At 60.9% G+C, this 111,518-nt stretch overlaps 11 protein-coding genes across 15 annotated transcripts; 9 read left to right on the top strand and 2 right to left on the bottom strand.

The window, feature by feature from the left end:
• Positions 1-2,881: 2,881 nt before the first annotated feature.
• On the top strand, positions 2,882-19,592 carry AJM1 (apical junction component 1 homolog). Of its 2 annotated transcripts, none has more exons than XM_076355559.1 (3): positions 2,882-2,928; positions 14,130-14,203; positions 16,139-19,592. In XM_076355559.1, exon 3 carries the CDS (start codon positions 16,202-16,204, stop codon positions 19,442-19,444), a length of 3,243 nt encoding a protein of 1,080 aa, XP_076211674.1. In that variant the 5' UTR covers positions 2,882-2,928; positions 14,130-14,203; positions 16,139-16,201; the 3' UTR covers positions 19,445-19,592. The 2 variants fall into 2 exon arrangements, with proteins under 2 accessions (XP_076211674.1, XP_076211673.1); XM_076355558.1 differs by lacking the exon at positions 2,882-2,928 and adding an exon at positions 10,476-10,508.
• Positions 19,593-20,979: 1,387 nt separating this feature from the next.
• On the top strand, positions 20,980-22,585 carry PHPT1 (phosphohistidine phosphatase 1). The gene is made up of 3 exons (XM_076355126.1): positions 20,980-21,127; positions 21,538-21,662; positions 22,186-22,585. The coding sequence occupies exons 1-3, from the start codon at positions 20,980-20,982 to the stop codon at positions 22,276-22,278; spliced, it is 366 nt and encodes a 121-aa protein (XP_076211241.1). The 3' UTR covers positions 22,279-22,585.
• Positions 22,586-26,804: 4,219 nt separating this feature from the next.
• MAMDC4 (MAM domain containing 4) lies at positions 26,805-37,825 on the top strand. The gene is given in 29 exon segments (XM_076355285.1): positions 26,805-26,867; positions 26,869-27,013; positions 27,457-27,630; positions 27,847-27,972; positions 28,266-28,411; positions 28,537-28,621; positions 28,872-29,000; positions 29,230-29,376; positions 29,580-29,674; positions 29,975-30,133; positions 30,799-30,883; positions 31,341-31,490; positions 31,657-31,764; positions 31,978-32,109; positions 32,395-32,525; positions 32,632-32,737; positions 33,052-33,168; positions 33,406-33,540; positions 33,655-33,785; positions 33,865-34,081; positions 34,566-34,703; positions 34,811-34,932; positions 35,050-35,140; positions 35,421-35,567; positions 35,882-36,016; positions 36,294-36,421; positions 36,516-36,630; positions 36,765-36,940; positions 37,525-37,825. Coding segments are annotated over 29 exon segments (3,681 nt in total). The 3' UTR covers positions 37,573-37,825.
• A 1,242-nt stretch (positions 37,826-39,067) lies between these two features.
• Positions 39,068-42,760, bottom strand: EDF1 (endothelial differentiation related factor 1). Its single transcript, XM_076355176.1, has 5 exons — positions 42,642-42,760; positions 42,405-42,456; positions 40,960-41,120; positions 40,228-40,321; positions 39,068-39,632 (listed from the first exon to the last, which is right to left on the bottom strand). Exons 1-5 carry the CDS (start codon positions 42,717-42,719, stop codon positions 39,571-39,573), a joined length of 447 nt encoding a protein of 148 aa, XP_076211291.1. The 5' UTR covers positions 42,720-42,760; the 3' UTR covers positions 39,068-39,570.
• Positions 42,761-43,179: 419 nt separating this feature from the next.
• On the top strand, positions 43,180-45,170 carry LOC143168838 (uncharacterized). Its single transcript, XM_076355769.1, is given in 2 exon segments — positions 43,180-44,127; positions 44,130-45,170. Coding segments are annotated over 2 exon segments (1,047 nt in total). The 3' UTR covers positions 44,229-45,170.
• Positions 45,108-72,442, top strand: TRAF2 (TNF receptor associated factor 2). Of its 2 annotated transcripts, none has more exons than XM_076355144.1 (10): positions 45,108-45,254; positions 48,614-48,834; positions 49,450-49,528; positions 49,883-49,981; positions 60,470-60,541; positions 62,288-62,362; positions 63,082-63,441; positions 64,422-64,599; positions 68,159-68,307; positions 69,072-72,442. In XM_076355144.1, exons 1-10 carry the CDS (start codon positions 45,237-45,239, stop codon positions 69,288-69,290), a joined length of 1,470 nt encoding a protein of 489 aa, XP_076211259.1. In that variant the 5' UTR covers positions 45,108-45,236; the 3' UTR covers positions 69,291-72,442. The 2 variants fall into 2 exon arrangements, with proteins under 2 accessions (XP_076211259.1, XP_076211257.1); XM_076355142.1 differs by lacking the exon at positions 45,108-45,254 and adding an exon at positions 46,997-47,027.
• Positions 72,443-73,460: 1,018 nt separating this feature from the next.
• Positions 73,461-86,897, bottom strand: FBXW5 (F-box and WD repeat domain containing 5). The gene is made up of 9 exons (XM_076355321.1): positions 86,850-86,897; positions 86,469-86,682; positions 83,615-83,772; positions 82,792-82,966; positions 81,748-81,896; positions 79,913-80,399; positions 76,866-77,013; positions 76,027-76,239; positions 73,461-75,518 (listed from the first exon to the last, which is right to left on the bottom strand). Exons 2-9 carry the CDS (start codon positions 86,659-86,661, stop codon positions 75,272-75,274), a joined length of 1,770 nt encoding a protein of 589 aa, XP_076211436.1. The 5' UTR covers positions 86,662-86,682; positions 86,850-86,897; the 3' UTR covers positions 73,461-75,271.
• Positions 86,898-87,564: 667 nt separating this feature from the next.
• On the top strand, positions 87,565-91,788 carry C8G (complement C8 gamma chain). The gene is made up of 7 exons (XM_076355270.1): positions 87,565-87,735; positions 88,627-88,766; positions 89,680-89,750; positions 90,089-90,196; positions 90,504-90,605; positions 90,927-90,965; positions 91,504-91,788. Exons 1-7 carry the CDS (start codon positions 87,574-87,576, stop codon positions 91,515-91,517), a joined length of 636 nt encoding a protein of 211 aa, XP_076211385.1. The 5' UTR covers positions 87,565-87,573; the 3' UTR covers positions 91,518-91,788.
• A 2,891-nt stretch (positions 91,789-94,679) lies between these two features.
• LOC143168704 (lipocalin-like) lies at positions 94,680-97,758 on the top strand. Of its 2 annotated transcripts, none has more exons than XM_076355421.1 (7): positions 94,680-94,858; positions 96,025-96,164; positions 96,312-96,388; positions 96,554-96,667; positions 96,921-97,022; positions 97,262-97,287; positions 97,601-97,758. In XM_076355421.1, the coding sequence occupies exons 1-6, from the start codon at positions 94,760-94,762 to the stop codon at positions 97,285-97,287; spliced, it is 558 nt and encodes a 185-aa protein (XP_076211536.1). In that variant the 5' UTR covers positions 94,680-94,759; the 3' UTR covers positions 97,601-97,758. The 2 variants fall into 2 exon arrangements, with proteins under 2 accessions (XP_076211536.1, XP_076211537.1); XM_076355422.1 differs by having other exon boundaries at positions 97,563-97,758.
• A 929-nt stretch (positions 97,759-98,687) lies between these two features.
• On the top strand, positions 98,688-101,204 carry LOC143168621 (lipocalin-15-like). 2 transcript variants are annotated; one of them, XM_076355247.1, is made up of 7 exons: positions 98,688-98,822; positions 99,296-99,435; positions 99,666-99,730; positions 100,034-100,144; positions 100,635-100,736; positions 100,851-100,872; positions 101,035-101,204. In XM_076355247.1, the coding sequence occupies exons 1-7, from the start codon at positions 98,727-98,729 to the stop codon at positions 101,036-101,038; spliced, it is 540 nt and encodes a 179-aa protein (XP_076211362.1). In that variant the 5' UTR covers positions 98,688-98,726; the 3' UTR covers positions 101,039-101,204. The 2 variants fall into 2 exon arrangements, with proteins under 2 accessions (XP_076211362.1, XP_076211361.1); XM_076355246.1 differs by having other exon boundaries at positions 100,031-100,144.
• Positions 101,205-102,560: 1,356 nt separating this feature from the next.
• On the top strand, positions 102,561-106,251 carry LCNL1 (lipocalin like 1). The gene is made up of 7 exons (XM_076355141.1): positions 102,561-102,680; positions 102,979-103,118; positions 103,684-103,754; positions 104,422-104,532; positions 105,101-105,202; positions 105,457-105,482; positions 106,073-106,251. The coding sequence occupies exons 1-6, from the start codon at positions 102,585-102,587 to the stop codon at positions 105,480-105,482; spliced, it is 546 nt and encodes a 181-aa protein (XP_076211256.1). The 5' UTR covers positions 102,561-102,584; the 3' UTR covers positions 106,073-106,251.
• Positions 106,252-111,518: the final 5,267 nt, after the last annotated feature.

Genomic DNA, 111,518 nt, shown 5'->3' with positions numbered 1-111,518 from the left:
CAAGCAAAGATGAGTCATTGTGCTCCAAAATACTCCTTTAAAAGAGAAAAAGCAGATGCGAGAGCTCTCTTTACTTACGCTAGAGCCCCAGGAGGGTGTGTGGCATGTTTTGGCTTTGGCCTCAAGGCCAGAGAAATCCCACCCTGTGGGTGAAGCGGGAGCATGGAAGAGAATAGCAGCAAAAAGGCACTTTTTAGACTTAGACTTCTCCCTTTTTCAGGGAATACTGAACTGGTTAGGGCTACAGCATGAGGTATAATCCAGGGCCAGCAAGCATGAGTGAGGGGAGAAGGAAATAGACCTTGTCTGAGCTGGGCTCTCCCATGCCCAGTCTTTCGAATAAGCTAAATATAAAAAGTATGTGTACGTGCCTGTCATTATGGGGAAGCTTCTGCAGGATCACATCGATATAAATAGTTCCTGTGAGCATCTCTAGAGGTGCCAGTGTATTTGCTTTTGGGTTTATCAGTCATCCAAAAAAAAAAAAAAGAGCTTGAGGCTGAGGAGCTGCAATTTCTTGCAGTTAGCGCTGGCCAGAGCTGCATGCTGTACAAGGTCTCAGTTGGTTTAGAGCAGCAGGAGGGAGAAGTGCAAATTTATCACTGCATTTGTAGCCTGCCAGCTGGGCCTGGTTCCCAAGCGCAGCAAGGGGAGGCCTGTCCTCGGGGGCTGCTGCTGGAGGCACGCGCCTGAAAGCCATACTGCCCGCTTCCCTGCCTCCGCACTGGTTGAGATCCGCAGGGCCCCCGGCCACGGTACGGTTGCATCTTGACTTCCACTGTGCCAGCTTGAAGCCAGAGCATTCATGACAAGTCATGAGGGGTAACTCCGAGGTCCCCTGTTCCTACCCGCTGTGTCTTCCCAGCCGGGATCGCTCAGCTGCTGACCGAGCCTCTGCGGGGGGCAGTACAAGAGCTGCCTGACGAGCAGCCTCCGTTTGCTCGAGCATCAGGCCGGTCTGGCAGCCCTCCAGGAGGAGAGGAGACGAGGCATTTATCCTTCATCTGCAGGAGTCTCTGTGTCTGCTTTGTGGAAAGCATGTGTAGTATCCCGGCTGGGGTGGCCGGGGCTGTGCTGCTAACCCGAGACATGAATGGGAGCTGTGTGCCCAGCATTTATTTTGGGGAGCGTTCCTTGCTGTACCCGTCCCTGGAGTGGGATGATCCAGCGTGACGGTTAGCAGTTCCTGTCACTCTCTGCAACTGGTGGTGTGTGACTTGATGCAGCTGCTGCGACAAGATGTGGGTGAAGTCATACTCCGAGAGCAGACTGACATTTTGATCTCCGCAGGCTTCACAGCATGCTTTCTGTGCCGGCATCCCTGTGGCTCCCCGGCTGGGAGCCGATTTTAGCGAGAACTTCCAGTTCACCTGCACCTGAGTGGCCTGGAGCTGTCTGATTCCTCCATGCTTGTACATCCTCTCCCCGAGGATCCCTCCTGTGCAAAGGCAGCATGTTCACAGCATCTTTCTCCTGATGGCCCAAGTGTCCTTAACACAGGTGGCCATCCCTGCTTGCTAATGCTCTTGCTCATGTTAATCTGTGTTAATGGCTGTCACAAAACTCATCCCTGCAAGAGAATCAAGCTGCTTAGCACTGCTGCTGTGCCGTGTACCCCAGCGCTGCATGGCACAGCCTGTGCCAAAAGAACCACATCTCTTGACACCCAACCTATGGTTTCCTCCACCCCCTTGTCAAAATACTAGGTAGAAAAATAGCACAAGGACAGACTGACGGGTCCTTGCAGCTCCCACCACCCCCAAACCAGCTCAGTTTCCAGCACCCCTGCGGAAAGCTGTCCATCAGTCTTCTGCCTTGAGGCTTGGGAGCTGTCTGATAATTGCCATCCAGATTTATTCCTGGCCAATTTATGCTTATTTGTTCCTTTGCCAGCACTGCTTAAATACTGCTCCCCCCCTAGCCCCGTGTGGACAGGGCTCGTATCCCTGCTCTGCTTTTGTTCTGCTGGACAGGCTGTCCCCCGGCTGTGCTAGCAGCCGTCCTTGGCACCGGCTCCCCTTTGAGTTCATCTTTCTGTGGCCGTGCCAGTCCAGATGAGGTCATGCCAGGGCTGGTACTTAATGATTCCCATACAGTACATCTCCTGCTGCACCCTGTGATGGGGCTGGCCTTTTTCACAGCTGTATCCTGCTGGGGACTTGCAGCTAGCAGCTGGCTCACCAGTGCACCAGGTCTTCATCATTCCCCATGACTTATGACAAGGGCCACATGCAAGGAGTGCAATGATCCTGCCCTTGGAGAGATTCAGCTTCACCCTATTTCTGTTGCTCCTGTAAGGTCATAACAAGTTTTTCGCTGGCTTGCCAAGGCCCGGGGTGGGAATTTGCTTCCTTCCCTCCAGCAGTGAACATGAAAAGGTTATTAAAACTCGGGTTTTAGCAGGACACAAAATGAATGTGCGAACTTGTAGGTGCTCTTGGAGGAGGCCTGCCCTGCGAGCAGCCGCAGGCTCCCGGAGGTGCTGCGGGGCCAGACAAACACCCGGGCTGCAACAGGCCCCGGCGCAGGACGGGCCAGGCAGAGCTGAAGGGAGGGCAGCGAGCGGGCAGGTGGCTGGGCTGGGGGCAAGATGTCTAATGGGTGTGCTGCCTGCAACTTCCCTGCAGTCGAGGGTCCTGTGTCTTGGAGAGACCGTAGTGCTTCCCTGTCCTTCTGGGATGCTCCTGAGCTCGCAAATGAGCGATTCTGGGGAAGTCCCGCAGTAGGATGGGCTTAGGGACTGGTTCCCGTAACCTAGCAACAGTCTCAATCATGGCATAATATAATTGATCCAGTGTTGGCTCAGTCTGCTACTTAAAGATACCAGGGCAAGTGGTTGAGCCTTTTTAACTTGTGGGTTTGCCTCCAAAACAAGCCTTCAACATCTCGGGCATGTCACACGTGTTCCTGGCCCTAGGGCGGCTCATGGTGAGTATCCAGTCTTCGTCTTTCAACCACTTCGCAGGGAGGTTGCTGACCAAAGGGAAATAATCCCCTGGCACCTTCAGAGAGCCATCGTGGCTGAACCTGGTGGGTCCTGTAGGCTCAGGCAGACCTTGGTCAGGTGAGATGTGGCGTAGTCGGCTAAAGCTGTGGGTTCAGGCACGGAGCAGCCTGTGGGAAACCAGAGCACCATTACAGGTTAAAGCAGAAGGTCTTACCAGTATGCACGTGTGCTCTGCTTGGAGCTGTGTGGCGGGATACTGCTGTGGGGCAGCAACCCATAAAACTCCTAGTTATCTCCAAATTGTTGGCAGGCTCTGCCTTACGGCCAGAGCAAGGAGGGGAAGCAGTTGGTGTGGCTTTCCGTCACCACAGAGGAGATGAGGGGAGGAGGAGGAGGGGGGTGCTGTGTCTCCCGGTGGCAGGGGATACCTGAGAGATGCCGGTCAGGGGGCACCTGAGAGATGCCAGTCTCCCGTCTTCCGCATGCCTCTCCCTGCTCCAGAATAGCATGTGTCGGCATGGGGGAGCTCTGCCTGCGCCTGCGGTTTGGCCTGGGTGGCAGCTGCAGACGGAGACCATGCTGGCGTCTGCAGACTGGCTGTGGGAAAGAGCCAGCAGGCTGGGAAAAGAGCAGGCTTTTCCCCAGAGCTGGTAGGAGAAACACACCTTCTTGTGCCATTGGCAGGAAACGGCTCCGTGGAAGGGTATGAGGTGGTGGGCTCCTACCCTGGCCTCGCTGCCTCGAGCACTGCCCGGTGTTGGGAGTCATCAGCACAGCACCAAGGAGGTTGGTTTGTGCGTCACTGCAGGGGCTGACGGCTTCGGGGGATCCTGAGCGACTGGTGCTGGCATGTGGCGTTGCCTGGGCAGGCTGGAGTGATGCCTGGCAGCCCTGCCCAGCGCTGGTGCTGCCCGCTCTGCCTGGGCTGCTGAGGCACAGCTCCCACCGCACACTGGTGCTGCATCCCGCTGGCGGGGCAGCGCTGAGATCCCTCCTCGGGGGCACCATGGGGGGTGAGGGCACCCCAAGTGGGGTGTCTTCTTGCCTCTGGCACTGCTGTGGGTCAGCAGATGGATGCCCTGTGCTCAGGCTCAAGACTCGTTGCCTGCCAGCCTTTGGGGACCAACCCGTCATTTCCAAGGAGGCAGACGGGAATGTGGGGTTTATGACCCTCTTTACAGGCAGGGACTGTAAAGCCAGCAGCTGCTTTATAGACTTCACGCTCACCCTATTCTGCCACCAAAGCCACTGGGGGCTGCAGGGCAGGCTCCAGCTCCCTCCTGAGCCCCTGAAGTGGGCGGCAGGGCCTGGCTTCTCCCTTGTTTCAGAGCTAGGGGAAGGGAGGTGATGCGAGGGAAAGAGGAGGAGAGAAGCTGGAAGGAGGGGAGAGTCCCCCTGCACCCAGCTCGGGCATCACGCTGACGCCAGCCAGCTCGGCTGCTCCTCGCTTGGGGAAAATGAGAGCATCACCCCCAGACAGGAGCTGCGGGGTGCCCAGCGGGCAGCAGCGAGGGGCAAGCGAGCGGGCAGACAGGGAGGGCAGCAGCGAGCATCCCATCCCATCCCAGCTCTGCCTTGCTCCCAGCTGTGGGATCCCCACGTTGCCTTGGAAACAGGGGATTTCGCAGCAGCTTGCAGTGGTGCTGCCTGCGGTGGGGTGGCGGGGGGGGAGAGGTCTTCCCCTTGCCCACACCAGACACTGTCCTGCCCTGTCCTACCCTGTTCCCCCAGGCCTGCCTGTGCTGCTCCCCACTTCATCCCTTTCCCACAGGCAGGGGAGGGGGCGTAAAGGCTGCCAGCCCCCGGCTCGGGCCACCCCAAAGCCGCTCCGCTGGCCCCTGCAGTGGATGCTTTGTTCCCCGATGGGCTGCAGTGCACCGACCGCATTGGCTGCCCACGCGGTGAGGATGGCAACTGGGGAATGATGAGCCCGGGGCAAAGGGAAGATATCAAATATTAATCCCTGCTGTAAATTCAGCAGCGTCGGAGGGAGCAGGGCATTGCGCAGCATCCCCAACACCTTTCCAGTGCCATCCATGTTGCACATAGGTCCCCAGATGGGCTCTCCCCAGGGCCCCTGGGGGTACGGCAAGGCACTGGGTGCCCATCACCCCCATTTCCCATAGGGTGGCCATAGGTGGGTGCCACAGCCCCCCCCCATCCCATTTTGGGGTGCCCCACACCATTCCCCCAGTGCTGGAGCCCTCACCCTGGTAAACACTGTTTCGGTGGCTGCAGCACCCATGGGGGGTGACCCAGCAACACGCTGAGCCCGGGGGCTGGCAGCCACCCCCTGCCTGCCCGGCCTGGCCAGCCCCTGCTGCCTCCTCTTCCCGCAGCATCGCAGGCCATGGGCACGGCACAGATCCTGCATCGCCTCTCAATGCTCGGTATGGAAACCCAACCCCATCCATGGGGTCATGCGGATGTTTCTGCTGCATTTGGGAAGCCGAGCAAGACTCTGCACCTGCCTCACCGGAGCTGCTCACGCTCGACTCGAGTCGCGCCCCGGCCCCGTTTCTTGCTGAGCCGTCACCCCACGGGTGCAATCGCCCTGACGTCGGGCTCCGTCTCGTGGGTGGCCCCGAGGATAGGCTGGCGGCTTGCCTGTGCCGCACTGTCGCTTCCCATCACAGTCCCTGTGCTGAGCTGCCCAGCCCGCGCAGGGGCTGCTCGCCTCCTTCTCGACTCGCTGCCATGCCGTCACGGCTGCCCGGCCCTTTGCCAATAAAACTGATGTGGGAACCTCCGTGCCGGGCAGCAGCAGGTGCTGAGCTGCCAGCAGGGATCTGCCACATCACACACCCACCGCCCCAGACAGCCCCAGGCACCCACGGGGCAGGATTAGCCTGCCCTGTCCCCTGGGCTTGCAAGGGCACCCCGTTGGAGGGCAGCTTGGCCCCCGTCTCCTCAGGCTGGGCATTTTCGGGACCTGCTGGCTGCTTGGCATCTGCCAGCCTGTTATGTCTTGCTGAGCGGGTCTCAGAGCGTGATCGGCACTGGCCTGGCTGCCCAATCCATCGGGATGAGCAAGCAGGTTTGCAGCTTCAGCACAAGGTGCATCCATCTGGGTGAGGATGCACCATCTCTTAATAATTAGCCCAGCACACATGGCAGAGGTGGACAACGTTTCCTTGTGTTTAACACCCTTCAAATTATTTTTCCCCAGTTGCTTTCTGAGCTTCTCTGAGGATTCAGCTCCTTTTGCTCCCTTGGAGTGGGCTGTGCTGGGTTCCCCTGACGCCACCACACCAGTGCCCCAGCCCCGCTGCCAGACTGGGGCTGGGGAAGTCCTGGGAAAACCCCTTTATTGGAGGCCTTCCCTCACTGCCCACCTCGTCCTGCTTGTAACCTGCTTTCCCGGTGAGGCTCTGGCCCTCCCAGCAGAGTGACACAGCATTTTGCAAATGCCCAGAAAGGTCTTTATAGCTTTGAAACTGCCCTGTACTGGCACGGTCAGAGCTGTCCTCCTCCACCCATGTCCACGTGGTCCCCACCAGCCTCCCCTGTTCCTTGCCATGTTGCTCTGGCTTGGCGAGTCCCCACTCCCAGCGTGACGTGAGGGCTGGGAGAGCCCTCGGCCCAGCAGGTTTGGGGACTGGCCTCTAAAGCTGTGCCCGGCCCCACCAGGGTCAGTGTCCCTGGGGCACACGGGGGACCCTGCTTTGGGTGGCCCCTTCCTGCTCTGAGCACAGAGGGGCACAGGGGGCTGGTGCTCAGGAGATTCGATACCCTGAGCCAGGTGGGTATCCCGAGCGAGCAGGGAGAGAGCAGGGCTTTGGGCCGGGCAGACGGCTGGTGAAACCGGCCAGCCCCGAAACCTTTGGGGTTTTTTCCATTTTCCTGCCACGTGGTGCCGGGGCTGGCTCTGCCAGCTCACCCCGCAGCTGCTCCCCGGCACCGGCGGGACATGCTGGTCAGAGGGAGGCACTGGTGACGATGTGCAGGAGAGCTGGGGACAGAGCGGAGCTCTTGGTGACCCTGGCACCAAGACCAGCAGGATGGCGGCGAGGAGGCACCCAGCTCCGCTGCAGCCACGGCGGGATGGGTGGCCTTCAAGGACAGGGGTGGTGGGTGGCCCACAGGCGCTGCCTGTCTGCATCATCCTCCAGCCCTGCGTTCCCAGCTTTCTGTGTGGTTCCAGTGGACTGGTCCTCGGGGAGGCCTGGCGATATTCCCCCCCCAGCCTCGCAGGCTGTATAGGAAAGATGTGAGCCCCCACATCTCCCCCAAGCTGAGGTCTGTCCTGCTTTGGGGCCAGCTGAGGGCCCAGCATCACTACGGCCCCCCAGTACAACCTGTGGGCATGTTGTTCTTCTGTGCCTCAGTTTCCCCCTTGGCCGGGGCATGGTAGAGCTGAGTCTGTCGCACGCAGACACGGTGACCGGGGCCACACTGCGTATGGCGACAGGGAGATGCACAAACCAAGCCCTCAGCCCCAGCCTGTGCTGCCCACCCCCATCCTCCCTGGCAGAGCCAGGGCACACCGCAGCACCACACGTGCCGGCAGTCGATGAATGGTTAGTGTGAACAGCTACGGCTACTGTCACCTGCACAGCACGGGGGGGGCCTCTCCCCAGCTGCCATCAGCAGGGACCCGGGCAGGAGCGTGCTGCTGGTGGGGAAACTGAGTCACGGGGCTGCAGTGCACGGTTTGGTTCCGCTCCCCATTGGACTTGGGGGGGGACCCAGCACCGAGCAGGCAGAAACCCTGGCAGAGGAGGGGGTTTGTCCCTGCACTGGCCCAGCCTGGCTGCTCCTGGCCCTGCCAGTGAGCCACAGCAGGGCAGCCGGGCCATGCACCCCGGACACGGGGCCAGAAGCTGCTCCTGCCCAGGGACAGGCGCCGGGCTGGTGTTTTCCTTGCAGGGCTGTGGGAACGAGCCCTGGCTTGTGACGTCCCTCTGGCCGCTCGCATGTCCCCCACCAGCAGGACAGGGGCCCCCAGCAGCTCGGCCAGGGACAAGCCTGGACCTGCACAACCATGGCGAGGACCCAACACCACCATCCTCTGCGCAGGGGTAGGGGACAGTCCCGTCCCTCCCCACAGAGCCCTGCTGCTCACACGGGGCTACTGCTGGGGGCTGTGCCAAGGGGGTCCCCTCCAGCCAAAGGGCTGCCACCCCCACAGACAACAGACATGAGGCCGGGGGGCAGTCCCCCACTCCTGCCCAAGGCTCCCTCCTCCTCCTCCTCCTGTGGGATCTTTCCCTTCTTCTCTCCCCCAGGCTGTCCCTGGCCAGAGGAGGAGGAGGAGGAGGAGGAGGAGGAGGAGGAGGAGGAGGAGGAGGAGGAGGAAGAGGAGGAGGAGGAGGAGATGTCCACAGCCCCAGTGACCTCAGCACATGCCATGGCACTGCCATCTCCAGTGGTGTGGAGACGTGCCCATGGTGCAGTCGGATCCCTCAGCACTTTCCAGCCTAAAATGGGGGGAGCAGATGGTCCCACCACCCCTCACCACGGGGTTCGGGGGACACGGTCCAACCCACTCATCCCCTGCCCTCAGGCAGCCGAGGTCCCGTGGCCGCCCCGAATTGCAGAGCTCTGGATGGGTGACCTCGATCTATGCAGGTGTCACCCAGGGCCACAGCTGCAGGGACAGAGGGTGGCACCGCGGGGGAAGCCCTCGGGGCAGGCATCTCTCTGCCCACCTGGCAGCAGCATCCTCCATGCTGGGACTCCATGCATTCCCATAGGATTTGGGCTTCTGCATCATTTGGGTGACTGCACCCATGGGGGATGCTGAGCCCTGGCACCCCCCTGGGCAGCGAGCTGGCCTGACCCGTGCTCCCGTGTGCATCAGCGATCACGGCATGAGCCTCGCCGGTGCTCAGCTCCAGCGCGGGGCTGACTGGCATGGGGCCGGCTGGCACAGGGCCGGCAGCAGGCGGGGAGCAGATGGAGTGGCACAGTGGGGGCCGTGGGGGCCGCGGGGGCAGGAAGCTGGGGGCAGCAGGAGCGGCCGAACCGGCAGCCCGAGCACTGCATCCTGCAGGGAGGAAAATGGAAGCGCTGGGGGGGGGTATGGCAGGGTCCAGCTGAGCGTGGCCCCAGGGCCCCCGGGGGGGCCGCTTGGCCCCATCTGTGCAGCAGGGACGAGTGGACCCTGCCCCCCAGCTCTCCCCGCCCAGCTGTTGCACCCCGCTCATCTGTGCAACGAGTTCCTGGGGCTCAGCCCGGTCCCAGGCAGGGCACGTGCTGCTGGCCCCAGTAGGCTCAGCTGTGCCCACAGCATCCCTGGGAGCACAGGGGGCATTTTGGGGCAAAATGCATCAGCCCGGGCTGCATTCCTGCAGGAGTCACGGCAACACCAGTGTGCTGCAGACCCCGTGCTCACCCCGGTGCTCCTCTGCCTGGTGCAGACACAGGAGACCGTGGAAGGATGCTCCCGGTGCCACAGCGGAGGGAGGGAAGGGTCTTGGCTATGGAGGATTTTGAAATCAAGCAAATCCTGGTACGCACTTGCCGTGCAGAGACATGCGGGGGGCGGCAGACCTCAGCTCTGGACTCAGAGCCGCATGAGCTCCCAGCGGGTCCGCAGTGCCAAGGCCCCTTGCTGGGGCACTCACGGGTGCTGGGACCCTCGGGCTGCACCAGTGGTGCCTTCGGGGCTGTGGGCAGCAGAGGCTGGCTCAAGGAGGTGGGAGATGGGGAAACTGAGGCAGAGCTCCGGCATTGGGGCCGCTGTGTGCCAAGAGCCGTCGGACGCCGCCTTTGCCCATCTCGGCACGTTGCCCGTTGCATCGCTGAGCATCCCCCCACAAGGCTCCAGCCGCCACAGGCAGAGACAGCCCCAGCGCCTCTGGGAAAACGAGGCCACTCCACGGAGAAGCTTATCAGGGGATTTCGCTGCCCGGTTGGCCACGGCCGGGCAGGGCCGCGGTGATGTGCCAAGGTCAGGTGGGACGTGGTGCCACCAGGGATGGGCCCAGAGGGCTGCTGGCACTGGGGGGCTGCCGGCACGAGGGCAGGCGCCTGCAAGGGCATGACTCCCCGTGGTGGGCTCATGGCGCACGACGTGGGGCTGAACCCCCCGGCACCTCTCCGGGAGATGCCGGTGCCTCGTCCGGGGGCACCGGGGGGTCCCGCGGGTGCCCACACCCGGGGTGCGGGGGGACGCCCCCGAGGGATGGCACCGGGAGAGGGGCATGGGGGCGCCGAAGATCCCCCAGACCCTGCCCGGGGGGTCCGGCAGTGGGCGGGCGATGCTGCCGGGGGGGCGGGGATGGGGGCCGGGGCCGAGCGGAGTTGGACCGGGGACCGGGGACCGGTGATGGGGACCGGGGCCGGGGGCGGCGCCGGTGGGTGGCTCCCGGTCCCGGCCCCGGCCGGTAACTCCGCCTGCCGTATTTATGGGAAAACAAGCGGCGGCGGAGCCGGGCGGCCGCGGCGGAGCGTCGGGCCGAGCCGTGCCGTGCCGTGCCGTGCCGTGCCGTACCGTGCCGGATCGGGCGGAGCCGGGCCGGGCCATGGACACCGGGGCGGCGGCAGCCCGAGCCTAGCGCGGCGGCGGCGGCGGGGATGCGGCGGGGGGGCCGCCGGGGCGGCGGGCGCGGAGCAGGTAAGGGGGGCCCGGGCAGGGGCTGGGGCCTGTCGTACTCCCGGGGAACGCCGACCGGGCCATCCCCCCCGCGACCCTCCCGGACCATCGCATCACATCACATGCCCCCATGCCCCCCCGAGCCCCCACCTCATCCCCCCCGTGTTCCAGAGCCCCATCCCCCCGACACCCTCCCGGGCCATCCCATCCCATCCCCCCATGCTCCCCCCATTCCTCTCCATCCCACCCCCCCATGCCCCATATCCCCGTCCCCATCCCATCCCCCTGTGCCCTCCCCATCCCATCCCTCCAGGCCCCCCGGGGCCATCCTCATCCCGCGCCCCCGGGCCGAGTCATCCCAACCCATCGCACCCCATGTCCCCGTGTCCCCCATCCTCATCCCCATCCTCATCCCATCTCTTCCCCGTCCCATCCCGCCGCAGTGCCCGGGCCGGGCCATCTCGCACCGCTTCCCGGCGATGCCGGCCCCGGGGCGGGCTCGGCGCCCTGCGCGGCCCAGCGGGCCCGGTGCCGCCCGGTGCCGGTGCGCAGCGCGGGGGGTGTCCGGGGCCACCGCCCTGGGGTCTGCGGGGCGCGGCGGCGGCAGCGCCCGGGACAGCCCCGCTCCCACCGGCCGCCTCCCCGGGGGCCACCCCACGCAGCCCCCACCCGGCCTTGCCCGTTTGCGGGTGCCCCTCCTGGGTGGGGTGCCGGGGCCTGGCCAGCAGAGAGGGGGGCCGGGGGGAGCCGGGGGCTGGCTGGGGTCGGGGCGTCCCTTGCTGCTCCTGGGGTGCTGCTCACCCCTCACCTGGATGCCAGCACCAGGGGTACCCTCCTGGGCTGGGGCTGGGGGTGCTGCTCCCCCCAGCAGGATGAGCCCCTCCAGGGGTGCAGGCAGGGCAGGGGGTGCTGGGGCACCCAGGGGGGCTGTGGCAGTGTGGGCCTGTGTGCAGGAAGCCTGGGGGGCTCAGGACAGGGGCTGGGGGGGATGTGGGGGGTGCCGGGGGCACACAGGCTGGGAGGCATGGGCAGGGGCACAGGGCTGTGTGGATCAGGGCTTCGTGGGTCAGGGCAGGGGGGGCACAGGGGGTGTGTGGAGGAGCAATGCTGTAGGGGCACAGGGCACTGTGTGTGTTGGGGGGTGCCCTGGGGGTGGCACAGAGGGGGAAGTGTCTATTTGCCACATACACAGGGCAGGGGCCGGGGGGCAGTGGGTTCCCTCACTGCGGGCTGTGCCGTGTGCCAGCTCCCTGTGCGGGCAGTGCCCGGGCAGCGTGTGCACAGGCAGTGTCGGCCGTCAGCGCCCTCCCGGCGCGCACACAGAGCGCACAGGCCTGTGCGCAGCGGGGCTGTGGGCTGGCAGTGCCCACGGCGCAGCGTGCGCAGGCACTGCACCCGCGGCAGTGCGCTGGCGGTACCTCCAGCGTCGTCTGCATGAGCACGGTGGTCGCAGTGCACGCAAGATGCTGCCCTGGCCGTGTTTCCAGATGCAGGCGCGGCCAGCACACTCGGAGCAGTGGGGCTGCACGCAGAGGCAGTGAGCTCAGCGCAGCGCGTGCTGGCAGTGTGCTCGGGTGCACTGCATGTGTAGGCAGTGTGCTAGCAGCGTACCCGGTGCAGTGCGCCCAGGCAGCATGCCTGCAGGCAGCACACTGCCTGGCTGCTCAGTGGGATGTGTGCAGGCAGCGTGCGGGGCAAGGTGTGCAGAAATGCCCAGGCAGCGTGCGGGCAGCATGCATGGGGCAGTGCACTGGCAGTGTGCTCAGTGCAGCGTGTGCAGGCAGCACCCTTGCTGTGGGCATGGGGCAGGCAGCAAGCTGGCGGTGCCTTGGCAGTGCTCCGTGCAGCATGGGCAGGCTGTGGGGCAGCACACTGGCAGGGCGGTGTGTGCAGGCAGCTTGGGGCAATGCACAGGCAGCGTGGGGACAGCAGGCTGCCAGTGCGTGGGGCAGTGCCCCGGCAGCGTGCTTGGTGCAGCGTGCAGGCGATGTGAGGGCAGTGCACAGGCAGTGTGAGGGCAGCGTGCAGGCAGTGGGGGCAGGCTGAGGGGCAGCACCCTGGTACTGCTCAGTGCAGTGTGGGCAGCGTGTGGGCAGCGCCCTGGCAGTGTGCTTGGTGCAGTGTGTGCAGGCAGCGTGGGGGCAGGCTGTGGGCAGTGTCCTGGCAGAGCACTCAGTGCAGAGCAGGCAGGCAGCACCCTCGCTGTGGGCATGGGGCAGGCAGTGGGTGGGCAGCGCACAGGCAGGGTGCGGCAGTGCCCGGGCAGTACAGTGTGCACTGGCAGGGCACTGCGCAGCCCCACTGCACAGACTGCACATGCAGGCAGCGGACTGGACACAGTTCCTGGCAGCCTCCCGCGGGCCCCTCTGGCAGACGGGGGTAGCTCCCGGCCCCCAGCACTCTCATGCTGCTCCCATGGGCTGGAGCTGCCAGAGGCTGGGTGCTCACATGCGGCATGGCGGGAGCAGCGTGCCGGGCGGCATGGGGTGCCGGGCTGGGAGCGAGGGCAGCCCCCGGCTGTAGGCAGGGCCCCACGGGCAGCGGCAGGTGCAGGGCTGGGTGCTGAGTGGGGCAGAGCTGCGTGGGTGGCACCGGGCTCTGCAGCGGTGCCAGGCTGAGCCGTGGGGTGGTCCTGTGGGCTGGCACGGGGGGTCCCACCGGTTGCCCCTCGGCAACACCGCTGGTATGCTGGAGGGGAGCTGCTGTGCCGGGGACAGGCTGGGCAGAGGTGTCCGTGTGTCCTGCTCAACAACGGGGGCATGGGGGGCTCTGTGACAAACCACCTGGGTCTTCCCTGGGGTGAGGATGTGGGCATGGGGCTGGCTGTGTCCCCAGGGGCCGTGTGACCCCGGGGGGTGGCTCCCGTGCAGGGAGCTCGGTGGGCATCAGCAGCCCTGAAAGCACTGGCAGCCACTGTCAGCATCCCCAGGGTGACACAGCCTGGAGACCGGTGCAGGGAGATCGGTGCCCACCGAGAGCGGGCAGGGCTGGGGGTGAAGCAGGGCACCTGGTGCCCACCAGCCAGGGGGGAGGAGAGCAGAGGGGATGCGAAATCCTCTCCCTGCAGAGGGGACTCAGTGTCGGGGACACGGGGAGCGCAGCAGTACCAGCAGTGTTGGTGGGGCTGTCCCAGCTCTGCCCCCCCGATGGGCAGAGGATGCCCACGGCTTTGCGGGCGCTCTGCCCTCCCTGGGGTGCCGCAAAGTCCTGGCTCCCCCTGGCCCCCCGCAGAGCCGCCGCCCCGGCAGCTTCCCCACACACCCACACTGTCCTCGCAGAGGAGGAATAATTCGGAGAAACCATGGCAACCCCGGGCAGTGCTGGGGATGCCAGCACCTCGCTGTCCCCAGGTTCCCCCGCCACCACGGCCTCACATGGCTCTGCAGGTGGCGGGGCGCTGCCAGGGTGGGTGGAGGGACGTGCCAGTGCCCATGGGATGTGGTGCCCACGTCCCCAGGGCACAGGGATGCACACAGTAGCCTCGCTGGGCTACAGTTCAGTTTGGCTCAGCAGGGCTGCAGCTGCAGAGGGTCTCTCAGGGCGCTCAGTGTCCCCCCCAAGGTGCCCCATGGTCCCAGCAGCCGCCCCCCTGCCACAGCCGGGGGTTTCCCAGGACCCTCATGTGCCTCTTTTATTTTGCAGTGCTGGGATGGAGCCGTGGTGGGGCTCTCGGCCAGCTCAGCCCACCCATCCCGTCCCTGCTGTTGCCGGACCAGGTAAGACCCTGGGCCGCAGTTCCCTGCCCGCCAGCTGCCCTGACGCCACAGGGATGGGCTTCCTAACGCCACTGTCGGCATCGCTGTGGCATGGGGTGCTGCCCTCCTGGATGCGGCCCGGCTCCCAAGCGTTGTAATGCAGCGGGGCTGATACTGAGCCACCACTATGGGTGCAAACCTGCCCCCCCCAGCCACGGAGGCACCGGGATCCCCCTTTCCTCCTGGCATCAAGCTCTCCCCAGCCACTGGGCTCCACAGCCCCCCTGGGGACAGACATCCCCCAACCTTCTGGCTTCACCCCAGCTCCGGCATCCATGCCCCCCAGCTTCGGGGTGAGACAGGGCTTTATCCAGGTAATGAGGGGGAACCCAAGGCCCCCCCCCCCATCTCTGCATAGTCGATACTGCTTCTTGCCAAATAAAGTCTGTTCCTTTTCTCCCAGCAACACATTCCCTGTGGTCCTCTGCTGCTGTTTAAAGCCAAATGCCTTTTGCTGGCCTTTGCTGCGCACCTTTAGTGTTTCATGGAGCAGCCGGCACCCACCTGCGCTCCCGGGCCCCTTGGCCAGGTGGCCAAAACACAAGTCCTCATAGGATGTGATGAGTGTTAAAGCCGGCCAGGTATCCCTGCCGTGGGCAGAGCCGGTTGTACATCCACTCGATGCCGATGGCGGCCTGCAGCCAGCTCTTGATGGGCTGTCAGTGAAGATCAGTGCCACAACCCACCAGGTCCTGCTGGCAAACTGCCTTGTCTGCTCCCCCGGTCGCTCTGGGGGGGCTCGTGCTGATGTCCCCTCCTTGTCACACAGCTGTGTCACGCGTGTGGCCAGGGAGCCGTGCGGCTGGGGGCTCTGCCATCCCTGATCACCTGCGTAGCAGCATCCCAGGGCAGGTGGGATGCACAGCACTGGTGCACAGTGGGTGCCAGACCCCATGTCCCATGGGAGCCACAGCCACCATCCCGCTTGCTCTCCAGCCTGCGGCCCAGGCGGGAGAGGACAAAGGCGGCGGGTGCTGAGCCAGCACAGCCCCTCCGGCACGGGGTTATGGCAGAGGGACCCTGGGTCTGGTCTGCTCGGAGCCGCAGGAAGCAATGGAGGAGCCGCTGCTGTCACCTGGGGTTGGGGCACTGGCCATAGCACCCCTCTGCCAGCCCCTGGTGCTGCTCGTGCCAGTCTGGAGGAGACCCAGGGAGCGATGTGGCTGCAAGCAGCCGGGACTGTTGCCACCCCACAGAGGTGTTTGTGGGACACGGTGGGTGCAGCCACCATGGGGAGGGGGTATGGCTCCTGCCCTCCTGGAGCCCCAGAGCTGCATGGGCTTCCCAGCCACCACGGTGGGTGCTTGTGGTACCCATCCCTGGGTGATGCTCTTGCCTGCGCTGCCTGCGACACTGGCACTGGGTGCAGCGTGTGCTGGGACGTGGGCGCGCATGGTCCCAGGAGACCCTGCAGCCACTCGGATGCTCACACTGGGGGGCCAGGCACGCATTCCCCTTCCGCTACGTGGTGTTGTTCCGCCACCCTGGTGTTGAGTCTCTCCAGCCCCGTTCAGAGCTGCCATTTCCTGTGATGCTGCAAGAGGGTCCCCATGTCCTGCACCCCAGGAACAGGGCCATGGCGGTCGGTGGCCTCCTCTCCCCGCGGTGAGCTGGCACCCCTCCCTGGCTGCCCCGCGGCGCCCGGTGCACCTACAGGTGCCCTGCCATCCACTCCTGTCTTTGCACCCCGTAGTTGGTGCCTTTTTCCATCTTCTTCCCCCAGCTGGGACCTGACTATTAACAGCAGCAGTGGAGGCTGGGATGCCCCCGAACCCCCATTTCCGAAGAGGTGGCTGAAACCCCGCCCGAGCCGGGAGCTGTGGGGATTTACCCAGTGCCGTCATGGCTCTCCAAGGTCCCCGCCAGGATTTAGGCACCTCATCTGTTCTCTTGCAGGGCCGGCTGCCTTCCTCTGAGGCCGTCTGAAGGGGAGCTGGCAGGAGAAGAGTCACTTTTAAGATGACACGAACGGACCCACCTGACATCCTGGTGTCTACGGTGTACCAAGACATAAAGGTGGCCACCGCAGCCCCCGGGGATTCGATCGTCTGCCAGCCCCTGGCACGATGTGACGCCTCCATGTCCTCGTCCCTGCCCCACGAGCCGCAGCCTTTCAACAAGCGCCACTGCAGGAGCTTTGACTTCCTCGAGTCACTGGACGAGCAGCTGGGCACCCCCCCGGCCATGGAGCGCCCCTGCCCGCGCCCCGGAACCCCTGAGCCCGCCCCGGGGCCACCGGGCAGGCGGGTGCTGCCGAAGCCGGACCCTTACGCCAGCAGAGCCCCCCCACCAAGGAGCGAGCCGAAGCGACGTGCCCGCTCAAAGAGCGCGCCGCGGGTGAAGTCCACCTTCACCCCGGTGCCCATCGCCGTCTCGGCATCGCCGCCACCGGCCCGGCGCGGGCGGGAGGCGCTGCGGGTGGCGCGGGAGCCCTCCCGCCCTGAGCCCTCGCCACGCCGCGAGAGCCAGGTTCCCCTGCGGGCGCTGGCTAACGAGGTGCACCCCATCAAGCTGCAGCCACAGCGCAGCAGCGTCAGCCGCATCTCCCCACTCTGCCTGGGCAGCAACTGCTTCGAGGAGGGGCCGGGCACCAAGGTGGGGGCCAGCCCCCATGTCAAGTGCCGGGTGGACATCAAGCCAGACGAGGCGGTGCTGGTGCACGCGGCACGCAGCCTGCGGGCAGCCCAGAACCGGCAGGAACCGCCGCGCTGGCCCCGCGCGCCCGGGGCTGCCCGCAGTCTGGCGGTGCCAGGGAGCAGGCAGGCGTCCACGTCCCGCACGCCCACCCCCAGCGACTCCTACAGCGGGGACCCCCCCCTCCTGCCCTACCCCGGCGAGTACTATGAGGCGGACCCCCGGGCTCTGGCATACCAGACGGTGCCGGTGCCGGCCTCACGGGACTTCAGGGAGTACCCTGAGAGGGGCTGCATGACCTTCTCGGCCCCCGGCGTCCCTGCCAAGTTCTTCTATGCAGAGGAGCCGGCACGGTGCCCCAGCCCCGCCATGCCCCTCCGCAGCTCTGGCTACGCCAGCTACCCCTACCCCAGCCGCCATGGCATCCCCCAGCACTTTTATGCTGAGGACCCAGACAAAGCCGCTGTCCACACGGTGCCACCCCGGACGTTGTATGTGGAGGAGGCGCGGGGCTACCCAGTGCAGGAGGCGCCCGCCCGTGCCTTCTATGGGGACGAGCCCCGCTTTTACCCCCCCCGCGGCACCCCCGTCAAAACCCTCTATGCCGAGGATGCCCGGACGTACCCGGCCCTTGGTTCCTCTGCCCGGGTCTTCTACGCCGAGGACTACGGGAAGTACCGGGAGCGGGAGGTGCTGTCGCGGACGTGCCCCCCGCCCCGCCGTGCCCAGCCCTTGCACTTCAGCGACTGGTACTGCCCCGAGCGGGGTGCGCTGCCCTACCAGACCTTGCAGCTGTCACGCTTCACCCCGCAGCCGGCCGGGCGCGAGGCCATGCTCTCCTCCTGGCATGCCAGCTACGGCGTAACCCCCCCGCGGCTGGGCCGGGAGAGCCAGCACTACTCCAAATCCTGGGATAACATCCTGGCGCCGGCGGCGCGCAGGGAGGAGGTCCTGCAGCGCGGGCGCAGCTACGAGAACCTGCTCGCCCAGGAGCAGCACCGTGCCTTATCCCCAGAGGAGCGCCGGCAGCCGGTGGTGATCAACCTGTCGAGCTCACCCAAGCGCTACGCTGCCCTGTCCCTCTCAGAGAGCTCCATCCTCGAGAGGGTGCACGCTGACGGTGGCCGCGGCCCCCTGGGCCGCTCCTGGTACGTTACACCGGAGATCACCATCACCGACAACGACATCCGCGCCGACGGGCTGGGCAGGAGCGAGAGGCGCTCGGCCAGCTGGGACATGCTGGACGCGGGGCGGGAGCGCGGTCCCTATGCTGTGCCCTGCGCCCCACAGCCCGTCCCCAGGGAGAGTGGCTCGGGGCGCCAGCGCAGCCTGGAGCAGCTGGACGAGCTTATCACTGACCTCGTCATCGACTACAAGCCGGCGCCAGGCCACCACGCTGGGGACAGGGACAGCCTCGCCGAGCAGCTAAAGCAGCTCCTGAGCAGCAGCGCCCCGGGGCCCCCCCGGCGGGGCGAGGGCAGGAGGGTCGCCCCCGGCGTGCCCGAGGGACCCCGACCCACGAAGGAGCAGCCGGGTCCCAGCTCCCGTGCCAGCGCCCCGCGCCCCCCGCCCGCCCCGCTGTCCGTCGGCCCCTTCGAGAAGTCGCCGGAGAACTGCTCGCCCGACCTGAGCGCGGAGGAGGATGACATGATGATGTGCTCCAACGCCAAGTGCCGGCGGACGGAGACCATGTTCAACGCCTGCCTCTACTTCAAGTCGTGCCACAGCTGCTACACCTACTACTGCTCCCGGCACTGCCGCCGCGAGGACTGGGACACGCACAAGGAGAGCTGCGTCTACGGGCGCGTGGGCAGCGTCTGCCGCCACGTTCTGCAGTTCTGCCGGGAGAACGCTGAGGTGCACAAGGCCTTCTCGCGCATTGCCAAGGTGGGCTACCTCTCCCGTGGCCGTGGCGTCCTCTTCCTGGGCTTCCCCAACGCCGGCTCGGCCGAGAACTTCCTCCAGTTTGGGCTGGAGAGCCTGCTGATGTCCCCCACCTACCTGTCCCTGCGGGAGCTGGAGAGCTACTCGGACAACCTCGGGGAATATGCCCGGGAGCTGCGGGAGACGGGCAACCAGTATGACCCTGACGAATGTTTCCTCCTGAATGTAACCGTGGCTGTCACCCAAAAAGTGCCGGAGAGGCCGTCGCCGAAGACGCAGGTGCCGACGGTCAGGAAATATGCCAAGGTGGCCTTAGCCTCCTCCAGCCCCGAGAAGAAGATCCTGAAGAAGGAGCGGGACATGGAGACGTTGATCCTGACGCCGCCGCCCGGCACAGCGGACATTGACAAGGAGGGGGAGGAGGGCCGCAAGGCGCGGGAGGTCTGCTTCATCAACATCCAGCGGGAGCTGCGCATCCGCGGCGTCTTCCTGCGGCACGAGTTCCCCGCCGTCTACGAGCAGCTCTGCGACTTCGTGGAGAGCAACAAGCGCTTCACCCCCACCACCATCTACCCCATCGACAAGAGGACGGGCAAACAGTTCATGTGCATGATCATGGCAGCCTCCGAGCCCCGCACCCTCGACTGGGTGGCCAGCCCCAACCTCCTGGACGACATCATGTGAACGTGGGGCGGGGACACCCCCCGGGGGTGGGGACCCCCCCGGCAACCCCGGGTCACCCCCCTTTGTAGATAGGCGTTGCCCCGTCAGCACGGTGGGACGGGGACCCTCTCAATGCGGCGCCGAGGGGAGGAGGCTGCAATGGGCTGCAGGTGGATGGTGTTGGCTGGGGGGGGGGGGGGCCGCAGCCAAAGCGGTGGGGGGCCAGGCTGGCGGAGGCCACGGGGTGACGGGAGCAGGGGCTGAGGTGTGCCGCGGGGCACAGGTGGCCAGCGTCCTGGCAAGACCCTGCAGAGCCCTCTCGGGGTGAGCGGCGCTTGGCCAGGGCGGGGGCACCCCAGGCACCCCCCGGCCTCTGCCCACCGGACGGCCCGGCTGCCTGCACACCCAGAGCCCCCCCACGCCTGCCCACGTACCCTGCCTGTGCCCGGGGCCCTGCCCAGCCCTCCCAGGCCGTGCCCCCCAGCACCTGGGGTCCTGTGGAGCATCGCGGCGCTGCTGAGGCTGTACCAAGTCCGTGGGTGCTGCTGGCAGCCCTACAGGGTCCGCAGCAGGGACCCTGTACGGTTCGCGGGTGGGAGCCGGGTTGCACAAGGTCTCTGTTCCTACAGCGTCTGTGTGTCCCGAGCATGTTACCGTGTGATCTTTAGGTGCAGCGGGGACCCTGTAAGGGTGGCTGTGAGGCACCCTTGGGTGCTTTCCGGGACCCCGTAAGGTCTCTGGGTACAGGGTACGGTCCCTGCACGTGGGGTGGGGGCTGGGGGGGGTCCCTGGGTGTTGACACGGGTGCAGGGCCGCGCCCAGCACCGGGCGCCGAGCCAGGCCTGGCCCGGGGGAGGGCGGTGGGCAGCCACGGTGCCACCAGCGAGCCCGGCCACGTTTCCAGGGGCTCGGGGTGAAGGATCCGCGTGGGGCTGGCACGGCGTGGCGGGGAGGGGGGGGCGTCTAGCCGCGGCAGAGGGGCAGCGGGGGGACCCGCCCGGCCGGCGGTGAGGGGTGCTGGGGGCCAGGGAGCGACCGCGGCAGGAGCCTGGCTTCGGGGCCGCCCGAGGGGGCGTCAGGGAAGCGGGGCGGGGGGGGGGGGGGGGGAGCGGGCGGAGCCGGGGCAAAGGCAAAGGCTGGCACCGCGCCGGCTCCCCGCCACACCCCGGCTCACCCGGGGCCGCCTCACGGCCCTGCCCAGCCCCGGGCGCACGCAGCACCGGCCGCCCTGCCTGTACCCCGCGTGCTGCCGCCAGCCCGCCCGCAGGCAGGGCGTCCCGCGGCCCAGCTCCCCGGCCAGGCCCCTCTCCCCGCCGCCGCTTCCACCATCGGCGGGCCTCGGCGCCCCGGTGCGAGGCCGCGGGAGAGGATCCCGCTGCCCCCAGCAGCCCCCGGGGGCTCCCCGGGGAGGCCCGGCCCGGCCCGGCCCGGCGCTGCCTGCGGGGACCGCCCCGGGCGGGGCTCCGCCCCCCCGGCTGGGGGCGGGGCCGGGCGTCCGCGGGCGCTGGTTGGCCGTTGGGGCGGAAGGGGCGTGGCGCGGCGGCGGGGCGGGCGCGATGGCGGCGGCGGCGGAGGCGCTCTCGCGGGTGGCGGACGTGGAGATCGACGGCAGCGGCGTGTTCAAGTACGTGCTGGTGCGCGTGCGCGCGGCCGGCGGGCCCGGGAAGGACGTCGTGCGCGGCCACGGCTGGGCCGAGTACCACGGTGAGGGGCGCGGGGCGCCGGCACCGCCGGCCGGGCTCGGGGGGGGGGGCCGGGCCGGGACACGCGGGGGGGGGGGGGTGTTCCCGGGGGTGTCCCGGTGGGGCGTCCCGGTGGGGCGTCGGGATCCCCGGTGGGGCTGCGCCTGGGGCTCCATCCCGCCCACCTGTGGGCCCGGGGCTACCGAGGGAAGCGGCCGAGGCTGCCCCACGCCGCGGCCCCCTCCACGGGCGGCGGCCGGGCCCGGGAGCTGGCGAGGGGCCGCGCCGGGGGGGGGCCCCCACCGTGGGCGGCGGCTCAGGCGGCGGGTCCCCGTGCTCGCCCACGGGGGATCCCCGTGCCCGCCCTCCCCCCCCTCCGTCCACCCGCCCTCCCCACGCGCGCCCCCGCCCCACGGCTCCCTCCCCCCGCAGCCGACCTCTACGAGCGGACGGCGCAGGAGCTGGCGCAGCAGGGCCTGGGCTGCGAGTGCCTGGGGGGCGGCCGCCTCTCCCACCGCCCCGAGGAGAGGAAGATCCACGTCTACGGGTACTCGGTGGTAAGCGAGGCGCCGCGGGTGCGGCAGGGTGGGGGGGACCCACCCGTGGACGCGGCTTCTCCCTCCCGATGGCGGCACAAGTGCCCGTGCCGGTCCTGCTGCTCGTGGCCGAACCGGCACCGCATCCCTTTGGGAGCGGAAGGGCCGAGCCGGAGAGCAGCGGCGCTGCCAGGGCAGACTTGGGGGTGCCCGTGTCCCCTTGGTGTCCCTCTGTGTGCCCCGAGGAGGGTATTGGTGATACCGGTGCCGGTTTTCCCAGCTCCGGGGTGGCACTGTCCCCCTCCCTGGCTGCCGTTGCCGTCTGGCAGCTGGAGCCAGGCTGAGTGGCCCGCAGTCTGAGCCGCTGCCACGGAGGGATTGGAGCCAATGGGTCTTTCACGGACAGGGGCTCAGCAGCGTCTTCCTCTGCCGGGGGCTGCTGCCGGAGTCTCTGGTTGCGGTGAGCCGCCCCAGGGGTTTGCTGAACTCTCCTGTGGGTGGTAACCACCTTGGCTCTACTTCAGGACCCTCTCTCCTCTGCCAGGGCTTTGGGCGAGCGGACCACTCCGTGACTACGGAGAAGCTGAAAGCCGAGTATCCGGACTACGAGATCACCTGGGCAGATGAAGGCTACTGACTTGCTCTGGCTGGGCAGCAGCATCGGCGCCAGCCTGGAGCTGGTGCGGCCGGATCCGGCGTCAGGGCGGTGGCAGCAGGCTCCCCGTGCTCAGCAGCACTCCGGACTCTCCTGGTTTTTCTTTGTGTTGAACTTGCCCATTCTCCACCGTCACTGGACTTCCCACATGCCATGGGTGCTCTTCACCTCCCCGGCACAGCGTGGCAAAGCCTTGGTGAAGCTGGTGGGCGCTCTGCCCCGGCCTCCCCAGTGGCAAGGGGGTTTGTCCCACGTGTGTATGTGAGAATTAAACACGTTGGGGAGCGCAGCTGCTTGCGTGGTCACGCATTCATGGCTCCCCTGGGTCTGGGTTGTACCCCCTTACAGTGGGAATGATGCCCCCTGGGTTTCCAGCCCCTTGTGGGGGGCCTGACCCCGGAGCTGGCAGGGTCTGGGGTGGGGACAGCAGAAGGTGTGTCAGGATTTGCCTTGGGAAGGGCTGAGGCAGATGAGGAGAAAGCGATGGGTCCCCGTGCCTGGTGGAGGGAAGGGCAGGGTGGTCCCATGGGAAGGACCGTCCTCATCTCCTGCTGGGGGGGAGCCGAGCTGCCTGGGTTTGGAAGAACATGCCCGTTCCCAGCCTGGCAGGTGGTCGCACCTTGAGGTAGAGCATCCTCCTTGACTTCAGCCCTCCGGACGGCCAGGACTGGCTCCCGCCCCTCAGTATTTCCCAGGGGGACTCTCCGCTTGCGCTTCCAGTGAGGAGCAGGGTGGGGAGACTGGGAAAAGCTGCTGGAACCTTCAGTGGCAGGAGAGCCGGAGGGAGACGTGCAGGTCAGGTTGGCCAGGTGGATTGCTCGATCGCCATTCCATACGATGTTGGGGCTGGAGGAACCTCGCCTCCCCTGGTCCCAGGCCTGTTTCACTTGTCGGGCTGCGACCCTGCGTGCTCCCGGCTCCTGCCTGGCCACTTTGCCAGCTGCTGCCTCCCTGCCTTCCCTTCTTGCTGTCAGGGATGCAGGCTACCTAAACAGGAGGCGGTTCCTCTGTGCCCAGAGCAGTGCAGGGTTAGCACGACCTGCTAAAGCTCGGCCCCTGTGCCTGGTGTCCTGCCCCAAACTCAAAAGGTAGACCGTGATGGGTGGGGATGAGCTTCGTGGGCCAGGCTGGGGGTGCAGGGCCCACTGCCCGGCTGGTGGCTCGGGGCTGGAGCCGTGTCTCCTGCGGAAGATGGTGCCTAAAGCCACCTCCAGCCTTGCAAGCTGGTGGAGGGGGAAGAAAGCTGAGGGCTAAGCCCAGGTACCCTAAACATGCATGAGGTTGCACTAGGCCTCTAGAAAAATAGCTCTGCTGTGCCTAGACCTTACCTCCTGCAAGGTGTTGACCATCTCCCCCATGCCGGGGTGAATGTCACGCAACAGTCGTGCGTGCGTGGGGTCTCATTCCCTAACACTAGTGGCTGTTAAGTGTCAGACCCTGGGCGGGTGGGGGCCGAGTGCCTTGCATTGGTCACATGGAGGAGCACAGCTTCCCTTTGAGCCACCAAATCGCAGAGCTTGAAGGCACCTTGGAGATGGTCTAGTCTGGCCCCCTGCCCCACTGGGGCCAGCTCCGGCAGGTTGCTCAGGGCTGTGACCAGGTGGGTTTTGGGCATCTCCACGGATGGAGACCCCACAGCAGCCTGGGCAACCTGCTCTGGTTTTGACGACCCTCACAGGAAAAAAGTTTTTTCTTAATCTTAAGCGGTGTTTCATGTTCTTGCTTTGTTCTTCTTGTCTCTCGGCCCTTCATGGGGCACTTGCTGCTCAGAAGAGGCTGGCTCCTTCCCTCTGCTCCCTCCCGTCAGGTCTTTATACACATGGGTGACATCCCCCTGTGCCTTCTCTTCTCCAGACTGAGCAGCTCCAGCGCTCTCAGCCTGTCCTCGTGGGAAGTCCGGTCCTTTCATCATCATCACAGCCCCGAGCTGGATCTGCTCCTGTATGCCCACGTCTCTCTCGTACTGGGGGCCCAGGATCCCACTGTGTCTCCCCAGTGCAGAGGGAAGGGATCAGAGGGGATCAGACCTGCTGGAGATGCTCTGCCTGTGGCACCCAGCAGGCTGGTGGCTCCTTTGCCGGAGGCCACAGCGCTGGCTTGTGGTCAGCTTGGTGCCTGCCAGGTTTCCAGGCAGCCGGGGAAGGGCCTGCAGGCACTGCCGGCTCCAGGGTGCCCAGGCTGGGAGGGCGCAGGGTTGCTGGCATCTGCCTGTTCCGGCTCACGCTGGGGGAAGGAGCTGAACCCTGCATTTTACTGCACCTGATGCAATCGCGCTGCAATCTGCTGTCCAAGGCCATCGGCTAGGAGGGGAGAAACCTCTGCGCTCAGCCTTCAGCAATGGGGGGCCCTCTCTGGGCGCAGGGGCTGCCGGCAGCAGAGGCAGGAGAGCTCCCCTGGGGCAGTGCCAGCCCCCATGAGCCCTGGCAGCAGCTCCCCCTGCCCAGGTGGGGAAACTGAGGCGGGGACACTGGTTGCTATCACCAGGCCGCTCTGGTAGTGCTGTGTGGGGGCTCTGGCTGCCGAGCCATTCTCTTTCCAGGCTGAACAGCCCTTCCTGGGCCTCTGCTGGGGTTGTTCTCCCCCAGGACTGACCTGGTTGTGGCCCTAGAGCCATGCCCCTTTGCCCTGTGGCAGTCGTGAGCTGGGTGCTGAGATGCTCCTGCCAGATGGAGCGGTGCAGGCAGGGGTGAGGGCTGGCTCCTGCTGATGGCACCTCTGGGTCCCCAGGGCCAGGGGCTGCCTGCTGGGGTTGGGGAAGAGGGTACAGGCTGGGGAGAGGCAGCCGTGAGCCCGGAGAAGGAGCTCTGCAGGCAGCCTGCCAGGCTCTGCGCTGGCCTGGGCATCCTCCCAAGGCGGCTGCCGCACAGACCGCACGTGGCAGTGGGAGCACAGGGCTGCCAGGCTGCTCAGCCTGGACCGGGCAGGCTGAGACACCCCTCCTGCCTGCCATCGGTGTGTCCCTGGGACTGGGCTGTGCTAGAGCCCCAGCTTTTGGCAAAACCAGCTCAGCTGGGTGCTGGGACAGGCTGCTCCTCCTGCGTGTCCTCCTGCCTGTCCCAAGTCTCCAGACAGCCAGAGTTTTGTTCTGAATTCAAAGCCCCAACATTTTTATGGCTAAACACCCCCAGTCCTAAGGATCCCTGCCTGTTGCGGCTCGCCATTGCCCGGGTACATCATGACCCATTTATACCTTTCCTGCCTTGGGGGTTACTCCTTGCACCCACTTTCCACTGCCCTCCAGCACAGCTGCCCTCCCTGACCAGGGTACACCCTGCTGCCAGCGCACGCCCTGTGCCCAAACCTGTGCCTTGCACCCAAGAAGGCTGTGCCGTGCACCCAAAGGCTCTCTCACTGCTCCTTATGCTCGGGGACTGTTTCTCCCTGTGGTTAGACATGATACAGCCCAGGCAGCTGGCACGGCATGGCCCTCACACCCCTGGCAGAGGTGCCAGCTTCTCCCCCAGGGCTGGCAGCATCGCTGGCTCGGCAAGAAGAAGTGGCCTTTTTTCTCGCTGAGCTGATGTGTGCCACTGGACCGCGTGAGGTGGCCCCGTCCCAGTCAGAGCAGCACCCAGCATCTTGGCATGGTTGGAAAAGGGGGGCTGAAGAAGAGGGGTTCGGTGGGGAAAAGCAGCCGAAGGTCTCCTGCGGACACACAGCTGCCAGCTCGCCGCCTGTGATGCTGTGCCAGGCAGCAGGACCGTGGGTGGCCTGTCCCAGCCCGGCACACCGCCTCGCCATAAACCTCGCTGCCGGGGCTGGGAAACCGATAACGGCGGGGCTGAAGTCCAACACGAGGCAGGTCCCAGGGAGCAGATTCCAGCCCTGGGCTCGCAGCGTGGCCTCCCCTGCTGGCCCTGTGCCTCTCCCGGCTCCGTTTTACCGTCACCGCGGCCTGGAGGCCGAGATGGCCAGGCAGGCGGTGCTTGCCCTCCTGCTGCTGCTGGGTGAGCTCTCTGCCAACACAGGGGTCGCGCTGCAGGGAGGGAAGGGGCCGCGATGCTGGCTGCTCTGATCCGTCCCTCCCCGGCGTGGGGTCCCATGGGGGTTGCTGCTTCCCCCAGCTCAGGGGGGCTGTGCTGTTCCGGGGGGGGCTGGGGCAGATACAGCCCAGCAAAACCCTCCTCTGGGCTCCGTTGGCAAAGGTCAGACTGTGATTCCCCTGGGCAAGCAAGCGCCAGAGCCACCAGCGCCGGGCTGGATATCACCAACGGCTTTGCTCAGCGTGGGGAGGAAAATGCCCAGATTTTCCAGTTTCCCCCAAAATGGGGGCTGAGACTCGGAGCAGGGGTGTGATATACCAGGCTGGAGGGTCAGTGCCCCCACCCCGGCAGGCTCTGGCTCCCTGAGGGCGCGTGGGAGCGGGGCTGATAGTGGGAGATGGCAAAGCAGGAGATGTGGGAAGTGTGGGGTGCGGGGGCAGTGGTGGGGGGTCCCGTCCAAGGGACAATACCGCTGAGAGCTCAGCACTCCCCCCAGCAGGGTCCCAAACCCGGGAGCCCAGACAAATGCCACCTGCAGGCCACCTGTGCCCTCTGTCACCTGCTGCGGGCACTGTGCCCAGATCCTCGTGGGGTTTTCAGCCCCATGGTCTCTCCCGTAGCTGGGACTGTTCTTCCCGGTGGGTCCACGGTTGTCAACAGCTGCAGCAGCGCGGCCGAGCGGCTCTGCAACTTCGTCTGCGACTGCAGCGACTGCTCTGATGAGAACCATTGTGGTGGGTGCCCAGTCCCCCCCCCGCCCCGATCCCCCAACCCCCCAGCCCCACTCCCAGGCCCTGCTCCTGGGGCGAGAGCAGGCGATGGAGCAGGGGGCACCGTAGGTGCAGGTCCCTGGGGTGGGTGCTGGTCCCTGGGGTGGGTGCAGGATCCCAGGGTGGGTGCTGGGGTGGGTGCTGGTGCCAAGGGTGGGTGCAGGACCCCATCATGGGTGAAGGTCCCCCAGGTAAGCACAGGTTCCCGGAGTGGGTGCAGGTCCCTGAGGTGGGCATAGGTCACCGGGCTGGATGCAGGTTGCCAGGGTGGATGTAGGTCCCCCGGGTGGGTGCAGAACCCCAGGGTGGGTGCAGGTCTACCCAGGTGGGTGTAGGTCCTTGGGGTGGGTGCAGGACCCCAGGGTGGACCCAGCCCTGCCCTGACACCCTGTCCGCCCCACCCTCAGGGTACCTGCGGGGCTCGACTGTGCTGGGCACCCCCTTCACCTGCGATTTCGAGGAGGGCAACTGTGGCTGGCAGGACGTGAGCACCTCAACTTACAGATGGGTGCGGGGCCGGGCCAACCTGGCCGCGTGGGGCATGGGGCCCCACTCAGACCACACCGTGGGCACCAACCTGGGTAAGCGGGAGCTGCTTGGCTGCTGAGCAGGCTCCAGGCACCCACAGCACCACACCTCTGGGCCATGGGTGCCCTGAAGCCAGGGTGCCGGAACACCCATCCTTGTAGGGTGCAGGGGATGCAGCAGACTCATGGTGGGGCAGGAGCGGTGCCAGCCACAGCTCCAGTGCCATCCCATAGGGCTGCAGCCCCCACTCTGCTCTCTGCCCTCCCCAGGGTGGTTCATGGTGACCGTGTCCCCCCCGGCAAAGACCACGGCCACGGCCTGGCTCAGGTCACCAGTGATGAGGGAAGCAGCCGCCACATGCGAGATCAGGGCCTGGTACCACCTCTCGGGAAGCGGTGAGGGTGCCCACGGCAGGCACGGACGGGCCTCAGGGTACCGGGCACAGGGAAGCAACAATGGGGAGCAGTGGGGAGGGACGGGACCATCTGCCCCCATGGCAGGGACAGAGCCACTGGCACCTTGAGATAGGTCCTTGCCATGCTGGCTCGCCTCTTCCATGCTCCGCAAGCAGAGCTGGTGGGACCCGGGGGTCTCATCTCCGGTCCCCAGAGCTGGTGGGGTTTGGTTTCTCCCCGTGGGTACCCTGGGATGCCCAGTGCCGAGGGCCACGTTTTGGGGCTCCCCACAGGACTCAACCAGACGGAGCAGCCGGTGCTGCGTCTGGCCATGGCGTACAGGGACGAGGTGGTGGGGCTGTGGCAGAGCCCCGAGCGCGGAGGCGAGGGCTGGCACCAGCTGGTCGCCTACCCGGGCCGGATCACGGAGCAGTTCCAGGTGAGACAGTGCTGTGTCAGTAACCGGGCACCATCCCCACGAGCTGGGGCCAGAGGAGCCGGGTGATGCACCGGGAGCCGAGGATGCCTGGGCAGCTCATGCCATCCCCGTCCTCTCGTCGGCAGCTCATCTTCTCCCTGACAAAACCGCCCGCGTGCAGGGCAGAGCTGGCGCTCGATGACATCATCTTCAGGAGCTGTGGCTTGCAGGGTGAGTCCCGCTTCCGCTGGGATGAGATGTGAGCCAGGATCCCCAGGGAAATTGGTTTGGGCTTTGCACCCCAGGGGAGCTCTCCCGCTGCCTGCTGTGTCTTGGGGGCACCTTGCCCTGGCCAGGGCATGGGGCCAGTAGTGAAAGCCTGTCCCTCAAGCAACCCGGGAAAGGATGTGGGGGAAGCCCAGCACGTGTCAGGGTGCCTGCAGGGCCAGCCATGTGCTGATGGCGTGTCCCACCACCCCAGAGCCCAGGCAACATGTCTGTGGGGCGGAGGAGAGCTGCTGCGGCCAGGGCTCCTGCCTGGCACAGCACCGCTTCTGCGATGGCACCGACGACTGTGGGGATGGCTCGGATGAGGATGCAATGCGGTGCAGTGAGTACCCCTGGCCCTGGGGAGGGGGTCCTGCCCACTGGCCCCCCGACCGCACTGAGGGTCTGCCCTGGTGGGGCAAAGCCGGGCCGTGGGGCTAGCAGGGTTCACCCCAGCTGTGCCCCATGGCTGTGCGGCCAGAGGGGTAAAAATCACCCTGAGGATTTTGTGGAGGGGTCAGCCCATCACAGGGAGCTCCCTGGGTCACTCTGCTCTCCCTCCCTCCCTTCAGAGTCCTTCACCTTTTGCTCCTTTGAGCAAGGTCTTTGCAGCTGGAAAGCAGAGGTCGGGCAGCCGACGTGGGAGAGGAACACGAGTCTGAACCTGGGGACCATGTACAGCATGCCCACCCGGGACCACAGCAATAACAGCAGGGCAGGTACGTGGCTGGGCACTGGCACCCCAGGGGAGCCCCACCATGGGTCCCTGGGGCATCACTGGCCCTGGGGCAGACATGCCCTCTGGCCCCTGGGGTAACACGTGCCTGGGCTTGGCTTAAGGCTGTGCCGGGAAAACAGTGTCTTGCACCCGCATGCCCAAATGGGCACCACTCAGCCCCTTCCTTACCGGCATCTCCCACAGGTTTTTTCCTCCACGTGGGCAGTGCCTCGGCCGCGGGGGCTGGCGGCCCGGCCCGGCTCAGCAGTCCCACTTTCCAGGCCACCAGCTCCTGCTCTGTGAGTCCTGCTGGGACCCCACGTCACAGCCCATGTGGGCACGGCGATGGCGGGGGACAGGGTCCCCGTGGGGACCCCCACATGGGGCTGGGGCTGCGCTTGGCCCTTTGCTGGGGATGGGCAGCGGGTTTTTGGGGGTGGTTTGGTGGCATCTCCATTGCCCATTGGGAGCTCTGAGCTCCTCCAGCCCCACCTTTGTGAGCATCCCATAGGGCAGCAGCCACGCCATGGGGTGTGGGGGGCTGCGTGCCCCTGCCCTGAGGCTTCGGTGCTCACTCACCCCCCCCTCCCCATCCCCAGCTCGTGCTGTACTGCCACCTCCACGGCTCCACCACCAGCAGCCTCAGCATCTTCTATGTGACCAACTCCACCAAGCACCTGATGAGGGAGAGGACGGGCGACCTGGGCAGCTGCTGGGTCCGGGAGAGAGTGGACTTCAATGTGACGGGGAGCTTCAAGGTTGGCCTGCACCATGCTGGGGCAAGCTGGGCTGCCTGTGGGGCAAGGGGCACAGGGCCACCCCACAGAGGGCACAGGGCCACCCACAGTACACACACATGGGACCAGGGGTAGGGGTTGAACTGGGAACCGGACACCAGAGCTGAGCCTCCTGATGCTGGCATGTGCCACCCTCGTGTCCCTGTGCCCACACCTCCAAATCCCCAGCCCAGGGACCACCCCACTGGAACGGGGAGGGGGAGGTGTCTTCATCCATCCCATGTCACCCCATGCCTTCCCACTGTCCTGTCTGCTGTCCCCCACAGCCACCCACACAACTCAACCCCCCTCTCAGCTGGCCCTGGAGGGCACCCCAATGGCATCCTGAGGGAACCCAGAGAGCACCCCTGGCCAGCTGCAGGCCATGGCTGTGTGCAGGGGCAGCACCATCGCCCCAAGCCCACCGTGGCCCTGCCAGCCCCACCGTGCACACTCCTTCCAGCCACAGCATCACCCCTGCTCCCACTGAGCCCCTTCCTGGGGGAAGCGCGTGTTGTCCGATCACAGGAGCTGGGTTCCCCCATCCCGCGGCTCCTCGGTGTGTCCCCCTGCCCTGCAGCATCACCCATCCCTCCATGCTGTGCAAGGCCCTGTGTTGACGTTGCTGGTGCGGTGCTTCCCTGCAGGTGCTGATCGAGGGGGTGGCTGGCAGCACGGGGACCGTGGCCATCGATGATCTGATCCTGTCTCCAGGCTGCATGCAGGAGCAGGGTGAGCCAGATGGTGGCTGTCCCCCACCCCTGCTCCGGTGTGGGCAGCAGTCCCCAGGAGTCTTGTGCCCATGGCACCATCCCTAAAGGACCCACCGCAGGGTCTGCCTGTCCCTCTGCTCATCACAGTGACCATCCTGGGTGCAGCGTGGCAAGCACTTGCCCTGGGGCCCACAGCTCTGGTTGCCCGGTGTCCTTGTCCTGCAGCTGTGACATTCCATCCCCTGCACCAAAACATCCTGCCCGAGCCATGTCACACAGGCAGCTACCATCAGCCTGCTGCGTCCCCTTCGTCTGGTGGCAGCAGACAGGGCAGGGCAGGGCAGGGATGGGGCTGGCGGAAATGGAGAGCCAGGGAGATGGTCAGGGACAGGGGACCGTGGCTTGAAGGGGTGACGCCAATGATGCTGCCGGGCCCTCTCACCGCCGCTCTCCATCCCGGGGTGTTTCGCCATCAGAGAAGCCTTCGACCACTCTGCTGAGCCGGGCACGTGCCGGCCCCTGCACAGCTGAGGAGGTAGCCTGTGACAGCGGGGGCTGCATCAGCACGGAGCTGGCCTGCGACTTTGCCAAGACATGCGCCGACGGCTCCGACGAGAAGCGCTGTGGTGAGAGCCACGGGCGGGCAGCCGGCTCCCCAGTAGCCAAGTGGCAGAGGGGACCAGAACAGGGTGACTCAGGCACCCCTTGGCTGGCATGGCTGGGGGACGTGGGTGCCCACGCAGGCCCTGGGAAGCGTGGTGGCCTGGCAGGGCTGAGCCTGGGCTTTTGCAGGTGCGACCACCTTTGAGGCGGGGGCTGGGGGCTGGCACGATGTCAGCGTGGGGCGGCTGCGCTGGGGCGTGCAGAGGGCCACCGAGCCTGCCGACACTGTCCTCACAGGTGAGGCTGTTCCCACTGCCGAGACGATGCTCTTTGGTCCCCAGCACTGCAGGGGCTCCCAGGGTGCAGGGACGCCCTGCTCCCACCCGGGCAGGGTGGGTGGGTGCCACCGTGGGAAGGGTGGGGGTGATGCCCAGGCAGGGTGCTGGGCTGGGGGTGCTTCCAGGGATGCAGGGCCCTTGCCCCGACTTCTCAGGGTGTTTCCTTGCCCAGGGGCTTTCCTGGCCCTCCAGGCAGGAGAAGGACAAATGGTGGCTGCTGCAAAGGCACGCACGCCTCTGCTGGGCCCCTCCGGCCCCGCCTGTGCCATGGAGATGAGCTACCACATCCACAGCGGCCCCCAAGGTACCCCCCCCGCCTGGCCCCGGGGTGCCCTGCCTGTTCCCTGCCCAGCCCTGGGGTGCCCTGCCCGCTCCTTGCCCCACGCTGGCACAGGGCAGAGCCCCCCACCCTCTGCCTGCCTTTGCTGCCTCTCCCAGCCCCGCTCTGCCCCATCACACCATCCTGGAGCACGGATGTCCCTGTCCCCTGTGGCTGTGGGCTGGGTGGGTGCCGGGGCCCCAGGGGGCTCCCAGGATGCGGCTGGGGGCTGCTGGTCCCTGCAGCCTCCGCACCGCCTCTTGCACCCAGGCTTCCTCGCCGTCAGCATCGTGGATCACACCACTGGCACCACCCACCTGGCCTGGCACATGCCAGGGCACGGCAGCACAGCCGGGGGACACGTCCGCGTCCCGCTGGGGGAGAGGACACGGCCCTTCCAGGTGCCCCCGGGGGCACAGGGACCAGCCTGGGTGGCTGCTGGCAGGGCAGTGCCAGTGCCAGTGCCACCAGGCACCCTGGGGCTCACCACCGCCACGCCGCCCCTAGGTTGAGCTGCTGGGAATGGTGGATCTGCAGGACTCAGCAAGCGCCGCCATTGACAACGTGACATTCGTGCAGTGCCACCCCGACACGGTGCCGCCGGGGGCTGCAGGTATGGCCAAGGGTGCATGGGCAGGGAGGGCGGCCACGGGCAGGAAGGGACCCCGGCCCCCCGCCCGCAGAGATGGATGCTGCTCCCCCAGGGGCTGCCTGGTGACCGTCACCCTGTCCCCAGCCCAGGGATAGGACCACGGTGCACAAGCCCTGGGGCCGGGGCCGAGCACCCATCCTGCCCCAGGGCACCTGCAAGGGGTGAACTTGAGGAGTGGGACAGGGGAGCAGAGGGAAAGGGACATTTTGGGGACCTGTTTGCTTTTGGGGTGCCTTATCCCCGCTCCCTCACCACGGTCACCTCTCTCTGGCCAGAGCTATCCTGCAACTTCGAGAGGGGCATGTGCGGCTGGTACCAGGATCAGTCCAGCGACTTCAAATGGGTCCGCGGCACAGGGCAGGGGCAGGGCTCTGACCACACCACTGGTTCAGGTAAGGAGCTGGCTCCTCTCCCAGGGACCCCAGGCAGCCCAGGGGACCCCCACAGCCTCCTGTCCCCAGGACCGGGACGTGCCCTGCGCACTCCAAGCAGCCCCATGCCCGCGGGGCGAGCTCAGCCAGGGCAGCCCAGGGGCACCCAGATCCAGGACCGGGGCTGTGGGTGATGCGGGCACAGCTCGGAGCACCCATGTCCGTGTCCCCTCCACCCTCTCTGTCCTCGACACTCAGGCTACTTCTTGGCTGCGGACCCCTCTGCGCCGTGGATCCACGGGCAGCGGGCACAGCTCATCACCTACCGCCAGCAGCCCACCGCCGCCCCACGCTGCCTCTCCTTTTGGTATCGCCTGGCTGGCCCGCAGATCGGTACGCAGCCCCATGGCATCCTCCCAGGGATGCCCCAGCCAGGCTCCACTCCCCTGGGGACAGCAGGGTCCCTGAGGGTTGCAGGACGGCTGCCCAATGCTCCCCTCTGCCCAGGCACCCTGAACCTCAAGCTGCGGCTGGAAGGAGTGGAGGAGACAGTTCTGTGGACACGGCGGGGGACCCAAGGCAGCGTCTGGCACCGGGGACGGGCGACGCTGCCTGCCACAGACCAGCGGCAGTACCGGGTGAGGGCCGGGTCCCCCCCCCGTGCCACCAGGCACTGGTGGGGCGCAGGGCCATCTGATGCCGCTGTCTCGGTGGCAGGTGGCCTTCGAGGCCCTGCGGGACGGGTTCCTGGGGGACGTGGCGCTGGACGACCTGGCATTGACAGCGGGGCCCTGCGGGGCCGAGCTCTCCTGCTCCTTCGAGGCGGATGCCTGTGGGCTGGCAGCCAGTGGGCTGCACACCTGGCTGTGGCAGAGTAACGGCACCGGCACCACCACCGGCCCCCCGGCCGACCACACCACCGGCACCGCCGCAGGTACTGGGGCCACGGCTTCCTGGGGCTCTGGTGGAGCCCTGCTGCCTGCCCTGCCTGCCCTGAGTGTCCTGCCTGCCTCCCCTGCCCTCCATGCCTGCACTGAGCACCCTGCCTGCCCTCCCTGCCTGCCCTGAGCGCCCTACCTGTCCTCCACACCTGCCCTGCCTATCTGCCCTGTGTCCTGCCTGCCCTGGGTGTCCTGCCTGCCTTCCCTGCCCTGCCTATCTGACTTGCGTCCTGCCTGCCCTCCCTGCCTGCACTGCCCAGGATGTGCAGAGGGCACTACTGTACCAGGCTCCCCAGCACTGGGGCTCCCCAAACCTGGAGTTTCCCAGCCCCAGGGCTCCCCAACCCAAAGGGTCTTCCCAACCTGGGGGGGAATCCCCAACCTGGGAGGGCTCCCCAGGCCCAGTGGTCCCCTGGTGCCCACCCCAGCAGGGCCGGGCGGGGGGTCACGGTGCGGGGGCTTCTCTTCCCCCCCCAGGCCATTATATGGTGGTGAGCACGGGCAGGGGTTCCCTGCCTGCGGGGCGTGCAGCTGCCCTCACCTCCAAGCCCTACCAGCCCTCCGCGCCCACCCAGTGCCTGGCCTTCTGGTACCAGCTGAGCGCCGGGACCCCAGGTGAGCGCCATGTCCCCCACGAGGCCCCCAGAAGCATCTCTGGATGGTGGGGGGTCCCACACAGCACAGTTCCGGACCTCCCCCTCCATGGCGGGTGCCCTGGGCAGGCTCCCTCGGCGTATTTGTGGAGCAGAGCGGGGTGCGGAGGAAGGTGATGGGCGTGACAACCATGGAGGGGGATGCCTGGCACCGCGGCCATGTCACTGTCCGACCGGATGGGGACTGGCAGGTGAGATGGGGCAGGGTGCCAGGGACCCCACGGCGGGGAGGGGGACAGGTTGGGGGTGACAAGGGGTGCATGGTGGCTGCCAGCCTCAGAGTGCCGCCCTGCACACCCCTCTGGCAGGCGATATTTGAAGCAGTGGGAGCTGGGGGCGACCACGGGTACATTGCTCTGGACGACCTGCAGGTGTCGGACGGAGCCTGTCCCAAGCCAGGTGAGAGCCCATGCTGCGGGAGCACCGTGGACTGGCTGGGGGACATGGGCACCCCATGGGGGCACATGGCCGTGGGGATGGGGACAGCCCATCACAGCTCTGCCTTGGCCGCCGGGCACCCTGCTCCTGCCCTGAGCTTGGCCTGGCCCAAAGCTGAGGGCAGTGGGGAGGGGGCTGGGGGCTTCTCCCCCCCCGCCCCGATGCCCCATCTCCCACCGGGCAGTGCAGGGTAGCAGGTGCCTGCAGCGCTGGGTGCATCACAGCCCCCCTTTCCTCCCAGCATCCTGTGACTTTGAGCGGGACATGTGCGGCTGGAGCAGCCCCTCAGACCCCCGCCTGCACAGCTTCGCCTGGGGCTGGAAGAGTGGGGTCCCCCTTGCCAAGTACCCTGGCCCTGAGCAAGATCACACCCTGGGCACAAGGAATGGTAGGAGACACCCATCCCTCCCAGGGCACCCTGGCATGGCCAGAGGGAGGAAGAGGAGCTGGGAATGGGTGGGATCACCGATGAATGTCCCCCCCCAGCTCCAGTGTGTCCCAGGGGGCCTGGCTCCACAGCATCGCCATCCCCTCCTCGCCTGAGAGGGACAGCTTGGTCCCAAAGGCAGTGAGGAGTGGGGCTGGGGGGGGGTGCAATCCTCTGGGCACTGCTCTGGGCATTCTGGGAGGGGGGGGGAGCAGGACACGCGGGGTGGGCTGCAGAACTGGGGGACACCCTGCGCTCTGTCCCTGCCCATCCAGGTCACTACGTGCACTTCGACACCAGCGTGCTGGGCCTGGGGGGTACCACTGCCCGGCTGGAGAGCCAGCACCTGCCTGCTGCTGCTGACGCCTGCCTGCGGTTCTGGTACCACATGGACATCCCGGAACACCTCTGTAAGCACTGCAGGTGCAGGGAGGAGGTGCTGTCCCTGGGGAGGGTGTAATGAGCCCACGATGGGAGCGGGGAGGCTCGGTCAGGGGCTGCAAACCCCCTCCCCACCCACAGGACCATGGACACTCTGGTGCAGCTCCGGCTGGGCGGTGGGGATGGCCCGCTCCCGCTGGGTGCCGCCATCCCAGGGCAGGATGGCACAGCCGGGAGGGCCCAGTGGCTCTCGGGGGCTCTGGGCGGCCATTGATGCCAGGGCACCTGTCCCCCTCCACGTTGCAGCCGGCATGGAGCTGCGGGTGATGCTGCACAGTGCGTCGGGGCGGCGAATAGTGTGGAGCGTGGTGGGGCACCGGAGCCGGGGCTGGCGGGGCAGCGTGGTGCCCGTGCAGAGCCTCAGTGAGTTCCAGGTGAGCAGGGCCCCTCTGGGGTGTAGGGTGCCCTTCAGGGGTGTGGGGTGCCCTCCCCATGCATCACCCCCCAAGACGCCATCTTCCCCCACAGATCATCTTTGAGACCACCACGTGGAGGTGGCCGATGGAGGGGACGGTGGCACTGGATGACATCATGTACAGTGCCGGGAGGGGCTGCCATTCCAGCCCAGAGGTGCCAGTGGAAGGTGTGGGGCCAGTTCTGGCTGCAAGCTGAGAAGGGTCAACCCAGCGCTGCTCGGGGTGCTGGCACTGAGGCTGGGGCTGGAGCCAGCTCTCCTGGGCGGTGGGTCAAGCCTGGCAACATCTCCTCCCCCTGCAGAGAAATCCTCCAGCAGCTTTGTGGTAGAGGTGGTGCTCAGCTTTCTCCTGGCCGTCATCGTCCTGGCGCTGGTGTCCGCCGGAGGATGGTACTGGATGAAGCAGCGAAGGCTGGCGAGCGGGACGCTGTCGGAGAGCAGTGCTCCCCAGGGCTTCGACAACATCACTTTTCGAGATGTAAGGACAGGGAGGGGTGAAGGGCTTTCCCCCTTGCCCCCAACTGCACCAAAACAGCATTTTCCTAAAAGCTCAGCAAATCCCAACAGGCTTCCCCTGAGCCCACACTCTGCCAACACGTCAGGGAGGTGCAAAGGGCTCTGCCTCTTATCTGGTTGCCGATGAACAAGTGACCCTGAGCTGTAGGACTGACCTAGAAATGCTGCTGCTGCCATCAGGCAGTTGCTCCAGAAAGAGCTGAGGCTGCGATCCTCCTCCCCAGAGCCCTGCAGGGAGCGGGTCATGCAAACATTGCTCATCCTCTTCAAGCCAGCAACTTAAAACTCTGAGAGGCAGCTTAAGCTACAGTTTCCTTTGACGGGTTTGGTGCCATGTAGTCCCCAGCAGAGCCACCAGCCCCAGGACTGACCCCAAAAGAGGACGCGGAGCCCCCTGGGCACGCTGAGGGGTTTGGTTCCTCTGCTGGGGTCGTGGTGGGCCAGCACGCACGTTCTCCCCTCTGCAACCTGGAAGAAGCCCTTGTATTTCAAATTAGACACAGCCTGTGCTTACTGTAACCAATTCCCATTCACCCTTCTTTACAGGACAAGGTCATTATATCTCCAGTGCCAAAAGAAGGGGATGAAGATTGAAATAATAAGCCAGCAGCAGTAATTGCCTACTCACACCCGCGAGGTGTATGCAGGGCAGAGCATCCCTCCAGCAAGACCTCACACTCCAGCAGCCACCTCTGGCCCCTGGCATCCGACATCAGGCAGTGGGGAGCTGCTGCGGGCGCTCACCCCGGGGTGCCGGCCCCGCAGAGGGACGTGCCGCTGCCTCCACTACCTCCAAGCGCTTGGGAAAAGCATTGTTGTCTTCTGTAACATGAACTTTCTGCACCAAGACGTAGTGACGTACCCATGCTTTGACAAGCGCCGTCAGCAGGAGTTTCTTGCAGCGGCCATCCTCGTCTGAGCAGGGTCCTGGCCGTGGAAGGGGGCGAACTGCGCAGTCCTGGCCCCCCCAGGGCTGGGCAGATCAGCGGGTGCTGCATGGGGCACGAGCCCCTTCCCACACCCAGGATTAAGCACAAGAGCTCCCAGGGGACAGAGCCACCCCGGGGGGGGGAAGCCCAGTGCTTCTGCTGGTTTTGGAGGGGGGGCTTGGGGAGGGTGGAGAGGTGGCTGGGAGGGCAGGGAGCAGAGTGGGGGGCACCACGCAGCACACCCGAGGGCGGAGAGCAGCCCTGACCCCACTGAATGGGTGCCCACTTACCGCAGGACTGCCCACGTGCCTTTCAACGGCTCTTGATAATTTGCATTTAAATGTCATTGGGGAAAGAAAAATGTTCCCAAGGTGCAGGCTGGGCTCAGGGCCAGGGCACCCACACCTGCACCCAAGGCCACCCTAAGCCCAGGACCCCTCTCTTTCCCCCCCCCAGCTTTCAAAACTTAATTTAATACTGTGCAACCCCTAAGCAGCCCATAGCCAAAGCAGCCACCCAAGTACAACAGCAGACAGACCGGTTCAGCTGCTGCGTGGGTGAGCCGCCCATTAGGGATCCTGCTCTCCTCAAACTCCCCGAGCTCTTCCGGAGGGGATCGGGGCGTCCTGCGTTCCCAGTTTGCGACCAAAGCCTGTTTTTCCTCTCACCCTGCCGCAGACAACTCTCCCTTCAGCTCTGTCCCACTTAGGTTATGCCACAGTTACGCCGAGCACCATCCCTCCAGCTCCACCACTGCGCCGTCCTGGCACGAACGAGCCCCCAGCAAACCTGTGCTTGTGCGAGCTGGGCAAGGGCGGAGGCGAGAGGTAAGGAGGGCTCTGGCTTCACAGAAACGCCCGACTGTCTCCGCATCCGTCTTGCTCTGTAGAACGCCACAGAGACTCCACTCACCTCCGCACAAGATAAAACCACAGTATTGATTTCATCTCTGGGCTGCAAGCCAAAGCTGCAGTCCTCACCGACAGGGGAAGGAGCAGAGCAGCCAGGCGGGCTGTGACAGCGCTGGCCGTTACCCCGGACGCGCCAGGTAGCCCCACTAATCGTGCTTCCAGAAGGAACAGGGTGCTGCAGCTCCAGTCACGCCCAACCACAAAAATTTACTACCAGCTGGTAAACGTGCAGCAACTACCCCGTGCAACTGAAGGGTATCAAACTTTATTATAGATCTCTTTAAAACAGGCTGGAAGGAACAAACAAAAATGTCATTGTGATGCAGTGACCAAGTCATCATTTCAAATGCAGACACTGATCAACCCCAACTCTCCCAAATTATTTATATATAATATATCCCACCCGTCCCCCAAATTGTTCCAATTAAATGATCACATTTCAGACCACCCCAAGTGCCTTAACATTAGCTGCTTCTAAACACCAAGACGCACATGTTTTCTGGCAAATCAGATGCAGTATTTTTTTGGGTTTAGTTCCTCAATCTCTGGAAAGGAGGAAGGAAAAACAAAATCAGGAAAATCGCTTCTTTAAGGTTGCCTTTTTACAGCAGGTACAGATTCAGCAGATTTCCCCCCCAAAGCAAGTCTGAAACCCTCTTGTTCAGCTTGGCAACACGAAGAGAGATTCTGGTGGTTAAGGAGAACCAGCCAGACGAGATCAGTCTGAACAAACTGATTTCGAGGCTTTGTTGTCACTTCCCTTTGGGGCCAGTCTCCAGCGGTTTTCCAATATCCTTCCCCCGCAGTTTAAGGCCTGGAATAAGACAAAGCAGACGACCACCATCAGCTGCCATCAGCACTCGATCATTCACCTGATCGCTTTACTTCCTCAAATTTTTGCTACAAGGAAGAGAACATCCAAAAAAGAGGGCAGGAGAACCAGAGTTAGGGAGAATCCTACTTTAGTTTCTAGGAGGACCACGCTAGTTTCAGACAACGCTCCCAATTCTTGCTTGTCCACCGACCATCTTCCTAGAAAATGGTATCTGAACCGGCCCAGGAGAGTAACACCAATACTAGCGGCCGCAAGACACTTTCCCCAAGTATAATCAGGCCTTCATGGGTCTCAGTATCTTGTTGATTTTGGGGGGGACAGCATACGGGGGTGGTCCCCAGGGCATGGCCCCGCGCAAGAAGATGAAGAACAAAGGAGAACAAGAGCTCCGAGTTCTGGCTTCAGGCAGCAGATCCAAGTTTTATCAGAACACGGCTTAATGACACCGTACCCACGATAACCTACAGCCAGCAACTGTTCCCGACGTGGAAAATGGAAGTAACTTAAACCAAAACATCCCTCCTAGGCATGGAAAACATTATTGCTATTTCTGAAGACTCCTTTCTCAACTTACCAATGGCTCTTTCGATCTTGCCCATAACCTGGTTATTGGGGATTGCTCTTCCCGATTCGTAGTCAGCAATAACTTGTGGTTTTTCATTGATTTTCTAAAAGGAGAGGATGCGTCTCAAACGCTGGCTCCATACACAGCAAACACTCAGCACCAACCCCCCAGTACTCACGCAGATAAGTAACAGCCTCTAATTATGCCAGGATCAGAAGACAAAGTGCTCCTTCCAGGCTTACTCCATTGCCATTATCGCCCCCCTCCACTATCTGAGTGTCACAGCGACGGTGACACCCATCCTGGACAGACTTCCACTTCCCTCGGCCTCCCAGGAGGAGCAGCAGCACTATGTATTGCTGTTCCTTAAGACAGCAGTGAGCTTCCGAACGCTGCATCAGGCCCAGATGGTACAAAAAAACCTCACGTCGGTGCTGAGTCGATGGCAGGAGAGGGGAAGAAAAAAAAGCCTCCTACCAGCTCACCAGCCACAGCAACGCTCCGTCTCCAAGCAGGTGTTCAAGGGCTGCACAGAACCCCCTAAAACATTTCCTACATAACTAACGTTGCCTGGAGATCAGACATCAGAGATGTTGCGTCCACCAAACTTCCCGCTCACGATACCATCCCACTGCAGCTGCCCACGAGGGGACAGGAAAAGTGCCCACCTTCACCTCGAGGTGCCTAAACCTGCCTCAGGAGAGCAGGAGCAGAGGCCAGCAGGCCCCGGGCCATACTCACTGTGGCCAAGTCCTTCTGTGTCATGCCCTTGCTCTGTCGGCCTTGCTGGATCACTTTGCCCACCTCCAGGGGAACTCTGTCATGGTGCAGCTCTTCTGTTTCTCGGTCGAGCTTGGCCGTGTTCTTTGTAATAAAGTGTTGTTTGTTTTGGCCTGCTGCCCCTATCATTCAAAGCAAGAACAAAAAAAACAAAACCAAGGACAAACAAAACAAGGCTCAGAGCTGCACCAAAAAGTATCAAAGCACTTTTTCTATGCGCTCAGCTGCCCAGGATCCCAGGGAGCTTTCAAGATTTCAACATGTCAACGTCAGCACTGATCTCAACCAGATCCTGCCTGCTGCAGGTCCCAGAACACGTTATCTTAATCCTGTTAATGCTGGTGCCAAACACAGCCATGCAGAGCCCTCCCCTTTCTTTACTTCGCGTCTGAACTTCTCTCCAGATGGGCAAGATTTTGCTGTTGCTGGGGGATTTAACATTCAAACTTCACTCCAGACACATGTTTGTGCTACAGCGTGGGGGGGGTTATGTATTTGAACTTGTAACCTTGTTTGCTCAGGTATAAGGCAGCATGAATTAAGTGGCTTTTAATCAATTTTCTGATGCCTTTTACAAGTAAACTCTAACTCTACTTAGCTTTGCTGAAAGCCCGAGGTTCAAAAACATGCTATTTGTTTTGTCTCATTTTAGTTACGGTATTTAAGTCATAGTTTGAATCCTTTCTCTCACGTTAGTCTCTGACATTCAGTCTCTTGATAAAACTGACTAAATCTTGTTCAAGGATCATCTATTTATTTATTTCCAACCCTCATAGTCTCATCCCTATGGTGAGAGAACCTGAGAATTTACATCGGACAGGAAGCAGGGAATTTTTAAAGAGCAACGCCACAGGAAGATAAGCCGTCACCGAAATCCTTAAGCATGTTACCAACAAGAGAAGTAAGCGGCAAAAACTGGGAGCTTCAGTTTTGTGATCATGAAGGCTCTTCCAAGAGCCTGGCAGCCTCAAGAATACTAATGCTCTTGCTGACGTTTGTATTTATATTCGCTCTGACACCAGACACTAGCCAGAGCGCAGCTCTGGGCAACCAGAAACTCGAAGCCGGCTACAGGGGAGCGCTCCCCGCTCCCCCGGGGTGCTGCCCACCCTCCCCGGGGCGCCCGGTGCTTCCCCAGTGGGAAGCTTCCCTATGTGGCCCCAAGTCAGGGCGGCCTTTGGCTTAGCTGGGGAGCGCTGCCTTCTGCCCCAGCTCCTCCAGGCGACCGCCTTCAAGAGCGACCCGGGGGGCCGGGCCTGACGCCGGACCGGGGGGGGGCCCACGCACGGCACCGCACCGCACCGCTGCCGGGGAACGGCGCCCGCAGGGCCGGGCTCCCCGGGCCTCCCCCCTCCCCGCCGCCGCCGCCGCCGGCTGTCTGGGGAGCCAGGCCGCGGGATACCCACACTTCTTGGAGGTCTCCACGTCCTCTCCGCGCCGCTGGGCCGCCAGGATCGCCTGGAGAGAGTAAGGGTGCCGAGGTGAGCGCTCCGCTACTCGGAGTCGCCCCCTCAGCACCAGCCGGGCGCTGGCCGCAGGCTCGCCCGGGCCTCGGCCGCAGGCTCGCCCGGAGGCTCGCCCGGGCCTCGGCCGCGCCAGGCCCAGGCCGCTCCGCCGCTCCTCGCCGCGAGTCACCCGCTGACCTGCTTGGACTTGGCCTGGGCCGCGCTGGGGCCCTTCTTGCGCAGCACCGTGACCGTGTCCCAGTCGCTCTCCGCCATGGCACCGGCACCGACCCCGCCCGCCGCCGCGCGCCGCCGTCCGGGGCCGCGCCCGCCGCTCAGGGGCCGCGCCCCAACGCTCGCCCCCTGGGCGGTGGGGCCGGCCGCCGCGCCCGGCGATAGGGTGGCGCGCACGCCCTTCAGGAAAGGCGGCCTCTCATTAGTGGGGAGAGACGCGACGGCGGCGGGCGGGGCCTCGGGATCCTCAATAGACTTCGGCATAACAGCCATCCAGGCGTGACGCAGCTGGTCACAACAGGCACAGGAAGCCAGCAATCGGCCCGCTCGCTATGCGATTGGCTAGTGTACGCGCCAGGCTGGAGGCGGGCGGGCACGCGCCTGTGCACTCTGAGAGGCTGCCGTCACTGCCGATAACCCGGTGCCCAGAAGGGATTGGCTTACTCCTCGGCGCTGTCAGAATCGCTGACCAATAGCCGCGCCCGGCTGGGCAGAGCCGGGCATGCGCCGTGGCGGCGGTTCGCGGCGGGGCGGCGGCGGCAGTGGCTGCCTCCGCTCGGCCGCCCCGCTCCCCGCCGCCCCGCTCCCCGCCGCCTCGCCCGTCCGCGTCGGTTCCCGGACGCCCCCGGGAGGCCGCGGCCGGAGTGCTGAGGACCCGCCCCGGGCGGCAGCCGGCGGGGGAGGGCGGCGTGGGGCCTTCCCGCCTGCCCCGTGCCTCGGCGCGGGGTGGGGGGGAGGATTGAGGATAACGCGGGCGTTTTGCGGAGGGCCCTTCCTGCCGCCGGAGGAGCGCCGTGCCCGGGGACGGGGGTTCCCTTCGGGCCTCCCGCAAGGCGGAGCGGAAGGAGTCCCGCTCCCCGGCCAGCCCCGGCCCTCGGGGCGGGGGTCGGCGGTGCGCGGCCGCTCCGGTGCCGGTCACAGCGGGCGCAGCGCTTCGGCCGCTGGACGGAAAAGCTCAGCCGGTTGCGTCCGTTCCGCGGGAAACCTGCGTAAGGCCGCGGGTGCGAGGGAAGCTCTGCCTGTGAAGGGCAGCAGCGTCCGGGCTCTTCCAGCCGGGAGGCGGTGGAGCCCCTCAGCCCTGCGCCCGAATCACCCGAAGGGTTCTGCAGTAAAGGCGGGAAAACCCGAACCTCTGGCTCTCGTCACTGCTGAAATAAGGGGCGCGGGAGGGGGGACGGGAGCTGGAAATCCTTGGCGGTGCTTTTGCAGGTCCTCCTCGTGGCAAAACGCGGGGGGAGCGGCTGGGTTCCAGCTCGCGGGTGATCCGGGCGTTGCTCAGAAATCGGGCGCCCCGAGAGCGCGGGGGGTTTCCCCTCCGCGCAGTCGGTCGGTGCCTCCTGTCACCGCAAGGCCCTTGGCCCCGACCACCCGGGAGGCCTGGGAGAGAGCGGTTTTGGGACGTGGAAGCGGAACGCTGATGAGGCGCGTTGCTCTGTGTTGCGAGACTCGCTCCGCTGGCTGCGCGGTGGCAACCGGGGTGTCGCAACGGTGGGCGAATTCGGAGCGGCCCCTGGGCTGCGTCCCACGGCTGGCGCTTCAGGGCGTTGCTGATGGTTTCCTGCCTCTGGGAACAGCACGTCCTGCCCTCGGCGCTGCCGCCGGGGTCAGGGTTCATTCAGGAAACGGAGAGGGGTTTTTCTTCACCGAATTACGTCAGCCAGCCAAGAACTTCAGCAATGTAGAGGTTTTCACACTCGCTTTCCCAGATGAGCGCAGCTGTGCTGGGAACAAGGGACGTTGCGGCGGAGTGAGTCAAGCGGTGCCAGCGCGGATGCGCAGCAGCGCCCGTCCCGGGGGGCTGCGCCGTGCCCTGCCCGGTGCTGACACGTGCACGGGGATGTGCCTCGTCCCCAGCACCCCGGCCCCCGTGGGAGTCCCCACAGAGTCACTCGCACTGGCCCTGCGGGGAGCATCTCGCCTCGACGGGCGCCTGAGCGGCACGCGGCCCCACACCAAGGGCTCGGTGCTTCCCCGAGCTCGCCTGCAGCCAGCTCAGCCCGCGGTGCGGCATCAGGCCACGGCGAGCTGCCTTGATTTGCCTCCCTGTTCCGACCCCCTGCGCTCCTGCGCCGTCCTCGCAGCCGGGATTAGAGGGAGAGACACCTTGGCTGCTCCGTCGGGGGTAGCCCTAGACTGGTCGCGCCTGGTTCTGACCGGAGAGGATTTCCCCGGCGCCGGGTGAATTCCCCGCGCGGTGAGAACGAGACCTTCCCTGCCCTGCCGGCGCGGGAGGCAGTAAAGCCCCGAAGCCCTCACGCCGCCTCGTCGTGAGCCCGGGGAGGGCACCGGCAGCCCCTGGCGTGTCAGCCGAGGCGGGGGGACGCGCGGGCTGGGGACCCCGAGCGAAAAACCCTGCCGCTGTGACCTTTCGCTGAGCGAGTTCCCCCGCGAAAAGCACCTCACGCTGACCTCACTGCCGCGTGGCGAGCAGCTGCGTTTCCCCCCACATTTTTTTTTTTCTTCTCATTAAACCGAAACCCGTCTGCCACCACCCGTCCTGCCCGGCACCTCCGGCATCCACTTTCCCTCCGAGCGGGTGCCGCGGGCCGCAGGCCGGCCATGGCGCTCTGCGCGCAGGTAAGCGAGCGCCCGGCGCCACCCAAAATGGCCAAAGGGCATCTTAGAAAAACCTTCCAGGGGCCGGGGCTCACCCCCGGGTCCCTCCCGGGGGAGCGGGGGGTTCTTGCCCGGCCCGGCTCTGGTGGGTGAGGGGGGTCGTGGCGGGAGGGTGGCCGTCCCCGCAGGGTGGGACCCCGGGGTGGGGGGTCAGGGTGCCCCCAGGCAGAGCATGGCTGTCCCTCCGGGTCCCCCACCGGCAGGCGCGGGGGGTGGATGAAGGGGTCCCGTTCCCAGCGGGGTCGGCCTGAGGCAGGGATATGGCGGTGGGGACAGCGGGGGGGTGATGCTGGGGGAGAAGCGACAGAGGACAGGGGTGATGGGGGGTGACTGTGCGAGGGGGTGACACGGGGGAGGTGATGCTGCGTGTGGGGTGACTGGGGGGTGCTGAGGGGAGGTGACACTGGGGGGGGGGTGCCTGAGGGAGAGGTGACAGTGGGGGTGACTGGGGGCGTAACTGGGGGTGTGACAGCGTGAGGGTGTCTGGGGGGTGTTTGGGGCAGAGGTGACATTGGGGGGGTGTCTGGGGGTGACAGGGGTAGGTGATGGTCTGGGGTGACAGGGGTAGGTGACAGTGTGGGCTGTCTGGGGGTGACAGGGGTAGGTGATGGTCTGGGGTGACAGGGGTAGGTGACAGTGTGGGCTGTCTGGGGGTGACAGGGGTAGGTGATGGTCTGGGGTGACAGGGGTAGGTGACAGTGTGGGCTGTCTAGGGGTGACAGGGGTAGGTGATGGTCTGGGGGTGACAGGGGTAGGTGACAGTGTGGGCTGTCTGGGGGTGACAGGGGTAGGTGATGGTCTGGGGGTGTCCGGTGGGGTGACAGGGTAGGTGATGGTCTGGGGGTGACAGGGGTAGGTGACAGTGTGGGCTGTCTGGGGGTGACAGGGGTAGGTGATGGTCTGGGGTGACAGGGGTAGGTGACAGTGTGGGCTGTCTAGGGGTGACAGGGGTAGGTGATGGTCTGGGGGTGACAGGGGTAGGTGACAGTGTGGGCTGTCTGGGGTGACAGGGGTAGGTGATGGTCTGGGGGTGTCCGGTGGGGTGACAGGGTAGGTGATGGTCTGGGGGTGACAGGGGTAGGTGACAGTGTGGGCTGTCTGGGGGTGACAGGGGTAGGTGATGGTCTGGGGTGACAGGGGTAGGTGACAGTGTGGGCTGTCTAGGGGTGACAGGGGTAGGTGATGGTCTGGGGGTGACAGGGGTAGGTGACAGTGTGGGCGGTCTGGGGGTGACAGGGGTAGGTGACAGTGTGGGCTGTCTGGGGGTGACAGGGGTAGGTGACAGTGTGGGCTGTCTAGGGGTGACAGGGGTAGGTGATGGTCTGGGGTGACAGGGGTAGGTGACAGTGTGGGCTGTCTAGGGGTGACAGGGGTAGGTGATGGTCTGGGGGTGACAGGGGTAGGTGACAGTGTGGGCTGTCTAGGGGTGACAGGGGTAGGTGATGGTCTGGGGGTGACAGGGGTAGGTGACAGTGTGGGCTGTCTGGGGTGACAGGGGTAGGTGACGATGTGGGGTGTTCGGGGGGAGGGGGCGGGGTGTGGCGGTGACGCCGGAGGCCGTTGGCCCCGCCCCAGGCCGGCCCGTTGGGAGGCGGGGCCGTTGCTAGGCGCCGGCGCGGCCGGGGGGGGGCGCGGCCTGGCGCGAGCGGGCCCGGCGGGGCGGGGCGTCCTACACGTGTCCGGTGGGCGGGGCCTGGGGGCGCTTCCGGTGCGGGGCGCGGACGGAGGCGGCCGGTGAGTGCGGCGCTGGCTCCCCCCCTCCCCCTCCCCCCTCCCCCTCCCCCCCCCCCCCCGGTACCGGGAAGGACGAGGGGCGGCGGAGCAGGGGGCCGCGGAGGAGACGGGCGGGCCCTGCCCCGTGCGGCGGCGCCCCGGGCCTCGCTCCGCCTTGAGCCCGGCCCGGCCGCGGCCCCTCCTCGCGGCGGGCAGGCTGGGGCGCACCGGGGGGGGAAGCAGCCTCCCGCCAGCGGGGGGGGCGGGCGGGCGGGCTCGGCTCCCCCGGGTCACCGTGGTGCGGGGAGGCTCCGCCACCGCTTCGCAGCCTGGGAGGCGTTCCTCCCCGTGAGGGCGGTGGCTGCGGCCGGGGCCGGCGGCGGTGGGGTCTCCGCTCGCGGGGGCTTCCAGAGCCCCGAGGGAGCCGGTCCGGCCCCACGCCCCGTCCCGAGCGGGCGGCCGGGGCAGGCGCTGCCCGGGCCTCCGCCCGCCTCACGTTGTCCCTTGCGGCCCCCGGGCATCCCGGGAGGTGGGCGCACCTGGGACTGTAGGAGTAACGTGGCGGGGAACGGACGGTCTTGATGCGACCGAAGAACGGAACTTGCGTTAAAGACCCGGCTAAAGATGTGCAGGGTCGGAATAACGGCGCTCGGGCCGGTCGCACGCCGGAGCCTGCCGGCACGGCTCCTGCCGGGGTGGCGGGGGCGGCAGAGGCCCCCGCAGCAGCCGGGGCCGCGGTGGTGGAGAAGGCATCCTCGTTAACGCCGTCCGCGTTCTGGGATCGCTTCGTCAGCTTTAACGGCTCCTGCTACGGGCAAAAGAGGGACGTTACCCGAAGCCTGAAAGGCGCGGGGGAGCCGAGCGAGCCTGGCCGCTTCCTCGGCCGCGCTGGTTGAAGGCAGTACCTGGATGCGCTGCCTGACGCGTTTCAGGTGGCTGCGGGACGTGGTTGCAGGGCACGAAGGCGGGAGATGCATCTTTAGGTCACCGTAAGCGGTCAAAACAACGGCATTTTGTTCTTTTCCTCCTTTCTGATTTGCTTGTGACTCTCAAAGCTTCGTTTTCCAGCCCTCTGGAGAGCCCTGTACCCCTGCCTGGGCACTGCCAGCAGATCTGGGCTCCGCTGCGCGCACGGCGTCTCCCCGGGACCGGATGGCTCTGGGCAGAATTACGGTCCTTTTTGACAACTGACAGATGTGAAAACAAGTGGTGGTAGGCTGTGGTTACCTCAGTCGGTGCCTACAGGTTTTTGGTGGACTGAGGTGATTTATTTATATTCCTGATCAGCTTTAGGACGGTTTTTTACCTTGTTTTGGGCCAGAAGCCTTGATTTCTCCAAGTAGGCTGCATTTCAATAAACTTGGACGGGGATTTTAGTGAGGTCTGTTCACCCTGTCTCTTTGTTCTGGATTTAATTCTAAAATTAACTGTAAAGTTTCTTTCTGTATTTTTAACTAGGTGGAGGCAGACTTGTGGTTTGCATCGGTGTGTTTACCTGTGGTGTTGGGTTTTGGGTGCCAGTGTAATACGCTGTGAGTAATGCAGTTTACATGAAAAATCACCACCGTCCAGTTATAATCAAACAGGGAAAATATTTTTATTTTCAGGCTCTGGAGATACAGCCAGAATTTTTCGTTCACATGGCAGCAGCAAACTCTACTCCGCCTGGCTCTCTGGATCTAAACCAGCCTGGATTTGCAAAGGAGATCCTGGGAACTAAACTGGAGGTCAAATACCTCTGCTCCGATTGCAAGAATATATTGAGGAGGCCGTTTCAAGCTCAGTGCGGACATCGCTACTGTTCCTATTGCCTGAAGAAAATTATAAGGTAACTTTTGTGCCTTCAGTCTGAAGACAAAATGCTTGAAAAGGCATTTTCCAGCAGAAAAGGAGAGAAAAGTCTCGTTTTCAGGGCCTTCTCAGCGAGGGAGCTGTTTAATCGTTGAGGTTCAGCATCGGGTCTTCTTTAAGGGAATGTGTAATCTCTGACTTGCTTTTATTGTTCCGGGGGTTGCTTCAGAGTTCCCTTTTCCAGAATCTCCCGGATTGTTTTTGCTGTTCAGGTGGCGATCCAGGTGGATCACCCATCTCCTTCAGCCTTCCTCACAGCTGCTGAAGGAACTTGCTCCTAAAAGTCATCGTATGGTTGTCGTGCCACAATGGGAGAAATTTAAGCATATGCTGCCTTCCAGAAAAGTTTCGTAGTGTTCTCTCTCGCTCTTGCCTTTAAGTGAGGGAAGTTGAATAGAGCGGTTAATCGGGAGAAGAAAGAAAATTAGAATCAGAAATGGGCGTCAAAAATACACGTGAGCAAAGGCTCAATGTGTTGTTTTAAAAATAAGAAAATGTTTTAATTTTATAATATTACCAGAAGTCGTTTTATCATTAAATCATTAATCGGTCTCTTTTTGTTGTGTTTGATCATTGTTTTTCTGTCTGCTAGTGCCGGACCTCAAAAGTGTGCCAGCTGTATTCAGGAAGGAATATACGAAGAAGGAACTTCTATTTTGGAAACAAGCTCGGTAAGAAAAAATGCATTTTTAAAAAATGAAGAAGCTCACCGATGTCGTTAATACCACTTGCAGTTTTTGTTTAAAACACAAGTTCTGAGAATCCCTTATTCCTAGGAAACATTTTCGTCAGTAGTGAGAGTTATGATTAATGTGGCGGACTCCCCAGCTTCTCAAATCCAGGTCATGTTAATATAGCGGTGGCCTACTTAAGCGCTGTAATAATGATTAGTTTGCCATTAGCACACCTGTGAGGATGCGATGTGGCAACTGGCCTGGGAGGAGTCTTAGTAAAGAATTAAGAGACCCGACCAAAACCCCGACCCCTCAGTAATTTTTGTGGTTTGCTTGTTTTTTCCATTTTAGGCTTTCCCAGACAACGCAGCTCGTCGGGAGGTGGAAAGTTTGCCTGCTGTCTGTATTAACAGCGGCTGCACTTGGAAGGGGACTATTAAAGAATACGAGGTAAAGATCAAAGCAAGGCTTTCGATGTCTGCGTCCTTTTTCTTTCCTCTGTGTTTGGGCAAAGTTCAGGCGGTTTTTTTGCCTGTCCGCTGACACTGGCAGTGGTGGTGGGAGCTGTCAGCTTCCTGGACTTCACTGTAAGCTGGAGCGATTTCTTGGCTGAGGTAGGTTTGTGTGCCCTGCTGAGGGCACAGGCTGAACTGAAACAATTTCAGATTTCCTTGTGATCGCAGGCACCAAGCATGTCCCTTCCGTGGTGGGAACCACCCGCTCTATCTCCAACTCCTTTCTTGCTATAAAAGACTTTCTGCTCTAACTGTCAAGAAACTATGCTGTGCCATGAAATTGTTGCGAAGTTCTCTGTGTTATATGAACCTAAAACCTACGTCAGACCCATGAGCTTGGGGAAAGTGCCATGAAAGCGCTGGAAACAGGCCACGATCCTGTTTCCAGCCAGCTGCCCCTGTAGCTACCAGGGCAGTGGGACTGGGCGTTACTCACTGGCTGGCCACCCGTCGCTCCGAGCTGTTCTGGGCCACGAACCTGCTGGACAAGATGGTTTCTCCACCCCTACTCTTCTCGAGGAGCCCATCAGCTCTTTCATCCAGGCCTTCTTTTTGTGGCCCTGGTCCTTAGCACGTATACAGCTAATGTGCATCGTGAGAAGCGTGTTCTTGCTGAGGATGGCAGTGGACTACATGCTTCCCTGTGCTTTCCGACAAGTCAACTCTGCTGTGACAACTTGCATCGTTAAAATGCATTAGCAGTTAGTAGCGAATGTATATTCACCTGTGAAGCTTTGGAGCTCCTGAAGGACAGGTCTGTCATCCCCCTTGGAATGGAAGAACCACCATGTGGGGGGCCTGAGATAAGAGGAATACATTTTATTTCCCTCTGACACTTGCCCTAGGTAAGATTGTAGCCCTGTGGAGCTTTGGTAGTGACTGAGGTGTGTGTCAGGAAAAGGTTTAACCTTGGTCTGTCTAGGCTAACATTTGGATTCTCTTTGCAATGCCACTGCAAGGTGGCAGGAAGAAACAACAGCTGTGGATCACGCCTGAGTTTTCTGCGTAGCTTGCTGAGCCTGTTAACAGAGAGATGCTTCTGTGCCTCTGCTTCCTTGGCCTGCTGTCTAGAACCTTCCACTTCTTCATGCTAAAAGTTCAGTCCAAAAAATGAGGGGATGCAGGGTGCTAAATGGTTCTCCTGCTGTGAAGCCCTGAAAGGGTACAGTGTGTTTTACTGAGGTTCCAGGTTCAAGCTGTGCTGTTGGTGCCTGCAGATTGTTGGACCCACGCTTTAATTTCTGCTGGTGACCAGTGACTAGGAGTCTGATGCCCACTGCAGTGTCCAAAATGGTGACTGTAGTAAGTGAGCTCATCTCCGTTAGACTAAACCAAACTATATTTGTCAGCAGCTTCCAATGCTATTGATTGTGCTGTGACTGATGAGCTCTTCTGGTTTAAAAAAAATCTTGAGTTCCTGCAGGGCTCAGCAAAAATCATCAGCTGCCAAAGGTCCTCCCTGTGTGGTCTTACAAGTGTTTGAACGCAGGCTTGAGTCCAGCCAGGACTTGCGCTAGAAGTTCAAAAGGGCAATGAGTTGTCCTGGGATAAGTCTTGTCGTCTTGCAAGGCGGCGCGTGTGTGTGATGCTCCGGGTTCTTCTGCACAACGGCTTAAGAGCGTCTGAACTGATAAGGCTGTGCCTCCTTTTTTTTTTTTTTTTTTTTTTTTTTTTTTTTACCCTCCACCTAATCTTCAAAAGGTCCTGTTAGGTGCTTTGCTAAAACAGAGTACGTTTCGTAGAGGTGCGGCTCCGGAGCGCTTGGGCCGCAGGTCTGCAGCGCTGATCTTGACTGTCACGGTTTTTGTTAGTCTTGGGGCAGCCTTGTGCAATGAAAGGGGAGCGGGGATTTCGAGCAGTGCTAGTTGGTTCGTCTCGGGATTGAGCCTCTCCTGCCTGCCTCGGGTGGCATTCAGTCTAATGGGGGTAAGGTTATTTTGTGCCCTTTTGGGAAAAGCTGATTCTTTCCTGAGAACTGGTGGGAGGAGGCAAGGTCTGGCTTGCGTTCTCTCTCCTCCCAGCTGCCTGCCAAAGAGCTGTGGCATTTAATCAGGCCTGGCTGTCCTCATGTGGTTGGAGCTTAGGAGATGGTAAGTGTGGCTGAAGGAGGGCCGATGAAAGGAGGCGTCAAACGACCGTGTTAGCCCAGAGTCTCTCTTGGTACCATGGACTAATGTTAAACCCTGCCTTACGGGTAGGCTTGTTAGTTTAGTGCCGCAAAGTAGAGTTTGCCTCGTGCAGTACGGTTGCATCTGTAGCCAGCAATGTGTGTAACGTCCTGCAGCAGCTCAGCGCTCCCACTATGGAAAGTCCCTTGCTGCGCTATTTCCGACAGGACATGGAAAGTCCCTAAGAGCAAATTCATTGTTTGCTAATTTAAAAATCGTGTGTTCGTACTGAGAGACTTAGTCGGCTGCTATCCACTTACAAATCAAGAGATACTGTCACTTCTGGTTTGCTAATCTTATCAGGGCACGAACAAGGGAAAAAAATGTTCTGCAGCTGAAAAGCTCTAGGTCTTCAACTTCAAAAAAATTAATAAAACTGATTTCAGTTTTGCTTTCTGTTCAGGCAGACCAAAGTTCAGGTCTCAAAGGGACATACAAAACTGAAAGAGTTCAGTCTGCTTGGATGTGACTTGCACTTCTGCTTAAAGCTGTGTGAAGCGTGTGAAATATTTAAGTGCTTAGCACATGTCTGTGTTTATAAATGCATTTTTCAGAGTTTGTAAATATTGTAAATATTTAGTGGCATTTGGATAAAGCAGTTTGTGGTGGGGCTGCAGGGTTTTTCCTTTTAATCAGTAACCTCTTCTCATGTATAGGTTTCCTGATGAGTCTGCCTGAATGTACATACAGAAAAGCAGGCTGTGGGCAGGAGCCTTTAGATTCAGGTGGAAATTCTGAGGAGGGTTGCAGAAACTAAAACTAGCCCGTTAGAGCAAAAGGAAAGACCAAGAAAACATGTCCTGTGATATCCAGGCAGAGGGAGTTTGTGGGTTCTCAGCACTGGAGTGTTTCTTTTCTTGCCTTGCAGTACCTCCAATTGCCTACGTCTCTCTCCTGTTTTATCAACATATCTTCAGTTCTCATATACCTGTTATTTATGCTTTGCATACTGCCAGCTCCCTTTCTTTGCCCCCCACCAGGATTGGGATGGGAGGAGGGGGCTGTAGAGGGGTGTTCACGTGGTCAGCCTTGGCGTTTCCATTTGTTACCCCAGACAGAGGTTTTAACTATGCCCCGTTCATCTCAGGAGATACGGAATTACTTGAGACATAAAGAAATGGAATTGTCTAAGTTTTGGAAGGAGAACTAAGTTTTAAGCTTAATCCTGACAGCAGTATTTAAACTAAGTTGGGAGGGGTGTTGCTAGGAAAACAGATGAGCTCGGCTAATGAGGATGGGTGACTGTCATCTGTTGTGATAACCTATCCTAATCCAAACTGGAGGGGATGTGTTTTCCTTGTAGTCAGTTGTCACCATGGTTTTGAAGAATTCACTTTAATTGAAGCCTGGAAGGCTGTGGAAGATGCAAAACTCAGAATTTAAGTGATGTTACTCCAAAGCCCGTGGTGTTGGAGAGTATGTCTGCAGCCCCTTCTGGGCTACGTGGCTTCCTGGGACCAGGAGGACAAGGTAACTGGGCTGTGCCTTCTTGCCCAGTGTTCCTACTGGGAGGTGCTGGAGAAGCGCTGCTGCACCTCGTGTAGAGAAAACTGTCTCTCTTCAAAAATGCTGCTGGGGGCTCTGAGCCAGGGGGTTCTCCTGCTTCGTGATGCTTCACCGTTGCATGCCCTCCCTTTCCAGCTGCATCCCAGGAATGCCCTGGTGGTGATTTTCAGCTTAGGCTGAAAACTTCAGCTTCAGGCTTTTGCACATTGCTTAGAACAGAGCTGCTGGTCTCCGAAGCTACTTCACCTGGCTCCTGTTGCCTCCGAAGTGTACTTCCGAGTGTTTTATAGCGGTATTGTCTGCATGGATACAGCATTTTAAGCACTGTGGCAGGCACACTTGATGATGCTGTAGCAGGGCAACCAGCCTTCCTTTTAAAATCGGGTACAGCATTTATTGTCTTTTTCTGAAGGTTTTGGCTCCAAGTTACAGTATGGTGTCAAAGTGCAGTTTGCAGCCAGCTCCGGCCTGATCAGCAGTTTGTCCCAGGACCAGACCACTTTCTTGTGGGAGGATCCCTGACTTCCACGTGCAGGTGACCAAAAGGACCTCCTGCTTTGGAAAAAGGGATCTGACACACCTTTACTTTCCAGAGCTGGAGCTGAGGTCCCCAAACAAAACCTGGCCTCCCTTACAGTCCCCGAAGTAGAGTTTATGTAGCTGGCTGCCCAGACACAAGGCAGTTTCCCATCCAAGCCCGTGGTGGGAGGTAAGCCATGGGGAGTGCCGGAGAGCACGTGTGGGAGGGGGTTGGAAAGCCCCAGCTGTAGAGGGTCTGCTCTTAGCTTCTAAAAACAGCTCAGCCTTCTTGCGGTGGCCCACCTAATTAACAGTTTTGGCATCTGCCCCTTGAAAAACGAAAAGCTGCAAGTCGTGAGCTTTGAAGCTGAGGCGAGTGCTCTGTGTCCCTTCTAAGCCGTGATGAACGCCCTCAGCATGAACGCAGCTTTGGGAGTTGTGGGGCAGCACTTCACGCCCAGGGAGATGTTTCTGGGGCTCCACGTGTCTGGCAGGAGCCAAAGCCGTGATCACACACGCACTCTTGGGCACTTCCAACTCTTCGGACAGCCTAGAGAAACCGGGTTTGAAATCAAGCCACTCACCACAGGCTCGACTTCTCCAGCACGTGAAAGACACCCATCCCAGTTGTAATATTTGTCTCATCTCCCCTTTTGTGGGTGCCAGTGGTGTTCTCAGCCTCGTGCTGTAACAGCCCTTCTGTTCACAGCCTGCACCTTCGCGCTGGCTGCGAGGGAAAGGGGTCGGCCTTGCCCCTGCCCACCATCTGCAGCTTGCAGAGCTTGGTCAGTATCAACACCACCCTTTCTAATGTGAAGATCAGGCAGACCACTGAGAGGCTTCATCCTGAGGCCCCTTTTGATCTGAGCGATTAAGGTGAAGCTTTGTGTGCTGGTGAAAGTACTGCTGGAGGGGAGGGAGATCTCTCCAGGGGTGTTGTCCTGGGACCTGGTTGACACAGGCAGTGCTTTTGGTGTGCTTAGAGCACAGCCGTCAGCACTGCAGCGTCTCCTGCGGCTAACGACAGCAGTTGACTGTCAGAAATAACTATTGGAGGTGAATTCAGAACAATGCTACGAATGTGCCAGCGCCTGGCATCGTTAGTGTGATGGTATGATTGGTGTTCGCTCCCTGGTGACAGGTTGTTCTCAAGCAGTGACCTCATTAGATGCGAACAGCACATCTTGGGGCATTTTTCACGCGATCATGACTGTAACTGTTAGTTGTAGCCTAGAAGACCTGCGGAGTTATCTGTGATCAGACGCTCCTGATTGCTTTGAACCTCCCTTATGTGTTAGCCAGCTGTTTACAGAGACTCGGCATAGTCCAATGCCGTAATTTTTAATTTCTTTAGCAAGCGGATTTTGTCTTTTTGTTTTGCAATGCAGCTAGCTGCATCTGAGGCGAGGGACAGTGGTGCACGGGCTTCAGCTGGCCGTGGGGCCAGGTCAGGTTCAGACTTGGGCATATCTAAAATGCTCTGGGGGTCTGGCCCCGCTCTGTTTCAGACTAGAGTCTGCCTAGGAAAATTATTCCTCTGAGATGATGGAGGGATTTGGAGAAAGCATCCTGGAGTGTCCCACAGCTCTCATAGTTCAAAGCAAACAGAGAAAGGCAGAGTCTGTTTTAGGAAATGTTAGAAAACCTGCTGCTGCTTTCAAATGTTTCTTGTACCTTCAGCCTTCTTCAAAACCTGCTACTGCTTCCACATCCGTATTCAATGCAAGAAACGCTGCCTTGATGCCCCTCTACCAATAAACCCCGAATCAAATGTCTGTCTCATCAGCCCTAAAAGCTGATGAACAAAACCATAGAAAGCTGAAAGCAAAAGTTGTTCTGCTGGTTCTGAAAAGAGGCGTGAGCAAGGCCCCTGGGAACCCCTGACATCTCTTCTGCCAATTTTTTCTCCTCAACTCAAGTGGACGCCGTGGCGTTGGACAGCAGAGTAAAGGCGGTGCTGGTTTCCCGTGCCATTGCTGCCGTACGCATGCCCACTAAAGCCACAAGCAGTTACCGATGGGAACTTAATCTTTGGTTTTGACACTTTCTTTGAGGTTTAATTATTTGTGATGCCAAGTGGACTTGCTTGGATCTCTGTCACCAGTGTGCCCCAGCGAAGGGAGCAGTTTGTGTCTGGCACCAGCTGATGTGACGGTCTCGGAACGCTCCTGTTCCTGGTTGGCACTGTGAATTACAGACTGGGTTCCTGCTTTCCAGCCCTGTGTTGCTGGGCTCCATGCAGTAGTGCGAGGACCATGTGCATGGTAGCCCAGCCCACCTGTGTGGGGAAAGCTTTGAGCTGGCCTGGCTTAAAACCAGCCTTAGGACTCCCCTGATGAGGAGGAGACACAGCACAGAAGGGCACATTGACTTCAGAGGAGCAGGACATCCCAAAGTACCTGTGTTTCATGACACATTCCCCCCTTGGAGGCTCCAGAGCCCCTGGGGACCGGGCAGAGGTGCACGAAGCAACTCATGCTTCTTGGCGCAAGGGATTCAGGTTCCCTCGAAACCTAGGCAGGCGTCTCTTTTACACTGGAGACCCATTTTCAGTGTTTTCTCTACAATTCTGTGGGCTTACCCTTTTTCTTGTAGGCAGGCTAAGATGCCAAAGGAGCCGTGTGCTGGACACGGCAGTGCCGGGGCTGGGGACTGCCAAAGCCCTGACAGTGCTCCGGTGAACCCTGTGCCACTTCAGCTGGCTTTCCCCTGCCGTCCTGTTAATTTTCCTTCCTTTTTGGTGCTCCCTTCCTGCTGCCAAGCCCTTCAGCTTTGTCTATGCTTATGGTTGCTGTTGCCATGCACGGAGGGGACTAATGGACTAACTTTCAAAGATCAGCCTGCAGGAGACTGTTTGCAGAAGAGCTGCGGTGTGCGGCTCGCACCAAGCCTGTTCTGCTGCGCCTCGTCTCTGCCAACCCTGCCCTTTGCGATAACCTTCCTGCAGGGCTCTGGCAGAGGCATCTCGCAGCAGCTGTTTCAAAGATGGCTTTTCTCAGCCGCCTGCCTTGCCTCTTAGCTGGAGGGGGAGCGTTGTGTCGCTCTGACGGATTTCCCAACACGGTTGCAAGACCTCCATAAAAACGGACTTGCGTTGATATGGCAGGTTATGAGCAGGGCAGCTGGGGAGCAGGTGCACCTCCCGCTCTGCCACCACAACACGGGGATGATAATTTTCAGTGGTAGCCTCTTCCATAGTTCAAGTCAAGTTTAGCAAAGCATTTAGAGGCGAAACGGCAATCGGATTAAACTGCAGTTTTCCCTTTTGTCTTACTTACACAGGCACAGCAGAGCAGCTCCTCCTGGCATTCCTTAGGAAACCATCATTGCATCCTCCAGGGATCAGCTGCTGTTACTAAAACCCCCTTTTTCCCTGTGTGTGCCTGTACTTTTCTGCACGGCTGCATTGAAATGTGCTGCCCCTGCTGTCGCAGAGCTGCCGTGAAGGGAACTGCCCGTCCCTGCTGGTTGAGTGCTAGGGGTGTAGGGGGATGATCCTGCTGAGTGGGAAGGACCCCGCTCTGAGCAGGAGTGCCCGGAGAGAAACCTCAACTGCAAATACTGCAAATTGCTTTTCTACTTCCCTGATGCTGACGTAGGAGTGTTACGGCGTGCGCACAGGCTCTGTTCGCCAGCAGGCCCGCAGGCCAGGGGAAGAGGGATCAATACCTCCGTTGCAGCCCGTTGGCGCTGCTGCGGAGAGGAGCACGGGTAGGTGCTGAAGGACTGAGCGGCCGCAGTGGTAACCCACGAGCGCCTGCACCCTGAGCGAGTGCTCGTAGGCTGCCCTGGTCCTTCCGAGGGCGGCAGTGGTGTCCGATTTTCTCCTCCCTCAGTTGGGCTCCCAAGAGAATCACCTGTTCTGATGGTGGCATGTGATGGTACAGGCTGCCGCTGGGTTGTCTCGCTGTTTATTTTTAGGGAGCGAAGATGATGTGCGGATCAATCGGCGGTTTTGGTTTTAATTGAGTGGGAAGAACGAGGTGTTGCTGTGCAGGCTGTTAACTCTGCCTGGTTTGATTTTCCTACCCCTGCTGTTGGATGCTGAAGGCTGGTCTGTGCCTAGGTTTACAGCTGGTGGGTGAGAAGTCAACACTGAGGTAACCGGAGAGTAGCCCTGAAGGTCTGAGTCAGACTGTTGTCTTCCAGCTCTGCTTTAATTCTTCTATTGCCGTCCCCTCTCTCCAACCCCCATCTGACTTGATTTCCACAACAGGTTCACTTTGGGAGAGTGACTCTGCTCTCGCCTAGTCCCGTTCACAGCGATGGCCTTCCAAAGCTGCCTAAAACGTTCACAGCAAATGCCTGGGTGTCAGAGATGCTGGTCCCTGCTGCAGAAGCTCACGGATGTGGGTTTGGGAAAGGTGCAAACAGGAGGATTGCCCCATTCCTGGGGGAGTGGATGCAGCAGATCAGGCTTGAATGCCAACCCCTGTTCTTCGGCTCCTGGGTGGGGTGGATTTCTTCCAGCGGCGATAGCATCCGTCTCTGTTTAGACACCCGCGTAGAGGGGGAAGGAACAGGGGATTCCAGAAGAGCCCGAAACTGTTTATACAAAAACCTTTGTCTAGAGGTTTGGAACTGTGCTGGTTAAAGCTAATGCTTCTGTGTCTTAAACAATTTACATACGGACCAGTTGCACTTTCAGCTTAGCTGTGCGGGGCTGGTTTCCCTTCTCATGCTGCAAGCTGGGCATGCTTCACAGGGCTGCCTGCGTGTTGGGTGTTATATCACGGTGTAGCGTGGAGTCGGGATGGAAGATAAATGCTGGGAGGTGGGGAGCGCAGAGGGGGTGGTAGTTTCACGCCTAGCACGTTGGCACGGGAGAGTATAAGTTTTAAATACTCCCTTTTTAAATAGTTGTCTCTACAGTGAAGTTTCCTTCCTTCAGCCAGACCGTCTGTTCTCATGCCAGCGTTTTGTGGGTCGTGGGGAAGATGCTATCCGGTGTTTCTAGAACATGAGAGCAGTAGGTGGGTAGAAGAAAGGGTTCAGCCCCTCTGAAGCGAGTGGGATGAAGGAGGGCGCTCTGCCTCCTCCGCCGCCTCTGCAGGCAGCGCTGTCGGTGCAGGCAGCGCTGCCCCGCCGAACCGCGCAGGCTGGCCGGTCGCTTCTCCAGGGACAGCGCAGTGAGGCTTTGGGTCTGGTTACTCATTTAAAGTATAAAAAGGAGAGAGTAACTAAGAAGCCAAAGCTGAGCCACTAATGGGTTTCACTTTCCAGTTTCTGATGTGGTAACAGTATTTAAGTTTGTGCATGTTTCCCCCTGCCCCCCAAGATAGTAACTTGTTTTAATAAAGAATAAATGTGACCGAGTTTTCAAAAGCATCTGGTTTCAGATGACTACTTTATAAATGCTTCTGGGTTTTTTTTCCTGTTACTACCGTGGCAGGATACTTCAGTGCACTTACCTTTTTTAATCTGAATTTTGAACTGCATATTCGTGGCATTTACAATACCTTGTTTCAACCGGTTGGTGTGTAAAGAGAAGGTTTAAACAGTGTGAAAATGACACAGAAAGCAGAGGCACGTTCTAGCATTCCCGATTTAGCTGGTATTGCTGGCCCTAGTATCTGCTGAGGACAGAATATCACATTGCCCTGATCATTTGTTCAGCTCCGCTGGACGCCAAACAGACTGCGTGTGCTCTGGCTGCAGGGGTGGGTGCTTGTGTGCAGGGGCTATTAAATGAAGCAGTTTTAAAATATTTTTTTTTTCTGGTTGAAAAATGGTTTTCTGATTTGAATGGGAAGATACTATCAGACAGCTCAGCCCAGCGTGTGATGAGTAGGTTATGGGTTCATACTTCAGCTGACTGATAACCATTACAGTGGAAAAATTATACAAATTATCTTGCTGAGATAGTGGCTTACTTCACTCAACCTGCCTGAACGTGTATTTTCCTGGCAGAGCCATAAATGGAGCTTCCTGTTGATTATCTTGTCCATCAAAGCAGTAATTTTTTTTTTTTTTTTTTTTTTAAATTATAGTAGCTTTTAAATTGAGGCTGAGGCTACATAGGCACCCAAAATTCTGGTAGCCTGGAGATCACACAAATGAGTCAGCATGCAGAATTATCAGCGTGACCAAGATTTGAGTATAGGTTGGTAGAATACAGCGCTTTTCTGTAATAAAATATAAAACTACCCCGGTTGAATAGTACTCGTCATATAACCTCATTGGAGCTTTTATTTAGAGGACCAAATATTCTCCTGTCGATTCTTTTACAGGCTCATGACGAAGTCTGCCCTGAATTCCCGCTGACTTGCGAAGGCTGTGGGAAGAAGATTCCAAGGGAGAAGGTATCCATCCGACTGTCGGTGAACCGTGTGCCGCAGTGGTGTTGGGCATCCTGATGGGCTGACGCCAGCGGTCTCGGAGCAGGGCGGAAAACCGAGACCTTTAGAAAGTGGAGTGGGGAAAACAATTAAATGACAGCCGTTAGTACAGATGTGACCTTTCCATGAGACTCAAAATACTGGTCGGGTGCGAGTGGATGTGACTCATCGGCACTTGTAGTTTTGCGTTAGTGCTGCCGACGCCGCCTCCCTTTGAGCAGTGTGTTTGCCGTGTTTGGGTGCAGAACCTCCATGGGAAAAGCACGCTCGTGGGTTTAGAGGGTACTTATGTCCTATGTAAAGCAACTATATCAGCCACTGCTGCAATTATGGAAAGGGAACCCATCTCCAGCTAAATTAATTTATTTCTAATTAATCGTGTAATGGAATCCATGTCTATAGGGTCTTCATGCTGCTGGCTCCTGGGGCAAGGCTCAAAAGTCTGAAAATTAAAGATTTGGGAAACATCTTCAAAAAGCACTTTCATCTGAAACTGTCCTGCCTGCTACGGGCAAATATTTTTGGTAGCACTGTTGCAAAAGGCCCTTGTAAAAGGGCAGGGGGAACAGAAGCATCAACAAGATGAGCAAAGAGTTCTAAATGGGCAGCGTAACGAAGGGCTTCGTGCTGGGGTCTTGGGATACAGATTTGCTTGTCTGCAGGCTGAAGCTGGAGCTCAGCACAGACTAGGCTTGTAGGATTCCCATAGGTGATCTATCCTTTGTTTAAATATTAACTCCCTCTTTTATCTCTCTCCAAACTTTTGTTGATGAGCTGCAGCCGTTGTAACTCTGAGTAACCTGACTCATTAAGCAAGCCAGATGGATCTAGAAGCTTTTAAAAAAGTGGTTTAAAAACAGTTTTAATCGACATCTGTTGTAGCAGATGTAGGTGTTAAATGTGGAATATGGTTGTTGTTCAGAACAGACCACTGATATCTGATGATGAGAGGTATATCAAAACCAAGATGATAATGTGCCAGTGCTTGTTATCATTAATCATGCACTGTGTGGGAACCCAAACGAGTCATCTTGGCGGCTGGGGGGTTGGTGGCACTTCTCTGTAGAAATATCCACCGTTGGCCTTGGTTCTTCGTGGCAGCTGCCAGACGCGAGGCGGCCGAGGTGTGGTGTCCGTCGGCACCCCAGTGAGGGGATGCTGGACCCAGCAGAGCATCTTCCCTTGCATGGGTGGACCTGCAGTAATTGCTATAAATACTCAGGCAGGACCACCAGGAAGCATTCTATTCTCAGATTTATAACGCTTAGCTGGAAGTAAAAATACCAAGCTGTGGCACATCCCGACCAGGGATACATGAAGTGGACAACATTAAATGGCTGTCTGTCTCATAGGGTTGTTCCTCATGCCTCCCCTTCCTCTGCCCTCAGTGAAGCTTGTTGCTCAGCATCCATAACGTGTACCTGTGCTGGCTGCTTTTTCTTTCTTGCATATGCAGGTGAGAAGTGAGACCTCCTAACTGTCAAGAGAAAGAGAAATAAAACTTCCTACCAGGTGTCAGTACTATATTTATATTACAGTGAAAGTCATACCTAATGGTAGGCAGCGCCCAGGTTTAACCATGCACTTTGGCAGCTAGTGATTAGCGGTGGCTTGGGGGTTCTTGAGATCGTCTTCAGTTTCCTAGACGTCAGCGAGATGGAGAGGGAGCTACTGGGGACACATAAGATCTAACGTTGCCTTCCTTTCTAGTTTCGGGACCATGTGAAGACTTGTGGCAGATCTAAAGTGCCTTGCAGATTTGAGGTTGTCGGATGTGCTGAGGTGGTAAGGGCTTGTCTGTTGATGTTTATCTCGGGATTTGTTTTCAGTTCCAGTGTTAGAGTTAACATGCAAACTGCTGTTGCCCGAACTGTCATAGATGTTTGCATTCAGATATTTAAACAAAGTGGTGTTTCAAACCCTTTGCAAATGGAGCTTAACATCATCTGCTGTCCAGAGTTTGGGTATCCAGAGAATGAACTTCATGTGGGAGGAAACCTCCTTCTTGAGAAACACCCCGAGTGGCTTGAGACTCTGGTGGTTATGCTGCTTTCAGCTGTAAGCACGGAACTGGGCATCTGGTGTCTTGCTCTCCTGCTAGAGCTTGGGCCAGGCCATATTTTTCCATGTGACTTAGTTTTCCCAGCTCCTACTGGTGATGTTCATGTAAATCCCTCCTCAGGAGGACTACGTGAGGCTTTGTCCTTTGGTGCTGTTAAGTACATCCGACGGAGCCCTTTTGGGGAAGTAATGGAGGAAGACAGAGTAGAACAGTGTGTACAGCTGGGGAAACATTAAGCATCCGTCATTGTATGTGATTGCAGCATTTCTAAAACAAAACAAAAAAACCCACCCCCAAAACAGGTTTTTAACTATCTTTCTTTGGTTTTTCCCCTTTATAATTTAAAGCTAACGTTGTGACCTCAAGAGGAGGAATTTGTTCTGTGGATGGTGACAGTGTAGATTGAGCTTGCTGAATGGGGGATGTTTTTCTCTTCATGTAGGTGGAAAATGAAAAGCTACTAGAACACGAAAGCAAGTGTTTGGCAGAGCATCTCTACATGCTACTGAGTTTTGTGCTCAGCCTCAAGGCTGGGTCTGGAGACCTAAAGCCCCTTCCTGCCCTTTCCTCATCACAAAACAACTCCCCGCTACTGGCAGCAAACTCTCTGTGCTCGGAGTCGGAGCTCTCCAGGTCCCTGGAGCTCTTGGGAAGATGTGAGGCCCTTGAGAGGAAAACAGTGACCTTTGAGAACATTGTCTGCGTGCTCAATCGGGAGGTGGAAAGAGTGTCTCTAACAGCCGAAGCCTACAGTCGGCAACATCGACTAGACCAGGAGAAAATCGAAACACTGAGTAGCAAGGTGTGTAACCACTGGCTTGGGCTTTCCAGCACTCTGAGCAGAGACTTTTTTCAGTTTCCTTTCCATGTTATTAGCTAGCAAAGCTTCACCGCCTAGCCCTGAATCTCCACAAATCCGAAGGCAGAACTAAAATATAGTTTGTGCCTGTGCCCAGCCCTCAAAAGCTTCCTGGAAAAGATGGGAATTAAACTGGCATGCACAAAGCATTCAGATCTCTGTTAGTAATCAAGTTATGCAGACACCAAGATGTTGTTCCTAGGTGAAGTTTTCCAACGAGAGACAGAGTACCCAGCATTCCACTGGATCTCTCTGAATCCACGGGGCTGCTCACCTTCCAGACCTTTCAAAAGGAGTAATTGATGTATCATTACAAAAGTAGTCACTGATGCTGCACTGCAGTGTTGTGCCAGGCATGGTCTGGAGGTGTGAAGAAGCTGCCCCCACCGGTATGCTCCAGCACGGGCCCTGCTGAGCGCTGCCAGCGTGTCTTGGCAGCTGGGAGTTGGGCAGTTTGCAGCGTACCTGTGCTCTCTTGGCAAGGCAGCTGCCAAAACGGGCATGACCCTATGTTAGCTAGCAGACAGTCTCCCTGTGGAGACTTTGTTGGCTGGGTGTAGGTTCTTCTCTTTCTTAATCTAGTTTTGTTGCAATGCTGAGCTGTTTTTTTTTTTTCTGCCCATCCTCACTTCTTGTGCTGCTAACGTAACGGAGCTGCTCGTTGGGAGGATTTTTCCATTCACTCTGCGAAAGTTTCCAGCTCAAGCAGAGTTGTATCGATGTATAATGACAGGGTTCAAAAGGAAGCTTCAGTGAATTGGCTTACGATGCTAAATTTCTCCCGCCTGTGACCCCTGTCAATTCTGGAGAACGTCTCTCACTAAAGAGTCGTCCTGAAGGGGATGCTGGTGTCTGCTGGCTTTCTTGGGTCTCACAGCAGTACGTGTTTCTAACCAGGCTGCACCGTGTATCCCACTGAGCAGGTCCGGCAGCTGGAAAGGAGCATTGGGCTCAAAGATCTGGCCATGGCTGAGATGGAGGAAAAGATCCGCAACATGGAAGCTTCCACCTACGATGGAGTTTTCATCTGGAAGATAACAGAATTTGCCAGGAAGCGTCAGGAGGCGATAACAGGCCGCTCCCCTGCGATCTTCTCTCCAGGTTATTGCCCACAAATTTGCAAAACTGCAAAAGCCTTTTGCGTCTCAGCTGAGTGTGGGATTTGTAGCGGTGCCCTTAGCAGGGGAGATGCTGGCCATTCAGATGTACTTCTGTTCTGTCTCCCTTTCCCCATGGAGCCTGGAACTTTTTTTTTTAGCATTGGGCTAAATGAAACTGCTCTGCTGAAAGAGGTGCTTTTTTGATTGCAGATGACCTTTTTCATTTCTCGTAACAGGGAAGGCAACCCTCTTAGCTCCAAATAGCCCTGCATAACCCTTTAGTTAGAATTAAAATACTCAGAGACCATAAAACCAGCAATAAAATGGTTAAGGAAGGGAGGAAATATATATTAGAGACCCAGAAATATATTTCAGTGCCTAAAGCATGACGGTGCAAGAGACAATGTCTAAATAAAGCCCAAACCGTACCTAGGGAAGTGCTTGAATATCTGTTAGAGGAAGGGGCTCTCCTCGCACAACTGCCCCAGCCCAGCACTGTTCCTCCTGTTCTTAAAAAATAACATCTCAGACAGTGAGCAGAAGGTTGTGATCTGGCTTGTTCGCTTATGAAAGCACTTCCCAGACTTGCAGCTGTAAGATGAAACCATCTCTTCACACAATTTCATTGCTCGGTGGGGAGCTTACCTCACAACGTAATGGTTGAGGAGACGAGTTTGTGTTTGCCTGAGCAGGAATTGCTGCGATCTAAGCATGCTGGAGAGCTTTTTCAAAATGCCCAGAGCTGCATGCAAACCTAGAGCACGTACCTTACGCCTGCTTCCTGGTGCTGTGAAAAAGCAGACTGTGGCTGGGCCACAAGGTAAAAGCAATTGAATTTTAAAAACTATTTTTAAATCTGTTTTCTGGATGAAGGCTGTTCAGAGTCCTTTTTCCCTTGAAAAACTGAAGGAAAAAAGGATTCCCCTTCTTGACGGGGACTAAACTGCTACTGAAACTGTGCACATGCAATTAGCGTTTCCTTTTAAAAGTCAGCAGCAGCCATGGAAAACCCCTGCTCTCTGTCCCCTTCGGGAAGGGCAGCACTTCCTTCCTTTTCTCAAAGCAAACAAATCTGCTTCAAATCTATTTTGTTTGACTTAGAGAGAGGACCTTAATTCTTGCATCCTGTCCATCTCCTGCACCGTGCCCGAGAGCTGCTTAACCCGAACATCTCCAGAGGCTGCGGTTTGGAGGGAGGTGCTAGACAGAGCTGACTCTTGTCCTCTGGCCACGGGCGTCCTGGCTCGCTGTGCCCCAGCTCGGGGGCTCCTCAGGCCCCTCCACGAGCTGATGCCACCTGGGGTCCTCGCAGGGGCGTGGGGTTTGTTTTTCTAGGTTGGAGAATCAAGTCAGCTGGTGGAGGGATATAAGCATCAGAGTCAGCCCAAGGGAGGGAAAGGGGTGAAACCTCTCTGAATGCAAGAGGTTTAATCTGTCCAGTCATTTGTTCGGCCGTGCTCTGAATGCACGGTTCCTCCCAGAACTGCAGCTCGTGGTTGCTGGTGCCTCCTCCTCCATGCTGCGTGCTGGCCAGTCTCCATCCCGTGCCTGGCAGCGGTGGCAGGGCAGCAAAGGCAGGGCCCAGGGCTTTTATAAACTGTTTCATCAAAGGAGAAAATACTTTGCAGGCCACCAGACTGTGTTTTGTGTTGCTGGTTGGTCTCTGCAATCTGCTAATGAAAATCTTGTATGTGGCTGGAGGGATTGGAAGGTGAGGGTTGCCTCTGCCTAATGCTGGGACTGCTTCTGGAAAAGGCAGGACTTTTTTTTTTATCTTGCAAGTGCAAAGTACAAGGCCTTGTTTTCCTGCAGTAGTTGATTGTGTCATTTAGATGAGAGATCCTCATTCCTGGTGCTGCTTTAGCTAAGAAAATTAGGCTGAGAAACAAATGTTTCTTGTGGAGGTGGGGTTTTTTATCTTAGAAAGTGAAGCAAATAGACTAGTGCTGTTCAGTCTGGGAAGGAGACAGCTGGGAGGAGAGAGGTCTACGTTGCAAATGGGATGAAAAAGGGAAATGAGTAGAATTGTTTGTTTTGTATTTAAACGTAAAGGCGAAGAAATACCAAATGAAATCAGTGTTAAAACAAAGAGAAGGAAGTAGAATTACCACTCACTCGCGTTGTGAGGACATGACAACTGCCACAGGATTTTGCAAAGGGCAAAATCATAAGCGATCAAAAAGGCAAATCTGCACGAGACAGGTTCACTGGGGGCATGAACCGGGACAGTCAAAGCGAAGCTCCTGCTGGAAAGCCACCCGCTGCTGGCCATCGGATGCCGGGGGGCGGCTTGCTGGGCTCTTGCTTTGCTTCCGATGTGCTTCGCCTTTGCTCAGGCCGGTGGGAAGCAGGATGCCTGGTTAGTTGCTCTGAGCTGATGGTGTGGTGCACAAGGCGTTTAGCACTCTGGCTACCTGGTCCCTTTTCCTGGGTACTCCCACTGCTCTGGGGCTATCCTTCCTCCAGTTCCCCTCCTGGTTTTACATTCACAGGGTTAACAGGAGTGCTGAGAAGCCTCTGGTGGGCGGTGAGGATGTGCTGCTTGGACTAGCAGAGGGTGGCATCTGCCCTGAAAGCCTTTGGGTGAAGCAGGTGGAGAGGAAGGACTAGAGGAAACGAGTTGGGGAGTGCCAGGAGGGAAGCGGGTGACAAAGCCCTGATCTCTTGCTCCTCGCCCTGTGGAAGCGCACAGTATCTCTGCTAGTGCTAGTCTGCCTGTGCACCAAGTCCTGCAGTAGAATACCGTCTCTGATCTCCTACTCCATGCCCTGAGGCTGCTGAGCCTCACCAGACCTGAGGCACGTAGCTCTGTGCCGCTGTGAGGGCCGTTTGCAGCAGGTCCCCTTCCAAGACGTATTTCTGTGGCCCTGCCATGGGTCTGGTGTCACAACATGGGCATTCCCAGAATTGAGATAGGAGAGAGCTCGAGATCCCAGAGCCCGTACCCAGCCGTGCCCACGCCATGCAGAGTGGCTGGCATCCTAACGGGAGACCGAAGCTCACTTGAGCTCTTGCCCCATCAGAGGCAGCCAGCTTACAAAGAGGTTGCAGTGAGTACTGAGGATGGTCTACCCCCAGTTGGGGTTTTTTTGGGGTGGTTTTGTTCCTGCTTGTCAGTGTTACTGCCATGAACTGCAGCTCCTTTAGCAGTCACGTGCAGCACAACTGGTGGGTCTGCGGGGGGGATGCAGTGGGAAGCGCCCAGCTCCCGGGCAGAGCTCCGGCTTCGGGCTCTGCCTGGGGTGCTTGTGCCTGCGGTGGCGGGTGGGGAGAGCCCGAGTGGCTGGCAGGCGCCCCGCTCTGTGCTGCAGCGCTCTGCGTCTCGGCTAGACCAGGGGCTTGTGACTGCCTGACCTTGGGCTGTCTCCAGGCCAGTCTAAGATGGCATCTGACTGTTCTTTGTACCTGCTGGCTTTCTGGACCACCTCTGTGGTACATGTATTTTAAGACCCAGACCTGGTTTCTTCCAGGATCCAAACTTCAGAGTTCAAAGGAACCTATTGGTGCCAGGCTTTGCTGGGTTTGACACTGACTGTGTCTGTTTTGCAACTTTTTGATAGCTTTCTACACAAGTAAGTACGGCTACAAGATGTGTCTGCGCGTTTACCTGAACGGGGACGGCACCGGGCGTGGGACCCATCTGTCCCTGTTCTTTGTGGTGATGAAAGGACCCAACGACGCACTCCTGCGGTGGCCCTTCAACCAGAAGGTAGGTTTGGGACAAAGCCTCTATGCCCAGTGACGTGCTCCTCTAGTTTTGCACCCACTTCTAAATGCCGTCGGTCTGGCCTACTTAGCAAGCAGAAGGAAGGACTTTGATTTGTCGGCCATCCTGGGGATTCCCCAGTTGTGCTGAAAGCACCGAGCATGCTACAGGGCAGGGGCACAAAACGGCAGAGGCTGCGGCAGGAGAGCAGCAGCGTGTTTGGAAAGCGAGTGGAGCCTCTGCATGAATTCAGGGCGAGGGAGGGTTGTCGTGGCCTCGGTACTCAGGGTGCAGCTGATGCTCACTTGGCGTCAGAAGCTCAGATTGCAGTTCCTAGACGTTGCAGGTTTGCGAAACACTTCAAGGCTGAGCGGGCAAAGTGCTGATGCAGAGAGGGGCCGCCTTCTTTCGTAAGGGGACGGCAACTCTGCGACTTAATGAAATACCTGCGTGGGGTATTGGTGTTGGAAGCGAATGCCACACCGGCCAGTTGTAGGTTTTCAGAGCCAGTCTGACAGCCCTGTGCTGCCACACAGAAGTGTCTAGTGACAGGGCAGGATGTGGGAAGGCTTCTGCAGAATGTCACCGAGATGACGTTCTCCGCTGACCCTACTTACAGGCGTTTCTCAGATTTGTAGGTGCGTGATGAGGCTATGGTTGCATTGGTACTTGCACGTTTCACAGGCTTCAAGTGGGAAGGTCACCGGGCTGGGTTTCCATGTGCTTTTTATTCAGCTGCTCTTGTATATTTTCATGTTTCCCCACAGGTAACCCTGATGCTCCTGGATCAGAACAACCGGGAGCACATCATCGATGCCTTCCGACCTGACGTGACATCCTCCTCCTTCCAGCGACCCATCACAGAAATGAACATTGCCAGCGGCTGCCCGCTGTTCTGCCCCGTCTCCGTGATGGAAGCCAAGAACTCCTACGTGCGTGATGACGCCATCTTTATTAAAGCCATCGTTGATCTCACGGGCCTCTAACCCTCCTCACCTCTGGGAGCAGTGAACACAGAGCCAGCCCCGAATGGGGCATCCCCCTCTTGTGCTGCACTTCAGGCAGGTCTCGGAGCAAGGAGGGGGCAAAAAGCAGGAGGGGAAAAGCCCTTCCCAAAAAGGGACCTTCGCTCTGAGTGGAAACAAGGTGTCTGATGGGAACCCTCTTCCCTGGTGTCAGAGAGACCTTCCCTGAGAAGAGGTTTGGGTGGACGTTCACAGTCTGTGGGGTACAAGAAGATCTGCTGCAGGGACTTGGGTGTCTGAACTGCCGCTGTCTGGGCTCCCAGTGGAAACCAGTGCAGCTCTTGCTCTACCAGTTTAGTGGACAGCCTCGGTGCTCTGTAGTAAAATAAGGATTTGGCCTGCCCAAGCACCACCTCACGTGGATGTTTGGCTCAGCCGTCTAGGATTTTTTTCAGAGATCTCCATGTTCCTGGAAGTTTTGTGTCCCGCAGGGATGCCGTTGCTCTGCGCTGCTGTGCCTCGGTGGATGGGAAGGGTGTGTGGCAGACTCGGTGCAAGCAGGGCGAGAGAGGTGCGAACTGGTTTGCTGCTGTTTTGGTGCCATCGGTGTCTGCAGAGAGGGGTGCTGAACTGAGCTGTGCGGTGGGTGGAGAGCGGTACCCCGCGTCTGGCCCTCGCCCTGTTTGATGGGCGGTTTGTGCTCTGAGCAGCGTGCTGGGAGCACGGGATGGGGCAGGCAGTGCCCGCTGCCTGGGAGGGAGTGTGGGGCAGCACTGGGGATGCCCGTGGTGAAAGAGAAGTGAATCCTCCCTGGAGACTGCCTGTCCTGTCCTGGGAGAGGAGGGTGATGCAGGGCTCGGTGCAGGACTTCAGCCCCCTGAACCCTGGGAGTCCCAGGTAGGTTTTTAGCCAGACCCTGCCGTTCTCTGCATGCCTGCGCCTGAGCAGCGGGGGGGCAGGATGGCGGCAGTGCTGGAAGCTGTCTTTACACACACAGATGCTCCTGAGCTGTCTTTCAGCCCCATCACGGGGCAGCTGCAGCAGCGCAGGTGCACCAGCTTTCCCAGGGCCCCCTCCAGCTGCCGAGCACGTATGGCTGCAGCTCCCCTGCCATCTGCAGCCGCGCTGTGCCATCCATCTGCATGGGCACTCACCTCCGCGGCTGCGGTGCTGACAGACGCGGCATGTCTCTTGTCTGCCTGTGTGTTGGGCGGCTGCTGGCCAGCCCCTGCCCTGCCCGAGTGCCCGCCTTGCCGACCAGCGGCAGCTTTCCCCTGTCCTTCCCTCAGCTCTGGGAACAGCGTGTCTGCTGGTTCCCGGCCATTGCACACTGGAGCACTCTCTCTGCTCAGCCCCTCATTGAGCCTGCAGCCACCTGAATAGGACCTGGGGTGGCTGGAGAAGTCCCTGAGTGAAGCTTGCTGTCCCCTTTTTGTCCTTGGGCTCCTGGCACCTCTCTGTTCTGGGCAGCCAGTGTTCAGCACCTGCAAGAAGGTCTCTGTATTTGTGAAGAAACTCCTGCCAGGTCCCTCCATCATGGCTGGCTGGTCCCTCTGGAGTTGTTTTGTTGTGGCCATTAGTAACTCTGGACGGGCCGTTAACTAGGCTGGACTCTTGAGGCTTTGCTGCCTTCTCTGCCTGTGCTTCCCTCACCTCTGTCAGCGTCCGAACGTGCCCCAGGAGATGGTTTGTTGGTCACAGGAACCTCCTGCACCCAAGGGTGCTGCGCTGGCCAGGGGGCCCTCCCTGCCTGTGGATGGGTGCCGGGATGAGCTTTGAGCCCCCCCTTCGAAGTCTCTGTGTGGATCTTACCATACCTGTTCTGGGCAGACTCTGCTGTTTCAGCAGGAGGAGGCAGACAGGAGCCTGTGCCAGCGCGTCCGGGGTCGGCGCAGCAGCTGTGGGTGAGGCAGGGGTGCTGGTCAGGCAGGGTGGCTGCAGCAGGGTGGGCTGGGAAACCTCCTGGCATGGCTGCTGTGACTCTGTGGAAAGGTGAGGGCTGTGGCAGAGGCGAGGGCCTGCCTGTTTCTTCCCAAGGGCAGACGGTCAGTGGGTGTGAGGTCCACCTGGAGCCGCCCCTCGCAGAACAGAGTGGGACTGGGCAGCTGCCCGCACCCTGCCTTGCTGCCGCTGCTCCCCCCAGGGGCCCTCAGCTCTTCTCAGGTGGGAGCGGGGCAGCAGGGACCCTTCCTTTGTGCAAGCCCCCTTCCAGTCTGTCCCGAGGGATGGAGCAAGCCCTGTGTTGCCACTCACCCTGTTGCCTCAGGAGGAAAAAAAAGCCTAGCAAAGCCCGAGCCCTGCTCCCACCTGCAGCAGCTCTCCATGGCCAGGCCCAAGGGAGGCTCCCAGCCCCGCAGAGGCTGGGAAAGGCCTGGAAAGGGGGAGGAAAATCGGCTCTGTTCATTTAGTCGTTGGGAATTAAGTGTATTATGGGGGCGGCGGGGGGAAGCTTTGGTCTGAGTTGATATGAATGTCTTTTCTTTGGTCTTGGGGTGCTGGACACCCGCTGCCTGCAGCAGGGCCGGGTGGCTCTGGCCACATAGTGCCAGGCGTGCCTGTGGAGACGCTGGCTCAGCTGGGGGGGGGGCGCTGGGCTGTTGCAGGGGGTGGGTGCTGTTCCTCCTACCCCAGCAGGTGCCCAGAAGGTAGGTGGGAGAGTCCATGCTGCAAGCAGGGATCAGGCTGGCCCCTTCCAGCCTGCGGAGGGGACACCGGGGCCATGCTGCTGTTAGAGAGGGGCACAGCAGGGGTATGGCACGGTGGGCAAGCCCCTGTGACAGAAGCTTTTTCTTGCTGCGGTGTTTCCCTTCCCTCACTGCATAGCTGAGAAGAGGCAGATCTGGTGCTGGCAACGCGCTCGGGTCCTTTTTCATTTTTTTAGCAGCTCTGGGGCTTGCAGCGGTAATTGTAGTGCATGTCCCTCGCAGCAGCCCGTGCGCTGCAGGCAGAGGTATGGTACCTTCCTGGGCACAGCTCTGCCAGCCTGGCTGGCACACAGAGGGGCACTTGGCACAAGCCACCACTGGATTTTTTTGTTGGTTTTTTTTTTTTCTTTTTTTTTCCCTTTTGACCACAGCTATCGGAGAACACCCATCTCAGCCTGGCACTGTGAAGTAAGTTTTTTTTTCCTTGAGGATGTAGTATGGTCAAAACCACTAATAAAAGCCATTTGAAGAGCAGCGTTCTATAATCCATGGGACGCTGGGGCTTCCAAACCAGGGGTGCTGGAGCAGGTAGGGAAGGAGCTCCCTGGGGGGTGACCCGGCCCCAGGCTGGCTGCTGGAGCTTCACCTGTACAGGGGGCCACAGGGCTCTTGGGGGCAGGCGCAGCGGTGCTGGGCCAGCTTTACCAGCAGCAGCAGAGGGGAGCTGCAGAACGACTGGGAAGGCAAATCCAACACGTTGCACTCGTGTTCCTGGGTGCTGGATAGTAAAACAGCTGCTGCGCTCCTCTAGGACAAGCTGGTTTTTTCTTAGCTGTCATCAGGAACCAAGTACCTGTGCTGCTCCCACCATCCCTGCAGGAGGCCCTGTCCTGCCCCCCAGAGCTGTAGCACTAGCCAAGGGTCTAAACCCGTGCTGGGGAGCAGCAGCACTGCTACCTCTGCATGCATGTCTGTAGAAGAGACAAATATGAGGGGTACCCAAGGGGGCCTGTCCCCTCCAGGGAGCAGCCAGACCCACTTCATGCAGGTGCAGCTGCTGCACGATGCACCAAGGAAGGTGGCAAAAGGCAGCTCATGATGCTGCTGCAGCACAGGAATTCCTACCCCTAGCACCGGGCCAGCCCCACTGCTGGCTCCCTGCTTATGTGGTCACAGTCTGTTAGTGCTTGGAAAAACTAGAAATCAAGGAGCGACACAGAGAAGCCAGGATGCTCCAGCCCCTGGACTGCAGCACTCAGCCTTGGCTGCCATGAACTTCCCAAGGCTGCCACGAACTGCTGCTCCCCCTCCCCAGGGCTGTCCCGTCCTCCTCCCTGAGGGCAAAGAAGATTTGGGCCATTCTCTGCCTCTTTCTTCTCCTGTTGTTTCACAGCTTTCTGCCTGCACTCCGCAGCCCAGGGCAGGTTAACTCCAAGTTGGCCAGCTACTTCTGCAGTGCCCCAGCAGATGTAGGCACAGCAGCATGACACTTCTGGCCCCATTTCTGTTTCAGTAGAAGAACAGCACTCAGAAAAACAAACTCGCATTGCAGAGATGCTTTAGCAGAATATTTATTCAATGCCATAGTGAAGAGCAAAACTTGGTACAAACATAAACCCTCAGTGCCTTGCTCACTGCTACACCGAGCCAAGGGAGAAGAGATTTCACAATCTTGGGGGAGGAGGGAGGAAGGTAGAGGCTGTTCCTTTGCTGTGTGACTGGACAGAGAGCTGGACGTGGATCCTGTGTGCACACACACGAAAGATTCCCTTGTTTCTGGAAGTCCTGTGATGACAGAAAACCTGAGTACAGGGGTTTTGGATAAAGCCATGGGCACCTGCTGGGGCACAGCAGAACGAGGGTACAAACCCTCCTGCCAAGGGCCGCAGGAGCTGTTAAAGTCATCAGTGCACATCAAGACAGTATCATCTCCTGCCTCTATTAAGTCTATTTGCAACCCAAGGCTGTGAATGGCACAGACAACTGCCCCCGGTGCTCCCAGGGGAGTCCCAAAACACCTCCCCCAGCCCCTGCCTGGGATGCAGCTCCTTTCCAGACGTAGGCCAGAGCCCAGCTCCCAGGAGCGACTGCAGCTCCTGGGGTCACCACCGGCCCCAGCCATCTAGGCCAAGTCAAGATTAGGAGCTTAATTTTAGACTCTTACATTTGGGTACCTGCTGGAGGGAGAAAAGCTTCAGGGACAGAGACAGAGTAAACACCACTGAGTTTGTAATCGCTTCAAGTGAGCCAGCTCCACCGTCAGAGGGGTCCCCGGGAGGAGCTGATCACCGAACCCACGGCAAGTCAGCCCAGGCGGAAGGAAGCTTATTCAACCGTTCCTTCGGGCAGAGGAGGGCTGCGCTCCCCCAGCCACCTGTGGGTGAAAACCTGCAGCCACCCGTGGGTGCCCACACACCTATTCACAGAGAACATACCAAGAGAACCTAAAGTGCCACAACTTGAATAGCATGGGAGGGAGGTGACGACGAGACCCACCAGCCATCCTCACAGCTGGCCCCTTGGGAAGGGACAGCAGATCCTCTAGAATAAATACGTTACCAATGCCATAGCTTATTTCAGTGCTGCTTAGCAGAGGAAGACAGAGGCAAAGCCAGCACCATGTTACCACCAGCCCTCCCCACTCTCAAGTTTGGAAACTGGCGATATCAACATGTAGTTGCTAACAGAAGGCATCGACAGGGCACTGGCTGCGGCCCCGGGGGCCGCACGGGATGCCAGCCAGGCCCCCCCAGCCCTGCCTCCCCCACTGCCCTCTCACTGCCCTCCAGTCCCTGCTGCCCCCCAGCACCAAGACGCCGTGTAGGAGGAGGCACTCAGCATTACCCAGCAGCCAGACGAGTTGCCCGTGGAGGTTTGGGACAAACACACATTAATAAAATTACTATATATTAAAAGAGTCCTGCAGTAAGGCAGCACAGCACTGTACCGCGGCTTCTGCCAAGTGCTCTGCAGCTGGTAGCTCTCAGCAAGGTCAGCCACGTCCCAGGCTCACACAGTACAAACGCTGGAGACGTGCCTCAGTCTGTTCTCGGAGACCAAAGCTCACCCAGAGAGAGCTGTGACCAAGTAGCAGCGTTTGTGAGAAGCTGTGGGGAGCCTACCCTGCAGTGACCAGCTTGGGCTGCTGCCCACCAGGCCCAGGAACAGGCCTTCGGCTCTTACGTTTGAAGCAGATGCTCCAAGGAGGAAGCAATTCCCGCTGCGGGGGTCCCTCCTGACTCAGTGGATGGGATTCATGCGCCCAGAGCTCGTCTCTGTTGTGCAGGGCTCAAAGCTCTGCAAGCTCCAGAGGAGGTGGCTGCAGTGAGGAAGCTGCAGGAGCAGGTGTACCTGGGTTCAGCTTTTCTGGTTCATGAGCCAGGAGAAGAGCAGTTTCCTGGGCCTGGGCTTCCTGGCCTGCTGGATGCGCACCGCGCGAGGGGAGCGCCACACCTTGATGGTGGTGTCGTCGCTGGCTGTCAGGAGCAGCTCCTGCTCCACCGGGCTGAACGCCACCGAGTTGACCACGTTGTCGTGCTGCAGTTTGGCCAAGCAGATGTTATAGTGCCGGTCCCAGATGTAGCCATGGCGATCCTCTGCCCCACTGCGGTGGACAAGACACCGGTAAGGACGTCACCCCAGCAGCCCCGATAACCTGCTGCTCCCAACCACCTTCCTTCTATGCAGACGGAGGCAGAGGGTGCCCCAGCCGACATCTGCAGCCCCGTCACCCATGGGCTTCAACCTGAGCAGGCCAGCTTCCTCTGGGATCCAGAGGCTGTTTGAAGAGGCCCTTCAACTCGCCCCCATAGCACCTGCTGCCTGCAGCCCCCAAGAAGGGCATTTGCCGCCCGCTGCCAAACATGCCACAGCCCAAGATTTCCCCTTTCCTCACTGATTTCACAGCAGGACCAGGGCGGACAGCCTTTATCAGCACCCTCCAATTTGGTCCCTCTGCCCTTTACAAACCTCCTGTTTCCTGCTCTGCTCACAACGCACAGGAGTTTCCAGCACACGGACCAGCCCTGCTTGCACAAGCCGTCCCGCAGTGATGGCCCCAAAGCCCTCCCGGACGCAGGGTCAGGATCCTGCCCACCCCCATCGCCACACACCTTGCTACGAAGTCCCTGCTGACATCCAGGAAGATGAAGAAGCACTCCTCGTTCGGTGTGTAGGCCCGATGCGCGCGGAGGGCTCTTTTCACCTCCTTCATTGTCTTCAGGTCGAACACGTGCAGATCGATCTCCTCGGCGATGGGGGGTGGCTGCATCGGGTCGGAGATGACACAGTCCCGAGGCCAGGCACGGCTGTTCACGTACAGGTACCTTGGGGAGGGGAACAGAGCAGTTACCCTGCACCTCACCGCATGCGACGAAACTCACAGAGCCCCAGCTGTAAATGTGCAGCGCAGTCAGACAGGGCAGGGACCGAGCAGTTTCTCTGGTCCTTAGCAAGCCTGCATCTCAGCTCACTAAAATCCAGGCTGAAACATGGGAACACGCTGCTGAAACACTTCTTGCCATGTTTGGAAAGGAAAGGGCCACCACAGTTGGGAAGGTGGGCCCTAGGGGCTAAGTCAAGCCTCTTTAATCCCATTAAAACCAACTTTAAGGATGGTGATGTATTGATCTGCCTTGGGAACAAGACACATTGGTGTGGGCAGCCCCTTCACTCTTACAAGGCTCCTTGCCTGACCCTATCCTGAACGGGGCTCAGCACCGCAGAGGGAGGAAAGCATTCCTGCTAAGATCTGGGGAGATGCTCAGGCAGTAACACATGCCATCAGCACTAGGACATAAATGGGATGTGAAAGAGGAGAGCAGCTTACGCAGGCACCCTGCTCCATCCGCTACAGTCATTTCTTCTCCTGTTCACCCCGCAAAGCCCCTAAGCAGCTGTCGCCCACCCCCTGCAGTGCCTGAAGCCAGCACTGCCGCCCCGCCACGCTCACCTGTGGTCAGGGGAGAGGCCCATGCCGATGATGTGTCCATGGATGTCAATGACGTGATCCAGTGAGTCAAAGAACTCATCCGAGCGCCTCTCCTCCCCAAGCACCGGCCCGGCAGTCGTCATCTGATGGGGCAGGATCCTTTTAATCCCTTGGGGACAGAAAGCAGAATCAGGCAGTTCTGCAGGCTGCTGCCAGCAGGCAGCGGGGCTGGAGGAAGTCCCCAGGCTTCAAGAAGGGGCTTCCCTTAGTGCTGCTAAGAAAGACCTGGCTCGCTGGCTGAGGACCGGGACAGGGCTGCTGTCCCTGCCAGGCTCCTTCAAGCTCTCTCAAGTGGTGCTTTTGGCCAGGACGCTGCCCGTAAGTGACACGCTGGCACGTTCAACCCCAGCCAGGGAGATGCTCAGCACCCGGCTGCCAACCCGGCTGGTGCAGCCACACCTCACTCCGAGCCCAGCCCCAGGCCCCCCGCCAGCCCGCAGCACGCTCCGAAGCACAAGGAAGCTGCGCTGGCCTGGGAGGCATGCTGGTTGCAGAAAGGTTTTTCTCCTAGATGAATCCTTGGGCTGGGCACATTTCCTGCAATATCCAGCCCAGAGAAGGCCCAGCAGATGCGCTGGCTGTGGCTGGGTTTTCCCCCGCCGCTGTCAAGCGTAGGTGGGGGTCAGCCCCAGAAAGCTCCAAGAACAGGGGTTTAAACCCAAACTGGGTTCAAGTGCTTTACAGCTTTTGAACTTCCTGACTAAGGGAGACACGTGCTACGGGTCAAGCCCTCTCCCCTTCCAGCTCTAGGCAGAGCTCCCAAACACAAACCATCCACAACGGCTTCCTGGAGGACTATGAGCCTCAGCGGCTCTTGGGCACACAGGAGCTTAATCCTCAGCGCGTCCAAGAGGAGCTGGAAGATGGCCCATCCCATCGCCCCTCTGAGGGAATCGCTGCCAAACACCCTTGATTTTAGCCCTCTCCTGCAGACCAACAAGGTAGGGGTGACACCACACTGCACATCAAGTCTGGGTTCCTTCACAACATCACTGCGTCTGAACCTGGGCAGCTCAGGACCTTCAGGACAGGACCTTCACTCTTCCACCCAACTGGCATTGCTCACCAGCATCTTCATCCTCATCTCCACAGCACTACACTCCCAGTTCCAAACTCAGCTACGTGGCCTCCACACGCACAAGCCAGCAGAACAGGCAGCTTTGCCCATGACTCAAGCCTGCCACCAGCACAAGGGAGGCAGGACCTCAAAGGAGCTCAAAGGAAACTCCTGCAGAAGTGCTTGCGTGCCACAGATCAGGCGAGATAGTGCCAATGCCCAGCAGCCGGGAGCACGGCTCCCACCAGCAGCTCCACGAGAGACGAGCACAACAGCGAGCTCTTTCAAGTACCAGTTCCTTGGGGGCAGACAGCAGATGCACCAAGGCCGGTTTGACACACAAACCGATGGGCAAACATAACATTTTGCAGTGACTCATGGCTGGGAGAGGAGCCGAGCCAGGGTTCATCCCTCCGAACAGCCAGTCTGTGCCGCGGGCACTGGCTGCCGGCCAGGTAGTCACTGGAGTTCAAAGGCACCAAAACCCACGGCCCTGGGAGGCTGTGCTGGAAAGTTGGCGGAGTCCAAAGGCAGGTGCTGCCTCTGTGCCACGCTTTGCCTTCGCTCGCTGCAGGCCCCAGCCTGCAAGGCAGCGTTTGCTCAGCCCGGTGGACCAAGATGCAGCGCTGCTTACAGGGCTGAGTCAGGGCAGACCACCCACCACGCGTCCGGAGGCGGGCCAAGGTCCACTACGTCTGTCTGCAGACCCGGCCACGGACAGGAACACAGAGTAGAGCTACACTCAGTCCAGGTCACATTCCTAACTTAGGTGGGCAAAGGCCGAGTGACTTCTCCAAGTTGCCTACAGCTTTGGAAACTGCCTTTCCCTGCCTTACTGAGCTGTACTGGTGCAGGACCAAGTAACAGGAAGGTCAGAAGAGCCTGCAGCAGGAAAGCAAGGCTGTAATTGTGCAAGCAGCAAAAGGAACCGAACCTGTCTGGCTTTACAGAAGACTCTTTTTGCCTGGAAGCAGCTCTCCTTCCCTCCCCACATTTCTACTGATCTGTCTGGTCCTTTCCACTGAACTTCTCTGCTAGCTTTAGGGGCTTTTGGAGAAGCAGCCAGACTACCTGCTTCTGCTCATCACTGCACTGGTTTCCTACAAATTCAGACTCTGCTAGTCCCAGTGCCTCAACAAAAGAGCCCCAGATGAGCAAGGGAAGTCCTAACCCAGAAAAAGGTCACCGGCAGCACCACTGCCTGGCTTGTGCTGCAACTACAGCCCCTTGTACCCCACTGAGCAAGGGGGCTGAGTGCCAGCAAGCTGCCTGGGATCAGCTTGCCATGGAAACACCCGCTGGGGCAGCTAATAGCCCACTGTGAAGCCTCTTCAGTGCCAAAACAGAGGTGCCCAAGTGTCTCGCCGAGGCTGAAAGGCCACGTGATACAGGGTGACCACACACCGGGCAGTGGGGGAGGCAGGCGAGGCACAGGGGCACACAGGGCTCCGTCTCCTAGAGCTGAGGGGCACTGTGCAAGCAACGTGCACGTGAACTCCAAGCTGCTCAAACTAGTCTTGCCCTGATGCCCTCTCCACCCCCACAAGGCAACAGGACTGAGGCCTTTCCACACGCTCCTATCAGGGCAATCGCTGCCCTTCACATCCACCCGCTTATGTGCGACTCATGGCTGATGTCCTTAAGTCAGGAGTTCGTTCTTCATCTTCTGCTCAGCCCTCGCCATGACTTTCTTGTTTGGCCATGTGTCAAGCCTCGTAGCAACAAAACAACCCTCAGGCAAGCGCTTGCATGTTGGAACCCCCTTCAGTGACCGCGGGCATCTCAAAAGCCTCCCGTATTGAGAATCCAGCAGCCTGAGCAAAACTGCAACTCACTCACCACAAACAGGCAGCAAATAAAACAGGTCTTTTCCAGATTCAAATTCAGAGCGTAGCTGCAGCCCACACCCCCAGGGAGGCTGGCGTGCCCTGGGCGCAGACCACAGCCTTACCTATCTGGTGCGGGGAGTAGGTGAGGCATCCTGTGGTGAAGATTAAGTATTTTGTCTTGCTGTTGCTGTCCGTGGAGAGCAGGTTCAGCTCAGGCGGTTTAGTTCTGTTGCGTACGAACAGCTCAGCCACCTTCGTCTCCAACTCTGTCTCTGTCATGGCAGGCCTCACACGGCCCTCCATGATATCATCAAAGAACTGCTGCAGCCCGTCCTCTGCTGTCACACCCCCGTCATCTGGCAATTCCTGTACTGCTGGCTCCGGAGTCTGCTTGGGCTTGGCCTCCTCTTCCTCGCTGTCGCTGCCAAGATCAAAGACCGGGCAGGTGGAGGTGGAGGAAGCAGCTAGCTGCTCCTCATAGTCCAGGAGCAGGTCTGGGGAATCATACCGGCTGCAGTCAGCCACCATCACGGTCCGGATAGTGCTGGCATTCAGGTTCTGGATTTTGAACAGTCTCTTCACTACATTCACATTCTCGGACTCTATGCCCTGCAAGCAGAAGGGAGAAGTAAGCGGGAACCACCTCACGTCACTCCTACAGCTCAAACCAAAAGCCACCCGCCCAGACCTTGAGCCCCCACAGCGGACACCAGCCAGGCACCGACCTTTCTTCGCATTGCTATACGGAGCGCTGACGATGAGAACTGGCCCAAGAGGCTGGCCAGCTTTGTTGCACTCCTTCCTATCTTGGAGGTGGGCACACCAAGACAAAAAGCTCCTGCAGGCAGATGACAGTGGAGCTGGGAAACACAGAGGCCGGGCAGCCTTCCTGTCACCCCCCCACCTGAGGTCATTAGCTCACGACACTGCTCGGCGCTTTACAAGAATTTCAGGAACAGGCCTCCGCAATAAACACAGGTGGAGTGTGAAGTGCCAAACCTCTGGCCTACAAGCAGCAGAGGCAGAGGACCTCCGTGCTCCTGAAGCCTGCCTGTAGCCCTCAGCAGGACCAGCCTTGTTATCTGCTCCCAGACACGAGCAGCAGGTCTCTTCCTGCCTAACTGCTCTGGCAGTCTGCGGCCGCACTTCAACACCCCCGTCAAAGTGGGCAAGGTCCTTCCTCGCCTCTTGGAGATGGAAGAGTTAACGCTGTAGTGTCAGCACAGCACAGAGATGCAGTTATGGGAAGGGTCTCTGCTACCAGAGGATTTCACCCGGGGCCAGCATCAATCGTTCATGTTAAAAAACACAAAATGCCAGGACATGCAGCTGTGATGTTGAGACAGAGGCAAAACAGGGAAGAGGAACACGTCTGAGCAGCACAAGTGCCAAAGAGGCAGCAAACAAGCAGTCTAAGGCCAGCACACTCTGATCTCCAGGTCTCATCACAGCGTAAGAAACAGCACCCGGCCCACAGAAATGTCAGCAAGGACAGGCAGGGCTGAGCTCAGCCTCTCAGCTGCCTCCAGCTCCCAGGAACAATGCACCGAGCTGCCAAGTGGGAGAACGGCCATTGCTCGGATACATGCCAGACTACAGCCGTCCCAGGCCCAGCTTCATATTATCAAGGACCTTGGCAACCCTGCTGTGGTTCAACCACTCTCCTGTTGAGCAACACATGCTCTAGGGCACTGCAGTCAAGTCCTCATCCCAATTAATGGGGCAAGAGTTAATGGAAGCTGAAGGTAGAGTTGGAATATTGCAATAGGTACCACAACACCGAGTGTGGAGAAACCTCACGCAAGGGTTGCCTCCAGCTCAAGACCCTGAGGGCCAGTCAGAGGAGACAAACAGGGAGGACAGGAGGACTGGGCTCACACCTCCTCTGCAGCTTTTCCTCCCCCAGGAGCCAGCAGGAAGCTGCACTGCCTGTGGAGCTGGAACAAAGGCACCTCACCTGGAAAGCGTTGTTCAGCCACAGCACGGAACAGGAGGTTATACGCCCAATCCGATGCAGATTGCCAGATATCAAGTTGGTTTCATTCAGCCAGCAGCCAAACACATCATAGGGTTTATTCCTCACCCTGGAAAGCAGCGTGAAGTTCTCTGGAAGGGAGGGGAAACAGGAACGTGAGGCAATGGCTCCCAGCAAGGGCTCTGGAGAAACCGTGGCAGAAGACATGGGAAGCGGACTCCAGTCTCCACAGAGAGGCACTGATGCAGCACCTCCACCGCAAGCTGAGCGGACGCTGCCCAACCACTGTCCAGCTTCCAGTCACTACCATGGAGACAGATTATTTCTCTCTTCTACACAGATGTGTGGGGAGAGCACGCACAAGGGAAACCAAAATAAAAGGGCAGCCAGATGGAGCCAGACCAGAGAGCAATCTAACCTCACAGCCTTTCTCCGAGCGTGGCCCAAAGCAGACACCCCAAGGACAAGAACAAGTCAAACACCTACAGAACTTCACTCCCGCCCCTGGGCCTCAGGGCCTTTCTGAGCAAGACAGCTGTGCATTTAGCAGCACCCCTCGATTTTTGGCACAGTGGGACTGTAGCACAGAGATGGTGAGACAGAACGCAATCGGGATTAGCGAGTTTCACAGAACTGCAGCAGAAAAGGTGAAGCAGACCTGGATGAATGTGCCTCAGAAAGCCACGTGAGACCTTACGGTGGGACTAGCACCACTTGAGTCAGAAATGGTGGCTTCAAGACAACAGGTAACGCGGATAACTCTTGCCTTGCCCAGATTGTCACTTAGAACGGAAGTTAAGCGAGAATAAATATAAGCCACATTGCCTTTAGGTGATGACATGGTGACCTGAGCAGAGTTAAGGCTATCCAGAAGGTTTACCCTATGAAACTGCGATTGGGACCCTTTTGCACAGACGGCGGAAGGCAGGACAAGCAGAGGTCAAGGCCACTGCACACCCAAAGAGGAAGGGAACCGCCATTTCACACCTCCCAGGAAGCCCCACTGAAGGCGAGGGAGGTATTTACCCATGCTGATGACGGCAATCTCTCCTGACGAGGAGTTGTGAGGCCCCACAAAGACACCTGACACCAGAAGGAGGGAGTCATCGGAGTTAAACTGGGAGAACTGTGTGTAGCTCCAGTTGTACGGTCTCATGTTGGAGCTGTGCTGCAGGGAGATGTCCAACTCATTGCTCCAGATCTACAGACAGATGGACAAACAGTCAGAAAGCTCTTGAGAAGCCTGAGAGCGGTTCCACTTTATCTACTCTGCCAGCACTCACCAGGACAAGAAAAAAAAAAATAATACCGAAGACCCTATTTAACTGCCTCCCAGTCCCGATTTCCCTGTCAATTCCCCTGCCAGAAAATGGCCAACAGCTTTGGAGAGCGGCTAAATGCAGGACTGCCTCTCCATCAGCCAGTGGAGAAGGTGTTCAGGCAGTGAATGGTACTGTCACAGCTGGATTTTTCAGCATGTTCAGAGAGATTTCTCCCAAGACAACCACTCATGCAAGACAACTTCTGCAGTGGATCATTATCTCCACGGTCTTGTTAGACCCATGGCACAATGGGACTGATTTGCACCTAGAAAGCAGCCAGAGCCAGGAAGGCACCTCGGCCACCTTCACGCGGGCTGGACCTGAAATCCACAGCCCTCAAGGCTACGTTTCCAAGAGTCATTAGTTCTGCGGCTTTGAGAACAACTCAGGATCTGCAGGAACCGGCCTAAGCCCAGGGACACCTGGTCAAACCTCTCCTCTCCAGAGACTTCCTAAAGGCTGCTCTCGCAGCTAAACCTCACTAAATCAAAGCTGGAAGGGCTGTGCAGGGGAGGCTGCCGCTTTACCTTGACGGTACAGTCTTTGGAGCATGATGCAAACAAACAGCCAGAGTGGGAGAAGCTGAGGTGCAAAACCTGGTCATTGTGCTCCCTCAGGGCCTGCACTTCCACGCAAGGGATGGTGTCGTAGAGCCTCTGGAACTCGTCGTACCAGGAGACGGCAGCTGTAACACACGAGCAGGGACACAGGACAGGAACGTAAGCGGGGGGAAGTGACAGACCTGAGCTAAACGCAGCACCCACAGAATCAGTCCTTAATAAAGCGCAGTCTTGACTGCTGCTAGCAATGCCAGCAGCTCCGCCGGGGCCAACGTCCCTACGGCTTCAGCCATGCTAGCAGGGCTTAATGTTTTTCTCAGTAGCTTCCCCACTCCCACACACAGAGAATCTTTTCTTCCAGTAAACACACAACTCCGCGCTGCGCCACTACTTTCTAAAGCAGTACAGCCACTGCAAGAAGCATCCAGGGCTGTTGGGTACCTAACAAAAGCCTTGCTCAGGACGAAACAGCCATCAGAACTGCAGACGTGCTCCAGCACAACGCAAACAAATCTATCATGTGATGAGAGGGAAGCTGCTCCTCAGGGTACCGGGCTCTTCACTGATTATCTTTATCTTGTCTAATACAGAATTAAGAAGGTTCCAGAAAGGGTATGAGACCAGGAAAAAAAACGTCTCCATGAGATAAAAGACTAGAGAAAACAAGAGAGAAGAACGGGAGCTGGACACAGCGTGCCAGGACAGAAGAGGAGCCCTGCAGTAGAAGAGCCTGGAGCGCACTCAGAGCAGTCACGCTGATGGCCAATAAAGAGACAAATAAAGAGGATTTTTAACAAAGTGCCCGGTAAGGCAGCCTACAGACTTCTTGCAGCAGCAAATCCTGAGGAAGCAAAGAGGATTAGACACGTATATGGATAAGGGCCAATTTCCCTAGTTACACTGAACAGGACTGAAGGTTTTTTTGGAACTCACTGCAGCCCAGGAGGCACCTGCTCCTGCAGGCAGGGAGCAGCTTGCTGCCAGGACATCCCACCGTTCCTCACTAGGCAGGGGGCTTCATCCCCCTCTGAAGCTCCCTGTTCCGGCCCATCCGGCTGGGAAGCGGTCTGGACAGATCCCATCTGGCCAAGCAACCCCAACATTTCCTCTTACAAGACCCACTGGATACCATTCCCCAAACCACAGAGCTGCCCAGGGCAGGCAGGCTGGCAGGGGATTCCCCAAAATCCTGCTTCAGCCCCTTCCTGGGCCTGCCAGCCACCCCCTGCTCCCATTGCCTCATGGGGCTGCCTCACAGCTCCAGAAGCGCAGCCTGGGAGGTGCCTGAATACGTTACTGAATTACACCGACTGCTCAATCCCTGTTAGTGCTAAAGAACAGGGCTGGCAGCTTACTAACTAACTGCAGGAGGCTGGAAGTGAAGGAGCCTGGTCAAAGAGCCTCAGATCAAACCGAAAGATAATGTCCTCAACCCTGTGGAGCTCCCAGGGTCTGCACAAGTGAAATCACGCAGCCCGAGTTGTCCCATCCACATCTCATCTCTCCTCAGAGCCCTTTTGCACTGGTGTTCCCCACTGCAGGGAGACGGGCTCCCGCTGCTTGATCCTCGGCGTTTCTTCCCGTCCTTCTGTAGCAACTGCAACTCAAGAGCAAGAAGCCAATTCCCTCCACCATGGCCACTGCTGGGAGCACCGTGCGCATCCTTGGGGCGGAGGATGGAGCACAGCCCTCCTGGACCTCTGCAGCACGCTGGGAACAGGCTTTTTGGACTCCAAGAGAGACCCACCTTGGCAGCAAGGGCTCCTGTCAGCAGGTCCCCAAGGCCTGTCTCAGCAGGTGTGACAGCACTGGGTTACCCTTCCAGACCACACCAAACTGCTTCCAGCAACTGATACTCAGCAGGGAACAGACCTGTGATCGTATGACTGCCGCCACCGAGACTGCCAACAGCTCTACCCAGGAAAGGCCCTACCAGCCTCAGTTGATGCCGACTGCTAATGGGTCATTTTCCTACTGCAAGCTGAGGCCAAGATCGAGTCCGACTCGCCCTCGCAAAGTGGGTCAGCTACTGCCTTAGCGTTTGCCCACAGTACAATTAAATTGCTGCACACCCACCTCCCTCTCCAGACGGCAGGCACACGCGTTCTCCCTCCACAACCAGGCTGCCGCTGCTGCCTACGTCTTATGGAAATAGTTTGATCGCTAATGTGTACTTGCAGCTCTTCCTAGTCCAGATGAGAAAGGGACAGAGCCTGAAGCAGAGGCTTGCTGTGAGGTCCTGATCAGGAAAAGCCAGCAGTGATTATCATGGAATCCAACTGGGCTGTGATGTAGCAGCGCACAGTGACTCACTGCGTCTCCTCGGGATCTCCCTCAGCAGCAGCAGTGCCCAGGCAAGCTGTGCAGTAGCTACCGGAGAGCACCTGCCTAGAGAGAGCTCAGAAACCACCTTTCTGCGAAAGAAAGGGAAAGTCAAAGTATTTTCAGAAGAAAGGGAAAGTCGAAGCATTTTCAGCTATTCGATGCCCCTTTCTGAAGGGTTCGGGCAGTTCCCGAGCCTTGCCACCACCCAAGCCTGCAGACTGCCAGCATGATACGGTTTAGCGGCTCCATCGCCCTCCACGCCAGAGGACAGAGCAGGGTTGAGCAACAGAGCGGGAGAGGATTTCCCCCTCTGGGCTCAGGGCAGGGAGGTTTTGGGTGCCATCACCCGGGGAACAGCCGCCCAAGGGCCGCCGGGGGCCTCGGGGCTGAGCAGCCCCCCCGGCCCGGCACGACTGCTGCGCCTGCTGGGCGGGTTCCGGAAGGCAGCCGGCCCCGCGGGCAGCCCCGCCAGCCCCTTCCCCCCGCGCCAGCGCACCTGGGTGCCGGGGCACCTCCCGGGAGATGCGGTAGTAGCGGTAGAAGAGCTCCTTCCAGAGGAACTCGTCGCGGGCCACGGCGTGCCACTGCTGGCAGACCAGCCCCACCGAGAGCACGTCTACGTGGTCCAGGTAGAGGAAGATCTCGTAGAGGACGCTGTCGGGGAGGAGGGGGCCGCCGCCCGCGTCCATCGTGTCATTCTGCCGCCGCGCCTGGAAGCAAACGGGGGTGAGGCCCGGCCCGGCCGCCCGCAGCCCCGCACCGGGGGCCGGGCCTCGCCCCGGGGGGGGGGGGGGCCCACGCCCGCCCCGGGGGGCCGCGGCACCACCGGCCCCGTGCCCGCCCGCCGCCCCGGGCCGCCCCCGCCCCCTCACGGCACCTCGGCGGCTCCGGCGGCTCCGCTGCCCCCGCCTCCCGCGCGCAGCGCTTCCGGCCTCCCCGCCCCGCACTTCCGCTCCGGCTTTCACGGGCCGCTCTGGCCGCCTCTCTCGGTGGTTCCCCCCCTTCCCCTTCCAGTCACCGCGCCGCTTTCTGCCGCAGGCCGGAGAGCTCGAGCCCAGAGCTCCCCACCGCGCGCCAGGTGCAGCTAGCCGAGCGCGGCACGATGGCCCCTACAGCGGCAGCTCCGCCCCGCCTCGCCCCGCCCGGCCTGATCAGACCCCGCCCCTCCCTAGTAGACCCCGCCCCGCCCGAACAGGCCACGCCCTGTCCGAACGGGCCACGCCCTCCCCAGTAGGCCACGCCCCGCTCGGACAGGCCACGCCCTCCTGATCAGGCCCCGCCCCCGCCCGAACAGGCCCCGCCCACCGCCCGTGGGGTCGGGGCCGCCCGGGACCCCCGCGCCTGGGGCGGGGTCCCCCCACCCCCGCCCGGGATCGGGCCCCGCTGCGCCCCTGGCGGCCCTGCCCGGCCCAGCTCACTGGCACCCCCAGCCCCCGGCCTTGATCCCGGCCTTGACCCCGGTCCTCCCGGCCTACCCCGGCGCGCAGCTCCCGCAGGCCCCCGCCTGGCCCGGCTCCAGGCCGGCCGCGGTGCCCGCCTGACCCCTCCGCCCTCCCACCCCCGCCACTTCCCGGCAGAGCGGGCCCCGCCAGAGCGGCACCATGGTGGCCCCGGGCACGCTCCTGCTCCTCGGCCCGCTCCTCGCGGCCCTGCCGGGGCTGGGGCAGGGGCAGGGGCAGGGGCAGGGGCGGCAGCGGCGGCCGCCCCCTACCCAGAGCCCGTTGGAGAAGGTGGCGGCTCAGGAGGAGCTCAGCCTCCCCCAGGTGAGGGGCCGCGGCTGGGCGGGTCTGTGGGCACCCGTCTGTCCCCCCATCGGGGCTGGGGGCACAGCCCTGGGCTCGGGGCTGCAGGGAGGCAGCGGGGGCTGCAGCCCGTCCCCCCCGTGTGTCCCTCTCCAGGTCTGACCCTGCAGCGTCCCCCCGGCCCACAACATCCCCCCCTCCAGACCTGCCCTTGCAGCCTGTCCCCCAGCCCGAGCCCCCTGGCGTGCTCCCCCCCCCCAGTCAGGGGCTGCAGGGGCATGAGCCCAGCTGAGCCCCCAAGCACTGCCCGCAGAGCTGCCCCGTGAGGCAGATGCAGGGGCCGAAGCCTCACCAGGGACCCCCATCCTGGCCGGCTGCCGTCCAGCCGGACCCCCGGCTCCCGCAGCCACCTCCATCCTCGGCCCCGTGCAGCCGTTCTCGGTTTTGGGTTTGGCACTCACTTCCCCCCGCGGCGCTGGGCACGGCCTCCAGCCGGGGCTCAGGTTGAGCTCGGGGCTCTGCTGGGGGGTCCAGAGTGGGGCCACAGGTGCGGGCATGGGAGCGGAGTGCTTGCCCACCACACCCCCAGCGCTGCACTGGGGTCCTCACAGCCTCCCTGGCAGTATGAGGGGTGGGGGGCTGCCTCGGACACCCCCTCCTCGCAGCCCCCCTGCTCCAGCCTGTCCCCATGCCAGGCTCGTATCTGTCCTGCTCTGTCCCACCTGCCGGCTCCCGAACAAGGGCAGTTGTGGCCCCGTGGGCACGCCAAGGGGCTAGGCTGTGGGCAGAGGTGCCAAGCGATCGGAGACAGCACGGAAGAAGGGTGCTCAGGGTGGTGGGTGCTCGGGGCAGCGTGGTGGTGGCACCCCGGGGTGGTGACCTGGCAGATGGTGCCACCCCCGTGCCATGCAGCTCGCAGGGAAGTGGTTCCTGGTTGGCATGGCCTCCCACTGCAGCTACCTGGCGGAGCACAGCCACCAGCTGGAGGCCACGGCGGTGACGGTGACCGTCCTGGATGGGCAGAGCCTGGCCATTAGCACCTTCAGGAAGCTGTGAGTGACGCCGGCCACTGAGGCCGCAGGCAGGGACAGGGATACTGCAGGCAGGTCGGAGCAGGGCCGGTGCCCTCGGGTGGGGATGGGGGACGCTGGATGGGATGGGGACGCTGCAGGCAGGTCAGAGCAGAGCCAGTGCTCTGGGATGGGGACGCTGGATGGGATGGGGATGCTGCAGGCAGGTCAGAGCAGAGCCAGTGCTCTGGGATGAGGACGCTGGGTGGGACAGGGACGCTGCAGGCAGGTCAGAGCAGAGCCAGTGCTCTGGGATGAGGACGGGGGACGCTGGGTGAGACGGGGACGCTGCAGGCAGGTCAGAGCAGGACCGGTGCCCCGGCCACAGGCTCCAAGGAGGAGAGAGCTGCCCCAGAGCAAAGCGTGGGTGGGATCTCCTCTGGGATGTTTTGTGGTAGAAGCCCTGGCCACGGCAGGGCTGGTACCCTGCCATCCGCACGGCCACCAGCCCCGGATGGGCTTGGGCTGCCCAGGCTGGGCAGGGTGGGGGGCAGCCAGGCTGGGAAAACCGAGGCACCAACCAGGCATGTGGCCGCTCCACAGCCGCCCAGCCAGGGACTGGCTCTCGGGGCCAGCGGCAGCACAGCTGAGGAAGGGGGGTCTTCAGCGCATCTGTGGGCACTTCTCCCCGGCCCCCGGGGGTCTGAGGGGCTGAGCCACTCTCAGAGCTGCAGGGAGGAGGCAGGGACCCCTCGGGCTCAGCAGGTTTTCAGGCTCTGTGTCTCTCCCTGTGTCTCCATGGGGCTCTGGGACATCTCTTTGCAGCACCTCCCTGCGGAGAAAACAAAGACCCAAGAAAACAGGTCCTGCGTGTGCCCTGGCAAGTGGGATGGGCAGGGACTTGGGCTGGATCCTCCCCAGCCTGTGCCGACAACCGTCTCCTCTCCCCATACAGGGACGGGATGTGCTGGGAAATCAGGCAGCGCTACCTCCCTGCCCAGGCCCACGGACGCTTCCTCCTGAAGGGTGAGGGAGGCCGCGCTGCGGTGGCAGGGGGGCTGCAGGGACTGCGGAGCTGGAGCCCCCCACTCCTGCTCTCGGCAGGACTTTGGTACCAGCGTCCTCCCTCCCAGTGTCCTCCCAGTATCCCACCTCTGGGGTCTCAAAGTGCCGGATGCCATCACGGGCAGTGCCGCAGACTGGCGCCTGCTGGTGGGGAACAGCACCCTGTGGGGCCGCACCCGCTCTGGCCCTCATTTTCACCCCTTGTACACCTCACTCGTGGCAAAATGAGGCCCCTGGACAGTGCTGGGGCTAACCAGGGTTAACCAGGACCAACCAGGGCTGCCCTCTCTCTTTCCCAGGCCGTGGGTATGGCAGCAAGGTGGACGTGGTGGTGGGCGAGACGGACCACAGCAGCTACGCCATCCTCTATTACCAGAAGGGACGGAGCATCTCCGTCAAGCTCTACGGTGGGTCGGTGCTCGGGGGCTTGTGGCAGATGAAGGACAGGGGTGGCAGAGGGGTGGGAAACCCATGCTGGGCTCAGGGGATGCCCACCGGAGCCCCAGAGGACTCAGAGGCAGAGATGGGGTCTCCCTGAGGGTCCTGGTCTCCAGATGGAGAGTTTTGTCCCCAAATGCTGTGGGGGCGAGGGGGGAGGCATTAACCAGCTTCTCTGAGCTGAAAGACCCCTTGGCCCTGAGCTTTACTGCGGGGGAGACGGGGGGCTTTGGGGCAGAGCTCGAGGCCGCTGACAGCATCTCCCTCCCTGCGCAGGACGGACCATCCGGGTCAGCGATGCTGTCGTGGACAAGTTTGAGCAGCGTGTCTCGGCTGTGGGCCTGAGCGAAGACATGACCTACTACTTCCCCACATACGGTGGGTGGCACACGGTCCCCTGGGAGCAGGGGGCACCCGTGGTGAGGGCAGTGCCCAGGAGGGGCTTGGCAGTTGGGGCTGGGGTCTGTCCCGTCCGTCATGGGGAGGGGGAGGCACATCCACATGGGTTTGAGCAGCTTGTGGCCCCGTGTCACCCACGGTAGGGCCACGTGTGGGGTCTGTCCCCATGCTGCTGCCACCGCAGGGACAACGATGCAAGGTGCAAGGACTGGGCTGGGCCCCACAGTGTCCCTGGGGTGCAGGGCCGGGGGGTCCCGGGTGCCCTGGCAGGGTGACTGCCCCGGCCTCTCTCTCTTGCAGGGTTTTGTGACTCCGCAGATGAGTTTCACATCCTCGACGGTGAGTTGTGGATCCCGGGCAATGCGCTGGGTCCCCCCATGTGCCAGGCTTGTCCCCACGTTGGGCACCACGTGGGTTCTCCCTGCCCTGGCTGTGGGCTGGGCATGCTGGGCTGGACCCACAGTGCACCATGGCCATGTGGTCCTGCCCCAGGAGCACAGTGGGACTGGTCTGGCACAGGAGGTCCATGCCAGACCATCTCCCAGGACAGGGTCCCTCTGTGCCCTTGTGCAGGGTGAGGAGGTGGCAGACCATCACCCAGGATGGGCATCAGATGCACTCTGGCAAAGCAAAGCCCCGTTCGCCCCTCACATGGGTCAGGCTGGGTTTAGTGGGGTCTATATTGGTGTTTCCTGGGGTGGGGGCTGGCCTGGGATGGGGTGTCCTGGGACAGGAACACCCCAGCGTGAGGGCTGGGGTCCCCGGGGACAGCTCCATCACTTGTCATTGGTGCTTGGGGAGGCAGAGGTGGATCTCCAGCCCTGGTGCTGGGCTCTGACATCTCCCCAGCCCTTCAGCACTTCTCTTCCCCTTCCAGAAACGAAGCCGTAGGTGCAGATGGCGTTGCCAGGAGGTCCCCAGAGCTCAGCCCTCGCCTCATCCAGCCACCCACAGCCACGCAGGACCAAGCCAGGGTTTGGTCAGACCCCGCTGCAGCTCCACAGCCCTGGAGCCAGCCCCGGGGCTCCCCAGCTCCTCCAGCTGCACTGGCAGCTGTGCCTGTGTTTGTTCTGTCCCCCCGCAGCTTTGTGTCACCCCTCTGCTCTGCGCCTTGGTGCCCTGCAGCAGCCAGCGACACCCCAATAAATGCCTCAGAGAAGGGTTTGTGTCCAGGCAAGTCACCCCTCGATCTGCCCCAGCAAGGCCAGTGCTGCCTCCACCCCTGGACTGCTGGTGCCCTGGCATTGTGCTCCTGGCCCAGGGGGTGCCGGGGGGGGGTCTGGGAGGGCCATGCAGCCCCCTCCACCCAGCCCCGTTGTCCTCTCCCCAACCATGGGACACCGAGGCAGGAATCGTGGCAGTTCCCAATTTACTCTCGGGTGCTGTAGTGCACGTGAGTGGCTGGTGAGTGACAGAAAGCCCCGAGCGCCCAGCACAGTGTGAGAGAAGCACTGTGCCTGGTGCCGTGGGGCCGCATGGGCTTAGGGAGTGCTGGGGACCAGCGCAGGATCAGCCCTTCCCCTGGGACAAGCCAGGAGATCCCTCAGGAACCCCAGAGGAGGAAACCTCAGCCCCGCAGTGGTCCTGCTGGTCCCCAGGGCCCCCGAGGCAGTGAAACGCCCCGTTCCCCTGTCCCAGCCCTGCGGAGCGCCTTCCCCAAGGGGCTGCTGCCTGGGCCGGACCCCTGCCTGCGAGGGCTTCCCAAAGCCTGCCTGCACAGCCAGCACGCCACTGGAGAGCCAGGCAGGGGACGTCCTTTACACGCTCTGAGCACGCTGCGGGGGCTATGGGGGCTGCGGGGGCTTGGACTGGGGGTGCAACCAGGGTAGAGGGGCTGCAGCCCCAGGGTTAACGCTGCAGGATCCCTCTGCCCTGTGCGTCCAGCCTGGCCGGGGCTGTCCGGCCACGCGCTTGGGCCGGGGTGTTTTTGGCGAGCAGTGCCAATTCCCTGGCACAGGCTGGGCGGTAGGAGGGGATGGGGAGCAGCCCCCAGCAGCAGGCTGGTGCGGTGCCTCGGCCACCCCGCAGCCCCCAGGGTGGGGAGCAGCCCTCTGCCCCCAGCGCTGGCGTTTTGCAATCTTTGCGGAAACTGGTAACACATGTTGTTTATCAGGGACTTATGTAAGGGACCGCCACGTGACTCGCCTGAAGCCAGCCCCTGTCCCCATGTGGGACAGTCGTGTCCAGCCACGCTCGCAGACCCCCCAGGCTGCCTGGCTGAGCCTGGCAGAGTCAGGCTGTTACGGATCTGGCTCACTTTCTGCCCTGCACCCACCTGCACCCCAGAAGTGGCTGCACTGTGGTGGAGCCATGGCAGGGCGATGGGACGCGAGCGGAGAGCCCTGCCCTCCTGCCCTGGGGAGCTGGGCTGCTCCCCAAGGACCCCCCCGCACCCCGGCTCAGCCCAGCCCACGTTTATATGGCATGAACCCATTTCTGGGGTGCAAACGCCCGGGTTGTGCCTAAGGGTCTGTGTCCAGGCACCGTGGTGATCCACAGCCCGAGTACCTCCATCCTGCCCGTGCCCCCCAGCCCCGGCCACGGGCTCAGCCTGCCCCACGCCCCCACCGGTGCCTCCGTGTGCCCCCACGTGCTCCCATGCTCCTAAGCTTGCACCCAGCTTTGCCACCCAGATCCTTGGGCTGACCCCCAGCTTTGCCACCCCCAGGAGAGCCAGGAAAGCGGGCACCTCCTGGGCACCCCCTGCTGCCGCCTGGGCAGGGCAGAGAGCCGGGGACACCCAGGCAGTGGGGGGGGGCTTTGTGCCCCTGCCCCAGTGCAGGATTACAGTGACACCCATGGGTGCTCAGTGCCTCTGATGCCCGATGGAGAGAGCTCCTCCCAGCACCCTGCACCCCAGCGGTGGGCTCAGACAGGGGCTGAGCCCCCAGCCCAGCGTGTAGGGGGGCCCCAGCCAGGCTCTCGTGATGCGCGGTCCTGCCTGGCTCAGCTTTTGTTTTGTTTTAATAAATCCGCGGCGCTGGGGCCGGCCCAGCCCCCGGCTCATGGTGTGCAGGGGCAGGCCGAGCTCGCAGCTGGGCGCGGGGAAGGGAATGTGCCGGGACGGGTGGGCAGGGTGGGCTGCCAGAGGAAAAAACCAGCTGTTGTAAAAACACACTCCTTACGTAAAGCACCTTGGCAGGGCTGTGCCGTGGGGAGAGCCGCCAGGCTGCTGCTCTGCCTGGCATGGCCAGCCTTGCCCAAACCGTGCCAGACCCATGGGTGCTGCTGCTGACACCCAGTGTTCATCCCCAGCCCTCACCCTGCGGGTGCTCAGGGTGTCCCCAAATTAAGGGGGGGGCAGCTCAGCACCTGCTGGTGACCCCAAACCAAGGGGGAGGATGTCTCCCAGCCCCTCCTGGCAAAGGGTGCAGGGTGGCATGGGGGGATGAAGCACAGGGGGTCCATCTGGCTGCGTGCTGGATCCCAGGGAGCTGGGCATTGGGGCTGCCTGAGGCTGGGGTCTGGCTCCCCCCCAACACCCCCAGCCCCCCCAGCTCGCCATCAGGGTGCACTGGAGCTCCACCTTGGTGGGACGCACCCCGATGGGTGGTGGGGCCAGCCGAGAACCTTCCTCTGGTGATGCAGGGACTTGGGTCAGGGCAAGGCAGGGGCTACCGCAAGAGCACCCGAAAGTGTCCACGAGTCCCATGGATTGGATTGGGACCTGGCACGCACTTGACATTCCCTCCACCTCGCTTGGGCCCCTCTCTGAGTCAGAGTGAGGCCATCCTGCAAGGACGGGGCAGCCAGCAAGCCCTGGCCCCTGGTCCTGGCCCCCTGCCTGTGCCTGCGGGCAGCCCCAGCTGCCTGCACCGGCCCTGGGCTCTGCAGCGCTGGGGGCAGGGACAGCCACCGTGCTGGCTGCAAGCTGTGTTTTTGCTGTGGAGCAGTTTGGCACCCCGAAGCAAACATGTCATATCAACAGAAGAGAAACATTTGCAGGTTCCCCCGCCTGCCCTTTGGCTTCGGCGCTCACCCCTGCTCTTGCTTGCATAACGGCAAGGGGGGGGGAGGCAGGGCTGGCCCCCCTGGGGCCACCGCAGAGCCTGCCCATAAATAGGGGCTTGCTGACTCTCCAGCACTGCAGCACTCTTCCCGCTCCTCTCGCTCGGCTCGGCTCAGCGGTAGACATGCACGCCACACTGCTCGGCGTCCTGGGGCTGGCCCTGCTCGGGGCACTGCACGCGCAGGACAGCGTTCCCGTGCAAACCGACTTCCAGCAGGACAAGGTGACCCAGCCCGGCCGGCATCACCTGCGTGGGGGTTTGGGGTGTTTTGGGGGTCCTCGCCATGAAAATGTGCGGAGGTAGTGTTGCAGGTGGATTTGGGGCCAGGCTGGCCCTGGCACTGGGAGGGGGCAGGGAGGCCGGTGCACCCGCAGCCCCCCGTCCCTGGGGAGCCCCTGGGGCCTGGGTTCGGTGGCTCTGGACGGGGTGCAGGATCCAGGCTCCAGCTTGTGGGACAGGACCGAGTAGGCACAGGGCCGGGCCACCTCCTGTGCTGTGGGGTGGGTGTAGATGCACAGGGATTTTATAGGGGGGACTGAGAAAAGCAAGCTCAGTTTGACAGGCAGCACAGAGATGGGCCATGGACCCCCCCCCCCCAACACAGACCCCGTCCACCCCCAACCCAGGGTCCCAAACAAACAAGGGCTGCTGTGCGGGGGGGTCCCATGCACCCCTCTGCCCTCCCAGCCCCCGGGTGCTGGCATGCTCAGGATGCTTGCACTCCCCTTCCTCTCCCCATGATGGGCCGGACCCAGAGCAGGACAGTCCCAGCCCAGCTGCACGCTGGGGACCTGGCCCACAGCCCTGGGGTCCCACCGAGCCGGGGCAGGGGCCACGCTGCCTGCTCCTCAAGGGAGCCCCCGGAGGGGTTCTGAGGGACACAGCCACCCCAGGGAGGTGATGGGGATGGAGACACGTCCTGCAAGGATGGGGGATGGCATGTTCTACCAGAGTGGTCCCAGCACAGCCCATCTCCAAGGCTGACATCTCCCCTCTGGGTGCACTGAGCCGGTGGCGCCGGGGACCAGGCTGGGATGAGCTGTGCTGGCCCCGGGGTCCTGACATGCCCCCGGATGGGATGCAAATGGCATCTCAGAGCCAGGCGGTCCTGTCACCCCCTCCCTGAGCTTGGGGTGAAGAGGAAGGAAACACCTCGAGTACCGGGCAGTGAAGGGCACGTCGTAAACCAGGGCTCTCCTGGCCGCTGGGTTTCGTGGACGCCGAGAGCTGTAGCAGCTCCCTGGGGGACGAGAACCCCAGGATGCCATCCTGCCGCGGGGCGCAGGCTGGCAGGGGAGGGGGAGGTGGCCTGGGCTGGGGCTGGTGGGCTGCCGAGGGGCGAGACGGGATCTGCACCCGGCTGGCGACTGAGTGGAGGTTGTGTGCAGCTCACGGGGAGATGGTACAGCATCGGCCTGGCCTCCAACTCCAACTGGTTCAAGGAGAAGAAGCACTTGATGAAGATGTGCACCACGGTCATCTCCGCCACCGCAGATGGGAACCTGGAAGTCACCTCCACCTACCCCAAGTATGGGCATGGGGAGGGGGGTGGGTGAGCAGGGTGTGGTCCCCCATCCCGGGCTGGGGTGGTGGGCACTGGTGCCATGCCTGGGGCTGTGTGTGGGCTAGAGCATCCCCACAGTCCCCTCTGACATCCTCGTGCTGTGCTCCCCAGGGGTGACCAGTGCGAAAAGAGGAACAGCCTTTACACCAAGACGGAGCAGCCGGGGCGGTTCAGCTACACCAGCCCACGTGAGTGCCCAGCTCCCATCCCATCCTCCTGTGGGGCAGTCGCTGATGTGCCCCCAGCTCCCAGCCCGGCCCCGCTGCCACCTGTCCCTGCTCCTGCCCTCACCGGAATGCCTCGGGGCTGGCTCGGTGCCCGGAGCTGAGCCATGTCCTCCCCGTCCCCTGCAGGCTGGGGCAGCAAGCACGACATCCATGTGGTGGAGACCAACTACGAGGAGTACGCCTTGGTGGCCACCCAGATCTCCAAGAGCACCGGCTCCTCCACCATGGTGCTGCTCTACAGTACGTCTGCCCCGGGACCCCCGTGCCACCCACTCCCCAGAACCCCCTGGGATGTCCTCGGTGGGGGATCTCTCCCACGGGAGAAAGGCAGCATCATCTCCCAAGCTGGGGTGACCCATGGGACAGTTGGGTTGGGCCCTCCTTCGTGGGCACACTGGCCCTTGCTGGGCTGCCCACGCCCCAGGGCAGCGTGACCCCTCACTGAGAGGTGCGGGGGGGGGGGGGCTGCCTCTCACCCTGCTCTCGGCTGCAGGCCGGACGAAGGAGCTCAGTCCCGAGCGCCTGGAGAGGTTCACCCAGTTCTCCAGGGAGCAGGGCCTGACGGACGAAGAGATCCTCATCCTGCCCCGGACGGGTGAGAGCAGCCGGCGGGAGAGGCTGGAGGGGCAGGGGGGTCTCGGGGAGCAGGGGGTGAGGTACCCCAGGGGGCTGAGAGGGAGGACACACTCCTGCCTTCTCCCTGCCTCCCTGTGGGGCCAGCACGGGGCCAGCCATGGGGTGCCGCTGGGCAGAGCCCCGTGCAGGGTCCCTCGGGGGGGTCAGCGGTCCCCCAGCCCTTGAAGGAGCTGATCTCCGCTTTTCTTCCTCCTGCAGACAAATGCATGGCAGATGCTGCCTAGGTGAGTCCTGCCTTCACTGGGGCTCAGACCAGCCCTGCGGGGGGGCATGGGGGGGTGCTCAGAGCCGCTCCACCCCACAGAGCCCCCATCCCCTTCCCAGCCCCCCCAGGCTACCCCTCTCACTGGGGTCCCCCTTACCCCTGGCGGGCATCCCCCACCCCATCCCCATGGGGTGGCTGTTTTGTTGCCCTGGGTCCTGGGTGGTGGGTGCCCACCCACTCAGTGCAGGACTGGCAGGGCTGATGTCCCCCCATGTACTCCCCCATCTCCCCCAGCTCAGCTGCGCTCGCCCCCCCCCATCTCTTCTACGCAGATCCACCAGCTGCTGCCGGCCAGAGCCCTGAGAGCACCGCGAGCCGGTGGCTGCCCCATCCTGTCCCCAGCGCACCCCCAGCACCACAGCAGCCTTCGCTCCCTGGCTTCGCACCCCACATCTGTACCCCCGTCTCCATTAAAGCCCGTATAAAACCAGCCCCCCGCCCTTGTCTGCTGGGTCGTCGTGGGGGGAGCCCCAGTGGGGCAATGGGGAGGGGGAAGCACGGCTGGTGGTGGTGGGCTGGGCTGGGGCTGGCACTGGGGGTCAGGGCTGATCCCAGCTCCTGGCCGTGGGGCCGCCGGGGTGGGACCCCAATGTGCACTTTCAGCCCCACGCCACAGTGCTGCCTGGCCACCAAACCTGCCCCTTCCAGGGAGAAGGAGCCCCCAGCGCTGGGACCCGCTGGGGGGATCTGCTCCTGTCTGCCCCCTTGGGCAACATGGGCTACCCCAGCCTCCCTGCCTCAGTTTCCCCACCAGAGAGCAGGCTGGCAGCGTGGGGATGGGGCAATGGGCAATCGTGGTGGGGGGTCTCTCCAAAAATGTGGGAGCAGGATGGACATGAACCAGAGCGACGGCTGTGAGTGTTGGATGTGGCTCAGCCCCGGCCGCCCACCTGCTCTGCACGCCATGAGCCTGGATCCTCTCGGGGAGTGGGGTCTGTGCCCACTGCCAGCAGTCTGCAAAGCCGCAACCCCTTCTGGGGGGCACTGGGCTGCGGCTCAACACCGGGCTAAAACACCGGCCCAACCATCTTCCTCCTTGAGGCAGGATCCGTCCTGGTACTGCCAGACCCTGGGGCCAGTGGGCAACAGCCAAGTGGGGCACTGGGGGCACCCTCATCCCCAGACACAGCACCGGGCACGGGGCATCGCCTGGTCCCTGACGTGCTCTGGGCTGGGTCTCACACAAGGCTGCATTCATCTGGGACTGGGCAATTAGAGGGGGAAGGGGCCAACACTGTCACCTAATACGGGTACAAGTTATCCCTGCTCTTGTGTAACCTGTTGCATAAAGCGGGGGCGGGCAGGGGGTGCTGCCAGCGGTGGGGGCTATAAAGGTGGGTGCGGGAAGAGGCAGGTCCGTGCAGCCTCTCCTGCCCACTTCCAGCCCCCAGAGCAAGGATGACGGCGGTGCTGCCCAGCCTGGCGCTGGCCCTGCTCTGCCTGCTGTGGGCAGGGGCTGAGGTCCCCGTGCAGCCAGGCTTCAATGCTGAGAAGGTAACGGCACAGCGTGCCCACTCGGCCGGTCCTGCCTGGGCTGGAGGGGCTGGCTGGGACAGGGTGCCCATGCTGTGTCCCCAGGCATGGCTGGGCACCCCCAGACACCCCCTGGTCGCAGCACCAGGGCAGCTGCCAGGAGGGTGTGGATGCCTGTGCAAAATTGGGTTAGTCCTGGCGAGCTCCTGCCCGCTGTGGCCAGACCCAGCGGCGGCCCCGCTGCAGGGGCACAAACACCCAGGGCCGTAGTGCCCCAGAGCGTGCGGCGCTTCCCCAGGGAACGTGGGCCAGATGCTGTGCCCACCCTCCTGGCACGGGGCAAGGCAGGGTGTTCTGCACGTAGGCGGGTGGCAGGATCCCGTGTTAGGCTGGCTGGTCCCCACAGAGGGTGGCAGGTCCCCTCATGGGCTGTCAGGTCCCCCTGGCAGGTCCTTGTGGCTTTCCCAAACCCCACTGGTGATGTCCTGCTGCAGTCTGCAGGGACGTGGCATGTTGCAGCTGTCGTTTCCAACTGCTCTGTGTTCCTGAAGATGAAGGACGGGATGAAGTCGTCTATCGTCACCATCAGCTTCACACCGGAGGGGGACCTGGCTATGAAGCTTGTCTGGCCCCTGTGAGTGCCCACCCTGCTCGTTGTGTCCCTCTTGGGCCGGGGGACTCCCCTCCCCACCGAGGCAGCTGGGTGAGGAGCATACTCCCACAGACCCACTGCCCTGCGGTGTCCGGTCTTGCCTGTGCCCTGGCATGTCCCCCAGGCAGGCAGGGCTCCCCCCTGCCCTGCCGCCCTGCTACCCTCCCACATGGCGTTCAGCCACGTTTGCCGTTTTCATTTTCCCTTTCCAGGCTGGACAGATGCCAAAAGTTTGAGCTGCTCTTCCAGCAAAGCGGGCAGGCGGGGCACTACATGGGTACGTGTGGACAGGGGGGATCAGAGCCACGGACACCCTGAAATGGAGGGTGGGCATCATTGGTCTCCCGTGCCCGCGGAGCTGCGGGAGGTGGGTTTGGGCCCTCTGCCTCCATCGCTCGGTGAGAGGTCGTGCTGCGGGTGGGTGCCCGGCTCCATCGGGTTGCATAGAGGTTCCCTTCTCATATCCCCCTCAGGCAAATGTGGGGCTTGGGCCCTGAGCCGTGAGCCCCGGCGGGGGCTGTAGAGGTGCCTGGGCTGTGCCGCGTTGCTCAACTGGGCACCATCTGGGGTCCTTTAGCAGCACAAGAGAAGAGGGATCTGCATGTGATGGAGACGGACTACAGCCACTACGCCATCGTGCACGAGCTCCATCAGAGTGGGCAGGAGCCCAGCACTGCGCTGCAGCTCCTCAGTAGGTGTCGGGAGCGGGAACAGGCACCCGTGGCTCCCCAGAGAGGGATATGGGCACCAGTGGGGGCAGGGGCTGGGCTCCCCACTGCTGCCGTGGGCCACCATGTTGGCACCCAACATGCTGGCACCCAGGCACACCCAGGGAATTCATTTTGGGGTGAATGAAACCTTGCACCAAAAATATCCCAGGTTGATTGCAGTTTGAACCAAAGCCCCCTGCAGTGTGCCAGTCCGGCTGCAGACCCCAGCCCTGCCAGCTGCCCCGTACCACCCCGGGTGGGTGGGTTGCCCATGCCAAGGGGCTTGTGCCCCTTTGCTGCCAGCCCAGGGCAGCCGTGGGGTGCCCAGTGTCCACCCTACGCTTCCATGGCTTTGCCTTTGCCCTTCCCTGGGATTCCGTCGCTGCCCTGCGGGAGCCAGACCCCCAGCATGGGGCTTGCTGCCAGGTCCCCCTGCACTCACCAGCCCCCGCTTTGGGTGTCTGGCTGCAGCGAGGGAGCAGGACACAAGCCCCCAGCTCCTGCAGAAGTTCAAAGAGCTCATCCCCACCGTGGGCCTAACCAAGGACATGCTGGCCATCCTGCCCAAGTCAGGTGAGTGTCAGGAAGGCGCAGGGTGGCATGCATGGCCCCTCTGCATGGGGATGCTGCACAGGGGCTCAGGGCACTGCCCGTGGCATGCTCACTCCTCTCTTTGCTTTTCAACAGATCAGTGCACCAAGACCATCAGGTGAGCGCAGGTGGGGGAAGATGGGTCTCCCTCCTGGCATGGCCTGGGCTGAGCAGGGACTCGCAGCCCCCCAGGGAGCCACCCCCACCTGCCTCAGGGTTCTGCATCACACTGGCTTTCCCCTGCTCTAACGGCTTGTCCGTCTGTCCTGCCTCCCTGCAGCTGAAGGGGCCAACGCCAGGGCCATGTGTCCTCCAGACTTGGTGGAAACCAGGCTCTGCTCCCTCCTCTGTGGTGCCCCTTCTTGTCCTCCTCGGCTAGGCTCTGCTGGACCCGCTGCTGCACGCCAGGATCACACCTCACCCTTCTAAATAAATAGGTGCAGAAGCTGCCCCAGAACTCAGTGCTTTTGTTGGCAGGAGCAGGGGTGCTGCCAGGGTCCAAGGCACCCTGAGCCCCGTGGTCCTGGATCCAACCCTTCCTCTCAGCACGCCAGGGGCGTTGGGGGGCTCCTTTGCTGCATTGTTTACTGCGTCCAGCATGGGGAGGATGGGGAGCAGAGGATGGGGAAGGTGTAGTGGGGCAGCCGCCAGGGATGTGGGCAGGGAGAATCGAGCAGGGATGAACAGGGGTTCACGCATCTTGGCTGGGTGGGCAGCAGGTCTGGGCAGGCAGGGTTAAGCAGTCAGGCTGCCCAGTCCTGCCTGCACAGGCTCTGGCTCCCGGCAGGCAGCTCGTCCCCAGGACACCCTGCTCCCTGCTCAGCTCCCACCCCCAGGGCCACCCAGGCGCAAGTCGGGCTGCGCCATGGCTGCCCAGGGTAAATGCACGGCAGGACTGGGACCCCCATGCCTGTCCCCCAGCCCCCTTGGTCCCCTCCATCTGCCCACTGACCAAGGTAGGACCATGCTGCAATGAGCCCCAAGGGCAGCATCCATCCCCCTCCACCTCTTGCAGAGCGGAGGCAGCCCCTGGTCCCCCCCCACTCCCACCCTGCCCTGGAGCAAGGGTCCCTCAGTGCCCAGCCAGGCATGGGGCTGTGAGGAAGCAGCACAGACCCTTTCAGGACTGTGACCCCAGGAGCCCGTCAGAGCCAGGGCAGAGGGGACAACACACCCTGGAAAGGAGGGGACACTCCCACAGTGACATGAACTCCATCCCCTGCCTGCCCTGCTCCGGGTGCATCCCGCTTTGCGGACCCTGAGTGCCCCAGATAGGGTGGGTGAGCCTGCGTGGGCACCACGGGGTCAGGTCATGCCGGTGGCACACAGATGCCTGGGTTTGGGCATGATCCCAGCAGCAGCCTTGGGGCAGATGCCAGCCTGGCCAGAGGGATGGGTCACCAAGTCCCTTCGTGACGGGTCACTGGATGATGGTGCCACCGTGGCCCATGCCGGGAAGGACCTCCCTGCTCCTCCCAGCAGCCCTCTGGCAGCCAGCTGGGAAACAAAAGCTCCCTTTGTTCTTTCACAAGTGACTAAAGAAACTGGGAAAATCCTAAATTTCAGTGTTGGTTCAACAGCTTCCGCAACCCCTTCCCAGGGCTTGCAGGCATTTCCCTTCTGCCGCAAGATGGGAGGCTGTTTACCCCAGGGTGACTCAGCCCTTCAAAACCACCGCCTTGCCCAAGCCAACACCCACAGCATTACCCGTGCAGCTCGGCACGCAGCAGCACCGGGGTGGGCGGAGGGCCAGGAGCACAGTGCTATAAAGCCGGCAGCCCTGGCACCACTCTCCATCCCGCTGGTGAAGCCAAAGGAGGCTGTGGTGAGATGAGGACCGTGGGGCTGAGCCTGGGGCTGGTCCTGCTCTGCTTGCTGCGCGCGGAGGCTGAGGACATCGGGGCTGCGGGGCTGGACAAAAGCCAGGTGATCTGCAGCATCCCAGGAAAGGGAAGGTGGGAGCATAGCCTCCAGTCACCAGGGTGGGGACTGGAGAGGTGTTTTGGTACTGGGGACAGCTGGGGACCCTGCAGCCACCGCTGGCTCTGCTGTCACACTCAGGCGAGGGCAATCACCCAGCTCCAGCGTAGGTGTCCCAAGCAGGGATTTCGGTGCCTGGAGGGGATGCAGGTGTCCCATGGCCTGAGGGTGTCCTGGCTCAGTCCCCGAGGAGGGGACAGCCCCTGCCTGCTCCTCCAGACTCACAGCCCACCCTCACTGCCAGATTGCAGGGAAATGGCACATCATTGCTCTGGCCTCCGACTCCGAGAGCTACCTCCGAAAGAAGGATGAGCTGAAGATGGCGATGGCCACCATCGCGGTCCTTGGGGAGGGCGACCTGAAGGTCTCCTTTGCCATTCCCACGTAAGTGCCAAGCACTTTTCTCCACAGGCTTCACTGACCGACCTCCTCCCTGGACCTTCACCAGTGGGTCTCCACCTAGATGCCTCCACCCAGCACCCACCAAAGACTTGGGCAGGGGATGAGGCAGGGCCACCAGCCCCGCGGTTTGAAACAGGGGCTCAGGAGAGCTGCATTGTGGGGACCCATTCACCAGGGCAGGCCAGGCAGGCTCAGGGCAGCACCAGCCAGGAGTGGTCCCACCAGAGGCTGAGGCACCCTGCTGCTCCCAGCAGGGATGCAGCAGGATGATAAGGGACCCTAAGATTAAAGCTTTCCCAGCAGGACCAGCCTCATCCCACCAGCTCAGAGCTTGTCACCCCACAGGGTGATCCTCGGGTGCCAGCACCCTGCCAACCCAGGCACCCGTTGCTCCAAGGGTGCCAGCTGTCCCCCACCTCTGGCCACACCATCTCATCCCTGAACAGCAAGTCCCATGTTTGGGGTAGTGACCCAGGAGCCAGTGTCCCCAGGAGAGGAGAAGGGGGGTCACTTCACCCCAGCTGGAGCATCCTTCACTGTTTTGCAGCCCAGAGGGATGTAAAAAATCAGAGTCGATCTACAAGCAAACAGGCATCCCGGGTGAATACTACAGCTCTGGTGAGTGGGGGCAGCCCGGCCCCCGGGACGAGGTGGAAGCACTTCCCATCATCCCTGTCTGAAGCAGCTGGTTGTCCCTGGGGACATGGCCCTCAGGGGTGCCTGTCTGCCTCTCCTGATGTCCTGGGGGGGGACATCCCTCTGCAGCTCGTTGTCAGCTGTGCCGCAGGGCTGGTCTGTGCCAGGGCTAGTGACCATCCAGTGTGGTGGACCCCCCGCTCCCTCCCTCTAGGAAGCTGCTCTGGGATAAGACAGACACTTTCAGACCAAGCTTAAACCCTGGGGCAGAGCAGGTTCATTCTGCAATGGGGCTGTGGACGGATGTTCCCAAGGGATGAAGCAAGAGTGTTTTCCCACCATTCCCAGCCCAAGTGTTAGCCTGACGCTGGCCGGGCTACTCCACTGTCTGCAGTGGCCATCCCCAGACCCTCCTGTGTTCACCTTCCCGTCCCTCTGCTCTGCTGTGATCTGTGGGCTCCCCCAGGCTTTCAGAGGAGCCTTAGCAAGAGGAAAAACCAGGAGGGGGAGACCCAGAAGAAAGACGGGCTGGGTGGTCCTGGCCCTTGGCATCCTGCATGGGGCTTCACACTCTTACAGCCCTTTTGCAGTGTGGGAGCTCTCAGGGGGAGGTAATTAATTTTTCGCTTTCCTCCACATCCTTTTGCAGAGAGAGGCAATAAAACGGTGCAGGTGGTGGATACTGACGGCAAGACGTATGCAGTTATCTTTGCCTCCAGAGTGAAGGATGGGAGGACCTTGCACATGCTGAGGCTCTACAGTGCGTAGCCAGTGGCAGTCTGACCGGGGTGAAGAGCTGGGATGTGTCGGGGTGCTTCACAGTGTCCCAAGAGGCCAGGATTCAGGATGCCTGCGGGACAGACCCCCTCCTCACCACTGCCCTCCTGCCCTGGGTGGGGTACAGGAGCGGCGCTGGGGCTGCTGTGTGTCCCCTGTGCAGCAGGGGAAGGGACAGTGATTTGGGGCTGGCAGGGGCAGCTGGGGCTCAGGCTTCTGCACTGTGCTGGGAGTCCATGGCCTTGGGTAAGTCACTTGGTGAAATGGGGCGAAGAGTGGGGGTCCTGCTGCAACGCGGGGACAGAAACGGTTGGGATGGGAACCAAGAGAGAAGACACTGTGCTGGTGCCAGGACCTCCACTTCGTCTTGTCCCCTGGGAGGGGTGTCTCATGTGCCTGGCCACCACCACTCTCCAGAACCTCCGCCACTGCCTCCAGCCTTCTCCCAGAGACCATCATCCATCCCATCCTCGCCTGGGCGCACTCACCAGCTGCCCAGGAGATGCAGGGACAGGCCACTGCCTGGAGCTAACTCGTGTCTTTGCCTTTAGGCAGAACCCGGGAAGTGAGCCCCAAAATCACAGCGCTGTTCAAGAAGATTGCGAGGGAGAAGAGCTTCACCGATGAGATGATCAAGATACTGTCCAGCCAGGGTGAGCACTGCGTCAGGCTGGCTCGGTCGATACCGGGAGCCAGGACATGCTGGCAGGGACCAGTTCGGCCCATCACTGCCACCACTTTGTGGTCTGAGCTGGCAGGAGAAAGTGCTGGTAGCAAGAGGCACTCTGGCTTGGCATGTTGTGGCTTTCGCCTTGCTCAAGTTCATTCCTGGGTTGTCTATTTTGGGTGCTAAATGGGACTAGCCAGACCACAGCCCTGGACTCAGCCTTTCTCTTTATTTTCACAGAGGAATGCAGCCTTGATGAAGCGTAGGTGAGTTGCTGCAGTGCAACACAATGTTTGCAATGTCCTCAGCTGGAAATTGCTCCCCTTGGTGCCCCAGCAAAGGCCATCATGAACTCTTTGAATTACTCTGGTGGCCGAGTTTTCAAACCTGGGCTGGAGCTGGCACCCAGGTAGGACCGTTCCCTTTGGAGCTGCTCTGCAGCAAGGGACCCCCAGGGTGCAGCTGCCTGGCGGTGAGCAAGGGCACTTGAACCGAAACTACCGGTTCAGTGGAGAAACAGCTGCAGAGCTCATCCAGCAGTGAGGGCCAGGACACCGGCTCTTGCCAAAGGGACCCTGGGGTTGTGGACCGGCAAAACTGGCCAGAGGTTGGGTTGGTGTCTGACCATGCAAAACATGTTTGTTGTTGGCCCACCCTGGCATGGGATTTCCCACCACACCAATACACATTCAGTTGTAGAGGTTAGCTAGAAATCCATTGCTGGAGATGGCTCACCCTACAGAGCTGGGGAGAACTGGAAGAGAACGCACTGATCCTGATGGAGAGCCCTGCTTGGCCCTCTCCGTTGGCCTCCTCACCTCAAATACGCAGCCCACCTCTCCCGGCTGTTTTCTAGGAGGTGCGGGCTGGCTGGCGGATGCTCCTGCTGAGCGATGCAAGACCCACACTCTGAAGCTCCAGGCTGCTGCTCCACCATCCCTCTTCCAAGCTCGGTAGTCAAGGCTCTGACACATCCCCTGTTCCTCCAGCGCACAGTCCCTCCTTTTTGCCAAATAAACAGAAACTCACCCCGGAGCTTGGTGTAGCTGTCTGGGGAGAATCTGGGTTTCCTCAGGCGTGTGGTCCCTTCTGTTGTCCTCCCGGGGTCTGTGGATGGTAGGCAGCCAGGGGCAATCCTGGGCTGAGCTCAGGGCAGTTTCGGAGCACACCAGGATTGTCCCTCTTGGGTGCCTCCCACAGGGCAGGACCACGGCCAGGCAGAGCTGAGGCAAGGGGTGCAGTGAGGCTGGAAATCCTGTGGGCACGAGGGGCTGGGTAGAGAAAGGCCATGGGACTTGGCCACAGAGATTGAGGCTGGAGTTTGGAGGGCTGCAACCACTGCCATCATCCAACTTGCCTTCTCTCCGCTCGCCCTGCTGCGATTGCGGCCCTCTGCTCCCCAGGAGTCCTGCTCGTCCACCAACTCAGGCTGGGCCAAGGCAGGGGCAAGACTCAGCTTTGGGACCTCTCAGCCCCGTGGTGCTGCAGGGCTGGTGGAAGGTGGGTGCCTGAATACTCCGGGCCCAAACCCGGAGAGCTGGTGCGGGGCTGCTCATGGTCTCTGCCCCTGGGCACTGCGCAGAGAAAGCCCCCACTGGAGTCAGATTATCTGGTGGTGGTGGACATCTGCCTCCAGAGACTGTCTTCCTTTGAATTTATATTTTTGAAATCCCACTCCTTCCTTCCCTTCCTGCTCTGTTCAGCTCCTCAAATCCACCTGGGAGAAACCACAGCCTGCCCAGGGTAACCTGTGTCCCCAGCGAAGCCCTGCCACCTCACGCATGCTGATCTCCAGGGCTCGGGCAGTGCTCACAGGCACTGAGGTCTGGCAGGGTATGAAGCAGCTTGTGCCTCTCCTGGAAAAGGAAGTTCCTCCAAAATCCTCTGTGCTGACCTCTCCACCCCGCCGATCCCTGGCCAGCCTGGCTGGTCACCCAGGTGTTCGTTTCAGCCCGGGATCTGCCGTGCTGCTGCGTGATGCTAGCAGGTACCGCTGAAAGGTGTCGTCCCAGCAGCTGAGCACCTCGGGATGTTCCGTCCTCCTCACATGGACCGGGAAGATACATTTGGGAAACTGCCTCTCCTGATCTTGAGGATCACGAGAGCTGGACATGTGCCAGCAGCAGCAGGACAAGGGACCTCACTGGGACTTCCCAACCCAGCGTCATCTCCACCCTCTTTGGAAGGAGTCCAGAGCTTCCCGCAGGAATTCTCCCCGGCAGTTTGGACTGGAACAGTTCAGCATTTGCTGTGCTCTCAAGAGCGCCAGGCCCACACACAGCTTTGCCTTGAGGCTTGTTTTTGGTACATGTATTGATGTAGATGAAAACATCCCGCTGCCAGCAACGCCCTTCGCCAAGGGCTTTGTGTGACGGGGAGTCCCGGTGTCTCCACATGGTGTTCCAGCCAAATATTTCCTTCCTGCCGTGTGCAGGCATCACCCTGCCAGACAGCGGTGAGATCATTTCTCTTTGCCACCGGCATTTTCCACTCCTCCTTTTGTCTGTTTTCTCCCCGTGCCCTGGAGCAGGATGTACACAGGCTGCAATTTCAGATCTTTTCTGGGTGTGAGTCCCCTCCATGCAAGGCAGGTGAGGGGTCCCCACCGCAGCCCCCCACGATCCCTCAGCCCTCCCATCAAGCCTGTCCCTGTACCTGCTGCTCATGCAACGCTCATCAGACCACGCAGCCCCTCTGCCAGCACCCTGCCTTCAACAATAGGCAGGTACAAGGGCAAGGAGAAGCATGCAGGGACAGGGTGAAAAGAGGGTTGTACCTGCCCCGCTTTATCCCCCCAGCAAACCTGGCCAGATGTCACTGTATGTTTAATGACGTGGGACTTTTCTTCCCTGAATGTTTCTAAGGGCTTCCTGGGGTGGGGCACCTTCTCAGCACTGGTGGCATCCTGCAGCGAGGAGCTTCACTGCCCATTTCTGCACTCCCTTTCGCTTGTTGCAGTGGTTTCACCTGCAGCTCCTTGGCCGGGCGCTGTGGGAGCACACTGGCGAGGCGGACTGGCAAGGACCAGGTTGGTGCAGCAGTGATCAGCCCAGGCACTCACATCCCAACCGGCTGCTAGAGAGAGCAGAGGGGTGTTGGGGCAACAGAGATGCTAGACCAGCCTTTGATGTGTGAGGAGCAATTTGGCCACTCACAGCCAACGGCTGCAGTGCTTACTGGTGATGTGAGACTATCTTCTCTATTCGTCCTCTTCATGCTGTTCCAGATCTTTAACAAGTCTCCTTGCTCTCCCAGCTGTGCCTCACAACCTTCTCTCTCTCTCTCCCCTGCTTAGTCCATGTCCCTGCTGGGGCTGGCTGACCAGACCTGGACCTCCACCCATCCAAGAAGGTGTGGGTACAGCCTGGATTTACACGGTGCCTTGTCCTGTTTTCCGATCTTCTCCTAACTTCTCCTCATGCTGCATCTGCCACCTTTGGCACCTGCTGCATGTGGATGAGGTGTTTTACAAGACATCTGTTGGCACAGTGAGCTCCCTGGGTGATCTTTCTCCCTTTTTCTCTCTTTCAGCCTCTCATTTATCCAAGTGAGGATCTTCTTCCCTAGCGTCTGGCAGCTTGTCCCCTGCAAGCTTTGATGAAGACACTTCCCAGCTGACCGCGGAATGTCCAACACTCATATCTTGTTGACTCATCCAGAAACTGTATTTCTGAGGTGTGATTTTCCTGTGCAAAAGTTGGATTCAGTCTCCCCTGTGACATAATTTGTCCGTACATCAACTGGGTCTGCCATTTATTAGAGATTTTGTGAGTATCTGCCCGCTCTGCATAGTAGATCTACTTGTCTGTAGTCTCCTTACCTCTGACAACCTGTTTAAAAACCAGCATATTTGCTTCTTCTAGTCTTCTGGTGAAAACTAGAGGTAGCAAAGGTGAGTCTATGCAGCAGATGACATACGGCAGTGAAAAGTTTGAGTTTCATACCTGATTTACTTCACCTGGAAATGTGATCTCCTCTGTCTTCCTACTCATAGAATCATAGAATGGTTTGGGCTGGAGGGGACCTTTAAAGGTCACCTAGTCCAACCCCCCTGCCGTGGGCAGGGGCATCTTCAACTAGATCAGGTTGCTCAGAGCCCCGTCCAACCTGACCTTGAATGTTGCCAGGGATGGGGCATCCACCACCTCTCTGGGCAACCTGGGCCAGTGCTTCACCACCCTCAGCGTAAAAAATTTCTTCCTTATATCTAGTCTAAATCGACCCCCCTTTAGTTTAAAGCCATTCCCCCTTGTCCTGTTGCAACAGGCCCTGCTAAAAAGTTTGCCGCCATCTTTTTTATAAGCCCCCTTTAAGTACTGATAGGCTGCAAGAAGGTCTCCCCGAAGCCTTCTCTTCTCTAGGCTGAACAACCCCACCTCTCTCAGCCTTTCTTCACAGGAGAGGTGTTCCATCCCCCTGATCATTTTTGTGGCCCTCCTCTGGACCCGCGCCAACAGGTCCGTGTCTTTCCTGTGCTGAGGGCTCCAGAGCTGGAGGCAGTGCTCCAGGGGGGGTCTCACCAGAGCAGAGCAGGCGGGCAGAATCATCTCCCTCGACCTGCTGGCCACGCTTCTTGTGATGCAGCCCAGGATACGATTGGCCTTCTGGGCCAAGTCCCAGGAACCAGCCAGGTTGAGGTTGGAAGGCACCTCTGGAGGTCATCTGGGCCAAGCCCTCTGCTCAAGCAGGGCCACCCAGAGCTAGTTGCCCAGGTCCGTGTCCCGGGCAATGGACCATGTCCATCACCGTAGCCCCTCTCCAAACCAGACTGACCCCACAGGCCTCAGGAGGTGCTAGAGACACCATCCAGCTGGCGTGGCCCAAGGCAATGGCTGACGTCCATCGCCGTAGCCCCTCTCCCACCAGACTGACCCCGTAGGCCTTAGGGCCCAGTGGAGCTGAGAGGAAAAGGTGGGCCGAGCACCAGGAAAAGGGGGAGAAAGCAGCACACGTGGGGATAACGATGCCAGCCGCATTGTTAATAATACTTAGACTCTTTCTGTCATTTTCGTGTCTTTATTTTCTGGGAGAGCTAGGTTTTCGAGTACTGAGCAGACCCTGTGGGGGTCGGCGCACGGCCCCGCTGCTGGCCCGGCCCTCCTTTCGCCAGCTGCCGGGGCCGCCCTCTAGCATCACCGGCGGGGTGGCTTCCTGGCGGGTGCGGCAGAGTCCTCGGAGCTGCTAGCCTTCCTCTTCAGAGGGCGCCGGGGCCCCCGACGTGAGCAGCCCCTGGCCTGGCTGGGAGCAGAGGCACCTGCCGCAGCCTCCCCCGGCTCCTTGTGCAGCTCTTCTTGCTCCCCTGGGATGGGAGCGGGGACGGAGGGGGGGCAGCTGGGACCCCCCCGAAGAGCAGCGGTCGAGGTGCCCGGGAGTTCGCCTGCGTCCGCTGCCGCAGCGCTGCTGGAGGGGGCTGGTCCGGGCGCAGGAGTCCCCTCTCGGGAGGCAGCGGAGCTGGTGCTGGCCACGGGGCTGAGCTCCTGTCCCCCTCGGGAGGCAGCGGGGCTGAGCTCCTGTCCCCCTCGGGAGGCAGCGGAGCTGGTGCTGGCCACGGGGCTGAGCTCCTGTCCCCCTCGGGAGGCAGCGGAGCTGGTGCTGGCCACGGGGCTGAGCTCCTGTCCCCCTCGGGAGGCAGCGGTGCTGGTGCTGGCCACGGGGCTGCGGTCCCGTCCTCCTCGGCAGGCAACCCAGCTGGTGCTGGCCAAGGGGCTGCGGTCCCGTCCTCCTCGGGAGGCAGCGGGGCTGGTGCTGGCCAAGGGGCTGCGGTCCCGTCCCCCTCGGGAGGCAGCGGAGCTGGTGCTGGCCACGGGGCTGCGGTCCCCTCCCCCTCGGCAGTCAACCCAGCTGGTGCTGGTCACAAGGCGGCCCTCTCCTCTCCCTTGGAAGCCAGTGGTGGTGGTTCTGGTCATGAGGTTGCCCTCCCGTCTCTCTTGGTAGGCAGCCCAGCTTGTGCTGGCCACAGGGCTGCCCTCCCGCCACCTCATGAAGACTGCGGAGCAGATGACGCCCCCGGGGTTGCCCTCTGACTGCCTGGCAGCACGGATGCCGTCGCGGAGCTGGAGGTGGTAGGCTGCCCTCCTGCACCGTTCCACGGTGGACCGAATGAGTCCTCGCACGAACGCTGTCGTGCGGCTTCCGAGGTCGGCCTGCAGCGACTCGACCAGGTCCTCTTCCTGCAGGCCCATGACGGGCAGGACATTCCGGATCATGTGTTCCAGCATGAGCACCCGAGAATGCTCTTCCCCAAAGATGCGCCCCAGCTCCTGACGCAGCCAGGGCCGCAGGAGCTGGAAGAGACCTGGGTG

The sequence above is a fragment of the Aptenodytes patagonicus genome, chromosome 18 (assembly GCF_965638725.1).
Source record: "Aptenodytes patagonicus chromosome 18, bAptPat1.pri.cur, whole genome shotgun sequence".
In the NCBI taxonomy this organism is placed as follows: Eukaryota; Metazoa; Chordata; class Aves; order Sphenisciformes; family Spheniscidae; genus Aptenodytes; species Aptenodytes patagonicus.
Note: the sequence above shows the minus strand (reverse complement) of the source record. Positions and strands in the feature narration are given on the sequence as shown.

Bases quoted from the DNA above. Each gene is read 5' to 3' on its own strand.
- AJM1 (XM_076355559.1), top strand. From the start codon at position 16,202: ATGACACGAACGGACCCACCTGACATCCTGGTGTCTACGGTGTACCAA.
- PHPT1 (XM_076355126.1), top strand. From the start codon at position 20,980: ATGGCGGCGGCGGCGGAGGCGCTCTCGCGGGTGGCGGACGTGGAGATC. The intron at 21,128-21,537 runs GTGAGGGGCGCG...CTCCCCCCGCAG, and splicing joins CGGCTGGGCCGAGTACCACG to CCGACCTCTACGAGCGGACG. The intron at 21,663-22,185 runs GTAAGCGAGGCG...CTCCTCTGCCAG, and splicing joins ACGTCTACGGGTACTCGGTG to GGCTTTGGGCGAGCGGACCA.
- EDF1 (XM_076355176.1), bottom strand. From the start codon at position 42,719: ATGGCGGAGAGCGACTGGGACACGGTCACGGTGCTGCGCAAGAAGGGC. The intron at 41,121-42,404 runs GTGGGTATCCCG...TTTGAATGATAG, and splicing joins CGTGGAGACCTCCAAGAAGT to GGGCAGCAGGCCAAAACAAA. The intron at 40,322-40,959 runs GTGAGTATGGCC...CTCTCCTTTTAG, and splicing joins CACAGAAGGACTTGGCCACA to AAAATCAATGAAAAACCACA.
- TRAF2 (XM_076355144.1), top strand. The intron at 49,982-60,469 runs GTAAAGATCAAA...ATTCTTTTACAG, and splicing joins GGACTATTAAAGAATACGAG to GCTCATGACGAAGTCTGCCC. The intron at 60,542-62,287 runs GTATCCATCCGA...CTTCCTTTCTAG, and splicing joins AGAAGATTCCAAGGGAGAAG to TTTCGGGACCATGTGAAGAC.
- FBXW5 (XM_076355321.1), bottom strand. From the start codon at position 86,661: ATGGACGCGGGCGGCGGCCCCCTCCTCCCCGACAGCGTCCTCTACGAG. The intron at 81,897-82,791 runs GTAAATACCTCC...CCTCCCTTCCAG, and splicing joins GATTGCCGTCATCAGCATGG to AGAACTTCACGCTGCTTTCC. The intron at 75,519-76,026 runs GTGTGTGGCGAT...TGTCCACCGCAG, and splicing joins AGCAGGGACTTCGTAGCAAG to TGGGGCAGAGGATCGCCATG.
- C8G (XM_076355270.1), top strand. From the start codon at position 87,574: ATGGTGGCCCCGGGCACGCTCCTGCTCCTCGGCCCGCTCCTCGCGGCC. The intron at 87,736-88,626 runs GTGAGGGGCCGC...CGTGCCATGCAG, and splicing joins AGGAGCTCAGCCTCCCCCAG to CTCGCAGGGAAGTGGTTCCT. The intron at 90,197-90,503 runs GTGGGTCGGTGC...CTCCCTGCGCAG, and splicing joins CATCTCCGTCAAGCTCTACG to GACGGACCATCCGGGTCAGC.
- LOC143168704 (XM_076355421.1), top strand. From the start codon at position 94,760: ATGCACGCCACACTGCTCGGCGTCCTGGGGCTGGCCCTGCTCGGGGCA. The intron at 94,859-96,024 runs GTGACCCAGCCC...GGTTGTGTGCAG, and splicing joins CCGACTTCCAGCAGGACAAG to CTCACGGGGAGATGGTACAG. The intron at 96,389-96,553 runs GTGAGTGCCCAG...CGTCCCCTGCAG, and splicing joins GTTCAGCTACACCAGCCCAC to GCTGGGGCAGCAAGCACGAC.
- LOC143168621 (XM_076355246.1), top strand. From the start codon at position 98,727: ATGACGGCGGTGCTGCCCAGCCTGGCGCTGGCCCTGCTCTGCCTGCTG. The intron at 98,823-99,295 runs GTAACGGCACAG...GTCCTGCTGCAG, and splicing joins CAGGCTTCAATGCTGAGAAG to TCTGCAGGGACGTGGCATGT. The intron at 100,145-100,634 runs GTAGGTGTCGGG...GTCTGGCTGCAG, and splicing joins CACTGCGCTGCAGCTCCTCA to CGAGGGAGCAGGACACAAGC.
- LCNL1 (XM_076355141.1), top strand. From the start codon at position 102,585: ATGAGGACCGTGGGGCTGAGCCTGGGGCTGGTCCTGCTCTGCTTGCTG. The intron at 103,119-103,683 runs GTAAGTGCCAAG...ACTGTTTTGCAG, and splicing joins GTCTCCTTTGCCATTCCCAC to CCCAGAGGGATGTAAAAAAT. The intron at 105,203-105,456 runs GTGAGCACTGCG...TTATTTTCACAG, and splicing joins CAAGATACTGTCCAGCCAGG to AGGAATGCAGCCTTGATGAA.